General features: G+C 39.9%; 2 protein-coding genes across 2 annotated transcripts; both read left to right on the forward strand.

Annotated features, from left to right (window-relative positions):
* The first annotated feature begins 1,064 nt into the window (after positions 1-1,064).
* Positions 1,065-83,203, forward strand: LOC113602172 (uncharacterized). Its single transcript, XM_053205651.1, has 13 exons — positions 1,065-1,323; positions 48,273-48,430; positions 50,145-50,210; positions 52,069-52,164; positions 54,403-54,467; positions 60,334-60,625; positions 70,537-70,749; positions 74,498-74,802; positions 74,962-75,089; positions 78,549-78,722; positions 81,483-82,345; positions 82,404-82,574; positions 82,942-83,203. The coding sequence occupies exons 9-13, from the start codon at positions 74,997-74,999 to the stop codon at positions 83,201-83,203; spliced, it is 1,563 nt and encodes a 520-aa protein (XP_053061626.1). The 5' UTR covers positions 1,065-1,323; positions 48,273-48,430; positions 50,145-50,210; positions 52,069-52,164; positions 54,403-54,467; positions 60,334-60,625; positions 70,537-70,749; positions 74,498-74,802; positions 74,962-74,996.
* A 34,496-nt stretch (positions 83,204-117,699) lies between these two features.
* Positions 117,700-127,490, forward strand: LOC128312330 (uncharacterized). The gene is made up of 3 exons (XM_053205652.1): positions 117,700-117,756; positions 121,671-121,835; positions 126,360-127,490. Exons 1-3 carry the CDS (start codon positions 117,700-117,702, stop codon positions 127,488-127,490), a joined length of 1,353 nt encoding a protein of 450 aa, XP_053061627.1.
* The last annotated feature ends 16,689 nt before the right edge of the window (positions 127,491-144,179 follow it).

A 144,179-nucleotide genomic window follows, 5' to 3' on the forward strand; every position in this document is an offset into this window, starting at 1 on the left:
GTGCTATACAGAGATAAAGTCAATGGCTGTCTGAATTTGTCAACTTCAAATGCTAACGAAGTATCAAGAAAATCAATAGGATGTATCACCACTCTTGCAACTTATTCTTTTGGCCTCAAAGGCAGGGAATATTCCTTGGAAAGAAGTCAACTCAGATTTTGAAGTTACAGCTCAGGTGGTCCTTTAGACTCTCCCTCCCCAACTCTAGACTCTAATATGCAACTGTCCACTTGACATTTCCACTTGCTTGTCTAATAAACATCGACCAAAAGTGAATTCCTGATGGTCTCTCCTAAATCAACTCCACCTGAGCCCTTTTCATCTTGGTTAATGGCCAACCCTAACCGTCCGATTACTCAGGCCAAGACCCTCAGGGTCACCCTTGCCTCCTCTCTGTCTCACACCCTCCATCCACTCTGTCAGCAAATCCGGGATCTGACCAGTTCTCACCACCTCCACTGCTACCACCTTGGTCTGAGCCACTATCATTTTTCTCCTGTCTTGCTTCAGGAGCTTCTTAACTCGGCTTTCTTTCTGCCTTTGCACCCCATTTCAGTCTATTCTTAACAAAGTAGTCAGAGGGATCCTTTTTTAAGTAAGATCGTGTCATTCTTTCCTCAGACATTCCAGTGGCTCCCCATTTCGCCCACAGGGGGAAGGTTCGGTCTCCTCCAGCACACCCCTCAAAGTGGCACACCCCAGACACACCCTTCCAATCCACACCCTGTCAGCCATGCCCCCTTCGCCTCCATGCCCCTCCTCTTCCATGGTCACCCCCTCCACGCATCACCCTCCTCACTCCTGGTCACCCCACTGCAGCCACACCAGCCTCTGGGCTGAGCCTCAAACTCTCTTGTCTTTACTTCTGCATTCGACGGCGGGGGGGGGGAGGGGGGGGGTTCCCTCTGCATGGATCACTCCAGACAGATTTCCAACTTCTTTACACCTTGCCCAAAGGTCACTTTCTCAATAATCATCCTAGCTAACAGGGGAAAACACTTGCCACCCCACACATATCTCACCCCAGCCGGTCTTGCATATGGATATGCACAGGAATGTTTCTAGGTGGGAAGAAGCTGGGGGAAGCTCTCAGAACTCTCGCGAGAGCCGGCGCACAACACCCTCGCTCCTTTCTCCCCTGCACGCGGGCCGCGTGGTGCTTGCAGTTAGTGTCCGGACGGGAACAGGCAGCGGGAGTCCGCAGAACTCTCTGGCTGCCTTCCTCAAAGAGTCCAGGAAGCCGAAAGCCCCTGAGCGGGTGGACACCGTGGAGCCAGGCCGGGCGTAAAGCGCGGCTCCCTGCCGTGAGAACTGCTTCTGCGCGTGAGCTGCGTGCCCAGAGGGCACCTGTTCCTCCGGGGGGCGCTGGCGTCGGCTCGGTGACCGGGGCCTGGGTGGGGGGAGGACGACAGCGACAGGGCGTCATGCCCAGCCACCTCAGCCCAGGGTCAAGCCCTGGAGGGTCTGGAGTCAGCCCAGGTCAAGCCCTGGAGGGTCTGGACGTGGCGGAAAAGGAACACACCACGATGGGGGCCGCAGACTGACGGCTGAGGGACAGAGAGGGCCGGACGGGATCGCCAGACAGGTAAGGGGTGCCTTAGAACACGTGACGCCCGGTTAGTAGATTGCCTCGTGGGGAGGCGGGGAGAGAACAGCTGGGATCGAGTAGACACAAATTTTTGCCTGCTGTGGCCACACCTACCATCCAGAAGGATTCTGCCAATTCACATTGTCACCACCAGTGTGTTAATTCTTGACTCCAAACCCTTGAAAACACTTGGCGTTATCATCAAAAAAATTCGGCGCAGTCCCATAGGCAAAGGCTTATATATTATTGTTTGAGTTTGTATGTCTTTAATTACTATTGAGGATGAACATCTTTTTACATCTTCATTGGTCATTTGGGATTTTTACTTCTACGAATTATCCTTTACCTATTTTTTGTTGTCCGATTATAAAAGGTCTTTTTGAATTAACCGTTTCTTAGTCTTAAACATTGCACCCGGTTTACCTTTTATCTTTGTGTGTGTGTGTGTGTGTGTGGTGTTTTGCTGGTCAGGAAAGCTTTAAGTGCTTAGATAGTCCACTGTGTCAGCCTTTTCTTTTATGGGATATATATTTTGTTGTCTGGCTCAGCCCTCCTCATATGAATGCTTATCCATAGTTTCTTCTAAGTTTTCTGTGATCTTATCATTTCACTGAAATGTTTCCGAAATCGGGAGAGTATTCAAGCTTAATATGTGTGGTGGCTTGCAAAACTGGCTACGGTCCCCCATCCTTCCCAGTAGGCTCCCCTCTCTGCCCTGTGGTATTGCAGTTCTGCCCAGGAGGCGGTAGTCTCCACCTAGTCGGTCTGGGCTGGCCTGGTGACTCTCTTTGACCAACAGAGTGGAGTGGAGGTGACCACGTGTCTGTTCCAAGACTAGACGTCGTAAGGGACCTTTCATGCTTCTGCTCTTGCTCTGTCAGCTGCCCTGTGAATAAGCTTGCTGGGCGAGGAGACACATGAGGCCTTTTGCTTTTCCATCACTCAAGCTGACAGCAAGCCAACTTGAGAGGTGCGAACGAGGTTATCTTAGATCAGCTGGTCCCTACCTAAGGTATCGGCTGATCGGTAGCTGACAGCCGCAGACGCATGAACGAGCCCAGCCAAGGCCAGAAGAAGAGCTGCTCCTCTGAGCCACCCACAGAAAAGTGAACTAGTTACATGGTTGTTTTAATTAAATAATCTTTTAATGGTTTTTATTTATTTTTGAGAGAGAGAGAGAGAGAGAGACAGAGAGCGAGCAGGGGAGGGGCAGAGACAGAGAGGGAGACACAGAATCCGAAGCAGGCTCCAGGCTCTGAGCTGTCAGCACAGAGCCCGACACAGGGCTCAAATTCATGAACTGTGAGATCATGACCTGAGCCAAAGTTGAATAACCGACTGAGCCTCCCAGGTGCCCCATATATTTTTAATTTTATGTTAAAAAGGCTACTTTGTTCATATTTTATAGTTGATTATTTTTGACATTTAGGAAAATTATTTACCCTGATGTTTTAATTTTGTAACTACTTTCCTGAACTCCAGTTATACTAAGAAAAATGTTTAAAGTTGCAACATATGAATCATGTTGCAAATAATGATTTTTTTTTTCCTCCTCTCCAATATTTTTTCTCTGTTTTGTTTTTTTAACCTTGTTTGGTTAGCCCTCACAGAATAATGTTAAAGAATAGTGGTGACAGAGTCTCCCTCTCCTGAATCTTGCTTGTGTTGTTTTCTTTAAATAAGACAGTAACTCTTTGAGAGCACAGTCCACGTTTGGTTGTTTTATTCTTTTTCTCTTGATCCTTGGCACAGAGCCTTGCTTATATTTGACATTAAACACAGATTAGTAATGCAAGGTCAGATACTTATTGCTGACCTTTCCTGTTTCAGACATTGTATTGGGAAAGGGGTGTGTGTGTGTGTGTGTGTGTGTGTGTGTGTGTGAAGATTGTGGTTCTGCTGCTTCAGGCCCCCGTTCATCCATTTATATTGTATGGGCTTTGGTGTCAGTTAGAACCAGGGCCAGACCCTGGCTTTGTGTCTTATCAGTTGTGGGACTTCAGAAAATTTATTTTCCTTTTTTTTAATTAAAAAAATTTTTACGTTTATTTATTTATTTTGAGAGAGAGAGAGAGAGGGAGAGGGAGAGTGCAAACCAGGGAGGGGCAGAGAGAGAGAGGGAGAGAGAGAATCCCAAGCAGGCTCTGCACTGTCAACATGAGGCCCCACGCAGGACTCGAACTCACCAACTGTGAGATCATGACCTGAGCTGAGATCAAGAGTTGGATGCTTAACTGACTGAGCCACCCAGGCGCCCCTATGGCACCTTTCTCAATTTCAGTTTTATCCCTCTGAAAATCTGGAAGTTAACCATAATGCTATCATGAGTTTGTTGGGAAGGGTGAAATAATGTGTAGAAAAGCACATTGAAGGAGTTCTAAGTAAATGAACGGATAGGAAATACAGGAAGAGCAGCCACGGTGGGTGAGGGGAAGTGTGGGTGCAGATTTGGACATGCTAAGTCGAAAGTACCTGTGGAACTCTAAATGGATTTATATGTCGGGCAGCTGAACATACAGATCTGGAACTTGGAGAGATTTAAATTCATGAATGTGCTACTTAGGTCCTTAATGTGTCAAGGCCAAGAAAATCACTCTTGCCATTACAAAAAGGGCAGTTTTGGGGGGCGTGTATGGGAGGCCATGCATATGAAGCTAAACTGAAGATGGAAAGCCGACACAATGGAGGCAGCTCAAAGGTGAGGGAGTTATCAGGGGGAGGTAAGTGCCGTGGAGTGGTCCAGGGAGCTGTGGATGACAAATGCACGGATGTCAGCATTTGGAAGGTCACTGGTGCCCTCTCAGGAGCAGCTCCACGGAGGGGTGGAGTGGAAGCCTGATTGCAGAGCAGGTGGGAGGTGAAACAGGAGAGAAGAGCTCTGCAGGGAGGGTAGAAGGAGGTGCAGGGCTGTCCACGGGCTTGGGGCTGGTTCATATTCATTGTTGGGGCTCAGATGTGTGTCTGGGAAAGTCTCCTGTGGGTGGCTACAGCAGAAGCCGGTTTCTGTTAGGGCTTGAGCACCCCTTCGGCAGGCAGCTAACAGGGTGTAGCTGCCAGTGAGAGAGCGGATCTCCCCACTTCATGATGGAATGCAAGGGCACCGAGGATTCCAGGGAGTGCAGAGCGTCTCTGGCTTTTCAAGCCTCCGGAAGGTCAGCACGGTGGGCCAGGCGTTGGTCAGCAGCATATGCTGCAGTGCCTGGCAAACAGGATAGCACCCAGCAGCGGAATCACTGGTTCCGGGCATACCCGTGACCAGTGACAGCAGCCGTGGTGGGAAGGAATGACAGGCGCTTTCCAGAGGAGGCAGTTCCCAGTGGGTACGGCGGTGCCTTATGACACGAGAGGAGATGGTGGCTTTGTCTCCACAAGATAGCTGATTGGGCTCACCTAGTAGTACATTTGAGGCAGTCCTAGGGGGGTCTCAGGAAATACATAAGGACGGTTTGAGGGCTTGAGAGTCCTATGTGGCGGGTAAGTGTAGGAGCCTGCAAAATACGGGTCACGGGCAGTCCTGTGTTCCCTTGTGTACCCATGAACTGGAGTGTTCCCAAGGCAGCGTGGGATGCCAGGTGAAGGAACTGTTCTTAAATAGGCCATAGGAGCCCTAGCAGAACAAGACAGTTTACTCCTGTTTCTGGGATTATGTGTGTATTCCATTTTAGTGAACACACACACACATTTCTGGGGTGAAATAATCTGGGAAACAGTGGGTTAAGTAATATTGAACGGGTGTTTATTTTATTTTATTTTATTTTTATTTTATTTTATTATTTTTTTTAAATATGAAATTTATTGTCAAACTGGTTTCCATACAACACCCAGTACTCATTCCAACAGTTGCCCTTCTCAATACCCATCACCCACCCCCATCAACCCTCAGTTCGTTCTCAGTTTTTTTTTAAGTATATGAAATTTATTGTCAAATTGGTTTCCATACAACACCCAATGCTCATCCCAACAGGTGCCCTCCTCAATGCCCATCACCCACCCTCCCCTCCCTCGCACCCCCCATCAGCCCTCAGTTTGTTCTCAGTTTTTAAGAGTCTCTTACGCTTTGGTTCTCTCCCACTCTAACCTCTTTTTTTTTTCCTTCCCCTCCCCCATTGGTTCCTGTTAAGTTTCTCAGGATCCACCTAAGAGTGAACACGTATGGTAACTGTCTTTCTCTGTATGGCTTATTTCACTTAGCATCACACTCTCCAGTTCCATTCACGTTGCTACAAAGGGCCAGATTTCATTCTTTCTCATTGCCACGTAGTACTCCATTGTGTGTATAAACCACAATTTCTTTATCCATTCATCAGTTCATGGACATTTAGGCTCTTTCCATAATTTGGCTATTGTTGGAAGTGCTGCTATAAACACTGGGGTACAAGTGCCCCATGCATAAGCACTCCTGTATCCCTTGGGTCAATTCCTAGCAGTGCTACTGCTGGGTCATAGGGTAGGTCTATTTTCAGTTTTTTGAGGAACCTCCACACTTTTCCAGAGCGGCTGCACCAGTTTGCATTCCCACCAACAGTGTAAGAGGGTTCGCGTTTCTCCACATCCTCGCCAGCATCTACAGTCTCCTGATTTGTTCATTTTGGCCACTCTGACTGGCGTGAGGTGATATCTGAATGTGGTTTTGATTTGTATTTCCCTGATGAGGAGCGACGTTGAGCATCTTTTCATGTGCCTGTTGGCCATCCGGATGTCTTCTTTAGAGAAGTGTCTATTCATGTTTTCTGCCCATTTCTTCACTGGATTCTTTGTTTTTCAGGTGTGGAGTTTGGTGAGCTCTTTATAGATTTTGGATACTAGCCCTTTGTCCGATATGTCATTTGCAAATATCTTTTCCCATTCCGTTGGTTGCCTTTTAGTTTTGTTGCTTGTTTCCTTTGCTGTGCAGAAGCTTTTTATCTTCATGAGGCCCCAATAGTTCATTTTTGCTTTTAATTCCCTTGCCTTTGGGGATGTGTCAAGTATGAAATTGCTACGGCTGAGGTCAGAGAAGTCTTTTCCTGTTTTCTCCTCTAGGATTTTGATGGTTTCCTATCTCACATTCAGGTCCTTTATCCATTTTGAGTTTATTTTTGAGCATGGTGTGAGAAAGTGGTCTAGTTTCAACCTTCTGCATGTTGCTGTCCAGTTCTCCCAGCATCATTTGTTAAAGAGACTTTTTTCCATTGGATATTCTTTCCTGCTTTGTCAAAGATTAGTTGGCCATACTTTTGTGGGTCTAGTTCTGGGGTTTCTATTCTATTCCATTGGTCTATGTGTCTGTTTTTGTGCCAATACCAGCTTTTGATGATTACAGCTTTGTAGTAGAGGCTAAAGTCTGGGATTGTGATGCCTCCCGCTTTGGTCGTCTTCTTCAAAATTGCTTTGGCTATTCGGGGCCTTTTGTGGTTCCATATGAATTTTAGGATTGCTTGTTCTAGCTTTGAGAAGAATGCTGGTGCAATTTTGATTGGGATTGCATTGAATGTGTAGATTGCTTTGGGTAGTATTGGCATTTTAACAATATTTATTCTTCCAACCCATGAGCACAGAATGTTTTTCTATTTCTTTATATCTTCTTCAATTTCCTTCATAAGCGTTCTATAGTTTTCAGCATACAGATCTTTTACATCTTTGGTTAGATTTATTCCTAGGTATTTTATGCTTCTTGGTGCAATTGTGAATGGGATCAGTTTCTTTATTTGTCTTTCTGTTGCTTCATTATTAGTGTATAAGAATGCAACTGATTTCTGTACATTGATTTTGTATCCTGCACCTTTGCTGAATTCATGTATCAGTTCTAGCAGACTTTTGGTGGAGTCTATTGGATTTCCATGTATAATATCATGTCGCCTGCAAAAAGTGTGTTCTCAGTTTTTAAGAGTCTCTTATGCTTTGGCTCTCTCCCTCTCTAACCTCTTTTTTTTTTTTTTATTCCCCTCCCCCATGGGCTTCTGTTAAGTTTCTCAGGATCCACATAAGAGTGAAAACATAGGTATCTTCCTAGCAGTGCTATTTCTGGGTCATAGGGTAGACCTATTTTTAATTTTTTGACGAACCTCCACACTGTTTTCCAGAGTGGCTGCACCAGTTGGCATTCCCACCAACAGTGCAAGAGGGTTCCCGTTTCTCCACATCCTCGCCGGCATCTATAGTCTCCTGATTTGTTCATTTTAGCCACTCTGACTGGCGTGAGGTGGTATCTGAGTTGAACGGGTATTCTTAATAGATTCTTTCATTCTGGGTCTCCAGTGTCCTGATCTATTCAAGTCATATTCGCTGAGCACCTATCAGGTGGACGAGGTACGCTGGTGAATACCACAGACATGGTCCCAGCAGGATAGAAGGGGAGACAATGCTAATATAGATTGCGAATCTCTAGGAGGAAGCGTATTCAGCATTCCCCATATTTACAGCATGAATCTCTTCTAGAGGAACACCGATTACTAGCTTTTGTGTTCTGTGGAATGCAGTTTGGGTGCACTGTGCTATATCAAAGGAAAAGAAATGGGGAGGAAAGCTGGACGGGTATGGTATGGCTATCTGGTCTCTAATAAAGGACATTAAATTAATAAATGAGAGACACAGAAACAATATATACTGTAGAGAGTGTTTATAAAGGAACAACAGGTCTCAAATTGGGGTTAAATGACAGGAAGGAGACTTTGAATTGCCCCCATCCTCCAGAGCCCTGAGAAGGACCTCTGTACAAGAGCTGGGTTATTCCCATGTGGTTAAGGACCGAGGGCCCTGTAATGCACAAAAGTCACACAGTGGAGGGTCTGGGTTCAAGGACTGAAAAATGACAACCAGGACTTGACTTAGGTGACTTTTACTTTGGTTTAATAGCACAGTACTTCTCTCTCTTTGTTTTTTGTTTTGTTTCTGTTTTTGTTTTTGCTTGCATTACCTCTAAGTCATTTGGAAACTTTTATTGCCCCTCTTGCATTTACAGTTGATATTTAAAAATTTTTTTATTGTAATTTTAAATAGTCCTAAATGATGCAGTTACCAGATTATTGCATATTATATATGTGCTTCAAATACATATTTTTTGAAACTGCAGATTTAAGTTAGCTATTCATAAAATATGCCCACCATGTAATTAATTGAAAAAAAAAAAATTACTCGTCAATTCAAATAGCCAAATCAGACCTTCTTTCTGACAAAGCCTTTCTTTTTAAACTTTTTCAATTCCATTCAAATACATGCCTGTGACAGCCATCCCACTTCTGAATTTTCATCCTAAAGTAGAGGGAAAAGGGCAAGAAGAGAATACAAAGGCTGGAGACTGCCTTCAGCATGACCCTGGATGAGTAAGGCTTTGCCTCCACTGTTCCCTACCTAACTCGCTTTGCTTTGTCCTCACATGGTTCTGTTTCAGGGGAGATGCTTTCTCAAACTGTCTCTGGTTTCAGTGACCTGGAAGTGTTTCCAGTTTGGGACAGTGCTTCAGGATATGATTGGGGAAGGCTGTGTCTTTCCTTTGTGAGGAGGGAAAGGGGGGTTGTGAAAGAGGTAGTGACAGGAGGCCCTGTCCACATCAGAGAGCTGCTTAGCGTTGTCACTTTTAGGAAAAGACATGGAAATTGGGGATCTGGTGTCCATGCCTGTGTGTCCCCCAAAAGCCTTTCTGTGCCCCACTGACTCGTACTAGTTAAAAGACTTGTACCAGTTAAAAGATCACTACTGGGAGCGCCTGGGTGGCTCAGCTGGTTAAGTGTCTGACTCCTGGTTTTGGCTCAGGTCGTGATCTCACGATTTTTGAGTTCGAGCTCCATATCCAGCTTTGCACTGACAATGCAGATTCTTTTTCTCTTCCTCTCTCTGCCCCTCTCCTGCGAATGCTCCCCTCCCCCGTCTCAAAATAAATAAATAACACTTAAAAAATAATAAACAGAAGACCACTACTGTACCAGTGGTCTCTCATCAGAAAGCAATGGAAGGAAGGTGCTCTGATTAAGCTCACAGTCAGTGCAGAGGTTGGGAGCCTCTGTTCCTCCTTAGGGAGACACCCCTGAATCCAGATGTCTAGTTCACTGTCTTCCAGTCCGCTTGGTGGGGGAGGATAAAGCTGCAGCTGGAACCCATAGGTATTTGAGTCACTCCTGGCTTGGATTAGGAGGGAGGGGCCCCCCATTGGCCCCTGGGGATTATCCTGTCACAAATGGGGGACGTTTTTGTTGTGCCTGAGTTGCATTCTTCTCCTCCCCATTCTCTGTGTTATTGGGTCCCTCCTACTTCCCTCCGCTCCCAGGTTTCAGTGTATCAGACCCGTCTTCACCTACATGGCCCTCTCCTTGCTGAGCCCACCGGTCTCAAGGAGAGAAATGCTGGACCTCTGTCCCCAATCAGGGCAGTGGTTGCCACAAGCAATCTAGTGCCCACATTCATAAAACCTCCGTGACCCTTTCTGCTGTAAAAGAGTGGACCTCTATCTAGATATTTTTCTAGCTTCCTGCAGTCCCTCTTGGAATACTTGCAGTGTTGACTTTTCTCCCCCAAGTTGTCGAGATTTTTGTTAATCTCCACTGCCAGAGTGGAAACTCCTTGAGAGCAGAGGTTTTTTTTTTTTTCCTCCATATTCATTTTTGTTTCTTCTGCAGTACCAAGAATGGTGTATCACACACAGTAGGTGCTCAACAAATACTAGTTGAGTGAATGAAATTGGAGGTGACATAAAAGAAATAGATGAACTATGCCTCCATAAGACTCAGGCCGCAGCTATAAAATAAAATTAGCGTAGAGAAAAAATATGGACATCAGATTTACAACTGAGGTTTTTAACAGTTATAATGGATATTATTGGCTTATGCATTATTAATAGAGAAATTCATAGAACCTGAGCAGGTGGCTCTGTGTTTTTTAATTAAGTTTTTTGTTTTAATTCCAGTATAGTTAAAATACAGTGTTATATTAGTTTCAGGTGTACAATGCAGTGATTCAACAGTTTTGATGGCATTTTGTGGTTAGAATGTCAAGTCTGAAACCACAGGTCTGATGCTGGAGCCAGCCTGCCTCTGGACACCAGATGGCGCCCACACACCACCAGCGAAGGTTTTGCAGCTGGCATCAGTCTGGGGTTCGCGTTTACTGAGGGAGATCGCTGGCTCTACAGGAAATTCTGCAACAAATTGATTTCCTGAGGACTTCCGGGCCATTGCTCTAGTTTCCAAAGGAGGGTTTCATATACATGCATGCAAGCCTGATTGTAAAGCACCCAGCTCAGCCTGTATTGAAGGCCAAATCCTATTTCTGTGAATGCAGTGACATACATTGTCTTTTCCCGTGTGGTCTTTGTACCTTTTAAACAGCTTCCTTACAGAGAAAGAAAAGACCAAAGGAAAAAGCGGAGAAAGCCAGAGAGAGAGGGTATTCTCAGGAAACACTGCTGACCTACAGAGAAACCCAGGACAGAAGTACTTTGGCAAATCACTTGCCCTGAGTGAGCAAGCCTGGGTTTCTTCATACATGGAATGAGGACACTTACCTCAGAGCTTTCAGATCTCTGGGGAGGCGAGTTTTCACTATGTCTTGTCACCTGTCATCTCCTTACTCTGCAAAACTATTGTGCCGTAATCTCTCTCTCTCAGCTGTTTTCTCTCCTCTATTATTCCAGGGGCTTCCATTATCAGAGTGCACGGATGAAGTGGTAAAAACAAAAACAAAAACAAACAAACAAACAAACAAAACCAGGCTCTGTCACTTTCCACCTGAGCTAGTGTCCTCTTTGAGCCTCAGTTTACTCATCTGTAAAATGAGGTTAACAACACATATTTGAAAAAAGGTGGGGTTTTTTTGGTAAGAATCGAATAAAATAGTAATGGGGCTCCTGGGTGGTTCAGTCGGTTGAAGTGTCCAGCTTTGGCTCAGGTCATGAGCTCATGGCTTATGGGTTTGAGCCCCGTATTGGGCTCTGTGCTGATAGCTCAAAGCCTGGAGCCTGCTTCGGATTCTGTCTCCCTCTCTCTGCCCCTCCCCGACTCGCACTCTGTCTCTCTCTCTTTCAAAATAAATAAACATGATAAAAATAAATAAATAAAAAGTTTCATCCTTAGGTTTGTGGAGGTTTTCTCCAATAAACAAGAATGCTTAAGTGAGATACAGTTTGTATGTTTGACTAAAACCTGTATAATCTTGTAGGGAATACATTGTTTTCTAGGTAATGCTGGTGTTAATCCCAGTGGAATTATCCACAACACCTACACTCCACCCATAAAATTCTGGACAGGTTTATACCTGCCAATTGCTGATTCTTGGGTGTGTTTCACAAACCAATGATTAGCTCCAAAATTCTAATGCTTCTGTGAGTTCTCATTAAAGAATGATTCCAGGGGCGCCTGGGTGGCTCAGTCGGTTGGGCGTCCAACGTCGGCCCAGGTCATGATCTCATGGTTTGTGGGTTCAATCCTCGCATCGGGCTCTGTGCTGACCACTCAGAGCCTGGAGCCTGCTTTGAATTCTGTGTCTCCCTCTCTCTCTGCCCCTTCCCTACTCATACTCTGCCTCTCTCTGTCTGTCAAAAATAAATAAACATTGAAAAAAAAAGTAAGAATGAGTTCAAAACTTCACGAAAGATGAGGTGACAGCATTGGGTACATTGTAGAAAATCAATCAGTGTTTTAGGAGTGGGAGATGAATTCTTTCATATTCCTTCTATATTCACCCCTCCTTTATAGGAGGTAAAATACATGTGTATCTCATGTGTTGATAGATTATGCAGGTAGTTGAAGAGCTGCCTGAATAGAATGATTTGAGGATAAGATCTCTGGTCAGAAATCTCTCATGAAGATCTGGAGTGTCACACTTTGCTTCTTCATTTCAGGTAAAATCTTTGCCTTGTAGCCTTTCTTTAACTACAAATATATTAATCCATCATGCTAGGTTAGGTTCCGGGAGGAGTGCAAAGGACACCACCCCCACTCCCGCCATCATTCATTCATTCATTCATTCATCATTCTACAGCTATTTCCTGAGCACACTTTATATGCCAGATGCTGTGCTAGGCTCTGGGAGGAATCAAATAGCTAACATATTTTGAATGCTCACTATAAACAGACAGTGACCGTCCAACGTGCTTTTTATGTGTTAACTCACAGGCTTCTAGTCCGTGTTGATAAACCAGAAAGTGATGTCCAGAGAAGTTAGGCGAATTAGCTGAGATCGTCCCTCTAGGGAATGGTAGTGACAGGATTCAAACTTGGGCAGTTTGGCTCTAGAACCTGAGCCCTGCCAGGGCCCCTGCCCTTGAGGAGCTCACAGCCTAGTTGTGGGGACAGAAATGTAGAGAGACAAACTACAGTCCAACAGGGCTGGGATCGAGGGGTAACCAAGAAGGACTTCTGTAACTGGCTGCTGGAGAAGCCGGGAAGCCATCACCAGACAGGACACACTGACCCTGGAGCCATAGCTTCATCACAAACAACGTGAACATGATACGGCACCTCCTTCCTTCCTCACTGACTTCCTTGCTTTGCTGTTTAGGTGTATCATGCCTCTGAGCTAACTTCAGTAATGCAATTTTAAACTATTTCTGAAGTAATATAAATGAGTAAATTACTGATGGAAACAATGAACAACATTTGGGTTTGTAAGATCTGGCAGGTGTGCCATACGTAAAGAATTTCACTGTATGTTCTTGCTTTTCTCTCTCAACACCTTTTGTTCTCTGGGTTGGGCGTGGGGCCACAGCGAGAGTGGAGATTTCAAGACACTGGTAGCAATTCTATTTTGCTTAAGAGGACCACGTAGATCTCATTATAGCCACTAGAAACAACCTCAAGGGGAAAGTGGATGATAAATTTAGCCACACCATGAGATTTATCCATGAATCCTCTACTTGCTTATTGTTCCTCAAAATCTGTGTCTTTGGTCTCCTTTCCGTGAAGTTCAGTATCATTGCTTTTCCTGACTAAAGGGCACAGCTCATAGCCTGCCTCTTGAAGGAAGCTTTCTCGGGACCTCGCCACTGATTCCCCTCATGCCAGACTCCTGTGGTGCTTAGGGAATACCATCCATCTTACTATTAAGTAGGCGTGGCTTTGAATAGGTGATATTTTTCTGTTATGACTTCATATTTCATCTCTTTCCCTCAGATAGAAGCTTCTAGTTAGCTATATGTCTAGGGTAGGGCTTCCTTTTAAAGCCAAGGAAATCTTGAATGTGCACCTGTTAAGTTTCTCTCCTTTTAAGATCGTAAGCAAGTCAATTCTCCCAATTCTATTTTGCTTAAAAATTAGTTCATCTTGTGATTGCCTGCTTAACACTTTTGTATAAGCTTCATTTACATTGAGGTTATAAAAATTTATAAGTATCATCATGGTTGTTGCACCTTTTGAGAATATTTGCATCGTTTTGTTTCGATTTTTAAATTTTTAGTTTAAAAACTTTTTTAAAATCACAAAAATACATGTAACATGCAATTTACCATCTTAACCATTTGTATAACCTTTTAAAATCTCCAAGCTTTTGAGTAAATAATTTGAATGCATTTCTTTATTTTTATAAGTCTAACATTTATAAATGTATAGTGCTCCGTATGTCATTCATCAAATGTATCCTGTTGGCGCATATTTTGCTCAAACGGTAATCAACATTTTTGCTGTTTTACAGTGAAAACACATGATGATACATTAGGACTATATTTACACAATACTTTCATTACACTTTAGTCTTTGTAATCCTGATTAACTCTGGATCATGAAAGGCTAAGTTCCCAGTTACGTACAACTGCACCACACTCATCACATTGTGCTTTTTACTTCCACTCTTCCCTAGGTTTCACGTTTATTGATATTCAGAACTAGGAGTGAATTGTTCCTGACATTACATTGAACACTGCGATTTAAAAATCTAATACTAATAATATGAATACTCTTACTGCTAGTAGCTAACATTTGTTAAGTAAGTGCTTAACTATATTACCAGGGGCTATTCTAAGTGATTTACATAGGTTGACTTATACGTGCAAAACATTAATTCTAGTCAATTCTATGGAGAGTAACCATCAGTAACGTCCCATGAGGTTCGACCTGCAGATGTTTCTTGTCCTCCCCTGAGTTTGTTCTTGGGATAATCAGGCACAAATATTAAAGCTCACCTAGACATAGGTGAATAGAAAACTACACTAGATTGGAAGTCTCTTGAATTATTTATATCTGATGCCCCAAGTGTTACTTAGCACATAAATGTTTGAGAAATAAATTAATGAATATTATTAGCTATGAGCCCAAAAAATGTAGCGCTGTGATGGGCTTTGAAATGGCAGGGAAAACAGCTGTGCAGGGAGCTGAGTTTGCAGCTAGAACTTACCTGCTGTTGGGGAAGGAACTATTCCTGTCAAGGAAAAAATTTAAAGTACATAGTGTTGGCTTCGTTCATGATTGCAAATGTCAAAATTCCATTAATTTGATTTTTAAAGTTTAAGGTATTCTGCCATTTGGTTACTCAGTATATGAATAGAATGACATTTATTCTACTTGGCTCTCTGTAAGCTACACATGCACATTTGTTTGAAGGGTATCAGTTATTCCTTTAATGAGAGTTTTGGGAGCACACCATGTTGGGCTAAATAGGATATGTGATCTGAAGTTAAAGAAGATACTCTATAAAGTTTAGAATCTAATGGATAGATATAGATACTCTATAAAGTTTAGAATCTAATATACATGAAAGTCTTAAGTTATAATGAAAAACTGTGGGATTAGTGGCAATGAGTGATATAGACAAGACAATACATGTGTAGAGTTTGGAGAAGGGAGAGAATGAGCTGCGAAGGTCTTACGAGGATGGTAAAATCCTGTTCAGACCTAGACTGCAGAAAGGGGAACCTAGAGGGTCCTTTAGGAGTAGGGGTATATTGTGACCTGGAGCAGGAATAAATAAGGACTGATTTTTGAGGAAAGGTAATGATTTTTTTTCCTGGCTGGAGTGCGGCATTTTGTTTGTTTTTGTTTTTCAATAAGGTTATTTATTGAGCATTTACATGCCAGGCATTGTGCCAAATATTAAGGTACATCGTTAACTTAATGCATAATATAGCCCTATGAAGTAGCTATTACTAACTTCATTTCCAGATGAGGAAATCAGGCTAAGGGAGGCCAAGTCACTTGTCTCGGGTCATATAGCTCATCAGCAATGGAGAAGACACTTCATCTCAAGTCTCTCTCTCACAAAAGTTCGCGCATTAACCCGTCTGCTCCCATCCCAATTTGTCCAAGCCTAGATAGAATGTATGTGCCAATCTCTTTCTCTAAGTCTTACCTCCCTTTAGTATATTTAGGGAGCGGTGGGTTTATGTCATGTTTCCTCTGAGTTATTTCTCTGCAGCACAAGTTCTTGTTCATTTCTCTCAGCTTGGCCCTGGGGTTCTGCCTGTTTCATGGGCAGTCAGTAGCCTGGTCACTACAACTGTAGTCCTTGTGATCTGATGCTGGCTTCAGCAGAATGGTGATACGGAGAAGGACACAGTGTTTTTTGCTGATCTGTTACTTGATTTTGTACCATGTCAGCAACATAAAAAATTACTGAAGGAATAAACTGGAGGTTATCTTAGTTTGGATATAGGTTTAGTTGTGGAAGCAGAGACCCAACGTTAACAACGGTTTAACTGTGATGGGAGTTTGTTTCTCTGCCATATAAAAGTCTGAGCTGCTACATGGCTCTCCTTTATCACAGGGACAGGGGCCCAGACTTCCACCTTATTGCTCTGCCATTACAAGGCAGCTTCATGTAAGGTCCAGGGTGGTACACCAGCATGTCTATGTCTTAGTTGAGTCTTTTAAAAGAAAGCCTTGAAGTTGCACACATCACTTTTACAGTCATCCTATTGGGCAAAACGTAGTCACATGGTCCTAGGTAGCTATAAGGGAGGCTGAGGAATCTTGTCTGTGTTCTGGGTGACCAGGTAGCCGGCTTAAACTCAAAGGTTCTATTACTATGAGAAGAGAAGAATGAATATTGAGGGATAATTATCAATCTCTGCCTCAGAATTATAAAAAAGGATTAAACTATAAGACTTGGATGGTGAATATGGCCGTACCAAGAGTCTATTAGAAAAGACTTAAACTATGAAATCTCTTTGGGAGGGATTCTTTGCCTAATAGACATTGTCTAGTTACCATCTTTGCTTTCCTATTGAAGGTGTGCTTTCTTTTTTCAGAGAGAGAAAGAGAGTGAGAGAAAGAGAGAGCGTGTGTGAGAGAGGGAGAGAGAGAGATCCTAATGTACCTCTCCATTCTTTTAAAGGCAGCTATGAACTCCTTTCCACAGAAATAGTTCCCCCTCTCAGACCCTCTTCAGGCACTATTGGTAGACACAATAACCTGTAGCCACACCTTTGCCAAATTCTGAGTTGTTCTGTCTAGAGTTACAAGTGCATGAGCAGAAAACCCCAGCATTGGCTTTTGTTGAGGTGAAGTTATGCCTCCTCATTCTCCAACAGACTACATGGGTAATTAATGGGGTATGTGTGTGTATTCATATACCCAGACATGCACCCATATCCCACTTAAAGGGACAAAAATGATTCTCAGATTCGATGCAGTCTAAATCTAAATTAACAAAGAGAAATGCTGTTGAAGGGTCCCCATCTGCATAGACACTGCAGTCCACAGCGTTGAGTGAGCCACATGGTTTATGTGGAGTAATGTTTCTCCTCATTCATGGCAGAATCAGTCCTCTTTTCAAACATCAGGGCCATCTACTCCCTAATGACTACTGTTAAGCTATTTTAAGGTTTGGAATTACACCTTTTCTGCTTTGGGTCAGATAAAAATTTTATTCAACACGTACTCCTGTCTCCCCAAACTAGTCCAAGGTCATAATAAAACAAAATGTAAAAATATGTATTTGCTTATTTTCAGAGTAAACCATAGTGTCTGTGTGGGTGTGGTAGTTAGATTTGTATTTCTAATTATATTTGGTAAAAACGTTCTCTTATAATTTGAGAATTCTCTGAGCTCCTGTATCCTCTGGTGATAGTGGTTTTTCTGGCTTGATGCGGTTTTCTTTGATGAGTCCTTGGATTGCTTCTATCTGCCTTGCCACCTTTTAGCCCCAGCTCTGCTCTGTTGAGGATACATCACATCCTTCCTGCCAGCTGCTAAATAGTTACTTTTAATCAAAACCCCCACTTGCCTTTCCCCAGCGGCTCTGTTGTTCAAGAGTTCCCCTCCAGAATCAAAGCATGAATATCTAAAACAAATATTATATAGAAATATAGAACTTCTAAGCGGCAACCATGAAGGTTAATAGCTGTGTTTTCTCTTCTCTCCTTGCATCTTCTTTTCTAAGCAAAGGAGACATTTAACTACAATGGAGTTTAAAGAACTTGTGGATAATTTGGGTCTAAAAGATTATGTTATTAAAATTACAAGTGGTACAGACATAATAGAAGAGTGTTACAAATGCAGTCAGAGTGGTTTTTGCTTTGTATCGTCAGCTTTGTCCTTCTCGGAAGTGAAGTAGAAATGAACATTCACCCCGAGTGTCCCCTGGCAGCTGGTTCTCAGGCTCCTCACGGTTTTCAGACTCAGTGGTCCGTTGGAGTCCCCAGGGAAACGTTTAAAATATCAGTGACTGAGTCTCCGTCCCAGCACTTCTGCAGTACTTGGTCTTGAACGTGGCCCGTGGCCTCGGTCTCAAAGATTGAAGAGGTGGTTTTAGAGCACAGCCAGGGCTGGGCTCTGCTTCTCAGACTTTAGAGGTAAAATTTTGACCGTAAAGATTTAGATTTACTGTGTGCTTTGGATAAGTGCACAGGAAAGAAGGAATCCCAAGCCCAGGAGTAGAATTAAACTTGTCTTCTCTCAAGCATCCCTTTCAGAGCTGCTTGGGTGGCCCTGTGTGCAATGAGGGGCTCGGATAAAGTAGGTTGGACCCGCCCTGCCTCTCCCCTATGCCATCTTCTCTTCAAGCTTCCCCACTGGAAGACCACGGATAGTTCCTGATCAAGCCTACACACATTTAGATTTGCCCTGGACCTTTAAATCTTTCTAAACCACTGTTTGCAGCTTGCCCCTTTATTCAATTAATCTCTGTAATCGAGGCGTTTTAAAGGGAGCTTTAAAAAATGAGACAGAAGTGGAGGAAAATGAGAGAAAATTCAAATTTTCACATTTGAAAATTTGGAGACATGGGGCCAGCTGGTGATGCCTTGGTGAACAGTATTAGTATTGGTATTGCTTCAGTTTACTCCTCAAAGATATTTTTTTTGCTCTTTGTAGGCATTTATTTGGTGTTTTTCTGCATCTGCTTGGTCTTTGATAATTAGTAAGAACTGATGTGGGTCCAGGTAGAATAATGTTAAATGATTATGTTTGACTCATGTTACATTTCTGTCTTATAATAGTCCCTTTTAACAGACGATTCATTTTTCATTTAAGTGCAGTAACAACATTGATTTGGTCTTTCCTCATTTTTTTCTGGTAACCACCGGAGGCAATGGTTTGTAAAATTCATACTTGCTTTGGAACCCTGTAGTTTGAAAAATTACTGAAGATATCTGAGCCTCAGTTCCTCTTTTGTAAAATGGGGATAATAATCTTTATAGGGTTGTCATTTTTATTGCTGTTTTAAAATTCTTAGTATTATTTGGTTTTTAAAAACCCCATTTTACAACACTACAACAATTTGGTCAACAAAATAAATAAGGTAATATTGAATTATAATCCAAACTCCAACACATTTTTCAATCCCAGGTCAAAATAAAGTGTCTAATGGTAAATAAAACAAATTAATTTCAGAAAAAACCCAGGCCATGGGGTGCCTGGGTGGCTCAGTCAGTAAAGCGTCTGACTTCGGCTCAGGTCATGATCTCACGGTTCGTGAGTTCAAGCCCTGCGTCGGGCTCTGTGCTGACGGCTCAAAGCCTGGAGCCTGTTTCAGATTCTGTGTCTCCCTCTCTCTGTGTCCCTCCCCAGCTCACGCTCTGTCTCTGTGTGTCTCTCAACAATAAATAAGTGTAAAAAAAACAAAAAAAACCCACCCAGGCCATACTGAGTTTGTAACACCTAATGATAATGAGCTAAATGTTGGAAAGTTTAGGGATGTCAGAGGGAGATAATTCTTTGAAAAGCTTTAAAATTATGTTAATAACTTTCTGTCTGTGGAAAGGGGAGCCCTTGAAGTTTTTCTACCTTTGTTTTAAATGATTTTTAAGCTTGTAATCCTGTAATACAGTTTTTTGCTGATTCCTTTGGGTCCTTTTGTTTTTCCTCTCACTTAGAAAAATGAGGCTGGAATAGTTAGTTCTATTTTGCTGACGTGGAGGAGAGTAGACTTTGGTAATATCATTCCTTCTCTTTCTCTCCATCCTTATCCACCGTGCCCCTAACTATTATTTTATGGGTATTCCAAAACTGTTCCTTTAGCTAAAGGTCAGATATTTTTGGAAAAGTGAAAAATACATGTTTCTTCTCCTCCAAAGTCTGTTTCTATGTCCCTTTTGGTGATCCCAGGAAAAGATGGATACATTTGAAGGCATGAAAAGGATCAGGAGAGGCTCAGGGAGAAAGAATGCATGAATATGTCAGGGATTTCTGCTCTTGTTAAGCAAGGCCTCAGCCGTCATCTCCTTTCTCCTGCTCTCCTCCCGTAACAGAGATCACGTTTATCTGGCAGCTTTGCACGGTATCCACAGGGCCTGTTGAAAGTGTATATTTGCATAATACTTCCTAATGTGTGGTTTCTATTGTGCTCACCTTCGTATTTTGCAGATCTAGTCTTGGTAAATCTTGTTTTATATGAAGTCTCTTAGCATCAGTGCCTTATGTATTTCCAAGACCTAGGAGCAAAAGCAGTATGGCAGGATCAATCAGCTGGCTGTTTTCTTCTATTATTTCCCCTCCTTCTCTATTTGAGGAGTATTTCCTGGTCTAATTTTTTTCTTGCTTAGAGATTGTTGTAGGATGGAAAGGGGAAGCAGCCCTCCCTCCCTCCCTCCCTCCCTCCCTCCCTCCCTCCCTCCCTCCCTTAAGAACTAGTGGGGATGTCCTACCAGGAGAAGGGAAATAGATAAGGCCTTTGAAGTCCTGGAGAAATTAGGGTGGAAGATTCTTCCCAAACTGATGAGAAAGGTTTGAGGTCTCGAGGAAGTAGGAATGAATGCCCTGCTCAGGCAATGGCACCTAAGAGAAGGGAGACATTTGGCCTGAGGACTGCCAGTCCAGAAAAGATCCCTACTGGCCCATTCATGGCAAGGAGACCAGGGACCCTGCCCTAGCAGGATGATACTGGGTTTGGAGAATGAGGAAGTTCACCCAAGTTTTTTCCTGCCTTGTCTGCAGTTCACATGACCCCATTGATGCTGGTGTAACCTAGGAATGGAAGGGGTGCTTGTATGATGGATGAAAATGCAGGCTTGGTGCCATATTAAGTTGATTAAAAAGCAATAAAACAGCAATATTTCTAGAACACCTGAGCTTGTGGACTGAGATTCATATCGGCTACACTAGAATTAATTCATGGCTAATTGATTTGAGGGGAAAATATTGATCTTTCACACCACAGAAGTCATTGACTTTACTTCCAGCTGTCCTCTTCCTTCCATATCCAACTCACACACTGTCTCATTTGTGGAAAGAGCACAGGGCTGGGAATCAGGACTTGGATTCCAAACCTTGGCCTTCGATAAGCCATTTAACTCCTGTATACGTAAACCCATGACATGCCTGAGAGTCCCCCACTGGTGGAGGTTGAGGATGGGAGCAGATCGTGGGGAATGTGTAGTGTGAAGAATACTGGGCTGGCTCTGAGGACTGGTACTCACAGTTTGAGTTTTAATACTAATTTGTATGACTTTTGGCAAATTATTTAATTTTTCCTTGCCCCTTTCCTAAACTGGAAAATGTTGATAATTTTTTAATAAGGGCAAAAGGCAATGGTTATGTGGGTGTGCTTTGTAAATTATAAAGTACTACACAAATTTAAGGGCTTATCATCAATTAGTAAACAAAGATTTTGAGAACTGAAGTATGGTGCTTGGGTCTGCCAGAAAAATGGAGAGGAGCCCATCATGACTTCACATCTCAGTGAACTTGCAGATGTATTCATACGAGAGCAAGTGTAATATATGTGAAACAATGAGAGGATGCTTAGCCAAAGGGAACTTTTTAAAAAGATTTATTGGGGCAGGATAAAGAGCTAGGGTCAGATTTTTGTATGTTATTAAAGTAAATAAAAAGTATGAAATTAAAGTAAATAAAACAATTATTTACCAAGTCTTTGAACGTCTACCAAAATAAATCCAGATATATCTTCCCATATATATTTTTTTATTTCTGTTTTTTTTTTTTTCCTGGAACTTTAAATATATTAGCAGCAGACAATTTCCATTGTAGTCAGAGAATTCAGATTCTCTCCCTGGGTGAGAGAAATCTTCATGTCGGTTAAATCCCAGGTCACTAAAGATTCTTCTTCTTAATTTTTAATTTCATGGAAGTGGCTTGTCTACCAGCCGTGTGTTTTAGGAAGAAATGATAGTAAGTGCCAGGCGGTCATCATGCTTTACATAAATTAACCTATTTATTCCTCACAATAGTCTTGTGAGTTAGATGCCATTATTGTCACCAGTACTGTCACCTGTTTTATAGAGAGGAAACTGAAGTAGAGAGAAATCAAGAACATCTGGGCCTGAAGCTGAAGCTGTGTAGCCTGACCCCAGGACCTTGCACTTAACCAGTATTCTGTGTTGCTACCAAACACAGAATCATCTTGGGTTCTTAACCTTTGCTAACAATGACATTTTTACCGAGAGTTCTTAGGGACAGTTTTTGGGGAAACATTGTTTTATTTCATTTCAAATGAGAGTATCTATGACAATCTGTTCATCGTTGGAGTAGTCAGTGAAGACCATATCCCAGGAATTCTAGTACTTGCCTTTGTGCTAAGGATTCTCTAGCATGGTAAGACTGGAATCTTGAGGCCTAAGCTCATATATAAATGACAGTTTGAGATGGAAAAAAAAAAAAAAAGGAAAAGGAAACAAAGAAGGAAACAACAGAATGAAGTCTTGAAAAGACAGACTAGAAAAACAACATATGCCAGGTTTATTTTAATATATCTCACTTGAATTCAGTGCATACTGTGAACAGTTTTTTAGTGAGGTATTTGAATTCCCAGAGATTTTTTTCTATTAGCATAACCTTTCATTTTTGAAAATTTTGTGTCAGGTATTTGCATGACTAGATACTTACCTTTAAGGCAAAAATGGCTACCTATGTACTTAAAAAATCACTTGTATAGCAAACATGTTGAATAAACAATATTAGGTCTTGGGCAGAGGATTCTATTCATGATTAATTTCTATTTGTTAAACAAACCCATGTGTAACTATATATCATTTTGAAAAAAAACATGGAGAGCTGTAGTTAAGGTATTACACAAGCAACAATAATAACATTTTACAGTTGTGATGATTGGGTGTCTTATCTCTCCATTACACCCTATACACCTTCAGACACTTTGAAGAATGAGGAAGAAATTATACCTAATGGTAATTATATTAAATTGCCAACACCTATTTGTGATACTGAAAAAAACATCGTCATGTTAGATGGCAAGTTTAGATGAAGAAACAGGACTTTGCTTAAGGAGAATTAGACCTTCAGAAAACTTGAGAAGTCTGGCAGTAAAAATTTCCAGTGTGTAATTACTTCCTAAACACACACATGAAAAACCAATTTTACTGCCATAACATTCTGCTTCCTCCCTCCCTCCCTCCCTTCCTTCCTTCCTTTCCTTCTTCCATTTCCTTGTGCTTTTCTTCCTTTTCCCCTCTGTTTCTTCCTTTAGCACATAGGTATTGTCTACTATAATTCCAATCATTGTTTCAGGCACCCAGAGTGCAACAAGACAGGTGGGTTTCAGGTTCGGATTTCTAATACATACATAAAAATGACTCAGTCCTCAAAGTGATGATCCTCCATGGGTAACAGTGAGATACTGTTTGTCTAGAGCACCTTTCAGTATTTCAGATTCTGCTCTGCTATGCTCAGGGTGTCCATATTTGGGCTATTGTTACTTCTACTAAGTTATGCTAATAATTTTTGCACGTCTGAAGTAGAACTCACAGTGTTCCCTTTCTAACTTCTCCCTCTTCGTCATTGTGCTTCCCACAATGGTAAATGACACTGCCAAGCACCCAGTTGCTGAGTCCAGAGACCCTGGAGTCATCCTTGACTTGTTTCTTTCTCCGTGCCCCCAGGGAGTTCCTAAATAAAGCCCAGAGGTTCTAATTTCAAAATGCTTTCCTACCCAACCCTATTTTTCTTTCTCTGGTCCGAAGCATCATCTCCTCTGGCCTGGGTTCCCACAACAGCCTCCTAGCTTGGTGCCTTGATTCTACTCTTGCCTCCTACAGCCTGTTCCCACATGGCAGTCAGAATTAATCTTATGAAACGTTAAATTACATTAAAAACCTGAGTCCCCTGCTTCCCCAGTGACTTCTCATCCTTTAGGAGCGATGCAAATGCCTTACAGAGGCCCTCCATGACCTGGCTCCTGGACATGTCTTTAGTCTAGTTTTCTACCCCTCTCACCTCTTGCTCATAGCCTTCCAGCTGCACTGGCCTTCTTATGGTTCTTCTGACTGTGCGTGCTGTCTCCTAAGGGACTTAAATTCCTTAAGCTTCAGTTCCCTTTGTACAAAGGGAATATTTGTATAGTTGAGAGTTTCTGTCTCATGATGCCTAGAGAGATTACAGTGGATTAGGCTTGTAAAGTGTGAGACACTGTGTTAGCATATGATACTTTCTCAATACATTTTTACCATTGTTCCTCTTTCAGCACTAGCCTCAATTTTCCAGCTGTCCTAGATGTCCCTCTGGCAAATCAAATTCAGTATTCCAATCTGAACTCATGAGCACTCCCCACAAACCAGTTCTTTTTCTTGGCATTCCTGTAGAGGTTAAGGCCATCACCATTTTTCTAGATCCCTGTTCTCAAACCTCTGTCCTCACTGACTCCCCCTCTCACCCTTGCCCAGTTCCCACCTGTAACCAGTCACCAAGTTCTGTCTAAAAATTTCCATCCACCCCCCTCTTTTCTTTCTTAGTGCTACCAGCCTAAACACTCATAGTAACTTCCTAACTGACCATTCTGCCTCTGGTCTCTCCTTTCTACTCTCCTGTTAGTTGTGGAGTTTGTTCTGTCAGTCTTCAGGTTGATTTCTGAGATATTGAGAATGATCTGATAGTTACCTAGCTGTGTTCCTGGGACGAGAGGAGCCTGGGGTCCTCCTGCTCCTCTGGCATATTCTCTCTGGTCTCTTCTTTCTAACTGATCCTGTACTCCATTCTGACATTCCTAGGGCTTGGCTTAGCCCTGGCCATGCCATTCCTGGGCTCAGAAATCTTCAGAGTCTTCCTTCCCCTACAGAAGGAAAGTTCTGTGATGTAGCCTGTTATTTAAGCCCTCTGTATTTGTGAGGGTTCTCCCGAGAAACCAAACCAGTAGGGTGTGTGTGTGTGTGTGTGTGTGTGTGTGTGTGTGTGTGTGTATGTGTGTGAGCGTATTATATGGAATTGGCCCACATCATAATGGAGGCTGCTATGTCTGAAATCTGAGGCTGCTGATGCTGCAGCTGTAGTTGGAAGGCTGGCAGGGTGGAGACCCAGGAGAGCTGATGTTCCAGTTTAAGTGCAAAGGCATTCTGCCGTAGAACTAGGAAAAGTCAATGTTGCCAATGCAGTCTGAACGCAGTGTACCAGTGGATTCTCTATTGCTCAGGAGAGGCTGTTTTTGTTGTTGTTGTTGCTATCGTTGTTGTTGTTCAATTCGGGCCTTCAATTGATTGGATGAGACCCACCCACATTATGGAGGACAGTCTGTTTTACTCAAAGTCCACCAGTTTAAATGTCAGTCTCATTCTGTGGGGCTCCTGGGTGGCTCAGTTTGTTAAGCATCTGACTCTTGATTTTGGCTTAGGTCATGGCCTCACAGTGAGTGAGTTCTAGCTTTGCATCAGGCTCTGTGCTGAGTGCCAAGCCTGCTTGAGATTCTCTCCCCTGCCTCTCTCTGCCCCTACCCTGCTCATGCTCTCTCTCTCAAAATAGATAAATAAACTTCAAAAAAATTAAATGTTAATCTCATTACAAAATACCCTGACTGAAGCACCCACAATAATGTTTGGCCAAATATCTGGGTACCCCATAGATCAGCCAAGTTGACACATAAAATTAAAAGTCCATCTCTTACCAAGCCCCCTTTGTATAGGCCAGCACATGCTCTTTACTTATGACTCCTATTTATTTACTTATTTAAAATATATGAACTTTATTGTCAAACTGGTTTCCATACAACACCCAGTGCTCATCCCAAAAGATGCCCTCTTCAATGCCCATCACCCACCCTTCCCTCCCTCCCACCCCCCATCAGCCCTCAGTTCTCATTTTTTAAGAGTCTCTTATGCTTTGGCTCTCTCCCACTCTAACCTCTCTCTCTCTCTCTCTTTTTTTTTTTTTTTACCTTCCCCTCCCCCATGGGTTCCTGTTAAGTTTCTCAGGATACACATAAGAGTGAACACATATGGTATCTGTCTTTCTCTGTATGGCTTATTTCACTTAGCATCACACTCTCCAGTTCCATCCATGTTGCTACAAAGGGCCAGATTTCATTCTTTCTCGTTGCCACATAGTATTCCATTGTATATATAAACCACAGTTTTTTTTTTATCCATTCATCAGTTGATGGACATTTAGGCTCTTTCCATAATTTGGCTATTGTTGAGAGTGCTGCTATAAACATTGGGGTACAAGTGCCCCTATGCATCAGTACTCCTGTATCCCTTGGGTCAATTCCTAGCAGTGCTACTGCTGGGTCATAGGGTAGGTCTATTTTTAATTTTTTGAGGAACCTCCACACTGTTTTCCAGAGGGCTGCACCAGTTTGCATTCCCACCAACAGTGCAAGAGGGTTCCTGTTTCTCCACATCCTCTCCAGCATCTATAGTCTCCTGATTTGTTCATTTTGGCCACTCTCACTGGCGTGAGGTGATGTCTGAGTGTGGTTTTGATTTGTATTTCCCTGATGAGGAGCAATGTTGAGCATCTTTTCATGTGCCTCTTGGCCATCCGGATGTCTTCTTTAGAGAAGTGTTATGACTCCTTTTTAGCTCATTTGGAAGTTTAAATCAGCAATCACCTGTTTTTTTTTTTTTTTTAATAGCAAAATATTATTAAAATTATGACTTTTGGCCTCTGTCCTTTTCATTTCCGTTCCCATGCAGCAGAGGCTGCTGGGTATGAACTCCTCCCCATAGTTACCAGAAAACTCCCTGAAACCACCAAACCAATAGGAATCCAGCAAATGAAAAAAGAATCTATCATATGTCAGGCTGAACATGAACTATGTACTACACCAAATAGCCCTGAATGATGGTTCTTGTTCTTCCCATTTTTCAGCTGACAACACCAAGGCTCAGGGAAACTGAGAGGGTTTAACTAATTCTCCTGAAGATACATTTTAAATGGCTAAACTGGGATTCATCCTGGGAAATTTAAAAATAAAAACACACAAACAAAAAAATGAAAAACAAAAACCCAAAACCCAAACTGCTAACACCTAGATCTATCCCCATCCCTGGGAGATTCTGATTTAAGAAGTAGGGCCTGGAGAATCTCCCTAGAGATTCTGATGTGTAGACCATTCTTTGAGAAACACCTACCAACAGGAGTGAGCTTGTGAACATGAATGAGCTCACAGACACAGCTCTGCTTTGGGTTGGTGTTCAGTTCTCTCAACCTGGCCGTTTACTATTTCAGATAAATTGAAAAGAGGACAATAAAATTTAGTCAGTGGGGCTCACAAAAGAGTAGTCTAGTGCAACACAAGGAGCACACTTCTCACGTGGGGAGATATGAGACAGCTCACAGTAGGAGGGTTTGAAATAATGATAAAGAAATGCTCTGAGCCGAAGGCCAGTTGAGGAGTGGACTTAATAGGGTGACCTAGACATGTTAGGATTCCATGTTTTTGCAAATGGATAATCCAGTGTCAGCCCAGACCCCCTGGAAGAGACCTGGGAGAAACTCCTGCCTCTGTTCACAGATGAAAATGCAGCACATAGAACCAGGACTCGTTGTTTTCAGTTTAAGGAGAAAATAGTCCCCGTTGGTCCTGAATAAGTGGTAGGAGATATTTGAGTGTGATTTCTGGGGGATGTAAGATGTCAGAAAAATAAATTACAAACAGTGACCCAAAACGAGTTTTGAGGAAATTCAGAAAGAAGAGCTAAGGGTTTTCTGCCTGTTGTAACAGGATCATAACACTGAAGTGCAGAGCTGAGCCACAAAGAGCCCAGAAAAGGAGTCCAGAGGAGTCTGGAATGCCCAGGAGCAAAGATGCTGTTTTGGTTATTCCTCACCAGTAATGAAACACTGAATTATATTCGTTGTGTGTTTGTGTGTGTACAAAACATATATATATATATATATACATATATATATATATGTATTATAACTGCATTATAAAAGTGTAAATATATATATAAATATTATTTTAGGGTAGTGTATTTTTCGATAACAGTAAAACCTTGGTTTGTGAGCATAATTCATTCTGGAAACATGCTTGTAATCCAAAGCACTTATATATCAAAGTGAATTGCCCCATAAAAAATAATGGAAACCCAGATGATTCATTGCACAACCCAAAAATATTCCTATGAAAATGATTACAATACAGTAGTATAATACAAAATAAAAAGTACAAAATATAAAGAAAAATACACAAATTAACCTGTACTTACCTTTGAAAACCTTCATGGCTAGTGTGAAAGAGACAAGAGAGAGAGGAGGGTTATTGTGTAGGACGACTTTGACTATCACTAACAAATCACTACTATCCATTGGCTCAGTGGAATATTCTTTTGCATGGAGGCCATGGTATACACTCGCACGGATGTTGGCTACAGTACAGTATTGATAAACTCTTTTATCATATACTGCATTTAATGTAACTGGCAATAAGGCAGCAGAGGAAAGGATCTGTATCTGTAGGCAGCCTGACCTAGAGGAAAGCAAAGCATTCCTAAGCTTCCTCTTGTATGGAAAAGCAAAGGACTGTCATAGGTGCTTTGAAGGGACAGAAAATCCACCAGTGTCAGTGTGGGCACCTTCCAACTTTCTGAAAAAGCGCTGATTTCTGCCAACCACCGTGGCCTGAGATGGAGCATCTGAGCATGGGAGGCGACCACCCACAATCCTGTAGCAAGAGAGAGAGAAGAACCATTGACTCAGTTGTGATCATGTGACGTTTGGTGTCCCGTTAGCTACTTGTATTGCAAGACATCGCTCGTTTATCAAGTTAAACTGTATTAGAAATGTTTGCCTGTCTTGTGGGACATTCGCAGAACAAGTTACCCACAATCCGAGGTCTTACTGTATTTCCATATAATCCATTTGTGGTCTTCATGAAACCCTGAGTTCAAGTCCCTGCCAAGTGTTGTGACTGGATTGAATGGGTCTGAACATTAAAAATGTCACTATACAAGAAACATAAAAATTGAAAATGCCTTATTAGTAATCCTTTCATTTCATTTAAAAAAGTACAAAGAGAAAAAGAATTGCAGAGAGGAGGCATTGCTTATCTCCAACAATGTAAACAGAAAACCTGGAAGGGGAATATAAAACACAAAAGCAAATTTCAAAGTTTACCTACAGCAGTGATATAGATTGTACCCTAAACAATCATATTTCCCATTTTAAAAACAGTATATATTTGCAAGTTCTAAAGTGAATGTTACCTATTCCAAGTTACAAAATTTGTGTTCAGCTTATTTAAAACAAAGGCAGGATGACAGATTCTATACATGAGAATTTTTAGCAATACCATAGAATTCTAACACTGCTTTTTGCATATCAGGGATTTTTTTTTTTTTTTTTTTGGCAACAGAGAGCCCCGTGAAACAGGAACATATTAAGGAACTCATCTATGAACTGAATGCAGTTTTGCAAATGCCAAATGCTTACTTAAGGTATTTGATATTTCACAGAGCTGGTGAGAGGACTTGCTTTCTTTCTTTCTGTAGTTTCTTGCATTCTATTCCTGCACTCAGCCAGCTTCTCAGAATTCAAAAGTTGCCAGACCACAGCACCTTTTATTTGTCTTAATTTTCAGAAATGGTCTTCCTGCACTAATAGCTAATGCTATGAAGTATTTTTTAAATAGAAGGCAGATAAAAAAATTCATCTGACAGATCAATCAGAGTAATTACAAAACTGTAGTCAGAAATATTTTATTCCATGAGCCTACCAAAAGAATCGAAATGATGTTTCTTCTTCAATATATGTATAATACATGTGTCCTTTCAAGCCCAGGACCTAGCATAAAGTGGACACTCACTAAATGGTGGTAATTTTTAAAAATCCCTTTTATGATTTATTGGCAGAAAAAAAATCGACTCTTCTAAGAAAACATGCATTTTAAATAAAATGAACAATGAGAATTATATACTCTCCCTTGTTTACCTATGTTATAGAACTGATAGAGATGCAAAGCTAAATTTAGTGCTTACCTTCGGTGATTCTCTTATTGTAATACCTAACACATTTATTTACAGTTATCTGACAGTTTGTAAAAAAAATTAGCTGTCTCCTGTCATGTGTGTTTTAACATTTTGACCAGCTTCAGTTGTGTTTTTGGAAGGAGATGAGAAAAATGAAAAGAAAACCGTCACAAGTTAGAATACTGCAAGACCTCCAACTTCTGAAAACTTTCATGGACATTAGGATACATCTGAACAAAATACACAATATTTATGCCTTAAAAATAAAATCAGCTTAGATGCCAACAACATTTATATATATATTATATATATACATATATATTATGTATATATATATTATATATATATATTATATATATATTTAATTTTCGTGTCGAATATTTAAAATATTTCTGTTAACCTCCTTCCCTTGGCAGTGGTGGGGCCGGGGGCAGGTTTGCGCAGGCGGATGGTGGAGAAAGGGCCAAGCTAACTTAGCTCCACGCCTTGGCCCCAGGGAGGAGGAGCTCCTAAAACACCTGCAACCTTGAAGGTGCTGTCCCAGCTGTCGTGGCCAAATGACAGGCGGCGGGGCTTCCGGGCTCTCCAGAATCCAAGTTGTTCGCAGATCCATTGCCTGTGTTCTCACTGCCCTCCACCAGACTCAGAAATAGAAACTCAGGAAATTCTGCAAGGGTTCGAAGGGCGAGCCCCTGGATGTGCGGCCCAAGAAGGTAGGCGCCCTGCATGCCCGCTGGCCAAGCGCGAGGAGAACTTGAAGGCAGAGAAGCGGACGCGGAAGGAGCGGCCACACCCGCCCCGGGTCAAGGTATGGTTCAGGCACAGTCAAGGCCTGAGCATCGGCATGGCATCGATGAAACAAACAAACTGGAGAGAAAGATAAAATATTTCAAAGATCACAGGAAAATAGTCTGGATGACGCATTTGTGCCCCACGTAAATAAAGCAACAAAAAAAACCCCAAGGTTTTACAAAATTAAGAGCTTTTTAAGAAGATCTCTGAAAGAAGCAAAAATATTAATTAATGCCATATTTTAGCACTTCAAAGGGTCATGCTGTATACATGGCTATATGGACTGAGTCTGACACACCTGCGTTCTCTGATCCTGTTGCTGCCACTTTGCTGAGTGATCTTGGAGTCAACCCCTCTGTGCTTCCTTCCTTATCCGTAAAATTAAAAAAACCCCACAACTATCATTCATAGTTGTAAGGATTTACAATAGTTTATGCAGCTAGCCTAAGACAAAGCCTGATATACTTTAAACATTCCATAATTGGTGGCTGTTGCATTAATAATGAAACCAACAATAGATACAGCCTTGGTTAGCCTAAGAAGCGTGCAGAAAGAACATGAGCCCCCAGAGGACCTCCGATAGACTGAGCTGAGCAAGCAAAGTAATATTGGTGGCAAAGCAAGCAGGTTCTTCTAAGGTGACTCTGGCTGGACTGGTATTCTCCCTGCTTGAGGAAGCTGGGTGTGGAAATGGAGACTTGACGTTATTTTTTACAGCAAGTTATTACATACTGGTTTTTGCTTATATCAAATATCGAAAGTAACTTAACACTTAGAAAATAACATTGTGTTATTTACATAGCTACACTTCACTTTTTTTTGGAAGGGAGAAAAATAATTACTTATAATAATCAGGATAGACATGTTTTTCAGGCTGTAGGGTTGTTTCCTGTAACACCCTGGGATAATTATTTACTTTTGTCCAAAATCCGTCCTTGGTTCATTTCATAAAATTTCTGTTGATTGCCTTAGAGGCGTGCTAAGATTCCAAAAAGCTGAATTTTGCTCCTGACATAGTATGCAATTTGAATCTGGAAATTGTACCTGTTGGAGAATAGACAGTGACTCAGAAGGTGGACTCTAGTCTGACTGTACATGGAAAGATGCTTTCTCATCTGTTAACATTCCTGGTGTCATCATTGTCATTTTTTTTTTTTTTTTTTTTTTGCTTTGGAGGAAGATGATAATATGAGTCTCAAAACGTCAAGGCTGTATATAGATCTACTAAAGTAACAATTTTACTTTGGTCAGCAACATTTTTGCGACTTCTTGCATTGGTAAAAATGAATTAAGCAGAGAGCATCCTGAGTTGAATGTGTATCAATTTTGACCTCTTACTTTTACCTTTGGTGGAAAAATACAAAAACAAACAACTTTACCTATGAGTTGGTCTCCAATTATGAAAACAAAAATAAAGGAACAAAACCTATCATATGTCCTACATAGATTCATACTACCCAGAAGAGCATGCCTTTTATAACAGTGTAGCTATAAAGTCTAGGAACACATCACATTTAACTCTGTCAGTACACCAAATAATGACTGCACTTGACTTGCTGGGGGAGGGGTGCCCTGGAGTGGTTAAGGGACTGGTGGGGTGAGGTCTGCTCAAACTGCTTTGGACTGTGTGGCTGCACGGAGTGGGATGCATGCTTCCCAGATAAGAAGGCCATGGTTATTTCTTCCAGTGTGTAGGCTGAAGGCATAGGTTTATTTAACGAGTACCAAAGGTACAAATCACCTGAGACAGTGCCCTGCAGATGTGTATGTGTATATGTATGCAAGGATTGATGGCAACGCTGGGTTAATGCACTTCATTCATTACTATTTTGTACATTGCAGTGAAATAGGCATTGCTAATGAGGGGATATTCTTTGAATTTCGGTGTATTTCATTGAGCACCAAATATCCAGTATCACCAAATCTGTATATTTGCCTATGTTTGCAAAATGTATAGTTACTCTGTAGCTCCCCAATCCCTGAGTAGCACAGTGACTCAGATGCCCAACTGTCCTCACCCGCCTGGGCCTGAGGAGTTTCTTAGGACATACAGTTTTAAAATTAGGAAGGTTCCTGAAAATAGCCATACAGTGGATCGCCATAACAGTGACATACAAAAATGTGAAAAAGTTGGTCAATATGTGGCTTCTTTAATACCAGTATAGGAAGTGTGAAATCAACCAGATGTTAATTTCTAATGATAATTTACACAACAGAGTAGTAGCCATGTTCTCCACCTGCAGTTGCTCTGGGTCTCAGGAGCATTTTCATCATTATCTCCTGCATGGTGTTTGTAACATATGGCAGTGAACAATAACTACCGACCAGGAATTCACAGACCAGCTCAGCTACCCACACCAAGTCTCAGCATGGAGCCATCCAGAGATTTTGTTCAGAGATGAACAAAATCAGAAGTAATCAATTCTGCAAGGATTTGTAAACCGTTTCCTCAGCCTTAGAGGGACCTTTGTAGGAAATAATAAACTGGATGAGCTGGAAGAAAGGGAGGTATAATCCACTGCAAAGAATCTTCCTGGTTTTGTGACTAGCTCCTGTCCCTTTCATGCAGTTGTGTTAATGAGCTCTGAGAAACAAGGAAAAGATGTAGAACTCTGGTGTCAGGCAGGAAAGGAATCCAGTCTTTACAACTTCTTGGCTCTGTAGTCTTGATCAATTTACTTAACCTTTCTGAACTTCTGTGACCTCATCTCTGAAATGAGATGAAATGATCCTTAGTCTGGATCAGCTTCCTTTGTTCTATACTCTCAGAGCATTATATTCCTTTTCACTAGAGCACAGAGCTTAGTATTGAATGTTTGCTCAGTGTCAATCTCCCTGTGAACTCTGTGAGAGGAGGGACCATCACCCTTTTCACAGTAACTGTATTACCACAGTGGGCACTCAAATGTAGGGTTTATTGTTGTTGTTGTTGTTTTTGAATGGAGGAATGGCAGTTTTTTGTGAGGATTGCAAGAGATAACTTACATATAAGCTTCCTGGGACCTCCTTTTCTTCCTGTCTCCCCAGAAAATCCCACCCAAATACCTAATGTTCCAGTGTTGCTTCCATATCTGTAGAAAAAGTTCTAATGAATAGATATTTTGTAAATATGTGGTGAAACTGAAACCCCAAGATCAGAAGGCATATCTGCATGTTCATCAAATCTGCATATTTGGGCAAAATGCCAATTTCTCTGCACGTATTTTGGGGTAATATACATTCAAACTTAGGTTCCAGCCAAGGAATTGTGACACGGAGAACTGGAGGTTTATTTCCCTGTGACTAGCGGTCTCTCTCTGTGATGAGGATGGACTGACTACCAGCGATTTAGCTGAATCGCAGACATTTTCAGATTATTTGTTTGTGCCAATTTTGAGCCCAGTTATTACATCCTAGACAAGAATTGTGTCTGAGCAGGCAGTGAAAAGTGAGGACTGGTGGGAAGTTTGTTTCATTTTACCCAATCAACTCAGTATTTCAGCTGTATGTGATTTTCTGTCCAAATGCTGTAGTTGATTGCTTCAATTTTTTACTTCCTTCTGCACGTCTAGACACATCATTAGAACTGACAAAGAAGGTAGAGAATTTCAGTGGTGTGCCCATCTCCAGAGCGCTGGGCCTAATGAGAAGGATAATCCCAGGGATTTATTCCTTTCTAAAACAATTCGTATAAAACAGGCTGTACTGTTTATTTGTATAAGGAACTGTTCAGTTCACCAAAAAGTTGATTTGGGGCAGATATGCCAAAAACAGGTCTATCCTGAATGGATAAATGGCCGTGGCCATTTTCTTGCCTCCCCATGGGCTCTGCTTTTCCTGAATACATTGCTCTCACCTATGCTTTCTTAAAGGTGGGAAGTAATGATGAAATTAAAACCATACAAATCAACCAGAAAAACCTTGCAAATATTTTATGCATAAACCTAGTGAGAATACAAAATACAGGTTGTCGCTGACATTAAAACGCCATTTTAGTTTTTACGTGGTTGATTCTAAGGGAAGGGAGATCTTTTGCTCTACCCATTTCGGGTTCTCTAGCTGGGGCCCCGTAGATCAGACTGGCGAAAGAATTAACAAGAGAAAAACAAACAGATGTCTGTTAACATGTGCATCATGCATGTATCACATGGCAGTACTAGATAGAGATGAATAACTCAAAGGTTTGGTTAGCATTTGAGAGGAGTAACCAATTTTTAGAGAAGTGGCGGGACACGAGGGCAAGAACCTTGAGTCTCTAGGGGCAGCAAATTGAGGAAAGGCCAAAATATGGAAACTAATGGAAGATAGGGGCTTGTTGGTAAAGTTTGTTATGTAGGTTTCTCTGGTGCCCTCTCGTGCTGATAGGGCTCTAAAGTCGTCTCAGGTGATGAACTTTTGTCCTTCCTGGTAGAGAAGAAGGAGGGACACCTTTATCCGTTTATGCCTGTTGTAGGCAAATAGGGGGAGAGTAGGGAACTTTTCTCCTATCTGCTTTTCCTCAGGGGCCTTCAGCTCAGAATAATTTGCATGTCAAAGTGCTACATTTTGGAATAGTGTATTTTTCTGCCCCACAATGTCATTGACCTATTCTTTTGCAGCTTTTTTGCATGTGTGTTTTCTTTTTAAACTGTAAGATGAAATTGACAGAATTAAGGGCATATATGATAATCTGTATATAGCACTTGTTGGCATATTCATGGTTCAAATGAAATACGTTTACTTTGTAGAGAACAATTATATGATATGATGTGAAAAGTAACTTCAAATGACTTTTTAAAATAGAAAATCATACCAAGATCACCTTTTTTATTCACTGTATCAATTCATTCTTAGAGTCTAGGACTAAATTTAGAAGTAGTTTGGCAAATAAAATTTCTAGAATAAAAAGCCTGGGAACGTTCAACTCTCCCAAGTCCAACATTTTATGAACTACATGGAAAAACATATTATGGCATATTTGCCAAGTGTTTTCCAAGAGAGTTCATTCTTTCATCCCAAAATGGTTACTGAGTACCTCCTATTTCTCAGGTCCTAGTGCTGAGCTGCCGGATTTAGGAAGTGAGCAAGACCTCGCCCTAGCCCCTGGGGAACTTACCATGAGTCACTCTTATGTGATGTGATGACTGCTTTGATAAAGACAAGTCCAGAGTTGCCCACTAGTCCCCTTAGAGGTAGATTCTTTGTCAAAGTAACTAGTGAGACAAGTTAAGCTATGACCTTTGAGGTTAATCGTGGCAGTGGGCTAAGTGGGATCATGAAGAGTGTGATAGTCAGGATGTAGTTGGGAAGCCACAGCCTTCCTCACCTGAAATCTTCTAAGAGGACACTTTCCTAAGTTCTGGGAGGTACTTAGAGCCATGATGGAGATGAGTTATCATGAAGTGGACTTTCTGAAAAATCAAAACACATTTCTGGGTCCCCTGCCAAGTCTCTTGGTGCTCCTTTATTGCTCTGCCCTATACTTACCCATGACGTTCTCCTGTGCACCAGAATTCCCTTGTATTGCAGCACTTAGAAGATTTATGTGAAAACAAAGTAATGAAAGCTACTTGCATCAGGAGTTGCAACCCCACATGTGCTGTTAAGTGTTTCTGGGGGACAGCTCATCTTCCTTTCGTTCTTCGTCCGTCTTTTTAAGCATGTGGATAGATCACGTGAGAGTTTTTGATGAACTCTGAAGTCCTTATAGCCCTCTTGTCAGATATATTGGTTCAAAAATTTTGAGTTTGTCAAATTTGGGTCATCTAATGAAATCAGGTGATTTTCTTCCTCTAATCTCCTTATTAATTTTTTTGGTAATGTCTCCAAATATGTATATTTAAACTAATTTTGGGGGAGAGAGAAAAACATTAGAGAACTGAAATGTCAGTGAGACTGGAAAGGTTGAAATCTGATGAAGAAAATATCTCTCTTCACAAAAGCTATAGCACTGTTTGAAGAATAATGATTTTTTACTCTCTATCTCCTTCATGAGAAGAAATGTATAAATTTTATAGGAGGAAGAAGATAGGTAAAAGTTCTTGGAGAATAACTTCCTCTAGGATGTTTCAAGACAGAGGAATTGGTCAGTGCAGAAATTTCTGTAATTTCCTTTTTGACTTTTCAAATTAATGTTAATACTCATCTGACTGGGTTGATGTATCAGTGTTCTTGTCCAAAAGTTAGGATGGCTTCTTTTTTTTTAATTGTGTTTTGAAGTTTATTCATCTTGGAGAGAGAGAGAGAGAGAGAGAGAGAGAGAGAGAGAGAGAGAACGAACAGGGGAGAGGCAGAGAGAGAGGGAGACAGAATCCGAAGCAGGCTCCAGGCTCTGAGCTGTCAGCACAGAGCCCGACGCGGGGCTCGAACTTGTGAACCACGAGGTCATGACCTGAGCTGAAGTCGGACACTTAACTGACTGGGGGACCCACGTGCCCCCAGACAGGATGGCTTCTTAGTGGAAATTTATTTTGTGTGTTTTGTGACGTGAAATATGGATCAGCTCCTCTAAGCTTCTGTTTCTTCTTAAGCAAAATGAAGATAATAATAGCTCCTACCTTACAAGTCATGGTGAGGACTAAATAGGACAATGCTTATAAGGCTCTAACTTAACAAACACTCTGGCAGATGGTAAACAATCCACAAATATGAATTATTGTTATAATTACTATTAATAAAGGAGACATTCCTTTCATCGCCAGCAGCAGGACATGCATCTTTAATTTTTTTTCACATTAGGCATGACTTGTGTTTGTTGTCCTCCTTTGGAATATTGACAGACATTTATTTGTGTGTCTGCTGATTAGGGTAAATGGGCATGTTCTGGTGGGAAAAGATACCAACAGGCACTTCTTAAAGACATATGCTGTTGCCCTGGCAAAACTCAGACAATAGCATTGTTGTTTTGGGGAGAGGGTATCTTTATGTGGGCCCCAGGGAACTAGCAGCAGGTGCCCCTCTCCACAGAAACAACGTTCATATTTTTATGTGCAGACCTATTTGGTTTAAAGATGACTGTATGAGAGGTTTTGTTTTCTCTTTTTCTGTTCCTACCCTACCAAATGTTAAGGCGATATTTTATGGTAGTTCAAACATTTTTTTTCCTTCAGATTTTAAAGTTTGAATGTGTACAGTCTCTTATCAAGAGAAGCCAGGCAAGTCAGGCTGCTACTCCTGGCAGTGTCACGTAGATGGGTGTAGGTCAGAGAACAGGGACTTGGGAGCATTTTGAATGTTAGTCATCCACAAGAGGATGGAACCAAAAGGCAAGGACAAAACCATACCTGAAGAAGTCATCAGGATCAAAACTAGTTATGGTAAATTGGTCATCAGTAAGGGGAGGGACGGTGGTAGGGGCAAGTATGGGGGATTTCCCAGAATTCTGTAGCTACAAGAAAAATCATAAAACAGAAATGAAATGAGAGCAGTCAAGACATTGGTCATAAATAGGGATGGGTTGCCGGGAACTTTCTTTCATTAGGTGTTGATTGCATGATGTATATGTGCGTCACTTGGGTCAGAAGCACAGGGTTTAAGGACCTCAACAGTAGATTTAAAGCATGTATTCAATTTTATACCCTTTGAGTAATTAAAGTTATTCAACCTAATCTAGAGATGAAGTCACTGCCTTCTCTCTTTCCTGCTTTTGAAAGTTTGCCAGACAGGATGTGATTTCTTCTTTTCTTTAAAAAGGAAATCCTCTCTTAAATATTCAATTCCATTTATCAGAATAGAAGGAACAGACTGGAAATAGGAAAAAACAAGAAGAAAAGGAGGCATATAAATTAATATTATTTTAAATATGTGCATTATGAAATATGTCATAGAAATGTAAAATCTGTATTGCAAGAATATCACCCAGATAGCTAAGTCGTTAGAATATCTTACATTTATCTGGGGCTAACAGGATAAGACTTATACACCTACTTCTTTAGTCAGGAGAAAGAGCTTAAAAGAATTCAGGACCTTTTAGCATCTGTAGAATTTTGAAATTTAAAAGTGATAAAGATTAAAAAGAGTTTCTTCCCCAATTAGTTTTGACTTTAGTTCAGTAGTCATGAATGGAACACTTGTAGTTTCACATGCTGTAGCATCCTGGGCTTTGTTTTCTGCTCTGGTGCAAAAGAACAAAGATGATGTCATACAAAAATCTCAGCTCTTGTACCATATGCAGTCAAACTGTTGCTAAAGAAACTTGTCAACATGAAGCATGTCTATGTTATGGCTAAGGGTTATTCTTGAGCAGTGTGTTAATACATATTAATTACTGGGTCAAAGATTATGCACATTTAAAAAAGACTTCCAGAAAATTTGTACCAGTTTATATTCACACCAATACCTTCTATGTGTCAGTCCTTACACTCAAGGAAACCCCATTTTAACTCTCTATGCCTTAGGATATAAATCCTTTGTCTGCCTTATGCCTTTGGAACTATTTTTCTAGTGTTTTAACTTCTGTAGCTCTATGACTGGACTGGGTAAATCCTTGTTGTTTACTTAAATTTTATAGTGTACCTCATGGTTTTAAAAGAGATTAAAATTGTCCTCTCACTTTGATCAAAAATAAGAAGGGGGCTATGCTGTTGTTAGTACTTACAAATAGGGCTACTTATTTCTAGATACTCAAGTTCCATCTGGTTGGTTGGGTGGACATTCATTCATTTTATCCAGCACTTATTGAGTGTCCTAGAGGCTTTCTACTTGTTAGATATGTACCCTTAGGTCAAACATGATTCTAATTCAGGAAGCTGATAGTCTAGTAGAGAAGATAGACAAATGTATAATTATAGTTGAATATACAGTGTGGTAAGTGTTATGATATCAGAATGCACAGAATAGTTTGATAACATAGGGTAGGTAGTCTCTACTGAGATATAATACTCAAGGAAAGCACTTGAGTGATTTTGAAAATTGAGTAGGAATTTGGTGGAATGGGCATGGAAGGGCATTCTCTGTAGAAGGAACAGTATGAGTAAAGATACAGAGACATTGAAATATTTGGGAACGATGCAGTGTTTTTGTTTGTCTGGATCAAAGTTGGAGAGTGGTAGAAGGGAAGCTAGAGATGAAGTCGGGGCCAGGAGAAAGTGGGCCTTTTGTGGACTAAATTAAGAATGTTGAATTTTGCCTTGTAAATTTTGGAGGGAAAGAGGGAGAGGAATAGAATTTTAGATTTATTTAGATTTATCTAAAATAGATAAAATTAGATTTATCTAATTTTAGATTTAGAGTAGAATTGCAAAAAGGAGAGTTCTCACATGCCTTTTAACTAGCTTTTCTTGTGTTAACACCTAACCATAGAACATTTATCTAAACTAAGAAATTAAGCTTGGTACAATCCTGTTGGTTAAAGAACAGAACCTTGTATGATTTCACCAGTGTTTCTACTAATGTTCCTTGTCTGTTCCAGAATCCAATCTGGGATTTTCCACTGTCTTCAGTTATTATGTTGCCTTAGTCTGTGATAGTTCCTTAGCCTTTCCTTGTCTCTCATGACCTTGATATTGTGGAGGAATACTGGCCAATTATTTTGTAGAATGTTCCTCAGTTTGAATTTGTCTGTTGTTTTCTCATGATCAGATTGAGCTTACGCATTATGAGGAAGGTCAACTCAGAAAAGATGTTTTCAGTGTATCATATCCGGTTGTACATTTTTTAACTGGTATCTGGTGATGTTAACCTGGATCAGTTGGCTAAAGCAGTGCCTGCCAGGATTCTCTACCATAAACTTAATCTTTTTGCCTTTGTAATTACTATGTATTTTGGCAGCATCAACTAAAAATCTGGAAGAAAAGCTTCTTGGAGATGTGGACACATCTCAGAAATTATATTATTATTATTATTATTATGAGACTGTGCTTTCTGGGCTGGTAGTCTCTATCTCATTAAAGCTCTAAGCTTTCTTGACAAACAGATCAGTAGCAATTCAGACATTATTGCTCGTTGAAGACTAACCCAGCCTCATCTTGTGACAGATATTATGACATAGCCCATGCACTTACTGTACCCAAAGTTGCCTAGATCTTTAATCCCCAGCCCAGTGTCCCCCTCTTTTTTCTCTCTTTCTTCCATGTCTCTTCCCTTCTCTTTGACCCTCACTCAAAACATTTTCTCAAATCTTTTCCACATTAAATAGAGTTATAAACAAAAACCTCTCAAAAACCTCCTTTGACCCTCTGTCTTCCTGGCAACCGCCTTTTTACACCTACTTCCTTCACAGTAAAGCTTTCAAAATTTGTAATATATATTCTACGTCCACTTTCTGTAATTAGCCTAGCCAATGCAATTCTGGCTTTGCTCCACCAAATAATTAACATTCCCTTTTTTAGAGTCATCACAACCTTTCATTTGATACTTTTCAGTAATCATCTTACTTTACTCCCTGTGACATTTGACATCGTTGACTATGTCCTCATTCCTGAAATGCTTTTGTCTTTCTTGGCTACATGGACAATACTCTTCTTTGGGTTTTCTCGTGGACATCTGTCTGTGGACAACTGTCTTTGGACAATTACTGTTTAGAATGTAGCTACTATTGCAATTATCTTGGAATTCAGAGTTTTTTGTGAGGGTAATAGCATCTTGGTGTTTGATTTCATTTGATTTTGAAGAATTCAAAAGCTTTTGTTTTTCACAGATTTATTTTTTTATTCATATACCTTAGAATATTCATATTTTATTTGATAATGTACATTAGAATTTCATAAAATATGCAGTTAAAATTCTTTAAGCTACTTAAGTAATGGTATTGAAAAGTGAACTTGACTTTGTATTATTGAGGTCAGCAGATATGCTTTTCTACCTTTACTTCAGATTAATTGAATCAGCCTAGACTTTATGTTACACCATTTAGGTATGAGAATTACAAGGATATTAGCAACAAAAAGATAACAAAAGCATACATATCATTAATAATTAAGAAATTTTTTGAAGTAATTTTTCAGGTACCTTGTTTAACTTGTTATGAAGGTAAATTAAGTTGGATGCAATGAGTTATGGGGGCTTCATATCTCAGAACACTTCATATTATTATTTTACCAAATATTCTAGTTAATTATCTGAGTTTATCTTAGGTAAAGAAAATCCATGCAAATTGAAGTGCATTAAGTAAAAGAGCCACAGAAAAACACAGCACTCAAGTGAGTGTAAAATTAACATGTGAATCAATATAATTTTCCAAGATTTAAAAATGACTTTAGTGAAATATTAATTAGTGCCCAAGTGGAGAGGGGCAAACACTTCCATGTTTTGAACTACCTGAAATTCAGAAGGAATGAAAATTATTTCAGGTTTAATACAGTTAAATCTTGGCACAGTTCTTTGCCTGGATAAAATGAGAACTATTAATAAACATACAATCAGAGAACAATTATTTCAACCACCCTTGAGTGAGCCGTAGTTATTTTATTTAATAGGAAACTTTTTGTCTCCTTCTTTTTATCTCTTGCTGGAGGAGTGCCAGAAACCATTCAGGAGTGGTCAGTGAAGTAAAATGAAAAATCAACAAAAAGGCATAAAGAAACAGAGAAATAAGGAAACATGTCTGCTCTTCAAAGCACAAATCTATTGGGAAAAACCGTATTTTTCCTTTTGCCAAGCATTTTTTCAGGTTCAAATAAGTAGCAGAATAAAAGTCATGCCTTGGGAAGAAGTGGCACTTGCCTTGGGAAAATTAAAAAATGTTGAGGTCCCATTATGCACTTTCACCCACAGTGCATTGTTTTAATTTAAAAACTTTAAAATTTTATAAAATAAAAATTATACATATTTAAGTATACAGTCTAAGTTTTTCATATACATACACCGATTACTGTAGCCAAACTAATTAACATATCCATCTCCTCAACTTAGTTACCATTTTTTTTCTGTGTGATGAGAGTGCCTAAGATACATTCTCTTAGTAAGTTTCCAGTGTACAATATATTATTATTAATTATAGTCACCATGCTGTACGTTAGATCTCTAGAACTTATTCATCCTACATAACTGCACCTTTGTACCCTTTGACAAACATCTCTCCATTTCCCCTATCTCCCTCCTCCTGGTAACCACCATTCTACTCTCTGCTTCGGTGAATTTGACTTTTTTAGTTTCTACGTATAAGTGAGATCGTACAGTATATATATATTTTTTTCTGTGTCTGGCTTATTTCACTTAGCATAATATCCTCAAAGTTCATCCATGTTGTCACGAATGTCATGATTTTCTTTTTTATTATGGCTGAATAGTATTCCATTACATTTTCTTTATTCATTCATCCATTGGTGGACACCTAGGTTGTTTCTATATCTTGGCTGTGGTGAATTACGCTGCAATGAACATGAGAGTACAGATATCTCTTTGGGGTGCTGACTTCCTTTCTAGTGTTTACTACAACTGTTATTAAACATTTGTGTGTGTGTGTTTTTTGCTAAGCTCTATGCTCCTTGAGAAAAAAGACCAAATCTCTCTGTTCCTTTACCTAGTGTCAGCATTGTGGCTGACACCTACTAGGGAACAGCAGACAGTCATTGCATGAATGAATGATGCAAATGCAATGAAAAACTGAACCCACAGGGAAAATTAGAAGAGGGTGTTTGATTATTTTAGTCATTAAGGAAAGACTAACCAAAGATTTTGTGGAGATAAATGAAGACCACCCACATGAAAACTAAGAGGGGCTTTTCATTCAGAACTCACTATGGCAAGGATGTCAGCCACCATCACTAGCTTGGCAGAGACTCAGAGGATGCAGATTAGTGGGAAAGCTTCAGAGTAGAAAACAGGAAATGCTTCAGAGGCTGTTGTCGTGGGGCAGCTGGAGGCGGGCCAGCAAGACACAGGTCATCTTATGTAGTTGGTTTGGGGCGCATATCTGTCTTTCTTTCATTGTTCCTAAGTTGGAAGAGGGGCCAAAAAATTAGGAAAGCTTTAGTCACTGACCAACACCTGACCGTTCTAGGCCAATTGTGGTTTGGCTCCCCTGGCTGGTTGCTGTTGGAGTTTGTGGGTCAGAGTTCTGTTGTCACGTATGGTCTGGTTATGGTCCATTTGCGTATTCAGTCTTTCAATGTAGTGTACCTCAGGTATGTAACAGTTTGAGAGCCTCATTTTATTCTTTGCCTAAATTTTATCTCCAGTACCAGATATATGGTGGATGCTTAAATATTTGTGGCCTGGTGAGGAATAGGAGTAGAGGACTGAAGTCCTACCTTTGCTGCACCCCAAGACTGCTATCCAGTGCAATAGCCACCAGCCACACAGAGCTGTTGAGCACCTGAAATGTAGTGAGACTGATGCATGGTAAAATATATACCAAACATCCAGGACTTCCTATGAATGAAAGAATATAAACTATCTCATCAACAATTTAAAAAATAGTTACTAAATGTTCAAATGATAATATTTTGAATACATTAGGTTAAACGAATAAATAAATTTCACTGTGTCTTTTTACCTTTTTTAATGGGGCGCCTGGGTGGCTCAGTTGGTTAAGCGTCCGACTTCAGCTCAGGTCATGATCTCACGGTCCGTGGGTTTGAGCCCCGCGTCGGGCTCTGTGCTGACGGCTCAGAGCCTGGAGCCTGTTTCAGATTCTGTGTCTTCCTCTTTCTCTGACCCTCCCCTGTTCATGCTCTCTCTGTCTCAAAAATAAATAAATGTTTAAAAAAATATGTGGTTACTAGAAAACCTAAGATTACTGTGGCTTGGATTATATTTCTACTGGCTACTGCTGACCTAAAGTAACCTTTTTTTATGTATAAGTTTCCTCTTCAGTAAAACAAGGAAACTAATTTCTATAGCATGTTCCTTTTCCATTGCCTCAGTGTAAAGGTATTTGAAAAGGCTGGAGAAAAATTGTGTATTAATGTATTCATTCATCAAAATGTTTACATAGTTGTGTTTACTATGTCCCAGACGATGAGCTAGGGGCTGCTCACTCTTGATCTTTGACAGTTTGGGGAGAGAGAAGCTTAAATGGCGATTTGTTTGGTAAGTATATAAAACTACTTAAACTCAAGAAAATTTCATGGGAAAATGCTCCTGCAGCCTAATTCTCACAATTATGTATTGATAATGTTATAAACCACTTCTCTAAAAACTGTAAAACCAACACCAAGAATATCTTAAAGTTCACTTCAGGAAGATCTTTGTTTACACATTTCCATGAACCAGTTCTCTGTTTCCCCCCCCCCCCCCCCCCCGCCACTTGCAAGCTATATGACCTTGATAAACCCCTGAACCCTGTGGGAATCATAATCTCCTCCCCCATAAATTGGGTTTGCTTCATGAGATAGCTCTGAGGCTCAAACTAGATAATATGTGTGAAAAACCAATATAAATATGAAGGCTAATTATGTTTATTATTAGAAACAATTATGGCCATTAGGTTAAAATGAGGGTATTGGGAAAAGAGTACTTTGGGGACCCATGAAATAATTTTTAGCTTGTATAGATTCTAATGCAACTGGAAGAAGCCAAATAAAGAAGTATAATATGCAAAGCATAATATAGGATATTAAGATCTAACCTTTCACATGCTTCTAAATCATTTTTTAAAAATGCCCTTAGGATTGAAGTATATTAGTGGATGATAGACGGCTCTTGGGAAGAAGCCCATTTTTTATTAAAGGTATGGTCCAAGGTCTTATTCTTTGTAGGAGTCAAAATGAAAAAAAAGGAAAATCAATGCTGCTTGCTAATTCTGATGGCGTTTTGATACATTTTGGTTATCTCTCTTCACCTAGCCATATAAATACAATAAAATCCTTGGCTATAACACCGGATTACAAAAGGGTAGATATAAATGACTCGTCCAGAGCTATGTAAAGGGAGTACCCTCCGTCTAGATCTCTATGGTCCAATATGGTACCCCCAGCTATGTAAGGCTACTGAATACTTGATAGGTGGCTTGTCTGAATTGTGATGTGTAGTAAGTGTGAAATACCATATTTTGAAGATATAGTATGAAAAAGAATGCAAAATATTTCAATAGTAACTTTTATACTGACTACATGTTGAAATAGTATTGTTGGATATGTTGAATTAAGTAAAATCTATCAAAATGAATTTTTCTTTCCTTTCTTTTTTTTTGAATGTGGCTTCTGGAACATGCAAAGTTAGACATATGCGTCACTTTTATGGTTCACGTTATGTATCTAGTGGAGAGCACACCCCAAGACCCTCCCTAGTGTGATTTAAAAGCTCAAGTCCTCATCCAGATGGATTTTGGAATCCGTTTCCTCTCTGCATAATCATTCCTCCTATCCCTTTCTTCCAGAAGGCATTAACTAAGCTGCTGTAGCAGAGATCTAGGTAAATTACCTGGAAAACAAGGCCCCAGACATTCTTTCTTCCTGTTTCTCTAGGTGTTCTAACTCTTTCGTTTTTCTTCCCTGGTTGAAGAAGAGATCAACTTTGGTCACAAATGACTTGGATAGAGTTTCTGTAAAAATTCCTTCGGTTAAAAAATAGTTGAAAACCATAAGATGATTACTCTTTGCCAGTCAATAGCTTTCAGTTTAGCTGAGGTGATCATCAGCTCATAAGTGCAATAAACACAATTTATAAGGGACTAATTTTCTCTTCCACCAGATATTCCACTTAAATACCTTTGTGGTCACAAATCTACCACTAAGAAGGAAGTTTCATGACATAAAGAGATTAAAGGCCTTTTTATTTCCCTGTGTGCTCTCTCCACCCCTTTGCTGGGAAAAAGCAATAAAAGTCAGAGAAAAGCAGTGATTTAGGAGATCGTGTTCAAGAAGTAAGAAAGATATTCAAGATTCTTTAGAATTCCTGAAAGTAAAATTTTCAGTTTACAGGATTTTGTGCACATAATGTGCCAGGAATGGTTGTAGGCACTGATAACACAGACAAAAATTCTTTTCTTCATTCAACTTATATTCTAATGTGAAGAGAGATAGGCAATAAAGTGTTAAAGTATGATTTTCAAGAGGGCCATATATAAATGGACATCTGTCAAAGATTGTATTCAACTCATTAATAAGGGAACAACTTAGATGTTAAAAAAAACTTTAAAAATCATTTGATAAGTTAGGTATATAGCCAATGTTAGGACAGTGTTGTATCTGGATTAGATACAAACCTGGTTAATGACCAATGGGGGCGTAAACTGTAAACTTTGGTTTTATGTGTTCCACTAGACATCTACTGGATGTTATTTGCATCTTTACCAGGCAAAAAAATCTTCAACTTGACCTCTGCTTCTACAAAATTTTAAAATAACCTATACAGTAGACAAGTATGTATCAGTGCCACATTAAAAGACTATCCCAAAATCTTTTGGCTATTTCCAAGTTTTGGATAATTTTCTGAGACAAGTAGCTGAGGAAAATACATAGTGTTTTGGATAGTGGTAATTGCTTCAGGGAAAAATAAAGCAGATAAGCAGATCAGGGGGCAAGTATATATATGTATTTGTGTGTTGTGCTTTAAATCAGGAGGTCAGAGAAGAAAGACCTCTTTGAGAAATTGACCTTTGAATAAAGATCTGAAGGAAGAGAGAAAGTAATAAGTATATATGCTGGAAAAAGATGCCAAATAGATGGAATTCAGTGAAGGCAACATCCCTGAGACGGGAATGTGATTGGCATGATCTCGGAGCATCAAGGAGGCCAATGTGGATGGAGTTGAGTGAGTGTGTGTAAAAAGGTGGGGGAGCTGATATCAGAGAATTTATAGTAGGGGTGGACCAGATCCCACAGAGCCTTGTTAAGTACATTGTTTAAAATGGTCCCTGAGTGCGTGCTGAAGTCCTACCTAATGTTCCTAAGCTCAAGAGAGCTGTGATGTGCCTTATAGGGAAAACGTGTGTTAGATAAGCTTTGTTTAGGCATGAATTACAGTGCGGTTGGCCATCGGTTCAATGTTAATAAATCAACAATATATATGACATAAGATGTCTTTAAACAGAAACACACATAAAACAAGGTTGTGTATTGGTCATTTGATGAAAATGTTGCAACCAGAGACTGATAGAAACCTAATCCTTGATTTCTTTGAGGAGCAATGTTTCAGTATCGGCTAATTGAATGTTTGCAGTTACTTTATAGAATATAACTACTGCAAATGACAACAATTGACTGTGCGCTGTTTTTATACCTCCAGGGCCTAAAGCCTGTAAATCTCAGTGTATGTTTATTTAGCGGAATAGTCAGTAGCTACTAGATATTTGCCAAGCCCTAGGGATGTAGGAGGAGGGAATAACAGGGAAGAACGCTGTTAGGCGGCAGCCTGGGGGTCTGTCTGTTGGCGAGGGCAGTCACGGTGTGTGGGGAAGGCCCTGTGCAACCAGCCAGGTGAGTCCTTCCCACTGTGACAAAGAGACAATGCTGAACCGTGAACCTGTGGTGGTAAGGCAGAAATGATGCTAGCTGGGCTCCGCCATTTTTAAATGGGTTACTTAGAGAAAATCATTTTCCCTGTTTTCTGTCTCAACTGTCTTAGGTGCAAAAGGAGGAAACGTGGCTGGGCCGCTGTTCAAGACCCAGTGAACTTGAAATGAGAAGAGAGGGAGCTGCCACTTCCTGGAATGCAACAGATACCGAAACTGCACATCATATTCTTTCCGTGGTGCCCAGCTGCAGAAGTCCAAGTACCCACAGGTGATTCAGCATACGAATTCTGCCTCCCACCGAATGCCACCCTGTTTGGATGGTCTCACTGACAGTCCTGCAGAACGTGTGTTCTGATCGTAGCCTTTGGCACAGGAAGGCCTGCTTCTGCAGCCCTCTCGGCAGGATCTGCATGGTGCTTTCAGTCACACACAGCTTGAAGTTTGTAGTTTAGGTCAAATGAAATATTTTCAAAGCTCGGTATGTATTCCCCAAACAGCAATAAATCACTCAGAAAGTTATGTGCTCATTTGCACATGGCTTCAAATTACTGATTTAGCCAGCTGAGGGCACGCATTATGGTTTTTCAGCATATGATTTTTTTATTTCTGGTGTTCTGATCATCCAGTAATTAGTGGATACAGATGAAATTACAAGCTGCTGCCATTGCCTCAAATGGTCAGGTTTTCAGGATGCCAACTCCCAGCTCCTCTGGAGTTGACATAAATATTATGGAAGCAAAAAATTATAGTCATTTGCAGGGAAATCATGTGTTTAATTGCCAAGCGAAGCAGAGAAAAAATAGCAGAAGCACGCATCATGTATCAGTTAATGTGAGCGCATTATTGCATGTTGCAAAGGGGTCTAAGAGGACTTTTCAATAGCAAAATGAAAACAAAACTATTCTAAAAAATGCCATCTGTGAAGCCTCCAGATATATCTGACTGGCTCATTTCCTTTCAAAAATAGTCCCTGCATTCCAAAAGCTGTTAATAATGAATGGAAATAACCACGGAGTAAAAATGGACCATGGCTGATGGAGCGGGACTTCATGTAAGGAGTTGCTGTGGAAATAAACATGGGGAGGAATATTCTGCAGACACCTTTTGTGCAGATATTTCAATGTTTGCTGTAGGTGGCACTTTAACACAGCATAAGACTCCTCAGATCTTACACACAGGTAGATTATTTAACAATTAATATCAAACTCAGAATTTTATTTTCAAAAATTTACTTCTAAATAAATATTATTTACTAAAACATTTACTGATTCCCCCCCTCGTATTTCCCCCTTTTATATTTGGTGGACTTATCATTATGGGAAAGATAATTGATAACCATGTAAAGTTTTATAGGAGGCTAAAAATTAACTTGGAAATACTATTATTATATTTCTGTATTGGATAGACAACCAATGACCACAGAGAACTTAATCTAATAATATGTAATGTGTTGTATTCCTCTTTTTAAAAAATTACTAAATCCAGGAGCACCTGGGTGGCTCAGTCGGTTAAGCATCCGTCTCGCAGTTGTGAGATTGAGCCCCATGTTAGGCTCTGAGCTAGGCATGGAGCCTGCTTAGGATTCTCTCTCTCTCTCTCTCTCTCTCTCTCTCTCTCTCTCCCCCTCCCTCCCTCCCTCCCTCCCTCTCTCCCCCTCTCTCCCTCTCCCCCCCTCCTTCTCTGTCTTCCCTCCCTCTGCCCCTTCCCTGCTTGCTTGTGTGCTCTCTCTCTCTAAAAAAAATTACTAAATTGAATACTTCATCTATTCTAAAAGGAAAGATAAAGCTCTTATAGGTTCTATCTCTGCTGAGTGATCAGCATAGTATAGTGGGCAAGGTCACAGACTCTGGAGTCAGATTTTCTGGTTTTGATTTCTGTTCTGCCATTTACACTTGTCCAAGTTCACATGTTGATAATACTTATATATACACCCTAGTGTCTTCATCTATAAAATAGAGACAACACCAGTACCCACCTTGTAGGTGTTGGGAATTACATGCACGGAGCCCTTAGTCTGTTCCCTGACATATATGAAGTGCTCAAGAAATGTAAGTTTTCACTATTATTTAAATAGCAGCTGCAAATACTAGTACATAGCCAGAGGCTAAGAGATGCTATTTTTTGTTGTATAATGATTTTTCGGTAAGGTGATAATAAGAGCTGCTATATTCTGAGATTCTACTACTGTTTCTGAGTCCCTTATTTTATCTTATATAAGCACCACAAGAAACATAGGATAGGACGTAGGTATTTTCATCCCATTTTATAGATGAGGAAATTAACGTTATTAAGGCTATCAATCATTCATGCCTTTTGAAGTTAGAGAGGGAGGGAGCCAAACCATAAGAGACTCTTAATAACTGGGAGTAAACTGAGGGTTGATGGGGGGTGGCAGGGAGGGGAAAGTGGGTGATGGGCATTGAGGAGGGCACCTGTTGGGATGAGCACTGGGCGTTGTATGGAAACCAATTTGACAATAAATTTCATATTAAAAAAATCATGCCTTTTGAAACAAAGTAAGAGCTAGTGTTTATTGAGTGATGGCTATGTGCCAGGCACTGTTCAAGCAGTTTAAATTATACTCTTTCTCTGTCAGTCCTCACAGTAATTTAGGAGGTAAGTATCAATATCTTAATATCAGTATTTGCATGTGAAGGAACATAGGCTCAGGGAGATTGAGGCACTTGTACAAAAACACACAACTAAAAAGTGGCAGAAGTAGGATTTTATTCCATCAGTTTGACTTCAGAATCCTTGTTCTCAATTAATATGCTGAAAGAAAAAACAAAGGATTCACAGCCATGTAAAAAAGAGTTGGTTACAATAAAAAAATAAGATAAATAAATGACAGAAAAGTGGGCAAAGTATGTAAACAGACGATTTACACCGGAAGAAATAACAAATGGCCAATATCCATATGATACTGCTAGTGCCAGTTTCTCTAAAAAAGACACACACATTTAAATTATAGTGAGATATGTTTTTTCACCTACCAGATTTGCAAAATGTGAAAAGATTAATATCATTGTTGACACAAACTCAATAGAGGTCAGTTTGGTAGAACCCATTAAAAATGGGACTGCACATACCCTTCAATCTAGCAATTCAACTTAATAGAAATCTACTCTAAAGAAATAGTCACACAAATATATATGGATATTTGTACAAAGATGCTCATTGTATCATTATTAGTAACAGTGAAGAATCCAAAACAACCAAAGTACAACAGTGAATGCCTTCATAAATTATCATTTTTCCATACTGTTGAATACTATGTATCCACTCAAATACAGGAATGAAATAGATCTAGATGAAATGTTGTACTATAAAGAAGTCTGCAGCATTCCATGCATAGTAAAAACCATGTTGCATTGTGTTATATATTTAGTATAATTAAAATTTGGGAGGGAAAATCAATTCATTTACCTTCTATATATTTATGTTCCTAGAAAAAAATCCTGGAATAAAATACATAAAATATTAACATAGTTATGTATGAGGAGTATTCATGAAAATTTATGATGAGAGAAAGATTTTAATTTTACTTTAATGCTTTGGTATTATTTAAATACATGATAGTGTGCATGCCCCATTATAACGTAGATAGTGAAGTAAAAGTATGATGTAAAAATAAAGTAAAAACTAAAAAGGGAAGTAAGAACTATACCAAATGTAGATAGCTTGAAATGGCAGAACTGTAATTCAAACCAAGTCCTGTGTGACTCTGGAGTTGGTGTTCTCCACTTACATCATTATTCAGGATAACACGGAGCATTACTGAACACCACTACTGCTTTTCTGTATATTATATATCGTTATACATAATTTGTTTTCCTAGAGACTCATGTATTACAGCTTGTCAAGAAGGAGATAAAACTTTGTTTTCCACCATATTTTCAATTCTAGATTCATATGAGATTTTGACCATGCAGTGGAGTGGGACAGGGTAACTCTTTTAAGTGAGGGCTGAAACAATTCTCCTTCTTTCTGATGTGCACTCAGGTAATGACAAGTTTATTGATCTTTAGTGAGTACTTACCTATACTTTGCCTCGATTTATGAATTAGATAATTGAGGTAATAATTCTCACTGTGACTTCCTCACAAAGATAGAACTAAAAATGGAAGCGGCAGCCAAGACTTAAAGGTGAAGCAAAATGGATGTTATGGGGTGAATTCTGTCCTCCCTCAATATGTATGTTGAAGTCAGTACCTCAGAATATGATCTTATTTGGAACTAGGGTTGTTGCAGGTGCAATTTGTTAAGATAAAGTCATACTGGTATAGGGTGAGCCTCTCTAATCCATTATGACTGATGCCCTTCTACAAAGGGGATATTTGCATGCGCGCGTGCACACACCAGCAAGTGGAGATGGAAGCCGAGACTAGGTGATGCCAACCTAAGGAAAACCAAGGATTGCCAGCACACAACTGGAAGCTAGGAGAGGGGCATGGAACAGTTTTTTCCTCACATCACTAAGAAGGAACAAGCCCTGCCAACACGTTGATCTCAAACTCCCAGCCTCAAGAACTATAAGACAACACATTTCTCTTGTTTCAGCCACTCAGTTTGTAGTACTTTGTCATGGCAGTCCTGCAGAAAGGTACATTGGGTTTCAAAGTAAGTTGTGGGAAAGGCGCCCGGGTGGCTGAGTGGGTTGAGCGTCGACTCTTGATTTCAGCTCCGGACGTGATCCCAGGATTGTGGGATGGAGCCCTGTGTTTGGCTCCACACTAAGCGTGGAGCCTGCTTAAGAGTCTCTCCCTCTCTCTCTCTGCCCCTCTCTTCTGTCACACGCTCTCTCTCTCACTCTCTCTCTCTCTCTCTCTCTCTCTAAATATGAAACACAAACAAACAAGAAACAAAGTAAGTTGTGAGAGAAATCAAGCAGAGTGGAGATTCGTTTACTGGATCAAGTGGGTGGTATAGGTTGAGATGTCCCAGAAATGTGGGCGGCGGAATGTAGGCAGAGCCCATGCTGATTGTCACAGAGGGAAGGTGTCAGGTTCCATTACGTGCCAGCTCAAGAAGCGTGAAGCCATTCTGTAGCAGTGCCAGTCAAGAATTCTTTGCCCTCCTTGCGTTGCCTTCTCCCAGAGGGGTGGAAAAAGAGAGAAACAGCTGACCCCATTCTACCTCCACGCTGCTGCCCTCCTCTTCAGCCAACCTTGTCTGGGGGTGAGAAAAGGATTTAACTTTGCATCACATTCAGAGTTTGTATCACAAATATCCTGATTTCTGAATTGCAACGGTATTTGGCAAGTGAACGCAATTCTGGGACAGCTTATTAATTACTTAAAAGTAATAAAAAAAAAAGTCTTTAAGACTGCTTGAACTGTCACAAAGGGACAGAGAAAGGACTATGTTCCTTCCAAGAAATGTCAAAAGGCAGAGGGAAACAAAATGAGGTTATGATACGATTATATCCCACAAGTTGTGCTTATTCAAATACTAATTATCTCAATATACAGATACTTTGAAATGGATATCCTTTGGGGGTGCCTGGGTGGCTCAGTGGGTTGAGCGGCCGACTTCGACTCAGGTCATGATCTCACGGATCACGGGTTCGAGCCCGCATTGGGCTCTGTGCTGGCAGCTCGGAGCTCGGAGCCTGGAGCCTGCTTCCGATTCTGTGTCTCCTTCTCTCTCTGCCTCTCCCCTGCTTGCTCTCTGTCTCTGTCTCAAAAATAATAAACATTAAAAAAAATGAATATCCTTTAGTAATTTTAGATATTAGGATGAATTATTATTAATGTGATTAGAGTTCTAATTCAAGTCCAAAAAATTGTTAATTGCTTGCTCTTTGTTCAGCTTCTTTTAGAATTTTCCATGAATAATATAAATATTTTGGGGGTGGCTTATACTTGGGCATCTATTATATGTTTAAGCTTTTGAAACTTAAACCTTACCTTCCGTACTTTGTGTACATTTGAAGTAGTATTTAATCTTGAGACAGAGAGAAAATGACATTTTAAATCTTTTCTTTGGAGGTAGTGGGGAAGGAGTTTGAGTCCCCAAATAGCATGGAGTCTAAGGAAGTAAAAACCAGCAGATCTGTTTTGTAGGGGTGTATCCAGTGTATGGGATGATGTCTGGTCCACTTAATCTGCTCACTTAATCCATACCTGTTTAGATCCTTTGTAACAATTGATATCCAATTAAATGCAGCTCTTTGCACATACAAACCTATAAATTCCAGTGTAAAATGACAAATGCTAGAGTTTCTTTCCACATATTCAGGACCTGAGCATGGACAAGAAATACAGAGAAAGTTCCATGGGTATGAAACAAGCAAAAGACTGCCAGTAAGTTTTTGAAGAAATATTTAAGTCTTTTATGTACATATGATCGTCTACTATTTTTGTTTTTAATTGCATTCTCTTCTCTTGCTGTTTCTGTTTTTCTTTCCACTTAAGCAACAATTCATTACTAGTACAAATGTGGTAGAATAAAATTTATTATACAGTTTTTTTTCCCCCACACAAATGGGTAGCAGAGAGAGAGTCACAAAAACCCTTTTGAAGTGGTCATAAATGCTAATTGCAGATTGTTTTAATGTTGACATAGCTCACCTAAGGATATATAGTACATTAAATCTTAAAATAATAAAGAGCATATGGCTGTATTTTATAAAACACCTTTAGAAATATTTTAAAGATCTTAAGCATTAAATATTAATGGGTGAAATAAAATTATTGATTATCTGATGGAATAAAATTGTGTAGTGTTAACAGGTACAGGGTTTGCAATCTTACATGTCTGGTGTAAATCCAGGATTATCACTCATTCATCATGTAGAGAAGTACCTCAAATTTCTGGAAGGAAACCCTAGTTTCCTTATCTGTCACCATTTGGTAATAAAACCTCTTCAATGCATTGTTATGAAAAGCAAATTAAACAACGTACACAAGATGTTTATGAGGCATGTAATAGGTACTCAATAAGTGATAACTATATTAGTAATGTGTCCTAGCTAAACAGAAAAAAATGGAAGTCTCCACAGACTGAGTACTCTAAACACGGTTATATGTAAATTGAAAAAAAACTTAAGCCAGTTGTACTGTAATCCAGCCTTCTCATGTAAATACATCCATGTATAAAACCTTTAAAATTCCTGCCTTTTTTTTTTTTTTTTTAATCTCTTTCCCTTGTTAGGTATATAGACTCATGTTAGAACTTGGCGTGTGAAGTTGGCCCCTAATTAGCCCTGTGTAATCGTACAGGCACAGCTCATCTTACTGTGCTCATCTTACACTTTGCAGATCTTTCATTTTTTACAAAGTGAAGGTTTGTGGCAACCTTAGGTTACGCAAGTCTTTAGGCACCATTTGTCCATCAGCATTTGCTTATTTGCAGCTCTGTGTCACATTTTGGGAATTCTCACAACTGTTCAAACTTTTCATTATTATTATATTTGTTACGGTGATCAGTGATCTTTGATGTTACCGTTCTAATTATTTTGAGGGGCACGTGGGTGGCTCAGTTGGCTAAGCCTCCAACTCTTGATCTTGACTCAGGTCACCATCTCACAGTTCATGAGATCAAGCCTGGCATTGAGCCCTGCATTAGGCTCCGTGCTGACAGCGTGGAGCCTGCTTTGGGTTCTCTCCTCTCTCTGCTCCTCTCCCATACCCCCTCTCTTTCTTGCTCGCGCTCTCAAAATAAGTAAATAAACACTTTAAAAAATCGTTTTGGGGTACCACAGATGGCACCATATGACAGGAAACTTAGTCTATAAATGTCGTGTGTGTTCTGACTGCTCTACCACGAGACCCTTCCCCCTTGTCTCTCTGTCCCCTCGGGCCTCCCTATTCCCTGGGACACAACAATATTGAAATTAGGCCAGTGAATAACCCTACACTGGCCTCCAAGTGTTCAAGTGAAAGACGGGTCACATAGCTCTCCCTTTAAATCAAAAGCTGGCAATGATTCACCTTAGTGAGGAAGGCAGGTTGCAAGCCAAGATAGGCCAAAAGCTAGGCTTCTTGCACCAAACAGCCTAGTTGTCAATGCAGAGAAAAAGTTCTCGAAGGAAATTAAAGTGCTACTCCAAAGAACAGATGGATGATAAGAAAGTGAAACAGCCTTAAAGCCGATATGAGAAAGTTCTCTTGGTCTGGATAGAAGATCAAATCAACCACAACGTTCCCTAAATCAAAGCCTAATCCAGAGGAAGGCCCTAACTGCCTTCCATCCTGTGAAGGCTGAGAGGGGTGAGGAAGCTGCAGGAGAGTTGCTCCAGAGGTTGGTACCTGAGGCTTATGGAGAGAAGCCATGTCCATAATAGCAAAGTGCAGGTGAAGCAGGTGTTGACGTAGAAGCCGTAGCAAATTATCCAGAAGATCTGGCTAAGATCATTAGTGAAGGTGGCTACACTAAATAATAATCCTCAAAACAAGGATTGTTATCCACATTTTACTGATAAAGCCCCAGCCTAAGATACACAGAAATTCCTAAGTAAGGTGTTGCAGAGCAGGGAGTCGGGAGTTCTTTCTTGTCCAGCAAGAGAGCGGACACAGAATTGAATATGACAGAGACTGATGTCCAGGAGGGGACAAGAGCCATGGGCAGCGGCTTCAGCTCCGTATTTATTGAGCTCACAAAATGTTACCCACCTGGTGAACGTGGGGAAAACAAGATCTTACACACGTGAACGCGGAGAAAACAGTTACACGGTAATCATTAACTGGTGTAAGAAGCAAAGGGTCTGGGGGCAAGTGGAGTGTGTGATCAAGGTACGTTTGGGCCAGATGGAAAGTAATTTCCTGCATGTGTTATAACAAGTTACTTGTGATCCCGTTACATTATCGCGCTAGCTAACCTCCGGCGCTTTCGTCCCCTGGTGGTGGCTTTCTGCCCTAAGCTTTTTTCTAACCCATTTATGTAAGGAGAACCTATTTTCCCACAGCAAGATAAGGAGAAATCCACACCTACACACATTATAGTGAAACTATCAAAATTCAAGAGGGAATTAAGAAAGAATCTTAAAAGCCAGAGAAAAAAGATAGCAAAATAATGACATTAAAGACAAACTAAAAGAGCATTGGTCACCCACATTTGCTTGTGAAAGCAAATACTAAAGGATTTTCCTTCAGTCAGAAGGAAAGTGATCTCAGAGGAAAAGTTTGAGTGCAAGAAAGGATGAAAAATGAAGAGCCTGGTAAATATACAGCAAGTGTAAATAAACATTGTACAAAGCAATAATATATAAAATAAAGTATATTTTAAAAATATAGAAAATAATATATAAACAATGATATACAATGGGATTAAGAAATACCCCCAACAAGACAGAATTGAAATACCAGGAAACAATAGTGTATATGTCAGAAGAGGGAGAAAGAAAACGAATGGATTCTAATATTCTTGCCTTTTTTTATACAGAAGGGTAAGGGTTTCAATATGCTTAGATTCTGACAAGTTGTGAATTCTAGGATAAATATAAACGTTTCACACTTGTGGAGACTAAAAAGTGGAGTAATAGAAGTTGTTTAGACTTGCATACGCCTAAGTAACACTACAAAAAAGACCCAAGGAAATAATTACTATAAACACCAGAATAGCTGTTGCCTCCAGGCAGGAGACAATCCTTGAGGTCTGGAAGGGGTGCAGAGGGTTTCTGGAATACTGGTAAATTTTCAGATCTCAACTTGGAATGGTGCTGAGGTGGGTATTAATTCTATCATTAGTTATTAATACATACATGTATATTTAATGCAGTTTTATGCATGCATGCTATATATTTTTAAACAACTTATTAGTTAATTTTTAAAAGTTTTAATAAAAAACCGAACAAGTAAACCCGAGGTGGACATATGCAGATACCAGGAACATTCCTGAGGTGTAGCAATAGGCAAGAAAATATATTAAGGTAGTTGAAAACAAAGTTATCTACATTTAGCTACAAGTCTTTGCTGAATGCCTATAGTTTGCTGGGTGTTTTCCTAGGACCTGAGATGCATTAGTAAACAAAACCAACAAATATCCCTGACCTGTGGATTCTGAATGGGGGTGGGGGGAGGGGGAGGACAGACTGTAAACAGCAGGCATGAAAAATGCTAAATCACATTTTTCCTGTTTTCTGTGACAATCACTGAATATAAGAGGGAAATGAGGTTTTTGGGGTGATAGTGGGGTTCGTGGGGTCCAGAGCCGACGGCCAAGAAAGAATTCTTAAAGACGTCTTTGGTGTGGAAAGGTGATTTTATTAAAGCAGGGGGACAGGACCCGCAGGAAGAGCTGCCCAGGGACCATGAGAGGAGACTGGTTATATACTATGGGTTGGAGGGGGTAAAGTCCAGGGGAAGTTTTCAGTGAGATTTCCATATGCTAAAGAAGATTCCCTGGATCCTGGAGGCCTAGCTGTTGTCAAGCTAAGGTTGTTTTCCCTCTAGCAAAGCATCAGCATTAAGATTTAGGGAGTTCCTGGAATAACAAGTTTTACTCTGCTAGCCTCAAGGATGTGTCAATGGGCTGCAGGTTCTAAGGAAATTGAGTTCTGTCTGCCATTTCATTCTGCCTTTGTTTCCCACATCACTATGGAGGGGTGATGTTGGGACTCCAGGAAAGAGTCTACAGGTTTCTGTAGATTAGGCTATTGATAAGATCACCTTTTTCTTGTGATTTACGAAGATATTTGTAAATAGATGGAGACTCAGGTCCTGCAGGACTATGAGCTCTATCAGTTAACCATTTGTTTTCCCCCTTTTCTTCTTGGGCAGCCAGGAGTGCCCAAGGAATATCACACCTATCCCACCCAGCGGAGGGGTAGGGTGGGAGGATATTTTCGGCCTCTCCACTTGCTTTATGCGCCCTCGTCAGGAAAGCATACAGTTTTTTAATAGTTCAGTCACTACTAAGCCGATTGTGAACTGAGGCAGACTTGTTTTCAGTGCATTTGTGCTGAGGGAGCATAAGGCAAGAGGATACCCAGAAAGCACTCCCCCTACCCGTCCCACACTCCCACTCAGAAACTGCAGGTCAGGGATCTTTGTTGGTTTTGTTTATTACTGCACCTCTGGGGGGATATGTGTGATGGTCCTCAGGCTCTCGTGGCTGCCCAGGAACAAAGGAAAGGGAAAAACAAATGGTTAACTGATAGGAGATCACAGTCTTGCAGGACCGGAGTCTCCAGCACTTTACAAATATCTAACAAGAGCTTCATCTCCAGAAACCTAGAGACTCAGTTTCCTGGAGCCCCAACCTCACCCCCACCCCCCCCCCCCCCCTCCAAAGTGATGTGAGGAACAAAGGCAAGAAGGAGATGGCAGGCAAAATTGTATTTCTTTATAACCTGGCCAAATACTTGGCCAAATACACTGCCAAATACTTGGGGCAAATACAGAGTATAACACATCTCTGGGAACCCCCAACTGTTCTAAGATGAATCCCTTACTTGGGGGAAGACAACCTTAGCTTGACAATAGCAAGGCCTCAGGTCTGTACTGAGTCCTCTTTAGCATATGAAAGTCATTTTGGAGCCTCCCTTTTGTCTCTATTCCAACTCCATAGCTTATAACCTGTCTTTCTTTACAACCCCAGTGCAGCTGTTTCTGCCTGCTGGTCCTGCCCCTGTGCTTTAATAAAATTACCTTTTTAAAAAAAAAATTTTTTTTTAATGTTTATTTTTGAGAGAGACAGAGCATGAGTAGGGGAGGGGCAGAGAGAGAGGCAGACATAGAATCCAAAGCAGGCTCCAGGCTCTGAGCTGTCAGCACAGAGCCCAATGCAGGGCTCGAACCCATGAACCATGAGACCATGACCTGAGCTGAAGTCAAACGCTTAGCCGACTGAGCCACCCAGGCGCCCCTGAAATCATCTTTTTGCACCAAAGGCCTCTCAAGAATTCTTTCTTGGCTGTCATCTCAGGCCTGCTCCACTCCAAAACCCCATCATTTTGAGAGAAATAATTCATACCTACCAGTTAGGTATATGGTCAGAATCATAGAGAATTATATCTGTGTAATAATCACTTATTTAAAATACATGATTCTACGATTGGTGTAAAGTTTATGACAAAAAAGCATTGCAATAAGAGCAAGTATCAACTATAACCTCTGATTTCTGAAAATGACTTCAGAATTTTATCTCAGAAAGAACTTGGCAATAAAACAAAGGATGTGTGATCAGAAACTGAAAAAATCGCCAGTAAAAAGTTTTGATTCTCTTTAGCAGGAAGCAATTCTGAGCTGTAGCAGAAAAGAAGTGTTCTTATTAACACAGAAAACAAAGGAGAAAATGTTCCAGTGGAACAGAAACTACATTTCATGTATGTTTAGGAGGATATCAGACTTACGGTGTGTGTCCCTACTTGGACTGCTAGGATTTGGGTCCCCTGGTGTCCCATGGAGCAGAATGACTGTGGACTTGTGTCTTCCAGGCTTCCTGAGCACATCAGCCTTCGAAAGCAGATCACAGCTGAAAGCCTGTCCTGGAGCTCTCATCCAGCAAATTGTTAAAAGAGGTAATTCAGACAAAGCAAGATTTCCTCCATGTAGTTTACTGGAATGAGAACAATTTAGGGGACAGGAAGCCAGAGCAGTGAGGCAGAAAATAGAGCATGTTCGTAATTCCAGATCCAAAGGAAGACCAAAAATTCAACTCCAGCTTTTAGAACCTACCTGCCCACTTGAGACAAAGCCTATTCATTCATTTTAAATCACATTCTCCCATTATTTGTGCTGTGTTCAAATATCTCTGTGTGCTGGAAATAGCTCTGGGTGATTTGTTTTGTATAAGTTGCATTTAGAACAAGCTGGAAATAAATTACAGTCTATCAGACAACCAAATATGTGCTTACTGAGGATGTACTATAGACTTAAGATTTTATGGCTTTAACACCAATTGTTTTTTATGAGTATGAAAGCTCTATAATTTTAACTTTTGCCTTAAACACAAAATAAGAAAATAGTCATTAATTAGAGCTTCTTGATATAAAACTTAAGAGAAAATCTGATTCAGAAAATAAGATGTTCTTAAAAGTCTGGACAAGTTTTATCTCTTTTCATTTTGATTAAATTTGTTTGGTGAATGGAAATGACTAATTTCCATTAGTCATTGGAATTCAGCTAAATGCTGAACAAAACAGGCTGATATTCATAACTGGCAAGAATTGCTTGGCAGATTCACAATCGATTCGAATTACTTTGATTTTCCTTTTTCAAAAAAAATATTGAACAAGGAAGAGATTTACAAACTCATTAATTTGAGGAATGAAAACAGTTACTGAATTTGGTTTTAGGGGGTTGAAATGCAAGATTCTGAAATTCACTCATGAATGTGGTACAAAATAGTTTATTTAAATCAGTTATAATTGGGACAGAATCCTTTTTCTCAAACCTGTATTTATTTAGGTGAAAAACTGCAAACAGTATAACCATGATGCATGAATTTGGTTGTTCTTCTGCGGGTGATTTTAGATGTAAGCCTCAGTGGAGGAATGTTTGCTTCCTCCCCCGCTCCCCCAACCTTCCATTCCACACTCCTGTTAAAAAGACTCAGTGGTGAGAAATTTCTATTTTACTTAAGTCCAAAGTGCAGATTGAAGACAGGGACAGAGGGGCCAGACTTCTGAAGCTGAGAAAAGCATTTCTCAGTCCCTGTGAATCTGTGGAACTGGTGGCTTCAGGTCCATGCTTGCTTAAGTCTTTTTTTTTTTAATTTTTTTTTTCAACGTTTTTTATTTATTTTTGGGACAGAGAGAGACAGAGCATGAACGGAGGAGGGGCAGAGAGAGAGGGAGGCACAGAGTCGGAAACAGGCTCCGAGCCGTCAGCCCAGAGCCTGACGCGGGGCTCGAACTCACGGACCGCGAGATGGTGACCTGGCTGAAGTCGGATGCTTAACCGACTGCACCACCCAGGCGCCCCCATGTTTGCTTAAGTCTTGACATGTTCTTACAATTACCATGGCGAATTTGGAGTTGTAAATTTTCAAACTTAAAAAAAAATCCTGAGTTAAAACACTGTATCCAAAATTGGGGCGCCTGGGTGGCTCATTTGGGTAAGCATCCAACTTCAGCTCAGGTAATGATCTCATGGTTCATGAGTTTGACCCCCCTTCAGGCTCTGTGCCCACAGCTCAGAGCCTGGAGCCTGCTTCAGATTCTGTGTCCCTCTGTCTCTGTCGCTCTCCTGCTCGCTCGCTCTCTCTCTCTCAAAAATAAATAAACATTAAAAGAATTAAAAATTTGCCCTAACGCTTCTGGTATTCACAGCAACTAAGATTCTAGCTGTGTATCTAGATCCAGCAAACTGCTTTAGAGATTTCAGAAAAATAACTCCTCTCTCGAAACAAAGCTTAACTTTGTTAAAAAGGTCTGTTTGGCCTTTGTCTCCCTGAGAGCCTTCATCTCTTATTTGGTCAGATGAAGTGAAGAGAGACTGGTGAAGGCACTCTCCAGTCCAGTTCTCACTCTCACATGCTCATTGAAATCACCTGGCAATTTAAAATGCACGGACTCCCTGAGTACCACCTCCAGAGACGCTCATGTAACTGGGGTGGGGTGCCACCCCAACAGCTGAAGTTTTCAAAGCTCTTCAGGCAGTTCTAATATGCAGCCAAGGATGAGATCTGCTGCTGGCTTGCAAGCAGCAATGCATTCTATGGTATTTCTAACGTGTATTATAAAGTTATTATATGTTATAAAGTTGTATTCTAAAGTTGTATAGTATTTCTAAGGTTGACAAGTTGAGTTCCAAAGATACAGAAAACGTGGTGCTTAAGTGTCATTTTGATCCCTTCTTGGGCTCACAGGTTTTCTAGGACCATTTTAAGACCTTCTTACCCAAGGGCGTTCGTGCTTTTGGAGTTCCCACCCCACCTCCTATCAAACATATTAAAATGCAGCCACATCTCACATTAACTATAATTGATATGTGATTACATGAGTCATATTGTGCTAATTGTGAGTATATCAATTTTTAAGTGTTGGTTTAAAATGTTGAAGTCATTTAGGGCCTTTGGGACCAGGTCTCAAACATTATTATAGACTCTTGCAATTTCTTGGCATTGTTGGCTAACAGAGTCCAAGCCTTTAGCACAGCAGTCTCCAGGATGAGTGGAGAACAAAGAAGTGACTCTTGTTTACTTGCACCGCCTGGAGGCAGCATAATGAATATGCACCCTGAATCTTTGAGCGAGTTCCTGACTCAATCTCAGATGTTGTGCACATTCAGAGCCCCAGCTAGGTAAGCTGTCAGGCTTAGCTGGAAGGAAATACGTGTGAAGATCTGAGCCTTGTTGCCAGCTCACTTGCAGAGTCAGGCTTAGCTGGTAGGAAATACGCATGAAGAGACGAGCCTTGCCGTCGCCAGCTCACTTGCAGACAAGAGTTCTTTGCTGCAAAGCCGGCCTGGCAGCTACTTACAGAGCTCTGTAACATGTCTGAGCCGGAATAGTAACTGTCTCCCATTGACTGCCAGCCAGTGATGACAGAAGAGCTTCCAATGGAATAGTTGCAAGACACATCTCCCAGCTGCTGGCCCTGGCCACTTGGCCAGGGCAGAGCACTGGCCAAAAGAGCAGAGTCTGAGGATATAGAGGTATGGAGGGATTCCTCTGCCTGGGTCCTTGCTTGCTTTGACTCCCACCCTTAATTTTGTTGGGACCGAGTAGTAATTCAGAAAGCAGCACTTAGGTAAGGAGTTGGGGGTGTCCAGAGAGCATGTATGAAACCAAAGCCTCACAAACTAGGATAGATTTCCTAATTCCACTATCAGTGAGGCTGTTGGGAGTGAGATTGGTTTTTTTCATGCTGTTATATAGCTCAGTTCCCATGATTTTTTTCCCTTTCAATCCTGTACCTGATCATCACTTTAACATACTTTCTCGTCAGGTAAATATGCTGGAGAATAGACAGTTTACTAAAGAAGAAACCCCCAGTGTTAATAAGTATATAAAGAGATATTCAAGGTCATGATTAATCAGAGAAAAAAAAGCAAATGAAAACAATATAAACAGTTATAACAATATTAAGAGGTATAAACAATATAAAGAGGTATAAAGAGTTATACCAGAGATCCCCAGCCCCAGCTGTGCATTAGAATCACCTGGAAAGATTTTTAAAAACCCAACACCCAGGCTCTACCCTAAGAGATTCAAATCTAAACTGTGTGGGTAGGGCTTGAGCTTTGGTTTTATTTAAAAGTCCCCGAGGTACTTCTCCCGGTATTGCTTAGCCCGAATGAAAGGCCTGGTGCAGTGGCAAAAAGTACAAAGCTGGGTAAATACTGGCAGGGTGGCAGCGTTTCTAGAGAGACTCTGGCACTAGTTGGCCAAATTAAGGACATACTTATCTGTGCCTCAGCAATTCTGCTCCTAGGTGTGTGTGTATCTCAAATAAATTTTTCCTTGTGTCTATCAAGGGACTTAGAGGGGGTGTTGATTGCAACATTATTTGTAGCGAGCAGAAGCTGGAGACAACTTGGATAGTCACCTGGGAGGGGGGATGGCTCAATGGGGTTTCTGCACAAACAGCAGGTCGATTAATGTATGGAGCACACTATCATTGGGTCTTAGAAGCATAGCAAAAACAGCAAGAATTTAAACAGTCTTTCTCATTTTGCAAAAACATTCATAAAAACACATTAAAATCTATAAGGTGGAGGCGAATGGGAGCAAGTTATGGAGATAAAAGTGAATGGGGGTGCCTGGCTGGCATCTGACTCTTGATTTTGGCTCAGGTCATGATTTCACACTTCGTGAGTTCAAGCCCCACATGGGGCTCTGTGCTGACAGCACGGAGCCTGCTTGGGATTCTCTGTCTCTATCCCTCTCTCTCTGCCCCTTCCTGCTCTCATTGTCTCTGTCTCTCTGAAAATAAATAAACTTAAAAAAATTTAAAAAATAAAAAAAGGGAAGAGCCATGCAGGAACCAGTAATGATACTGTGCTATGAAATGAGGAGTAGGAGTCACCCAACCCTCCACATCGGTATTAAAAGGAAAGAAATAAAATAAATAAGTGGGGATGGCAGTGAGTAGTGAGAAGAGCAAAGGGAGTGAGAAGGGAGCAGACGAGGAGATTGGACCTCAGGTTTGAGGCTAAATGCAGGATGCACACTTAGAAGGGGACAAAAAGGAGGAGCCCACAGTTCAAGTCGGAGTTCCTTTGTGCAGAACTGAAAACTGACCGAGGCTCTAAGGTGGAATTCAGGTGGAAGGAGACTCAAAGAAGCTCAGGCTTTGGGGGAAGTCTCCACAGGTGGCCCTTCACCGATGGATCACTTTTAAATAGGTAGAAGAGGAAGGATATCACAGGCAGTGCAGAGGAACAACACGAGGGAAGGAACTCAAGTAGGACTAAGAAGAGAGTGGTCCCCATGCACTGAGGAGATGGCTTGACTTGGATGAAAGACACTTGTTACAGGAGAGAGGTCATGAGAAACACACCTGAGCAGAAGAGAAGGGATCGCTGGGCTTTGGAGGCCACACAGGAGGAGGGAGAACCCAGTCCATCAGGAAATAGGAAACTGTTGATGAAGGGCAGACCAAGAAGTCTGAGTAGGAAGCAATATATTCCCTGCATGGAACTTGGAGAAACTGTCAGCAGGGAGGCTGTGGGGGCTGCTGCAGGGAACCCAGAGTGAGGGAAATCTTGAGCTAGGGTGCCGGCAGGGGTGGTGGCAGGGAAGGGCCATTTTATTTTATTTTATTTTATTTATTTTATTTTATTTTATTTATTAAAAAAAATTTTTTTTAATGTTTATTTATTTTTGAGACAGACAGAGACAGAGCATGAACGGGGGAGGGGCAGAGAGAGAGGGAGACACAGAATCGGAAGCAGTCTCCAGACTCTGAGCCATCAGCCCAGAGCCCGACGCGGGGCTCGAACTCACAGACCGCGAGATCGTGACCTGAGCTGAAGTCGGACGCTTAACCAACTGAGCCACCCAGGCGCCCCAGGGAAGGGCCATTTTATAGGATCTGGTGAATTGGCTAGATTTAAAGGATTATTAAAATTGTTGCCAACGTTTCAGGAATTTGGGACATTGCTTTAATATGAAAATACTTACGGTTTTAAAACATGAGGCAGCATCGTATAGTGGCTAAAAGTTAGATTCCAAAGCGAAACTTCTTGGGTATATATTTTGGCTTTACTGCTTCTTAGCTTCCACCTCAACCAGTTGTTTAACCTACATGTGCCTCAGAAATGCTGCCTTGGGGCCCCTGCGTGGTTCAGTCAAGTAAGCATCCAACTCTTGTCACGATCTCACAGTTCGTGAGATCGAGGCCCACATAGGGCTCCGTGCTGAGAGTGAGGAACTTGCTTGTGATTCTCTCTCTCCCTCCCTCTCTGTCTCTCAAAATAAATAAATGAACTTAAAAAAAAAGTGCTGCTTCGTCTGTAAAATTGGGAAACTATTAGTATTGCTTTGAGAATTAAATGAACTAATGTTTATAGAGTGCTTAGAACATTTGCTTGGCACTAAGTAAATAGTATTTAAAAGCCTTTGTTAAATATAAGTAAAAGACTCTTTTCCTAGGTTTGGGATACCGAAGTCTTTTCTTCCTACTTAACAAATGGTGCTGGAGGGCTTCCATTGTGGGAAGATGTCGGTCTCTGAGCATCATGGGTTAGGGTAATGGCTTCCTGGTCTCCATTTTGGATTTAGGGCCTGGCAGCTACTAAGAGACCATCTTATTTCTAGGGCCTACAGCCCTAACACCCAAACCTGTGGGAGTTCTTACATCCTCGATTTTCTTCTCTCCACAGCTCCTCCTTTAATCCCTGGAGCAAGCTCTTTTTGTGTGGCTGACATGGCTTTTATGGCAAACACACCCACCTGGAGAAAGTGAGCAGCCTTGCCCCTTGAGACACAGGCTCTAAGTCACGAGCAGGGACTAGAAGGCTCTAGATGCCCCAGCCTGTGTGGACTTTGGGTGAGGCAGCACCTGGTGCTCAGGAGAAAAGGGAAGAAGTGACTTGAGGCCATTTCGCACTATGCTTGGTGAGGAACTTTCAAACTAGACACGTCGTTTAAACCTGAATTGTTACAGTCAAAAATGGAAGCGAGGAAAACAAAAATTTCTCCATTACATTTCCTGGCTTTGTGGATGCCAGCTGTTTACACTTTCTCCTTATCTTCAGTTTAGTAATTTTTGTAGCTAAGAGATAAGGATGAAAAGCGAACTCTCTCCACTCTTCCTTTCCCCGAGGATCTCAAATCTGGAAAAGGAAGAGATGCGCACATAATTAGTCACAAACACTGATACCAGAGCCATTTAGAGGCAGGACTGGAGGCGACAGAGAAGCAGAGGGCAGGGGACACTCCTCCTGAGGCCCCGTGGAGACATTGTGCCTCAGTCAAGCTGGGGCTGGAAAGAAGAGGAGGTTTGCCGAGAGGAAACGTGGGGCCCAGGCACTCACCGGGTGTGTGACCTCGGGCAAGTCACTTACCCTTCAGAAGCTCAGTTTCCTCATCGCGACTGCAGTCGCTGGTGCGCATGCTTGTAAATGCAGATGTGAAGATTCAGGGCTCAAGCACTTGAGGGGTGCTCACCACAGGCCTGGCGCCAGGAAGGCTGGCGAGTACTGTCCAGTTCACGCCTGCCCGAGTGCCTGTGGGTGCGAGGTCATGAAAGGTCACGGCAAAGCCGGCAGCACAGGGTCACTGCCTACTTGTTGTCTAGGGAATGGACTCTTTCCCAGTACTCTTCATTTAAAAATGCAAATCATGAGGAATCCCTGACATTTTTATCTCTTCCCCTTCACTCAAGAATTAAAGGACGCGGAGATTCTTTCTTGTCCTGCATTTGCATCCCTCTTATCTATGAATAAGCATTGGGATGTTCTGGTGCACGCTTGGATGCTCAACCAGTTCTGGAAAATGTTTGGTATCCTTCTAGTTGTTTCAAGGAATGAGCTACTACTGAAAAAGGAATTACTCGCTGAGAGAGAATACCTATCTGTGAGAGTTACCCCCCAGAAGTTCTGCTAAGAAATGGATCATGGCTGACCCAGCCACAGACCAATACAGGGCAGACCTGAGTCTCAGGATCAGATTTTTGGTGTTTAAATTCCAAATCTGCAGCTTAGTTGCTGTGTACCTTGGGTGAATTTCTGAACCTCTCTGAACTTCATTTTTTTTTTTCTTGCCTGTAAAATATGTCGCAGGCATGTGGAATTCTCTGTGTTTATTCTACAACTATTCATTGAAGGGCCGTGACGTGCAAAGCACTGGCTGGGTGCTAGAGATGTAGGGATGATAAAAGTTGCACACTCCCCATCCTTTCCGGAATTTGAGTCCAAAAGAGATGATAGATATTAAAACAATAATCACAAAAATGAAAAATTACCAACTACGAAAAGTACTAAGGAAGAATACAGTGCTGGGACGATTATAAAAATAGAAGAACTAATTTAAATTGGGGAGTGAAATCTAAGCCAAAACCCCAAGACTGGTGTATTAGTTTTCTTTGGCTGCTGTAAGAAATATCAAAAATTTAGTAGCTTAAAACAACATAAATTTATTAACTGATGGTTCTAAACCTCAGAGTCCAACATAAGTCTCACTGAGATAAAGTCAGTTGTATTGACAGGGCTGTATTCCTTCTGGGGGCTCGAAGGGAGAACCTGTTTTCTTGATTTATCCAAATTCTAGAGTTTTCCCATATTCCTTGGCTTGTGAACCCCTTTCTCTTTATTCAAAGCTGGCAAAATTACACCTTTCTGAACATTCTTTCCATAGTCACGTCTCTTTCCCTGCCTTACTTCTGTCTCTGTCTTCTACTTTTAAAGATCCTATGACTACATTAGGTCTACTTGGATGATCTAGGATAGTCTCCCTATTTTAAGGTCAGCTGATTATCTCAATTCCATCTATGACCTTACTTCCCCTTTGTCCTGTAACCCGACATACCCATGGGAATTAGGGTGTGAACATCTTTGGTGGGCCAACAGTTTACTTGCCACAGATGGGTAGAAACAAGCGTGGGGTAGGGAGTGAAGGGTGGGGCATGACTTTCCAAGGTGGACACAGGTGGTATGACATGCTTCCATCCAGTTCATGAAAAAAGAGAATGTGTTTGAAGGGTGGTGAATAAGAGGACTAGTGGTATAAGCTAGGATTTTAGAGATAGATGGGGCTAGATTTTGCATGTCATTTTTGCCTCTCAAAGATTTACATTTTTTCTAAATGCATTGGGAATCCTTTAGAATACTGAGTGGGGTGTGGCATCATATGAGTAGCATTTAAGGATCTCCTTGGAGGAGAGTACAATGGGCTACTGATGAGGCTCCTGTATTGTTACCGGAGGAAGAGATTTATGAGAATCTTTAATACAGTGACTTGACAGCTTGTAGGGAGTCTCGTTTCTGTAGTTCTTCTCCACAACCAGGCTGTTCTCTGGCATCTCGCTCACAAAACACATTATTTTCCCCCACTGTGCTTCTTTCTCAAGGTCTCTATTTATGATGCCTGCATTCCCTTCCTTTTGCCAACCTCCTATGTCCTTTGAGATCTGGCTCAAGATTCACACCTCCAAGAAGCCTTCAGTGACTGGCTTTATTCTACATCAGCCGTGCCTTTGCTTGATGCATATTTTGAACAACCTCACTCACTCTACATGTTTACTGGCATTCCTATTAATGGAGTCTATTCAAGCTCCTCACAGCAGCTTCTGTCCTGCCCAAATTCTAGAGCCACCATGACTGAGACCATATGGTTAAAACTCCAGTTTTGGACATTAGGTACTGGGGCCTTAGATCATCTACTATGCCTTGATGTATAATGTTGCAGCCTTGAGATGAGTTGTAATGTCTCCCTGCACCTTTGGAGCCCTGTTTTAGTCTGGATGGGCTAGGTTTTGCTGCAGTAACAAACAACATGGGTATTACAATGGCTTATGGCAACAAAGATTTATTTCTTGGTCATATTACTTGCCTGTTACAGGTCACCTGTAGGCTCGCTTCACTGATCATTATCCTTATTCTGGGACTCAGGGTAATAGAACTTGGCCTCTTGTAGAACACTGCCATTGAGCATGGCTTGACTTGTCTCAGCATTAAATGCTCTAGCCTCTGAGTGACACACTTCTCTACTCATAACGCTGGCCAGAATGAACCTTATATCGAGGAGGCTGAGAAGAGACAGAGGAAGACAGAAAGTACAATTCTATTATATGCTAGAAGGGCTTGAGCTGGAACATTTGACAAACAGCACGAATGATTAGTATTTCCATTGTGAAGTGGGGGTCAGTGCCCATCCCAATTTTCAGTAGTGCCCCAGATCTGATAACCAAATTATGACACTAGAGTTTACAAGTTTAAGTCCTCTCTCTATGGCTCATTCTGTAGGCCTGAGATCATCCTGGGTCTCCCCTTGTTTCCCCTGGTTCCCCAATATAGCTGGAAACCTTGTCTTTTTCTTTTTTAGTTCTCATCTCTAAAGACTGGAGTCTCATCTCTCCAGGTGCTAGAATCCTGCTTACCTGTAGGCAAATCATGACATAGATGGCAACGAATGCTCAAACTCCTGATCCTTCTCCAATTGAATTGCACCTGTTGAGAAGTCCTGATATTTTTGTTTGGATTCTCTCATGCTGATCATTTGCCTGAACCCCAGACAGAGAGGCAGTCTGCAGAGCTAGTAAGTCGTAACTTCTGCCCAGGAATTTCTAAATCTTTGATATTTTGGGTGTAAATCCCACCATCCTCTCACAAGTATTAGCGCCACTCCTTTCTTGCTGCCAGTGAACAACTGTGCTGCCTTCATATATTCTGAGGGATGTCACCAGAGTCTCTGGTCGTATTTTTTTATCCGTTGGAGATTAAGTTTCTAAGTATCTTTCCTTCTCCTCCGTCCCCCCAATTTTTTTCAGCATCTAATGTGACATAGTGAATATAGCAAATATTTAATAACCATTTCTTGGGTGGATGAATGGGAGCCACAAAGTTATCTCAGGGCTCATCAGGAAAATGGGGTAATGATACTTAATTCAGGAGGATATTAGGAGGATTAGATAAGATCAGTGTGATATGCACTAGGAGAGGTGCCCCTTCACAAGAAATGTTAATAATTTAATAACCAGATGTGGCTGAATTGGAAGCCACCTAGGTGTGGAGTAGTGGCCATTTAGTGTCCCCAGTGACATGGATGAAATGTTTATTTCTTTACCACTCATCAGTATCTGAGCTACCCTCCTCAGCCTTCTCTTGATGTGAAGGAAAAATAACCCCTGAATTTCTTTAAGTTGTTTCCTACTGGGCGGGGCAGGAGAGGAAGCTTCTTGAACAAATATGCAGATAGTTTTTAGTTTGTTCATTTTCCCACTTTGATCATTTTTTTTTTGCAGTCTTAGCATCAGTTTGATTTTGACTTGATGCTTGAAATTTCTTTTATAATACTATTTTGAATAATTATCAAGTTAAAATTAATAGGAAATGAAAATCTAAATACTGTACTGAATGAAGTCTTTTAAATGTGGTATCTGTTTGGTTATCATTTTGGCCATTCAGCACCTAATGAACTATAATCATGACCTGGCCTAAAAAAAATTATTAAGATGGGACAGCTGGAGCCATCATATTGGTCGTCATCACACTGAGAAACCGAAACAGAAATATGAAAGTATTTTGATTAGAATCAAATTGTAGTGACATTTCAGTCATGGAAGTGTCTGAAGTGGGTAACTTGATCAATACATTAATTTTGCTGTGAGCCTAAAGACTTGAGTGTGGTTCATTTTATAACAGATGGTGTTTAACAGGCTCTGCATTCTTTGGGCTAAAACAATTTGCTGGTTGTTAAAGGACTGTAGACCACTCTCAATTAATATAGATAGACCTGCACATTCTTTTGGCTTAAAATTCTGCAGACATCAAAGAGCTTCAGTAGGAGATGCTCAGCATACCAGGGAGAGTTACCTGTGTTTCTTTGCACATTGTAATCACCCAGGTGCACTCTGCTCTGGCGCTGGTGTAAGCTGTAGTAAAAGAACACAATGTGTTCTTTGGAAATAGAGAAAGTTTGAATTTTATACTGAAAATCTGTACCCAATAAGCTTGTTATTCATTCTTACCTTGGCTTTTGCAACTGTTAATTAACGATAATGAGGGTAGAACCTTGATACTGTTTTGTCAGTGACTTCTTGATATGTAATGTGGAATTTTATCTGCTTAATGTTTATAGAACTCCACTGAACTATCTAAATATGTGTGTCTTAGTACCGCAATGCCACACTAGCTTAAAATTTTTTTTATGTTTGTTTACTTTTGAAACAGAGAGAGAGAGAGAACGCGCATGAGTGGGGGAGGGGCAGAGAGAGAGGAAGATACAGAATCTGAAGCAGGCTCCAGGCTCTGAGCTGTCAGCACAGACAGTGGGGCTCGAACTCACGGACCATGAGATCATGACCTGAGCCAAAGTTGGACGCTTAACTGACTGAGCCATCCAGGCATCCCAAGCCACACTAGCTTTGTTAAAAACTCAAGTAACATATGTGTTTTATTCAACTGAAGTATGTGTTCACTAGAGATATTAAATTTATTTTTAAATTCATTGGCTTATTGAGTGGTTATGTTTAGTACTAGTGGATCTTCTCATTCACATGGATTCCTTATAGCTTAAGTGACCACATGTCCTAGTTTGCATGGAACAGTGTTGTCTCTGTTCAGTTAAATTACTGATATTGCTTCCTTTTGCTCTCAAAAGTATTTTGGTTTGGAGTGTTAAATTATATGAGCGCTCTACATGTACACTCTCAGAAGCCACTGTTTCACTGGCTTGGGTTCAGCATGGAGTATAAAGCACTGCCTCCCACTCCTTCTTAGAACAAAACCTTCCCCTAGATTTTTCACACCTTTTATGTCCTGCAGATTCCAGGGCCATTTTACTTTGCTTCTGCGGATGCCATGGACACTTATAGCTAAAGGAAGCATTTATAAGAGACCTTTAGAAATTATCAAAAAAGTGTTTTAATACATAATATATGTTTTACTATATTCCAGGAGGGCAAGAATTTTGAGTCTTTTATTCGCCATTGAACACTCAGCACATGACACATGCTTGGGTATAGTAGAGACTCAGTAGTGATTGTTGAATGAATGAGCAATTGAAACTCACCCCTTTTTTAATTTAAGAAAACTGAGGTTTCTTCACACACACGCTTTTCTTCCTAAAGATATGAAGATACCCCATGATCACCTTGGGATCATTGTTTGGTAAATTACTTTTCAAATATTGTTTGATAAGGATTACTTGACATTTGGCCAGAAAGTCAGACTCCCAGATCCTGTCCCTGCAAGTCTTGTTTAGTCAGTCTTAGATGGTTCTGGGTCTAGAACAGGCATCCCTTCTAGGATCCTTTCCGACTCCAGGTCTTTGAAATGTCTGTTTACTTGTTTTCAAAAAGACATTTGCTTGACTTCCTGGGAGGCTGTCCATCTTTCTATGAAGTTCCTGTTAATAAGCTAGTTATGGAGGGGTTATCAGACCAAAAGGAAACCAGGTGGCACCATGCAGTTGGTTGCATCATTTTCCCTCTCTGGACACAAATCTCCTCACCTTTGGAATGACATGGCTGGGAGTCCCTGGGTGGCTCAGTTGGTTGGGCGTCTGACTCTTGATCTTGGCTCAGGTCATGATCTCATGGTTCGTGGGTTTGAGCCCCACATTGGTCTCTGTGCTGACAGCACAGAGCCTGCTTGAGATTCTCTCTCTCTCCCCCTTTCTCTGCCCCTCCCCACTCTCTTTCTCTCTCAAAATAAATAAGTTTTTAAAATATTTTAAAAAATGATAAGGCTGAACTTACAAGATCTCTCAGACCTCTTGCTGCTCTATTATCGAGTAATTGTTATCTTTAAACCTGACATAATCTGTCAGATAAAAAGTGCTATGTGAGACATTTCAACAACAAAAAAATGAGTACTTTGTTGCTTTGTTTACAAGAACTTTTCTATGGATTAGTTACTACTGGAGTTATTTGTAGATTTTTAGTTTTTTAAAGCACTATTCTTCACAAACAACTTTCTGTACCAATTTTATTCGGGATTCTCTGGATACGTGTGTTGGGAACTGACTGATAACTTTGCATTTGAGGATAAAAATTACTGATCTCTTGCCAGTTGTGTTTTAGATCTTGCCAAAGATACTTCTACAATAAGAAAACAAGTCCTTTACGTTTGAGTATAATTTGTAAAAGTTAGAAGAGCCTGTTACTAAATTATAAGCAGAATCAGAAGTAATCTTCTAGGTAAACTATGCCAGATAGTTCCCACAGAAGGGAAGAGAAGGGACCCCGTTGAAAACATTTACAGAGATTTGTTCATCAGATCAACTATATTCAATTAGGGTTTAAGGAAGTATAAACCAAGTTGGATTGATTTTTTTTTTCCAGAAGCAGAGAGAATGGATTGGAAAAATTCAGAGCTCGGGAGAGACCTGTGAAGGTCAAGACTTGAAGAGCAGTGGGTCCTGAGTGCCTAAAAGTTGCCGCCAATAAGAGGAGAAAGACGTTCACTTCTTGTTAGTAAAGAAACAATGGCACCATTCACTTATTTCGGAGTTCTGTCTGGAGCTGTTCGTGAAGTCAGAAGGAAGAGTTCTGTGGAAGATACGATAGAAGAGAGAATTGTATGGTTGCTCTTTCTACTAGATGGGCTGCCTGGTGGAGTAGAACCGAGAGCGAGCGTAATTATACAGGTGGATTTTCTTGCATTCTTACGTAATTGCGTAACACCCCACTTCTTCCTTTAAGGTGGATCCCTTATAAAGAAGAATGATTTGTTATTTAGTCTAATCCACACTGGCAGTGATGTCTCATAGTGGATTTAATATTAATCAACTTAATTATTTCTCAAGGTTGCAGGTATAAAGGGCAGTGAACAGGCAGAAAAATGTTTCTGGTAGCTTGTGACACCGGCAGTTCAAGAATGGACAGAAACCATGGGAAATACATCGTGAATGTCGAACATTCTGAAAACCAGCCGGTGAGTATTGTGGCATCACTGTGATGTGTTCTGATGGCCCAGCGTCTTGTTTCCAATATGTGTACATCTCTAATATTTCTTTATTACAACATGGTTCTTCCCAAAGTGGAATTCTTACAAGTTTTACATGGGAGCCAATTTTTAGCCATATTGTTACTGCTTAGAAAATAAAACATTTCTGCGTATCAGTACATACATGCTTGAGAAATTTATTTTAATATTTATTAATCTAGGATATTGGCAATTTGGGGGTAACAAATTGGCCAGTTATCATAATTGCAGTTATCATAATTCAAGTTATCATAATCCCTGCAGTTATCATAATTCAAGCGTAAGCCAACAAATCTGCATTTGATTGCATTAATGAGTTATATCTGTTAAATGTGGCATATAGATTTTTGTGTTAACTGCCTAAGTTTTTAGTGTCATGTATAGATTTGCCATAGCTCAAAGATTTCTATGTGTCTTTGAATGTCAGTGGTAATCCTATGAGTGAAGTCTAAGCCTGAGCCGTAAACTATCTAGTAAATCTTTCAGATTGGCCTCTTCAATTACTTATGAATTTCTTTTTTTGGTAAAGAACTATATTCAGATGAAATATTTAGAATTCAATTGTATACAATATTATTTGACTATTATTTATGTTTTTAGAAGAAATGGTTCCATATCGTGTGTTTTATGACTGCCTTTTATGTGACTGTGCATGTCTGAGTAGAGACCTTGATGATAATGGGAACTGCCGTGGAAATGTGCTGAGTGAGATCAGTACAAGTCTGAACGGCCAGTTACATTTTGTGAGGAATAGCATTTTTGTCCCCATGCCCTAACAAGGAAATTACAAGGCAAAGAAATTGTTTTCTAGGTCAGCACTTCCACCCCCTGAAGATGTTCTTCATGGTCCTTCTAGCCTTGCAACTCTCTCCCTGTGTCTTCATAGTATCAAGATACTCAGATAAGAAGGTCCTTGGGGTGCCTGGGGGGCTTAGTCGGTTAAGCCACCTTAACTTGATTTCAGCTCAGGTCATGATCTCATGGTTTGTGGCATCGAGCCCGACATGAGACTCTGTGCAGACAAAGGGGAGCTGGTTTGGGAGTCTCTCTCTGTCCCTTCACCCACTCTTGTGTGCTTGTGCACACTCTCTCAAAATAAATAAGTAAACTAAAAAAAAAAAAGTCCAATGTTTTTATCTGGAAGCTTGATTGTTTCACTTGCACGTTTAGGTTTATGACCCACTTAAAATTCATTTTATATATGGCAGGAAGTAGGATTAAACATTTTTTTCAATATGGAGATTTTTTTTCTGTACAGATAAGTGTAAAATTCATCCTGTCTCTACTGAATTGATGCTTTTTTGGTAAATCAAGTGATTTATATTTGTGGGTGTGTTTTAGGACTCTAGTCTGTTCCATTGCTCTATTCGTTCTTGTACCACTACTACACTCTCTTTATTCTTCTAGCTTTATAGCCTTGAAATTTTGTAGTACTTAAACATTGCTCTTCGAGTTATCTTGGCTATTCAAGGTCCTTTGCATTTCTATATAAATTTTTAGAATCCGCTTATTGATTTTTACTAAAAGTACTTTTGCAGTTTTGACTGGGAGATTATTGAATCTTCATTTTAATTTGTGAGACTTTATATCTTAATATCTAAATTCTTCGAATCCATGAACATGGTTTATTTTATCTTTTATATTGGTGTTCTTTAATTTTTGTTGGCAATCATTTGAGATTTTAATGTAGAGATTAAGTATTTTTCTTTTTAGATGTATTTCTAGATGTTTTTGTGTTGCCTTAATTTTTTTTTAATATTTGTTTATTTTTGAGACAGAGGGAGACAGAGTGCGAGTGGGGGAGGGGCAGAGAGAGAGGGAGACACAGAATATGAAACAGGCTCAAGGCTCGAGCCATCAGCACAGAGACCGACGGGGGGGCTCGAACCCACTAACGGTGAGATCATGACGCTTAACCAACTGAGCCACCCAGGCGCCCCGATTTTTGTGTTGTTTTAAATGGTACATTAAATTCCATTTCAAATGTTTTCTTGCTATTTTACAGAAATCCAATTGATTTTTGTATTCTTACCATGTATCCAGTGACCTCACTAATTCATTTATTCATTACTATTTTCTTTGTAGATTCTTTTGGATTTTCTATAAACACAGTCATGTCATTCTTCTTTTTTTTTTTTTTAATTTTAACACATTTTGTTTTCATAACTAAATGCACTGGCTAAGACCTCCGATGTAATACTGGATGGGAGTGGTAAAAGTGGACATCTTGCATTTTTCCCAGATTCAGGGGGAAAGTATGAAATATTTCACCATTAATTATGACATTAGCTTTAGGTTTCATGGAGCTACTGTTTATCATATTATGGAAAGTCCCTTCTATTACTAGCTTGCCCAGAAATTTCATCATAAATGGTCATTAAATTTTTGGAATTTTATACATTTTTGGATTTTATTTACTACTGTTTTCTTTAAAGAATATTTGTACCTATATTTTTGATAGACTGATCTTCAGAGGATTCAAGATAACTTTTTAGCTTCCTGTTTCCAGAAGCCTCAAAGTCTGACAAATGTCCTGATGGGGGAAACCAGTCTTGTGTTTGTGGTTAAGTCTCTTTCTCCTACAGTGATTTGATCTTCTATTTACCATGATACTGCTGTAGACTTGACTCTGCCTTTCTGTCCAGGCCTCTGGCGTCTGGAGCTATCCTGGAACATTAAAGATACTTTACATTGGGGCTCCTTTATTTTCAAATAAGTCCGGTCAGCCTCACATGAATACCAAAAGTTTTGCTGACTTCTTTTGGCAGTCAGAACCATAGGCTCATGCTCAGGCTCCATAAATGTCCCCAGAAAAGATGGCCTATGATGTAAGATTCAACTTTGGAAAAGCTGCTTCTTTTAAGTTTTAAATAATCTGACTTCTGTTTTTTCAAAGCTCTTCATTTGTTTGTTTGTTTATTGTAGTGGGAGAAGTGGCTTTTTGCAATTTGCTAAATCCAGAACCTCACTTCACCTCTTTAGATCTTGGTTTTCTCATTTTGAATATAACCCAAAAGAGTTGTTCTTGATAAGCCTTAAGGTCTCTAGAATTTTCATAGTGGCACTTTTTTTTTTAATATGATCTCCCTACACCAGCTTGCAATGTAATGATATTTAACAAATGTATTAAATGTGAAGAGGATGAAAGATAGTGCGTATTCCTGGATTTTAACCTCAATAATTGTATAAAATAATTAAATTTAACTTAGGATGATGTCACTAGATTTCCATGTTTTGAGAATAAATATAATGAATGTGTTCTTTTATTCCTTTAATCAGGGTTCACATGATCTTATTTGAATAGATATGTCATGATATTTAACAGTATGATTTATATTTGTCAGAATATATTACTTCAGGCATCAAATACAATAGCTTCTTTTTTTCCCCATTCTTTTCTTTGCACAGTCATTCCTGAACCTAAGAAACCATGAAGCTCACAGATCAGCATGTCAATTTCCAACATCAACCGATGTGACTGGTGATGTAACTGTGACTGGTACTGATTTAACTGGTGCCTGCACTGACACAGGGACCCTTGGACACTCAGCATTTCCAAACAGAGAATTCCAACATTGTCAGGTAATGTTTGGGGCAACACTGTTTCTCTGGGTTATGATGTAACCCATATGATAATTGATCTAATAGTTTGAAGGAGAAACATCCAATCAATTGACATTACTGTTGTTCTTTTGAAAATTTACATCATCTTTTGAACATGTCAAGTCACTGAGAGAATGCGAAAGACGTAGATTTATGGGGGGTCATCATTTAAGGAGCTAATGATCTTGATAGAACAAAAGAGAGACAATATATAAGGTCAAAGGAAATAAAGCAAAGTTTTGAGGTCCCTTTGTTTGGAGGGCTGAGTAGATGGTGACAGCAACTGCATTGGCAGTGAATAACATTGTAACCCTCACTCAATGGAAGATGAAGTCATGTGCTAAGGCCCTGGGGATCTAGTCTGCGGGTCTCACTCTCCTTCCCTTCCTTTCTCTCAGCCTGACTGTGGGGCTGCTGTTGACCTCCTGGTTGTGACCTCATGTGTTTTCAACCTTAACTCAGAAACCATTTAGAACCATCTTGGTTTGGTGTCCAGAAGCAGATTTCCTATATTCCTTACTGTTACTTGTTATTCTCTTTTCTTCACCTTAAGGTCTGAAATTTTCCAGCAAGGGAAGAACTTGATTTTGCTGATGATCTTTGCAATTTGGTTCAGTGCTTTCTAGCTCTGGACTACACCCTTCCTCTGATTAATCCTGCTGTGGAAATAGTTTGAAGAGACCGTGACAAATTAAGAGAAGACAAACTCTATGTTAAGAGACATTGTGGAAGAATAATTTTGATGAGAATTATTCAGGGAATATGACTCTGATGATTCAGAGAACTGAGTTACGTTAGTTGCCTTTACTTAGCCACACATGGGAAACAATGTGGAAGTTTAGAATGTTTTTGTAAGAATTCACATAGCCAGTTGGTGGCAATTAATGACACTGGAGCACAGGTCTGAAGTCTGCTTTAGGTGAGTTTCCATTAATCTTGTTCCTTTTTTTTTGGAAGATTCAAACAGAAAATTATGGTAATTGCCATTTTTATCTAAGAAACGAGCATAGGCCTTCCTCTCCTTCACCTCTAACTTCCTTTCTAAGGCCTAGATGACATGGGACAGGAGGTACCATTTATCTCTGGGCTCTCTTATTTGGTGCCCTGAATTCCTTTGGCCTTGGTACCCAGTGCCTTTGCACTGCTCCTGATTGCCTAGTAAGCACCAGTCACAACACCCAAACTGAGGTTTATCATCTGAAACCGTGTCCCATATTTGGGACATTCAAGAGCTGCTTGGCATGCTCCAGAGGTGTCTATTCTGTTTGCTTCCTTTAGTGATCTATTTTCAGTCATGAGAAAAGGGATAAGAATGGGCTAGTTAGTGAAACCAAATGTTTCTTTGAATATTTAGTAAATGTTAGGAAAATGTTATGCACTCAGTTTTACTATCTACTATTGATATCAACCCTATGAAATAGGTGATGTTATCCATGTGAGGGCATTGAGGCTTTGCATGATAATGCAAATTTCCACATATCTTCATCCATCCAGTGAAAGGTGGCATTAAAATTTAAACCTGAATTTGTTAGACTCCAATGCCTATGCTCTTAATTACTGCAGTGTACTACCTTCTGCAAAAATCTAATTATGGAGGATATTTCTTATTCTAATTTTCTTTTTTTTTTAATTTAATTTTATTCAATTTTAAAAAAGTTTATTTGGAGAGAGACAGAGACAGTATGAGTGGGGGAGGGGGAGAGAGAGAGGGAGAGAGAGAGAATCCCAAGCAGGCTCTGTGCTGCTGGTGCAGAGCCTGACGTGGAGCTCAAACTCACGAAACCATGAGATCATGACCTGAGATCATGAGATCAAGAGTCAGATGCTCAACTGACTGAGCCACCCAAGTGCCCCTCTTGTTCTAATTTTCTTAACACATTGAGGTAGATACTATTATCCCCAATTTTGATATAAGTCCAGCTGATAGGCAAATTAAGAAACATGCTCAGAATATTAGAGGTATGGCGTTTAAATTAAAGACTCTCTGATCTCAAGACTTATGTGTTTTACACTACGCAGTGTTTCCTCTACAATAACAAAGTATGTATGCATGGTACTTTAGAATTTACAAAGTAAATTTACTGATGTTAATCCTTATTCTAATTTTATTATATAAGTTTTTATAGATGAATGAAAGAATAGGGTCACAGAAACATCTTACCAAATGAAAATAGCTGGTGGTAGCAGAAAGTGGATTTCACAAATGTTTTCAGACTCTGAATTTCATGCTGCCAAATACTAACCTGTGTGAAAAGTTAGCCAGGAAATTGGATAAGGCATTAATTAATGCTGTTAAAGTAGAAGGCTCCAAAGCTGACAAATTTAGGAAATGCCCAAAGGGGTAGAAAACTTAATTAGATCTTTGGGGTCCCTCAAGTCACAGTATACAGGAGCCACCAACATGTATAGAGACTTCTTTTAATAGTGGAAAGAAAAAGGAATTTCCAGGAAGACATTTATTTGTTTTATTACTTTGAGATGCAGATATATGAAAAGAAAGCATGAAAGTCAGTGGAAGTTTCTTTGTTCCTATATTAAACACAGTATAAAGACAAACTCTTTCCTAAATAAAAACTTACAATTAAGTCAATATATATCACTGACACCATTAAGAATAGTATCTTATATTTGTACATCCTTTCAATGAAGTAATCTATATATACAAAGGATTATCGAAGGCATTAGTTTTTCTTGAAACATCTGGTTTCATTTGCAGTAATTTATTTAAATCCTTTCCAGGTGACACAAAATTTCTTCACCGACTGGTCTCTTTGGAAGATCTTCCTGGCTTGTCTCTTAGCCTGTGCTATAACAACAACAATTGGAGTACTCATAGAGTGCCTGGTGTATGATGGGAAGAATAATAATACCTCCATTGTTATTCAGCTTCCTCAAAACCACGGGACAACCTCATCTACTAGTTCTGAAACTTTAGTTCCTACTGCGATAACAGATTCTACCAGCACGTCTGATTCAACTACCATCACTATGACCACTGCTAGCACTTCAAGAGAACCAACTAGTACAAAAACCATTGCTTCTACTGACACTCTCACTGCAACTTCTCCCACTTTTACTGAACTTAAAACGACGGCAGGAACAAGAAATTCAGCTAAACCAAATACCACAATGACTGCCAGCAATGCTACTGAGGCAAAAACAACAAAGACCACTCCTCTTGCTTCTGCTGAACCTGCAGCCACAGCAACAGTCACTGATTCACTTCAACCCACTACCACAAAGATTACCGGCACAACCACTGAGCCTACAACCACCACAGCCACCGCTACTGCCTCTACAGAACCTACAACCACCACAGTCACCAGCCCTCTCTCTTTCAAACCCACAATCACCACAGCGGCCACTACCTCATCTGAACTGACTACTACAGAAACTTCCAGCACTAACACTGAGGCTAGAATCACCACAGCTGCCATTATAATGTCTGCGGTACCTACAACCCCCGAGGCCACTGCTATAACTGCTACCAAACCTACCACCTCCAAGGCTACTTCTACAATTTCTACTGAAACTGCTATCACCATGGCCACCACGACTTCTAACAAGCCTATGACCACCGCAGCTACCATTACAACCTACTGAACCTACAACCACTAGAGCAGTTGCCACCTCATCAGTACCCACTATCACAACTTCCAGTGGTACCACTGAAGCTACAGCTGCCACAGCCACCACTGTAACTTCTGTGGAACCTGAAACCACCATGGTCACAACTGCAACTTCTATGGAACCTACAACTACAATGGCCGCCATTACAACCACTTCTGAACCTACAATCGCCCAGCCACCACTGTTGTCTCTGCTGAACCTGTAACCACCACAACAGCCACCGTGGCATCTGAACCCACTACCACAATAACTGTTAGCACTACCACTAATGCCACCACCACCACAGATACCATCAAAACTTCTCTTGAACCTACAACCACCATGGCCGCCACTATATCTAATGAACCTACAACCAACACAGCTATCACTATTGTCTCTACCAAACTTCACCACCACCACAGCAGGCACCACAGCATATGAGCCAACCACCATAGTAACTGCCAGCACTACACTGAAGCTACAACCACCACAGATACCACTACAACTTCTACTGAACCTGTAACCGCCATGGCCACCAATACTGACTCTACCAAACCTACAAAAACCACTATGGCCACCATTTCCTCTGAACTGACTACACAATAACTGCTAGCACTACCACCGAGGCCACAACTAACACAGCCACTACAACCTCTACTGAACCTACAACCACCACGGCCATGACTACAACTTCTACCAAGTTTACAACCCCTACAGCCACCACTGTTGTCTCTACTGAACCTAGAGCCACCACACCAGCCACCACAGCATCTGAACTGATCACCGCAGTAACTGCCAGCAATACCACTGAGGCTACAACCGTCACGGCCACTGCTACCACTTCTGCCTAACCTACAACCACCACGGCCAACACTACAACATTTACCAAACCTACAACCGCTATGGCCACCACCACTGTTGTCTCTACTGAACCTAGAGCCACCACACCAGCCACCTCAGCATCTGAACTGACTACCACAATAATTGCCAGTACTACCTCCGAGGCCACAACCACCACAGACACCACTATAACTTCTACTGAACCTACAACCACTATGGCCACCACCACAATTTCCACCAAAACCCACAGCCACTACTACTTCTACCCACAGCCACTAGTACTTCTACAAAACCTATAACCACCATGGCCACCAATGTAACTTCTACTGAGCCTACAACCCCCATGGCCACAACTATAACTTCCTCCGAAGGTACAACCACCACAGCCCTCACCACAACCTCTACCGAACCACAACTGCCATAGCCCCCACTATGTCTCTACTGAACTTACTGCCACAACATTAGCCACCACTTCATCTGAACAGACCACCATAATAACTGCCAGCACTACCACTGAGGCTACAACCACCACAAATACCAGTATAACTTCTGCTGAACCTGAAACCACCACAGCCACCACTATAATTTCTACCAAGCTTACAACTGGCAGGGCCACCACTACCATTTCTACTGAACCTACAACCACCAGCCACCACAGCCGTCATTTCATCTGAACTGGCTACCCCAACCATTGCCAGCACTACCACTGAGGGTACAACCGCCACGGCCACCAGTACCACTTCTACTGAACCTATAATGACTGTAGGCACCACTACAACTTCTACCAAACCTATAATCACCATGGTACCCACAGTTGTGTCTATTGAGCCTACAACCACCACGGCCACTACTATAATTTCTACCAAACCTACAATCACCATAGCCACCACTACAACCTCTAATGAACCCACAACTGCCACAGCCACCACTATTGCCTCTACCAAACTTAGCACCATAACAGCAGTCACTGTAGCATCTGAACTGACTACCACAGTAACTGCCAGCACTACCACTGAGGCTACAACCACCACTGTAACTTCTACCAAAATTACAACCACCACAGCCACCACTACCACTTCTGCATTTACAACCACCACAGCCACTAATCCTGCCTCTACTCAACCTACAACCACCACTATGGCCACCACATCATCTGAACTGACTACCACCACGACTGCCAGCACTACCCCTGAGGCTACAACCACCATGGTTGCCACTACAACTTCTACTGAACCTGTGACCACCATGGCCACTGTCAGTGCTTCTGCGACACCTATGACCCCCACAGCAGCCACCACTTAATCTTAACCAGCTACTACAATGTCTGCCAGCATGACCACGGAAGCTATAATTAGAACAGCCACCACTGCTACTTCTAACGAACCTATGACCACCACAGTCACCACTACACTTTAGACCACTCTCCTGAACCTACAACCCCAGGAACTGCCACCACTTCCACTGAACTGCTTCTGCAGTGACTGAGAGTGGTACTACCACAGAGGCTGCAGCCACAACAGCCAGTACTGCTGCCTCGACTGAACCTACAACCACAGCAATAGCCACTGCTTTTACTGAACCCACTACCACAATGACTGCCGGTACCACCACCGAGGCTAGAACCACAGTGGCCACCACTGTGGCTTGTATCAAATCTGTAACCACCACAGCAGTCACCGCTTCATCTTGTCATAAGCACAACGGCAACACCTTTCATTCAGCTGAACCCACCACCATAATTCCAAGCATTGTCTTTCAAAGGAACGTATCACCACAACTGCCGTTATCGTTTTGGTTGTGCCCACGGCCATTTCTACCAGGACTGTATTAACTGAATCTATGACTGTTATAACTTTTACTGAAAATTCTGCTATCAGATTACAGTACCAGTTCAGCTCTTTCCAATCCACATTGGCAGTCCCTCCCACCACCACTGAAGGTACAGCTACATAAATCATCCAACAACTTTCAGTAAGATCTGAATCATTCCTGTTTCAAATGGACCTATGATTACCATCAGTTTGACAGGATTTCTAGGTACTCCTCCTGGCTTCTCGACTGAATTTACATCATTTGCCAGAGCCACCTCCACTTCAATGACTGAATCTAGTCTGTTTTCTGACTCCACTAAAACATCACCTTCGATCTCCACTGCCACCACCTAAGTATAAATAAAATAACTACACATGCTACCAACTCAACGAACTTTCCCATCACAACACCATAGTGATTTTAGCTGAATGTATGATCTATGACCAACATTACCTGCTAATGGAAAGTACAACCACAAATTTTAAATAATCTATCTCAATACAGCTAGCCATTGCCCCACCCCTTCAAATAAGTCCTTAGCCACAATAATAGCATTACATTAATGAAGCATGCTGGCGCCATAACTTCTACTGAAATTTCATGATAGAAGGCACTGCATCAGTCAGTCTTACAGTCATACTACCATTTCTATGCAAACCGTTTCTACAATTCCATTTCTACTGTATGTACTAATACAAGAGACAAAACCTCACCAAACCCTTCAGTACCTTTCACCTGAATCTATAAGCACTATAATTTGTATGGGCATGTTACTCAAACTCTCCATTACTTACTCCTCTGAACTAATGCTGCTGGTATTTCCAGTAAATCCAGTAAGTCACACCATCACTCAGAAATGGCAAATTCATAATGACCTCTTCCACTGCAGCTGTAGTTAGGAGGCCTGCAAATTAAATCCTAACATCCACTATTATCACCCCCACTTCAGAACCTGTATCTATTATTCGTACCATAGGTGGTTCCATGGCCAATAACTGCCAACATATAACAGTTACCAACATACCTACTTCTAACACGAGATTTTCTTAATGACCAGTTCAACTATCGTCATAATGATAATGAATTTCACTCCCAAAACATTAATATTATCATTTATTAGACCTGATCATTTAATGTGGAGAGTCTCTATTTTTTTGAATTTTTAGTACAGTTTTCACACAAAGTAAATCCAATGTATGTATTTATGTTGAAAACCTATTATGATTAAATAAAAGGTTACTGTGAGTATAGTCTTTTATTATTCTGAAGTTTTAGTCTTTAATACACAAATTCCATATGTAATAAAGAAAGAACATTCTATATGGTAAGGGTATATTAAATACATTTGTGTATTACATTTTATTTTTAAAATGTTTGTTTTGTGAGAGAGAGCACGCATGTGCCCACCTAAGAGTGGGGAGGGACAGAAAGAGAGGGAGAGAGAGAATCCCAAGCAGGCTCCATGCTGTCAGCATAGAGCCTGTTGTGGGGCTCGATCCCATGAACCTCAAGATCCATGACCTGAGCTGAAATCAAGAGTTGGACACTTAACTAACTGAGCCACCCAAGTGCCAGTACCACATTTTCTTTTTAGATTGTGTGAAATTATTTTCCTTTGATTTTCTCTTTATTTAAAAAATTTATGTTAGAGCACAGCAGGAGAGGGGCAGAGAGAGACAGAGGGAATTGTAGCACGCTCCATGCTTAGTGCAGAGACTCACGTGGGGCGCAGTCTCATGAACCATGGGATCATGACCTGAGCCGAAATCAAGAATCGGACCCTTAACTCACTAAGCCACCCAGGTGCCCCTCATTTTCTATTAAATCATTTTGGTTTTTAAGGAATATTAACAGATGTGTTATCACTGTTTTCAATTAAAAATTTGTTTTCTACTCTTTTTTACAGTGACATTATAAATGCACCCAACTAAATACTTTGAGTAAACATGTACTTAGGGTTATCTGCCGAAATGCTGGAGAAAATTCATAAAAAAGAAAATAGCAATGCAGATAGTAATAAACTTACAAATTTGGATTCTGTTATTTAAATTTTTGGTAATTGATAGGCTTAAGTAAGTGCTGATGGTATTACAGAGAGAAAGTCGCTAAAACTTAACATGCCCCATGAGACCTTAAGTTTAGCCCCTGCTTATCCCTCAAACATCATTGTGTGCTCGCTTATATAACACTTGCTATGTTGTAGCCATGCTGTTTTTCAAACTAGGAAATATTTCAAATACACAAAGAGACGTAAAGAATTTTACATTGAGCATCTGTGTGCCCATTTCACATTCTAAGAGACAAATCACTACATATGCCCTATTGAGTCCAGATGGCTGATGCAGCGGGTGTCAAGACTCATTTAGGACGTTGTAGTGACATGTTGCAGCAATAGATGGTGCTATGATGCTTTTATTCAACCTCTCGCACATTAAAAAGAATAATCCGATGACTCCCTTTTGCCTCCTAAGAAGTAGGTTAAACACACACACACACACACACACACACACACACACACACACGCGAACGACGAGGGACGCGATGCGGTGCCAAAATAACTACGTTTTATGTGGGAGAAGAATTTGATGTATTTCATCTCTCTCCTTAAAGAAAAGAACCAGGGTAAACAAGTTGAAGTTATTGAGAGGAAGACTTTGATTCAACATAGAGAAGAATGATGTCGCAGGAGAGTCAACCCAGAAAGGAATATTGAACCCTAGAAAATGGCTGGACTCCCCGATCACTGCAAGTGGCACACAGAGAGTGGGGTAAGAGTTCACTTTCATTCACTTGAGTTTGACCTAGATGTCTGGGGTCCTTTTAACTCAAACATAATGTATGCATTTATAAAAGCAGAGTGTTATTCACAATGAAACACAACTATTATTACTAAAAAATTTTTTTTAATGTTTATTTTTGAGACACACACACACACACACACACACACACACACACACACACACACAAAGCATGAGCAGGGGAGGGGCAGAGAGAGAGAGGGAGACACAGAATCTGAAGCAGGCTTCAGGCTCCAAGCTGTCAGCACAGAGCCCGACGCGGGGCTCGAACTCACAAACCAGGCGATCATAACCTGAGCTGAAACTGGATGCTCAACCGACTGAGCCACCCAGGCTCCCCATAAGCACAACTGTTATTTAAATAAACTTTGAAATTTGTGGGGCACCTGGGTGGCTCAGTTGGTTAAGCGTCCGACTTCGGCTCAGGTCATGATCTCGCGGTCCGTGAGTTCAAGCCCCGCATCGACAGCTTGGAGCCTGAAGCCTGTTTCAGATTCTGTGTCTCCCTCTCTCTCTTTCTGCCCCTCCCCCAGTCTCATGCTCTGTCTCTGTCTCTGAGAAACGAATAAACCTTAAAAAAAATAAATTAACTTTGAAATTTGGAATCACAAGTCAAATGTTACAAGTAGTGCAGGCTGTAATAAGACTAGAATGGGAACTCTAATAGGACAAGCACTTGTCTGTTTTACTTACTGCTGTATAAATCCCCATCGCCCACAAAAATGTCTGGTAGTAGTACATTCTCTATAAACATTTATTGAATGAACCCTTCTAATATTCTACCAATAAAAATGCATTTGATGTTTTTAAGTAGACTTAGAATGGAATGTAGAGTAATGTAGATTAGAAAAAAATCACCGATATGGGTTAGACAGTTGCTTGGTTCTATGTTGAGTAGTACTGATAATCTTGTTGGTCCAAGATGTTACTTAACTAACCCTTCATTTAATTCTAATTTGTTGAGATGACATCTGCCATAGATATTGAGAATCAAATTGAGTAAAAGAGAGCTACCCTTGTCTTTTATTATAATCACATGAAAGAATACATAAAATTGTTCTTTTTTAAACATCTGCATTTTCTTTTAAAGTAGGCTCCATACTCAGCATGGAGCCCAATGTGGGGCTTGAACTCACGACCCTGAGATCAAGACGTGAACTGAGATCAAGATTAGGATGCTTAACCAACTGAGCCGCCCAGGTGTCCCTAACTTTTACATTTAATTATTTTATGCAAAGCACTAATAGACTAAATACCAATTATGAAAGCATTGTTGAAAATGTCTTTGTACCCTTGGTATATGTTTGTAATGATTTTTTTCATACATTTAAATTAGTGGAATAATATGATTCAACTAACTGCACTATATTTTTAAATGTCTTGTCTGGTATGAACTAAAACGATCCTTTTACCTGAAAATTGCCAAAAATAAGAGAATGGACTGGACACAGCCAATTAGTGGACCAAAGATGTTTTAACTGACCTCAGACCAAAGTGAAATTTAAGTTGAGTTTTTCTTGTGGGTGAAAATAAAGCTATCAGACATAGCATTAATAGATGAATTTGAAAGAAACCACCCAGTTCTTTTGTCTAAAGAATGGCCAAATACAAAACACTTTCACTACTGGATTAACTTAGTAAGGTTGCCAAATTCTTGTGGCTGAAAATTCACCAGAGGTTGAAGAATCTTCGTAGGGAATATCCTTTGCTATGAAATATACCCAGTTATAGAAAATATGACTATGAAGATAATTTGAAACCTAATTGCAAGAGCCACCATTTTCACAAGACAAGATGCAAAAGCACCCCTGATGTTGGGCAAAGTGACAATCCTGGATTTACCCATAGGCTCTCTTATATTAAACCAGATGTGTTCTGCTTCTTGAGTAAGGTAGTAAGTAATACCTGCATAAGGAGTGTTCCTTGAGAAGACAGAGATCATATGAATTTCATAGTAACATATCTTTTCACTGTTTTGAAATTAATTTAATTAATTAGGCATTTTGAAACTGGAACATTCCAGTTACACACGAGTATCAGAACTTACCTACTCCTCTGTAGGCTATCCAAATAAGTTACAGATGCACAATTTTGTCTACTCTCTGGTTATGGTGCTCCAGGGCCAAATCGAGATATGTCTCCATATTATCGTAAGATAGCGTATTATGAAGGATATAATTCAGCTGTTACAGAAGCTCTCCATATTTACATATGTTATATAGCTCTCCATTATTAAGGAGTTAGAGGTCCAAGGTTTGTTTCAGCTCGCTGCTCTTCTGGTCATAGAATATTGCCCTAATCTCTATGTTATTGGATGGCTCACTCGCCCATCTATAGTCACACAAAAGGGAAGGGAAATGGGAAAAGAAGGGCATACCCCTTGCTCTTAAGGACACAACCCAGGAGCTGTATACCTATCTTCTGCTTTTGTGCCTTGGGCCAGAATTCAGTCATAAGGTCACACCTTGTTACATGGGTAGTAGGGTAGTGTAGCCTCTAGTGTTGGCAGGCATGAACCCAGCTAAAAACTTTGGGGTTTGCCTATTAGGAAAGTGAAAAAGAGAACGGTAATTAGGGATAACTAGTAGTGTGTCTAACATGTATGCAGCCTGGAAAAAAAGCCTAATTTGTGGTCATTTCAAGTGCAGTATCATTTGTTTGCTGATATTACTATCAATGTTCAGTATGATTGAAATGTTTCATTCACATGGATTTTTATAGCCTGCAGCCCCAAGATTCATTTTTTGGCAGGCATCGTGTTATACTGATTTTGGGACCAATCTTTCCCCCAGTTTCTCCCCTCTTCCATAATGTTTTCATCGCCAGTATATTTTACAAGTAACGACACTGTTTTAGTTGATTCAAATTAGAACTCGTCAGCTAACAATAGCAAATACATTTATGATAAGGCTTTGAAAAGGTTAAGCCACACACATACACACGCATACACATGCACACACGCAAGCACGTACACACACAGACATGCACACATACACTCATACACACACACACACACACTCATGCACATACACCCCCCTCTCTGGTACTGCTTCAAAAGGTCTGAGCCGTTGTTTGTTCACTTAACATCTAGCATAATGCCTGGCATATGTTGAATGAATAAGTAAACATTAGCCACATAATTTGAAAACTTAGGGTTATTTTTCACATCCACAAAATATTTCTTCCTAAATGTCTCAGAGAATTCTCTTTAAAACATTTTCTAAACTAGATGTTCTCAGACTTGGGTGTATATGAGTTGTCTAAGCAGCATACAGCACCCCTTCAGATTTCCTTAGTCTGGTGTGAGACCCAGGGATGAGCATTCCAAAAATATCCTATCCCTTTCCAACTCTGGGCTTTGATTTACTTGCTTCTCTTTGTTTTCAAAAGGAGATCTAATGGACCCTTTAATGGACTTCTGCCCTTCATCCTGGGCTGGGACAAATAGGTGGCTCCTAGCTTGAAAGACAACAGAGAGCCTCTGACCATGATTATTATACTGGTTGTGTCACTTCTCTTGGAGCCTAGATGTTTTCAGTTGTGAATGTCAGGGTTAGAATTGATGGTCTCCTACATGTCTGAGCTCTATCATTGGAAGATTGAGCTGTATTAAATTAGATAGATCTCTACCTCCTCAATTAGTGCTAATGATACATCTATCATAAAAGAAAATTACTTTTGAATTCGTTTTTGATTACTCACTAAGAGTCATTTTTAAAAACTTATGTTATTCATATGCCATTTATTTTTTATTAGTGCACTGTTAATCCCCTTCACCTACTTCACCCATCCCCCCCTTTAGAGACCGTTCTTCACCAAGAACTTTCTGTGCCACTTTTGTGAGATCTCCCTGGGTACTTGTGTTGGATGCTGACTGTTAGCTTTTAAATTGACAGTTATTTCTAAACTCCAGCCCTCACCACTTAGGTTTTGCTGAGTGACAAGAACACCCCTACTTGTGTAAAGCAGAGGTTGCCTTTGAAGTATGAAGATTAAGTATGAAGATGTTGGAAGATCCTTGCTTAGTTAAGTTCCCCTGCACTACATTTCTTAGTGCCCTTCTGAAAGATGGGGGACCTTGGTGGGCATATTAACAGTTATTTGTATATCAAACTCACCAGCTCTCAGAGTTGGGGCCCTGAGGAAGTGAGCTCAGGATAGTGCCACATTTTTCTGGAAGCTGAGGGAGCAGAAAAGCCTTTCCTGCTTTGGAAACCTTTCTTTTCTGGAAAGGTTTAGAGCAAGGGAGGAAAGTCTGAAAATGTGAAAGCCCAATGAACAGAGAACTATGGATCCCTAGAGAAGATGCCAAAAATGGGAGGGAAGGTGGCCATGCTTTGTTGGAAAGAAAGCAGTGGTAAATGCCACCTGCTCCAGAATTTTTCATGGAGATGTCCCCAAAGTTAGAGGAAAAGGTAAATGAGGAATGTTGCTAAAAGGTAGAAGAATATGACCTATAATTTGAGAATTTTACTGTCTGGTGGCCCAGGAGGAAAGTTACAGTAGCTCCAGAGACAAGACTGGTTATCTTGTTTTTTGTATTAATTATTGCCTTACTTTTTCCTCTTAGGTGAATATTGGGGAATAACAGCTTATTACTTAATTTAGTTCATCTTAGTTGCGCCATAGTTGATAACATAGTAATATCCATCAACTCAATTATTTCTTAACATTTCAGATATAAAGAGCAATGACCAAATTGAAAAATGTTCCTGGAGTTAAGTATGTGGTAGTCAATGTTCAAGAATGGAGAAAGGACATGGAAAATATATGGTGAATATTGAATCCTCTTGGAAAACAGCCAGTGAATTTGTTTTTCCATTTTGATAGCTTATTTATTTGAGTCTTGTATTCAGTCTTTATAGGAAATTCTATTAACATTTTTAACTTCAAAAAATGAATGGGGACGCCAGGTGGCTCAGTCGGTTGACTGTCTAACTCTTGATTTCAGCTCAGGTCATGATCTTAGGGTTGTAGGATTGAGCCCATGTTGGGCTCCATGCTGAGCATTGAGTCTGCTTAAGATTTTCTCTCTTTCTCTTTCTCTCTCTCTCTCTCCCTGCCACCCCTCTCCCCTGCTCATGAATGTGCTCTCCTTCTCTCAAAAATAAAATAAAACAGGGGTGCCTGGGTGGCTCAGTTGGTTAAGTGTTCTATTTTGGCTCAGGTCATGATCTCATGGTTCATGAGTTCAAGCCCCATGTTGGGCTCTGTGCTGACAGCTCAGAGCCTAGAACCTGCTTTGGATTCTGTCTGTCTGTCTCTCTCTCTCTCTGCTCCTCCCCTGCTTGTGCTCTGCTCTCTGTGTCTCAAAAATAAATAAATGTTAAACAAAACAAACACAAAGGAATGAATACCTCTAGTTATTAAGGAAAACTCATCAACTACTCATTGTCAATTACAAATCTTTTATTTCTATTCATATAGTATGTCCCTGCGTGCTATAGTGTATAGTTTTTAACAGTTTAAAAACTATTTCAAATATTTCTTAATTTATAACAGATGCGAGAGACAATTGGATGGCCAGCACTTTTTACACTGTGTTATTAAGGGCAAGTCTCTGAACCACTTTTAGTTTCAGTATTGTTATTTCAAAAATAACTGGCAGAGATTGCTTTAGGTAAGTTGTTAGTCCCTTTTAGCTCTGATAATCTATAAGCATTTATTTCTATACCTCATAAAAGCTCTGTGGTAGGGTAACTGTATAGGATGCACCTATATGCTTAAAACATGGAGATATTTAATAAAGAAATGTCATATTATAATCATTTGATGGTGTGTAATCTTGACCCCAAAATATTAATAAAGTATTTAAAATAAGAAAAGATAATGATGTGACCAGATTTAATTATTTTGAAATGAAATATTATTTGAAAATTTTATTTATTCATAAAATAAAATGTGGCATTGGCTGATTCCGTAAAGAAATCTTGTTTTAAATACTGATCTTCTAATAATCTCATGACGTGTCACAAGCTTGTTTAGAATTTTCAGAATAATTTCACTTCAAAATTCATCGTGGTGGCTTCTTTTTCTTTCAGTTTGTCTCATTGTTTTCTTCCTGTAGATATTTCCAGAGTCCAAATGACCATGAAGCCCACAGTTCAGCATATCAGTTTCCACCATCAAGAGAGGTCACCGGTGTGGTTTGTACCATTGTCACTGTTTCTTGCACCAACCCAGAAACCTTTGAATACTTGAAATTCCTCAAAAGGCAGTTCCAACAAGGACAGGTAATGTTTGTGACAACACTGCTTGCTTTTCCAGTGTTGTGCCCATGGCAGTGCTCTTGGTTCAGTATACGTATACTATGTGTATGTATATACACATGGACATATGCAATGTTATAAAGACATAATGATATTTATATGGAATAGAGTATGGCACGTGAACTATGCCCATTTCACAGTGGAGGTGCACAGTCAGCATTCCAGGACTCAGGGCTCTGCTCTGTGGTGACCTGCCTCACGTTCAGACCCCAGTCCAGCCTCTAAGTCTGTCTGTATGCCTTTCCTTCAGGACTCTGGACTCTGACTTCTTTTTTAACAAATAGTTCAAGATTGGATCTAAATAAAATCTACATATTACTTGGATTGTTACATATCTGTATCTCTTTTAGCCTAAAACATTTTCCTCCTTCTCTCTCTTTTTATTTTATTTTATTATTATTATTATTTTTGCTATGTCGATCTTTTTTTTTTCAATATATGAAGTTTATTGTCAAATTGGTTTCCATACAGCACCCAGTGCTCATCCCAACAGGTGCCCTCCTCAATACCCATCACCCACCCCCCATCAACCCTCAGTTTGTTCTCAGTTTTTAAGAGTCTCTTACGCTTTGGCTCTCTCCCACTCTAACCTCCTTTTTTTTTTTTTCCTTCCCCTCCCCCATGGGTTTCTGTTAAGTGTCTCAGGATCCACCTAAGAGTGAAAACATCTCTCTCTCTCTTTTAGATATCATTAATTTGTTGAAGACACTAGGTCATTTGCTGTGTAGAATATGCCACATTCAGGATTGAGTTGGTTGCTCCTTCATGATATCTTTTGATCTGTTTCTTTATATTCTATTTCCTGCGAACCAGAAACAAGAATAATTTATGTGGCACTGTGTTCATTTTACTGCATGAAATCATGTGTCACATATTAAGTCTGGTTTTTGTACTTTTGTGATGTTAGGTTTATTTATAGATTCAGATGGCATCAAGCTCATATCTCCATTCAAATTTTTCTTCAGCTATTTCACTTAACGGTATTAATATCTATTGGTAATTATTTGCCTAGATCACTTTTTTTTCACTAGAGATTGGCAAATGGTAATTTTCTGATGATGTATTTTCATCTACATTCTTTGGAGTTCTTTGGCAAGGATAACCAGCGATTTCATTATCCCGGAATACAGTTCTCAGAGAAAAGATAAAAAATATTTTATTTTTATTTTATTTTTTTTATTAATTTTCACAGAAATGAGTTGGTCGTGTATCCTCCGGTTGTGATCAATGAGTATTTTTTTCAGAATTGATTTCAGTCGTTAGTTTTTTGTTGCCTGAATTTTCCTTTTAGGCCAGTTGGGAGCCCTTTCAAGTTGGCTCTGTGTCTTGACAAAGCCTGGTTAGTAGTTGGCAGACTTGCTTTCTGGCATAATAAGATGTCCTCGGAGTAGCATTTTGTACTTTCCTTGACCCACACTTAGAATTGCTTATTTCTCCAAGGACCCCTGGTTTCTTTTAGTTAAGAAAGAGACCACAATCTGTCTTTAGCGCTTTGCGTTCTGATCTTAGTTTTTTTTTAAACCTTTGTTTAGAAACCTCACTTGGTTTCCCAGTGTTTTCCCTCTTGGTTTGTTGCCAAGGCTCAAATCTCCCATATTTCTGCGCTCTTGTCATGCTTACTGTGTTTACTTCCCCTCATAGCATGATCCTTCAGCCCTCAACCTCGCATAAAATTGACGTTTCTCCATGGGTGGCATGCTTAATACTTGGACTGGGTTATCCTGGCTCTGAATCTACCTCCACTCTGCATTTTGCTGCTGTGGAGCATCTTTCGGGGGATCGGAGCTCGAGTTCTTGAAATAAAGTTAAGAAAGTGTCAATTTTGGTGGAGCTGAGACAATGTGGAAGGAGGGATATTTTGAAAGGGGAGAGGTAAGAGGATGCTTCTTTTTGTTTGCAAAGGTGAAATAAAGTATTTCAGTTTTTGAGCTGAGAGTGATTTTGGAGACCATTTAACGTTTATTTATTTTTGAGAGACAGAGAGAGACAGGGCAGGAGTGGGGCAGGGTCAGAGAGAGGGGACACAGAATCCGAAGCAGGCTCCAGGCTGCGAGCTGTCAGCACAGAGCCTGATGTGGGGCTCAAACTCATGACCTGTGAGATCATGACCTGAGCTAAAGTTGCACACTTACCCGACTGAGCCACCCAGGCGCCCCAGCTTTGGATACCATTTAATCCAGTCTTCATTTATTGACTCAAAAAAGAACTCAGGAAAGCTGAAACTTTCACTAGAATTTCTACAGCTAGTTATTGGCTGAGATGGGACGAGTATAGGCAAGTTAAGAGGCTTTTACTAGATCTCATAGTTTTGAGACTTAAACCTAGGAATGCTCAATACAAAAATGTATCATTTTCCCACTACCATGTTGCCTGTCCAGTAAGTAGTAACAAAAAATATTTGTTGCAGGATGATGATCATCATCATTGGCAACATAATCACAGGCACTGTTAGAGCGTTTACTAAGTGCCAGGAAGTCATACACGCATTTTACCCATACTATCTCCTTGAAGCTTCACAAAAGACCTCATCAGACAGGTTTTATAATTATCCTTATTTTACAGATGAAGACCATGATCAGAGTTGAATTAATTTACCCAAGGCCGCAACGTGAGTGGCAGAGCCCGGCCGTTTTAGCTCAGACTATGTGCCTTCCAGCCACCATGTGTTCAGCCTCTCACTTGCACAGCACTTTATAGTTTACAAAGCAGTTTCACCTCCATTTGTCTTTATGCTAGAACTGTAAGTCACTTGTTCCTGCTACTAGCATTTTACAGACGAGGACATAAAATCAAAGAGGATAAGCCATGTTCCAAGCGACAATAGCTGGTAGCTTGCAGAAGCTGCTCCATCTGAAACATTTCATGCTGATAAATCCTAATCTGAGTTGGAGATCAGCCAAAGTATGTGTTTGGTTTAATAATTAAAATGTATATCACTGGAAGGTTTCTAGGAAGTCTGATCATGGGGAGAATTTTGGGTATTGACAGGCTTAGATAGGAGGGTATGTTAACCAGGAGAATTTGAGGGGTCCATTTTTTATAATATGGGATCATTAAACTTTCTTTCTTTGGAGATTTGGGATAGGTGTTAATAGTATTTAGCTGTTTGTTTAACCTTTAAGGGATTCAGACATAAGAATTAAAAAAACTAATAGCTGTGTACATTTCTTTACTCCAGTGATACGCAAAGCACAAGACCAATCCTTTTCCAGGGATGAAAGTGTAGATATTTAGTATTTATTATGAAAATTTGACAAATAATAATGACATTTATACTTTTCTTTCATGAAGCAAATTGTAAATAAGTGAGAAACTATAAATTGCAAGTACAAATTAAAATGAAAATGACCATTATTTTTCTTGAAATATTTGGTTTCACTCTTACTATTTTATTTAAATCCTTTTTAGGTAGCACAGAATCTATCTGGTGATTGGTCTTTGCGGAAAACCTTGCTTATTAGTTTCTTAGCCTGTGTAATAACAACAGCGATCAGTACTCATAGTTTGTCTGGTCAGCATAGGGGGAAATACTACTGTGGCTGCTATTATCCATATATCCTCAGAAGATAGGGAACCTATAATAATCATTCCGGAAACAACCTCACTGCCTACCTCTCAGCCGGCAGTGGCCCCTACACCAGAAGGATCTACTACGACCACAGCAAAGGCACCCACAACCACCCCAGCAGACAACTCCACTTCAACTGAACTTACTACCGTAATGCCCACTACCACCTTGTCACCTGAATATACAACCAACACAGTTTCAACTGAACCTACAAATATAACTACCATAGTGGCGACCATAGTGGAAGTTACTACCATAGTGGCAACTCCCAGAATTTCAACTGATCCTGTTACTACAGTGGATGCTACCACCACCCAGACTGAATCCACCATTTGAGTTGAGCATAATACCAGCACAATGGTTATAGCCACATCAACAGAAATTATAAGTAGCATTCCTCCAACAGACTTTGCAACAATAATCACTTCAATAGAACGTATACCCCCTGAACCCATGACCTTTGCAACCTCTTCTGAGCCTGCCTCATCAGCCGTCCTTGCTTCACATGAACCTGTAAATATCACCTCTTTGGTTAATCCTGTGACCCGTTTCATGGCAGGTGCTTCACCTCAACGAATGACCACAAGAGAAACGACCACTTCCAGTGAGTGAGGAGACACTGCAATTTCTGCTGAATCTACTGCTGTTATAAATACCATCGCCTTTTCATTTGAAATTATAATACATGCATCCCCTGAACCTAAAAACACTACAATTTCTACTGATCCCGCTACACCTAGAAATAGAACAACCACTTCAGCTGAAACTACAAACGTTAGAAGCCAGACTTCCACTTCTGCTAAACCCTTAGCCGCAGCACCAACTATCCTTGAAGTGAACCTAAACCTTCTACCCGATCCACTGAGATTGTAACCAGAAAAGTCCTTCCTACTTAAACTGAAGCTATAGGTACCAATAAATGTGTATAGATCCAAATACAAGGACCAGAATTTCAATTACATTTATAGCCACTCACACTTGAAAAAAAAATAACCACTCACACCTTTGTCAGGAGCTCCTATTAAGATAAACGACACTTCAACAGAATTTATAACCCTTCACGTGAATCTGGAACCCCCGTAAGTGTAATCGCTTCAGTTGAAGCTACATCCACAACAGCAACTAATACTTCAGCTGAATTTACAATCACTGCCATGACAGCCAACACAACCATCACTTCTCAGCTCTCTATAGCCAGTACTTGAGGCAAACCTATAATTTTCATACTTTGAATTTACAACCATACTGGACATCGCTGATTGCCTTCTCTTCAAGTCATTTCAATCACAAACACACACACACACACACTTTTAAAAATGAAGCTGGAGACATAGGTGCTTAATAAATATCTGTTCCATGTTGTTCACCTGCCTAACTACCTACATAATTATGTGTGTAGATAAATGTTAATTGACTTGTGTATTGGTTTCCTATTGCTGCCTTAACAAATTACCAAAAATGTAGTGGCTTAAAACAACACGATTTTACTATCTTAAAATATAGTTAATAAAAATGATTATCTCTGCAGGAAGGTGTATTTTCTTGTCTTACTTGGCTTCTAGAGGCTGCTGAATTCCTTGGCTCATGGCCCCTTCTTTGAATCACTTCCATCTTTTGACAACATCTCCTTTTCTTATTCTGACCCTTCTGTCTCCCTTTTATGGGTCCCCTTATGGTTATGTTTGGTTTATCTTGTAAATCTAGGGTAATCCCCCCCCCCCCCATCTCAAGATCCTTCACTCAATTGCATCTGCAAAATCTCTTCTTTTGCCATGTAAGGTAACATGGGGATTAGGATATGTAACTTTGGAGGACATTGTTCAGACTAACATCCATCTGCTGATTCCAAATATTCATATCCATTCCACATCTAAAATACATTCATTCCATCCTAAGCCCCCCTCACCAAGTCAACCCATTACAGCATCAACTCAAAATATCATTAAGCTTCATGAACTATGAAAAATACAATCAAAACACTTATTTTATGATAATAATCTAATTAACATAACAGAATGTGATATATATGATTTTAAGCAATTATATTTTATGCAGCACAGTAATTGCACTGATAATGATTCCAATATCATTCATGAAAGTTTCTTTTGTATCTCCTGTGAATGGTATTCTTATATATTAGAACTACTTAAATGGTATAGCAACTATAGTAAGCTTTTGAAATTTGATAGCTGGCTAGTTAATTACATCAACGACATAAGAAAATGTAATAGATACAATAATCCCTTTGCTTAACTGATTGCCAGATTTCAAAGAGCTTGAGCTCTTAGATTTATGAGAGCTTGATATTAGTTCTCAGCAATAGGGAAAAGGAGGGACACACAGATGTTTTAATTATCAACATGATGCTCATGGTCAAATTTCATCCACAAAAGCAGATTATATGGATAAAATGATTTTTTAAAAAGTCAGTGATGACCCAGCATTTAGGACAACATTGATGTTCACTCTATTAATAGAAGAACTCTAAAATGGTCCACTGCTAACAAGCTTGGCTAACAAAAACTCAAATATCAAAGCTCTCAATTGGCCAAAATGCTCACTCAAGTTAATAAGCTTTCAGGGGCGCCTGGGTGGCCCAGTCAGTTAAAAGTCCGACTTTGGCTCAGGCCATGATCTCATGGTTCGTGGGTTTGAGCCCTGTGTAGGGCTCTGTGCTGACAGCTCAGAACTTGGAGACTGCTTCAGATTCTGTCCTCAATCAATCAATCAATCAATAGAATGTAAAAAAAGAAAACAAAAAACAAGTCTTCATAAGAAAGTATGAGAAATAGTGAGATATATCCAGATACTTTTTGTACATATTCTAATCTAATTACTTTGATCTATGGAATAAGAAATGCATAAGAAATGTGGATTAAAAAACTCTATCATAATGCATGATTGTACACAATAACATTGTCATTTAGGATTTTGAGAATGGGCATTAAAAGTTTCTGCACAAGTGATAGAATGATGGATGGAGGTACCACTATCCAGGCTATTAGATAACATTGAGGTACAATCAAATGCTTATGGAATCCCATTTGCTCTATAGTTATGCTGTCTTGGTGCTAAATTAAAATGTGCATCTCAGTATTGTACTAAGGCAGTGTCTTAGGCTATTCCTGAGTTTTTCTACACAGACTTGGTCCGGGATCCTTCTCACCTCGTCTCGTGTTGTTCCACTACCGTTACGGCGTTGACCTTAAATGTACAGTCTGAGATTGGGCATCGTGTCATCTGCATTCCAGCTAGTAGGAAGTTAAAAAAGAAGGTAAGCTCCTCTCTTTTAAATGACTCACTTTGACTTGACAATGTAACGTTAGGCTAATAGCCCATTAGATAGGATTTAGTCATATGGTGGCACCTAGCATCAAAGGGGACTGGCAAATGAGGTCTTCATTCTATCCATATGCCTGGTTAACCATATGGGGGTTCTCTTACAATAAGAATGAAGGGAAGAATGGTTACTTAGGATAACTTGTGTTTTTAAATATGTAGCCAGATTTTTAAAGAAAGGCCAGTTTAATTTCTGCTCTTTTTAAGGTTCATAAATTTTGTTGGCTAATAATAACATACTGTTTTTCAATTGACTTAGTTAAATTCAGTGTTCATGTTCATTATTATGGAAACTCTCACATGATGTGAGCCCCCCCTCATCCCCTTATAATCCCACAGCAGTTAATTGGCCTAATTTTATTGCTGAGCAGTCATCATGTTTTCATTGCTCCTTGGAAGAATTTTTTTTCTTACCTTTTCCTTTCCACAGATTTTTCATGCTCATCATGTTCTAGAGCAGTTTCTCAACCTTGGCATGTTTTGGATTAATAATTCTTTGTTATTAGGGGGTGTTTTGACAGCATGCCTGTCCTCTACCCACCAAATGCCTGTACAACCCTTCCCAGCAGCTGCGACAATCAAAATTGTCTCCCAGCATTGCCAGATGTCCCTTGGGGGGAACTTCCCTCCTTGTGAGAGTTTAAGCTATGTTATTTAGCTTCCATTTGTTCCAGTGGCATTCTATAAGCTAAAGGCAGATTTATGAGACCATTTTTGCAAAGATCATATATTTTGCTTTAAAATCATAATTGATATCTATAAAATTATGTTCCAGCAGGCAAGAATGCTGCCTGTTTACCACTGAACACTTAACAATTAGTATAAAGCATAGACCCTAAATAATTTTTTAATGAATTACTTGTTTTTAAAAATTTCCTCATTTTTTGGGTAAATTCCTAGCAGTGTTAGTGCTGGGTCATAGGGTAGATCTATTTTTAATTTTTTTTAAATGTTTTTACATTTATTTATTTATTTCTGAGAGATAGAGACAGAGTGCAAGCGGGGAATGGACAGAGAGAGGAGACACAGAATCTGAAGCAGGCTCTGGGCTCTGAGCTGTCAGCACAGAGCCTGATGCGGGGCTCCAACTCACAAACCTCGAGATCATGACCTGAGCCGAAGTCGGATGCTCAGCCGACTGAGCCACCCAGGCACCCCTCTATTTTTAATTTTTTGAGGAACCTCCACACTTTTCCAGAGCGGCTGCACCAGTTTGCATTCCCACCAACAGTGCAAAAGGGTTCCCATTTCTCCACATCCTCTCCAGCATCTATAGTCTCCTGATTTGTTCATTTTAGCCACTCTGACTGGTGTGAGGTGATATCTCAGTGTGGTTTTGATTTGTATTTCCCTGATGAGGAGTGATGTTGAGCATCTTTTCATGGGCCCATAAGAGACTCTTAAAAACTGAGAATAAACTGAGGGTTGATGGGGGGTGGGAGGGAGGGGAAAGTGGGTGATGGGCATTAAGGAGGACACCTGTTGGGATGAGCACTGGGTGTTGTATGGAAACCAACTTGACAATAAATTTCATATTAAAAAAATTAAGCATTTTTAAGTTTAAGAAAAATTGGATTTATTAAAATATTTCTCTTGAAAGAGTTTTAAAGGGTATATCTCATGTATTATAAATATCTCCACTTGAGAGTTTCTCAAACACTTAGGTATATAAGTATCATCTAAATTTCTGTCCTAAAACCCCAACTTCAGATCCATTTTATCATTAAGTCTGGGATGAGAGCAGAGCAGAAATCTTTACTTAAGAGCAGTTGCCACCTAGGGTCTTCTCCAATTTTGAGACTTCAGTCTTTGCTTTTCTTTGTGTTTTAAAGGACCTGTTATCTACTAGAATGTCTAGCTTTCTATACAGTCTCTTAGGAGATGGTTAGTGGGCAAGGGCATAAGACTAACAGATGGGGCCGTCAGCGTGGGATCCACACTCCATAGGGTGTGTGACCCTTCCTAGACTTTAGATTCCTCATCGGGAATTCGCTTTCAGCTCTGTTAATGGTTAATTTTACTTCTTTTCCATTTTATTCAAGGATTGGGTTCACAAAGTGTATTGATCTAAAGTGTATAGCTAGAACATTTTTATGTTTTTATACGCATGTGTAACCACCACATCGATCAAGATCTAGAAAGTTTTCTAGTACCTCATAATGTTCCCTCATGCTCCTTTCCTGTCAACTCGTCTACCCCACCCTGGGATAAACAATAGTTCTGATCTCTATCATCATCTGATTACTTTAGTTCATTCTTGAACTTCGTATAATAGAATCATACACATGTCTGATTTCCTTTGCTACATGGAGTAGGTGAACATGTCATATCTAATAATGGCTGATTTAAAAAATATATGTGTGTGTATGTGTGAGTTTGATATAATGTATAGAATTCCATTGTGAGTATGCCACAATTTATTCATTGTGGGCATTTGGATCATTTCCAGCTTATGGCTATTATGAATAGCTATATGTATATGAATATTCTTCTATATGCCTCTTTTGGTCATATGCACTCAGTCTCTTGGGGATCTATCTAGGAGGGGAGCTGCTAGTTCATAGGATAAGCATATATATTACTTTAGCAGAAACTGCAGCTTTCCAAAATGGTAGTATCATTTTGTACTCCTACCAGTAATGTGTGAGAGTTCTAGTTGGTCCACTTCTCACCAACACTTGTTAATGTCATTTTTATTTATTTTATTTATTATTATTATTTTTATTTATTTTTGAGACAGAGACAGAGCATGAGCAAGGGAGGGGCAGGGAGAGAGGGAGACACAGAATCTGAAGCAGGCTTCAGGCTCTGAGCTGTCAGCACAGAGCCCGATGTGGGGCTCGAACTCACAGACCGTGAGATCATGACCTGAGCCGAAGTCAGATGCCCAACTGACTGAGCCACCCAGCTGCCCTGGTAATGTCGTTTTTAATGTCTTGGTGATGTCTTTTCATTTTAGCCTGTCAGTGGGTGATTTTGGTCTGACAAATGTGATGGATGTCTAGACAAGGAGGCATTTTTTCCAAAAGAACCAAATTATTTTACCCTGATCGCTTTGTTTGCAAGGGGTTATTTATGATTACTCTAGTCCTTCAGATAAATTTAGTTGAAAACTTTAAAATATTCTAATATAACTCTCACCCCAATTTTTTTCATGCTAGTTTTATGTAAGGTAACTTTGGATATATGTGTTTGATTTCTGTTGGGTAGCTTTTCAGTTCAGTAGCTAACTTATTTCTTAACTCCTAAAAATATCTTGATAATAAAGACATTTCTACAAAGAGGAAAAGGGAAGGTTCCCTTTGAGGTAAAATGGAAGGACTAGAATGGAATGCTTACTGTTATACCTCTTAACTATAACTCTTAAGGTGCCAAAAGTGTGCCAACAGCCTAAATAATTCTGTTTATCTAGTACTCTGCAAGGAGAAAAGAAACTTGGCAGATGTATTAGTGGTTCCTGATTTATTAGATTATGTTGTTCTCGCTTTAGGAAACATGGGGTTGGAACCTAAGCCAATGTGACCCAGAATTTCATTCTGTCAAATGCAGGGAGCACTATCACAGTGCTGGTTCATAGCACTGGGGACAGCTGGAGAAGGTCAAGGCCAGGTGATCAGGGGGCATGAATGCCGTAAAGGTGGTGCCAACATAGGGAGAAAGGCTGGTCATTCTAGGTTTGAAAGGAAGCAACTGGAAACTTCTTTTACTTCAGAATGCTATCATAGATTGGCCTTGAACTCTGGACGAAAGATGTCTGAGGTATGCTCACAAATGGGGAGAGAAGGAAGTATTATGTAAGATTATCATAGTTTGCTTCTGCTAGGTGGGTTGCAGAGAGAAAAGCAACAATACCTCTCAGAGGTGGCATTGTTTTTCTTGTTTCTCATCGTTAATTAATATTTTACTTTAAAGGACTAGAAGGTGAGTCCTCTGTTAGGAATGGTATTTAATATTTATTTTATCAACACCTGCCAGGTGCATCACAGTCAATCTGCCCTCTGTCAACTACAATATTACACAAGGTTGCAGATGTGAATGTCAGTGGTCGAAAGGAAAAATAGTCCTGGGTTTAAACTGGCAGCTCAAGAATGGAGAAGAAATGTGGAAAATACATAGTAAATGTGGAATCCTCTAGAAACCAGCCTGTGAGTATTTGTTTTTCATTTGATAACTTGTCTATATGAATTTTATTTCTAGTCTGAATAGAAAACCCTAATGCTTTTCACATAATATCACAGAAACAATGCTTATGTATTCTTTAGCAAAAAAAACCCATAAACAATTATAATTGGTAAGGAAAGGGCAATTTATTAGCTTTTCAACCAATACCTATAAATCAGAAATCTTGTATTTTTTGTGCTACATGTAAACAGAACTTAAACTTTTATTTTCTGTGTTATTAACCTAAAATATTAGTATTTTCCTGGGACTACAATTAAAATATACTATGCTGTTATAACCATGCATAAAGGGGGTTCAGCATTTGTAAAAGCATTTTTTTAAGTTTGATATCTAAGTTTTGGTGTATAATTCATAGATTTTTAAGGCTAATTCTAAAAATTTATGACTCAAATAATTCTAATACTTGGAAAATCAAGAAATTAATCTTAAATGTACTCTAAAACTTCAGTGAAACAACCAAGAAACCCTGGTTCATGTAGACATCATTTTGGCAGTTATGTTTTTCATACCCAAGTGTTAACCCATTGTTTTGTCTTTATATTTGTCTTGGTAATAGAAACAAATGTGGAAATGTAGTTAGAAATAGACAGTTTAAAGAATAATTTGTAAGTGTGTAGAGAAATGTTTTTTTCCACCCATGAGATAGACAAGGAGGTCATGTTGCTCAATAAATATTTTTTGAATGATTAAATATCAAGGAAGATACTCCTGTCTCAAAAACAAGAGATTTTTAAATAATCTATTTTTCTAGTTCATGTGACTCCCCCCACCCCCCCATAAAAAGGTCTTCAGGTATATCTGAATCCTCAGAACTGGATGTTCGTTATGTTGAAATACTCAGATTAAAACGGAAAGTAGTTGCCTTTAGTGAGGCATTAGTTCATCATTTTGGTGGTTTTTATAGATAACAAAGCAGATGATAACACAGTTAGAAATATTTCAAATTCTATAAAAACAAGGTATAGGATGTATACATATTGCCCTCTGACAATTTCTTTCATGTGGATATTTTGTCACAGTGGTAGAAAAACCTTGTCCATCTGAGGACAATTTCAACCAATGCAATAAAACATCACTTAAAAGTTACATTTTAAAAAGCAATCTAGGTTTTTTTTCTCTTGGCAAAATATTATACCTTAAACTTTAACACCATAACTCTTCAATAAATATACCAAGTGCATTTCAGTTGTAGTAAATAACATTAGTGACTAATTCTGATTAGAGTCAAACCAGAGCCAGGATAAAACAATGATGGAAGTAATAATCAGGATTCAGTATTTGTGACAAAATCCAAAATTCTCCCTTGGCGTGGTGTAGCATAGTGACCCAGCATCATTGGATTTTCACTCCTGACAAGTTACTACCTGTGGGTCTTCCTTTTTAGAAGGGGCTGGGTTTCTAATAGGAGAATGAGATTCAGGAAGCTGACCTGATGAGAGTTTTGATTGGATTACAGAGTGTGTTAAATGTTTAAGTTCATCAACCTCAGGCAAATTGAGTCATGACTGAAGACTAAAGCATGGTATCAACACATTTAAAAAAAGCACAACTATTTATAGAGCTGAATCCAGATTTCCTAGGTGCTCCTGAGTGATCAGCAGAATGTTGCTAAAATTTATTTATTCCACTGAAATCGTTAACTTCGAAAGTGCACCTCCATGATCTCCATGATCTAACTGGCAAGGTATGCTTGTCCGTGTTTAATCATAGTCATAGTTTTATTTTAGTGGTTGAGTTGCAATGGACTACTGTCCTACCCACACAAATAATTTACCCATTTAACATTGTTGGTCAGCAAATTTAATAACCATATAGGAATAACAAGATTCAGAGAGAGGGTGTGCAAATAGCACATTTCTATCCTGTTATGAAGAAAGTCCTAGATAATTCATAGTTTCTAGAGGTCACAAAATGTCCCCCCAGATTCTGATTTCAGTAAGTCTACTTCTCCTTAGAATAATATATTAGAATTTCCCCTTCTTCTAAGGGGAAGAAACTTCAAAAAAACACTTTCTTCCAAAAAGTTTTCTTATGTTTTTCTTTTACAAATCAACTACAAAATATTTCTGGTATTCAAAAGATTTAAAGAGGAATTCGGCACCCTGTATCTACCACTCAGCTTAACAAATGAAACGTTACACAGTTCTTTAAAAATCAGTCAAGATTGGGGTATGCTGATGGGTGCCTTGAGCCAGACTTCTTAAAAGGGTGCTCAGGCACCCAGGAGTTTCCCCACGTCCTTCAAGAGCAGGCTTCTTCTGGGAAGAGTGGGCAGGTCTGCAGTGCTGCAGGCCTGACTGTGTTCTTCTGAGCCTCCCTTAGTGCATCCCAGTCCTTCTACGCGCTTCTCCTCCATCAGGAGCCTCACACACATTCACACACAGCTCGAAGCATGTAGGGCAACTGGCAGACCCCCCCCTACGTCCTGTTTGCTTTCCTGGGAAGTTTTCTGTCCACCTACCCAGACCAGGTTCTTCAGCCGGGCCCATGGGCTAGCCCCCATGATATTCAGAAGAGAACATTTTCTCATGGATGGGTTTGGGTGAATGGGCCAGAAAAAACAAAAACAGACAAAAAAGCAAGTTGGGGGGAGTCGGGAAGGAGTTGGGGAGGGAGGGTACCTGGGTGGCTCAGTTGGTTAAGCCTCGGACTCTTGATTTCAGCTCAGGTCATGATCTCATGGTTTGTGAGTTTGAGCCCTGCGTTGGGCTCTGCACTGACAGTCCTTGGGATTCTCTCTCTTCCTCTCTCTCTGCCCCTCCCCTGCTCATACTCTCTCTCTGTCTCTCAAAATAAATAAATAAAAACTTAAAAAAAAAAGTAAGTGGGGACAGTGGCCTGACAGACTCTGAAGATGAACGGGACTTGTTTTATGATGAGCTGGAAGATTGTTCTAACGTGGGTGTATGCTTCGGTGTGTGACCTGGCATGCTGGTCCCTTCTTTACTGCACACTGCGTGGCACAGGTCTCTCAGCTGCATTTGCTCTTATGAATTTGGTCGATACCGAACCTTTTCTAGTCCTTTTTTTATATGAAATTTATTGTCACATTGGTTTCCATACAACTCCCAGTGCTCATCCCAACAGGTGCCCTCCTCAATGCCCATCCCCCACCCTCCCCTCCCTCCCACCCCCCATCAACCCTCAGTTTATTCTCAGTTTTGAAGAGTCTCTTATGGTTTGCCTCCTTCCCTCTCTGTAAGTTTTTTTTCCCCTTCCCCTCCCCCATGGTCCCCTTTCTAGTCCTTAATTGCCCCTTGCTGTTAAGTCTTTTAGTATTATTGTATTTTTATATATAATATGTATTTCTGACTTTCTTTTTTACTTTTTGAAAGAAAAGACTCACTGACTTTTGTTCTTACAGAAGTGTTTCAATAATGATTTTCTACTCTCTCATGATACTGAAGGAGGAAAACTTTTTTTTTTCCATCAAGAGCCATTTGGATCAATGGAATAAAATATAACTTACATGAAAATATAGATTTTATTAGTTAGGATAGTTTTACTTAGGAAGTTCAACTCAATGGATTTCCTGTTTTCCAGGTGATTGGTCCTGGTAGCCACACTCAAGTCCAAGTGATCAGAAACTCACAATTCAGTATGTCAGTTTCCATCATCAACTGATGTCACTGATGATGCTGGCACATATGTTGCTCCTACCTTTGTCAACCTGGGGACTCCTGGACGCTCACAATATCCAAAGAGAGACTTTCATCATGGACAGGTAATGTTTGGGTTACACATGGCCAACATTTCTACGCAAAAAAAAAATTGATTCGTTGTTAGTACAATACACGGACAGGGAAAACAAGAGAAGGAGATTTGTGAGGGCTCGCCTTCCAAGAGCCTGTGTTCTTATTTGGGGAAAAAATGTACACATGTAGAGAATAATATCAAATTAAAGACAATAAAGCAAATTTGGGAGCCCCTGTTTTATGTGGGTTAAGTAGGTGTGAAGAGAGTCAATATCTTGGCAGTGAAAGGGCTGTTTTGCAAAAGAGGCTCGGATGGAAAACGATGTCTTCTGTTTCATGCCCCAGGGCTGCTCTGTGGGTCGTCTTCCTCACCGTCCTTCCCTCTTGCCTCTGAGACTGACTGTGGCCCTTCTTTCAGCCCTCCTATGTCTAGTCCTCCTATCCATGTTTTGCCCTCTCTGTTTGGTGACTTGATTCGCATCTGTGTTCCTGACTGCATATTCACCTGGCCTTGTAGCCATAGCTATGTGTCTTACCTCCAGGGAGAAATATGATCTTGACTGATCTTGACTGCTGCCCTTCTTAGAGGCTCATTAAAGAGGGCCTGAGCTTAACTCTCTCTTTTTTTTTTTTAAATATTTATTTTTGAGAAAGAGAGAGAAGAGACAGAGTATAAGCGGGGTAGGGGTAGAAAGAGAGGGAAACACAGAATCCGAAGCAGGCTCCAGGCTCTGAGCTGTCAGCACAGAGCCTGACGTGGGACTCAAACCCATGAACTGCGAGATCATGACCTGAGCCAAAGTCAGATGTTTAGCTGACTGAGCCACACAGGCGTCCCTTAACTCTTTTTTAAATATTAATTTTTAAAATGTTAATTCCAGTATAGTTAACATGCAGTGTTATGTTAGTTTCAAGTATACAACGTAGTGATTCATCAGTTCTATACATCACCCAGTGCTCACTCCTTAATCCCCATCACTTATTTCACCCATCTCTTCCCATCTCCGCTCTGGTAACCATCAGTTTGTTCTCTATAGTTAGGATTCTGTTTCTTGGTTTGTCTCTCTCTGAGATTAACTCTTAACACAAAATAAGAGACTCTTATCTTTTAGGTCTGAGAGCAAAGTGAAGAATGACCTTGATCTGGGGGAGTTACTTAAAATGACTTCTCTTGCTTGCCAATTTATCTATCACTGAACAGAAGGAGATTTAGTTACCATCTGGTCTTACATTATTTAACAGACGGGGAAAATATCGTTCTGGAAGGGCCACATTTTTGCAAGAGTTCACGTGTTAAGTTAGCGGTGGGCTAGCCTGAATGCTCACTTCTTCTGCAGGGTTCCAATCTGCCTGGCTTCATCCTGCCCCTGGTTTGATTCAGCACAAGTAGTGCCTATTCTGAGTTCTGAGGTTAGTCATTTATTTCCTCCTTTTCCAGGCTTCCTTTAGCCAATGCCTGGACCCTGTGGTGCAAGGTGACATTTGGTGACTGCTGGTGCCCTTATTCCCTGGACATCCGAACTGGGGCTTCCTTCCTAAAACTGAAGCCCGCATTTCCTAGCAGTGAGACCTACTCCATTCTTTTCAAAGATGTGAGTTGTGTTGTGCCTCTCTCCTGCTGCTCCCGAGCTCAGTTACGGAAGGGAATGACAGCGAGCTAATCACAGATTTTAAAATTGAGCAAGTGTCAGGAATTGCACCAAGTATATTATATACCTTATTATCTTCTTTAATCCTTACACTTATCCTTGGATACAGGTATACCTCTTCTTGTGAAGAAATAGAGGCTTAGGACATTAAGGAAATTGCCAGGTATTAGCCTGTTTATAAGAGTCACAGATGAAAGTCAACCAGGAATCTTTAGAATCCAAAGCTCTTAATCACTGTGCTACACTGCTTCTGATAAAAATAAAATAATTAAAAAAAATTGAAATCTCTTTTTAATTCTTTCCCTGAAGACTGAATATTATTCACCACCTTAGAGATAAACAAACAACCAAAAACAAAACAAGCAAACCTCAAGACTCAGAGGAGTTAAGAAACTTGCTTTTGATCTCAGGGGTTTGGGATTTAAACTCAAATTTGACTGCAGAGCTTGGATTCTCGTTGTTGTGCTGCTTATCCAGCAATATTTGCTGTTGTATCATCATCATTATCACCCATCTCATGATCCTTATAGAGCGTTTACTACGTGACAAGCTGTGTTCTTACAACTTGGCACATATCATCTTATTCAGGCCTCATAAAAGCCCTGTGAGACAGCTCTATGACCATTCTGGTTATACAATCGAGGACACACAGTGTCGGGGTTTGAATCAAGTGGCCGAGCTCACTGGGGAATCTGGCCCAGTCCCAGCATCCACTGCCTGACTTGCATGGTGCTTCGTAAGTTACAGTGCTATTTGATTTGCGCTAAGCTGTACGTAAGTCCTGTAAGTCAAGTGTCTTTATTACCAACATCCTACAGTTAAGAAAATGGGTAGTTAGAAAGGATAAGCAATTCTCAAAATGAAAGTAGCCAACAGGAGCTGGGCTCCAACAAGGACAGTCCCAGCCCAAATTTCATGCTGCCGAATAGTAACCTGAGTTGAAATGTTTTAATTTTTTTTTAATGTTCTCTTATTTTTGAGGGGGAGGGAGGGAGAGAGAGAGAGAGAGAGAGAGAGAGAGAGAGAGAGAGAAAGAAACAGAGCATGGGGTGGGAAAGGGGCAGAGAGAGAGAGAGAGGGAGACACAGAATCCAAAGCAGGCTCCAGGCTCTGAGCTGTCAGCACAGAGCTCGATGTGGGGCTCAAACCCATGGACTGTGAGATCATGACCTGAGCCAAAGTAGAACGCTTAACCCACTGAGACATCCTAGCCAGCGTTGAAATGTTATCCAGAGAATTGCCAGAATCAATACTGAAACTATAGCTACCAGAAGAACCACTACTTTCACCTGAAGCAACAACTATTACAATGGAACCTACAGGCACAATGGGCGTCACCACAGATGTGCTCTCATAATGGCTACCACTGCTGTCTCCACCGAACGACGCATTGCCCCAGCCACTACTACCAGGTTAAATGAACCTGAAACTAGCATAGCCTTGTCTGAAACTACAACTACCACAATTTCTACCGGACCGATAACTAGAACAGCTGCTAAAATTTCAGGGGAACCTATAAATATCTGTTTGTACTGAACCGAGAGCCATAATATTCCTGACGACTCTTTCAGCCGAACCTGTGACCACAGCATCCAACATGGCTTTAACTGAACTAAAAATCACCAGACTATCCGCCGAACATACGCCCATGATATCAAAAACAACAAGCACCACACCTTAAAGCCCATGACCACAACACTGCCACCACTTGAAGCGAATTACTGTCATAATAGCTTGTGTTTCTGCCTGGCCAAAACCAATACCCAGTTACCATAATTTCTGTAAAAACCTGTTACCACAACAGCTACCACCATTTCAATTCAATTTACAGCCGTGACAGGAAACACCACTGCAGCTGACCCTACAGCCATGTTAGCAAATACCACTTCAGCTAAATACACAACCACTTTAATTTCTACTGGTCCTCCTACTACATAGTTACTATTATCACCCCCATTTCAATTCACCCCTACTAACAGTACCTTAAGTGAACAGAGTACCTACCCCACTTCGGCTAAAATGCAGCTATCACGATGTCTACTGAATCCACCATTGTAATCATGTCAAATTAAACTACATCTACCATTACTTCACCTGAGCCTACAATTTCCACACCTGCCACCATTTCAACCGGAAATACAACCCACAACAGGTACCAGCACAACCACTGTTTTCACTGCCAGTGAACCTTCTCCGGTAAATGCTAATATCACAGGTCTCATAGCAACTACACTACAGTGGCCCTCTCCACAAAAACCCAGTCTTCAATTACTACCTTGAGGTTGTGACATATAACCATCCCCAGAGTTGCTCCTACTCTAAACTTAATGTGCAAATGCTATCACAAGTGATTGTTTGGCTAACAGAAATATTCCACCGGAACCTGTAGCAGTAACACTTAAACTACTCTAACAATAACAGTTACCAATTGCACATTACCAATGCACTACACCAGATCTGCCTCATTTGCTTTCAGTGCCAATCAGAGCTCTATTTTATTAGGAATGATACTTTGTTTTGTAAGAGTTTGACCCAGACATCCCAGACATTTAGTTCTTTAGTACGTGAATTCTGTGTATTGAGTCCATATGTTATATGAATATATTAAATAAACTTACATGGGATAATTTTTAAGTACTACATTTTGTTTTCTTCATGTGTAAAATTATGTTGTTTTCATAATTTTTCTTCGGATTGCTTTGTCAAGCAGCATAATTGCTAGAATTGTTTGCTGTTCTTTCATTTACCGAGTGTCTGTCTCCCAAAATATTGAGGAAGATACAGAAGAAACAACAATACTGGCATGATTATTAAGATAATTAATTTGAACACTGTTCGAATTCTACTCTTTGTTAGAATTCTTAGATAGTGAGACTTAACCTGACTTTGATTTGCTTGGGCTCCATCTCAGCCTGCCGCACCAACAGGAGGGGGCCAGGATCGCATGTTTATAAACACTTTTACAGTTGCTTTTTTAAAAAAAGCTTCTTTATTTATTTTGAGAGAGAGACAGAGAGAGAGCGTGCATGTGCGTGAGTGGGAGAGGGGCAAGAGAGAGAGGGAGAGAGAGAATCCCAAGCAGGCTCTGTGCTGACTGCACCAGGGCCCAACACAGGGCTTGATCTCGTGAACGGTGGGATCATGACCTGAGCTGAAATCAAGAGCCAGACTGAGCCACCCAGGTGCCCCCCCCCCCCCACTCTAATCTTAACTTAGGTTTATAAAACGTTGCTTAAAGCATATGTGTCTCATCACGAAAGTGAGAATAATAATACTTAATTCTTGTAATTCTACTTAATTCTTGTAGGTGTTGTTAGGATTAGCTATGAGCAGTGTGGTATACCCACTGGACTAGGCATATCCCTGTAATGTTAATAATATTATGTTAACCAAATCTTAGGTCACAGTCTGTCCAATGGTGCCGTTGTTTGCTGTAATCCAGCAATAATTGAAACTTTTTATTCTTCTTCTTCTCATCTCCATTTTTAAAATGCCAGTTAGGAGTCATTTTACCAAGTGAAGACTTTATAAACTAGTATTTCAGAGCAATAAGAATAAGGAAGGATATATTAGTTATTTTTAAAAATTGTAAAATTTCTACAAACCACATATATAGTCCCTCATATGAAGTACTTGGGTGAGATGTGTTCTACAATTCAGATTTTTTTTAATGTTTTATTTATTTTTGAGACAGAGAGAGACAGAGCATGATCAGGGGAGGGGCAGAGAGAGAGGGAGACACAGAATCCGAAGCAGGCTCCAGGCTCCGAGCTGTCAGCACAGAGTCCGACGCGGGGCTCGAGCTCACGAACCGTGAGATCATGACCTGAGCCGAAGTCGGACGCCTAACTGACTGAGCCACCCAGGCGCCCCAACAATTCAGATTTTTAAAAATTTTATGACGGCAATACGATACGTTATACAACACCCCCATCAGGACTGTGGTAGTAAATGTGCAATACACATCAATATTTTTGTAGTTAAACATATGAATAATCATGCTAAATTGATTAAAGGTTAGTTTTGATTAACTTTTGCTGCCAACTAAATTTGTGCCAAATACACAAAATTACTTGTTTCCAAAGCCTTTTGGATTTTGGAATTGTGCATCAGGGATCACAGACCAATATTCTGAAGAAACAATGGTTTAATTTAGGTGTCCCCAGATGTAGCAGGACCAGCGTTTAAGTCATTTGAAAGAACAAGGAAAATTTTGGCTTGGTAGAAAAGAGAACTTCTGAACCCTGAAGGTCACTGTAAAATGGAATATCAGACCCTACAAAAACCATGAATTCCCAGTCCCTGTGGTCAGAGATGAACTATGCCATTGCTGTTTATTCTGTAGAAACTGACATATTGACCATTATGGAACCGATTTCCCAACATGAAAAAAACGTGTACTTTTAACTAAATAAAAAAAAACATTCTCTTTGTTTAAACAAAAATATTACAATTAAAAAAATTTGAAAGTAAAATCAAAAGCCAAACATTCAATAAACAAAGCGTAGGGGATAAATAATGGTTTTGTCTGTCTTAATCAATGCTGTCTGGATATCCAGGGTTGAGACATGCCTGGGGTGTGCGAGGTGTTCAATAAACAGTTGGGGGTAAGTTACTGAAAAACCATGTTCTGTCAGTATAAACATATTTAAAATTTGTAAGTAGACTTAAGATAATGTAATTAAGAAATTCAGTGACATGCATCAAAACATGTTTTTCTCCTGAAATTTCTATTTTAAGTAGGGCTAATTATTCTAGTTCCATTGTATTACTGAAATACTTTTTAATTACTTTTGATTCAGTGAAGGAACACCTGCTATAGAGATGGAGTCAGCTTTGAAAATACAATAAAACACCCCGATAGTGTTACGATTACCATATATAAACACATTTGCTGCAACTTTCAGGTTTTATTTTCAACTTTACTTTTAATGATTACTTCTAATTGCTTTGATAATAAATTTGATAGGGCACTTTGAAGATTTATTTTTGTTCTTTTTTTCCTTCCACAATGATCTTTCATACTTTTGAATTAATTGGGTTGCATATCAGTATTTTACTTAGGCTTTGAAATTCTGTGCCTGATTGTTTGCTTGTAATGCCAATAACAGAATGAAAAACTGTAATAATCCCTTTCCCTAAAATGTCTAAGATCAGAGAGCTCCAGCCGTCATATAGGCTCTCATATTATTAACTGACCAAAGAAGTCATAATCAAAGCATAGTGAAATTTCAGGCAAGAAAGATTTGTTTCAGTAACATGATTAAAAAAAAAAAGTTTTGACCTAGACTTCCAGATAACGATGCAATTCAATTCTCTGTTAGATGAATGAGAAATAGAACTTTCCCCATGAAGATTGGCCAGCTATCAAACAGTTCTCTGAACTGCTGTCAGCCAAAAACTTGCAGGTTTCTTTTTGGCTATAAATCCTGTGAACAAAGACTTTTTATAGGAGACTTTGACAGAACAATGAGAGAGATACCCTTGCTCTCTGTTCTAACAGTCCAGGTGTGTTCTGTTTTTTCTGTTGACCTTTGGGTGGAGGTGTTCATGAGAATTGTTACTAATACATGCTGAAGAATTGTTCTTGGCAAAATAAAGACTCTAATTTTTATATGGGAAATTTAGCCACGGAGCAATGTGTTGGTTAATTTCGTTGCTATTTTAAATAAGTTTAATCAATTTTCTATGTTTTTCTTCCAAACTTTGGGACTGAGTCTTGCAACTCCTAGAGATTGTGAACCTGAGATCAGAGAAAACTTTCACTCTCTCTGTCATTGCTATAATGTTGTGGATGCTGTCAAAAATTACAGAATTCTAGGGGCTCCTGGGTGGCTCAGTCGGTTAAGTATCCGACTTCGGCTCAGGACATGACCTCATGGTCTGTGAGTTCGAGCCCCGCGTCAGGCTCTGTGCTGACAGCTCAGGGCCTGGAGCCTGTTTCAGATTCTTTGTCTCCCTCTCTCTCTGACCCTCCCCCGTTCATGCTGTCTCTCCCTGTCTCAAAAATAAATAAACGTTAAAAAAAAATTAAAAAAAAATTATAGAGTTCTACCTACACCATGGCTATGTTGCTTTAGTACCAAATTAAAGTAAATGCCTCTGAAGAATATAAGTGTAGTCATATTTTAAAAGCAAATATATTTAAATATAGTCACAGTAATACCACTTGTTTGGTAATTTTATCGTTCTGATTTTCAAATAAATCAGTTTATTAGAGGGTCATGTTTAATGTTATGAACACCTTCAACCCATGTATGTCCTTTGTAGTCATGGCCATACCGTGGCATCACTGGTTTTGTCTCAACAGGAGTAAGAGTAGTAATTATATGTTTTCACTCCTGTTTAGAACAAATCCCTTCCCAGTTTTTCAAATTTTTTTTGAAAAAAAAATTCAGAATCCAAAAGTGAAAAGATACAAAGAACACATGGTATGGTCTATTTTGTTTGCTGCTGAACTTTTTGTACCAGGCAAAGTACCTGGAACACTTTAGAAACTCAGTATTCTCACCTGTTGAGTGAATAAGTCAATAAAAGTTCATCCTTTTTCAATTTGGGACAAACTAGATTTCTTGACAAAACAACAACAAAACTCATCCTCCAGATTTTCAATATTCCATCACTCCTTTGGCATTATTGCCTAGGAAATTGATTCTAATCATTTTTAAATGCATGTAAATTCCCAAGCAACTGCCCAAGTAGACTTCCAGACTCCAGCTGTGAGACTGAAAAGGTGAAGCCATCCTAAGGCCATGGGTGACTAAGAGCCAGCAAGAAGGCATTCAGGCTTGGGTAGAGAGAAAACAAAGGCAAACTTCTAACTCACAATTTTTTCTTGGGTTAGTCCTAAAATAGAAGACAGGTCTCTGAAAGATGGGGCCAAAGGGAAGAAAAAAGTAATTATGTAAGCTTTTCAGAGTTCCTTCCTGTCAGGAGGGTTATTGAGGGAGTAATCACAGTAGCACTCAGAGGCTGTATTGATTTTCTATGATTAACACCTCATTTCCTTCTCTAAGGTGGATTCCATTTTAGTGAATGACTACTTATTACTTAGTTTAATCCTCACCATCACTGATGCATCAGAGTTGATTTTCCAGTAGCCATTTAAATTATTTCTCAGAGTTGCAGGTATAAAGGCCACACATGAATTGAAAAATATCCTTGAAGGTAAGCCTATGGCATTATAAGCTCAAGAATGGACAGAAAGCATGGAAAATATGTAGTCAATATTGAACACTCTGAAAACCAGCTTGTGAGTATTTGCTTAATTTTAATAATTTGCCTATAGTGCTATCTCATTTTCAGCCTTTAAAATCAATCGAATTTCTTTGCTGTTATGTGGTCAATGTCATAATTTTGCATTATTCTCAAAAAGGAAGCATAGCCATGTATTAAATTTTTCTGCTGCAACTTTTCATGTTATATTCTTCTGTATTATACTGTAAAAATTATTTTACATATTTGCTAATTTAAAGGATTAGCAATTTCTGTTACCACATCATATACAAATAAATCCATTTAACTTTCTGTACTCACCATCATGTAAACATATATCTCCAATGATATCTTTGGTTTGGTCTGTAAATAATATTTTTATAATCTGATTCTTCGATTTTATATACTAAACCTGTCAAAACTTGGATTTCTAAATATGCTGGAAATCCAGATATTGATCTTGGATATTGTCTTTAGGCCTAAGAAAGAAATCCTTTAAACATTTCTACTTTGTATAAGAAATATGGTTATTTTATCTATTTAAAATTTTTTTAATGTTTATTTATTTTGAGAGAGAGAAATAGAGCATGAGCAGGGGAGGGCAGAGAGAGAGGGTGACACAGAATCTGAAGCAGGATCCAGGCTCCAAGCTGTCAGCACAGAGCCCGATGCGGGGCTCAAACCCATGAAGCATGAAATCATGACCTGAGCTGGAGTCGGATGCTTAACTGACTGAGCCACCCAGGTGCCCCTATTTTATCTATTTTTAAATGTTTTTACACCAAGAATCAAGCTTTTACTGTATGTATAGTTCTAAGTGTTTTTTATATCTGAACCTAGCTTAGGTTCAGATAGGTTTTATAATGGCCTAGGTTTTATAACCTGGCCTAGATGGCTCAGTTGGTTGAGCGTCCGACTCTTGATTTTGGCTCAGGTCATGATCTTGTGGTTTGTGAGAATGAGCACAGAGCTTGCTTGGGAATCTCTCTCTCCCTCTCTTTCTGTACCTCCCTGATTCTCTCACTTTCTCTCAAAATAAGTAAGAAACTTTAAAATAAATGAATAAAAATAAAGGAGATGATTTCCTTTAAAAAAGAACAAAGGATGGAAGTATGATAAAAATTAAAATAGTAAGTTAAAATTCCTGCGTGAAGAATAAATGAAATATTTTTCCCTTTGCAATTTGGAGCTGTGGCAATTAGCCCATATTAATTGCCTCCAGATAAGCCAAAGACGAAAGTCTTTGCTTGGTAAGTGTTGGTTGAATAAAAGAATCCCAAGGAGAATTCTTGGTTTACCAAAAGAAAAGGGGTTTGTCCTTTTGAGTCATACAAAGGACTCTCCTGAAGCTGTTCTTGTCACTTCTGAGTTCGACACTCAAGATGCCTGAATACTCAAATGGAAAAAAATCCCTTTAGCCACATATCCATCATCTTCGTAGTTTCTCTAGATGCAACAAACTTGAAGATGTTTACAAATATTATTTTGAGTTGTTTTTACAGTGTATATCTTGATAGGTGGCTAACTATTTCACTGTATTATGGATATTTAAAGCATAGCTATAAAAATATGCTTTTCTCCTAAGACCGAATTCAATTGTGAAGTTTAATAATTGTTGAAGATTATAAACAAAAGTAAAATAAATGTTGGTGTTTTGTTTTTCTGTTGGGATATGTGAGATCTTAAGTTAATCCTTATAAAATCACGGGGAAAACCCACAGAACTGTTTTTGGTAACTATAGCTAATTCACTTCAGTTGCCTATGGCCCTTATTAGCTAAGGCTGATTATCTGATTAAACGTTTGGAGCTCTTTAACTGATCCAGTTCTGTGTAGAGACTCCACCTATACTAAGAGTCAGAGCAACATACCAGAGTAAAAATTATTACTTGGGCTGCAATATTACTCCAAAGCTGAATCTAGATCAGAGGTTCTCCACCCTAAGTGTAGACACCGCCCATCATCTTTTTCTTTGAAAGGGCTAGGATTCCATCAGGGCCAGAAGATTTGGAAAACTGACTTGGGGAGTGAATTTTGTTTTGTTTACAAAGTGCATTAAAATATTCTAGTTCATCAGCCACAGACAAACCAGATAACTACAGCATCATCAGCACTTGGCAAAATAAGCAAGGTTGTTATTAAAGTCCAACATTGCTCAAATTGATCTAGTGAATAACATGGAGTTTGTTTAGTTTTTTTTTCAGTAAAACAGAGCTGTTTTCTTTACTTCTTTGATATAACAGAAAAATCTGTCTCCCCAAACCCTTTACTGCCAAGAGTATTCCATCTTATCTATATTTAATAACCATCATATTTATTTTTTGTGTTGCTCGTGGTAGTTCTCAGTGACCACATACATTTCTAGTCTGACAGTTTTATGGAACTGATGAGTTGAGGCACCAGCAATTATTATGGCTCTTTAATAATGGGTTATTACATAAACGTGACCCAAGACAACTAGTAGCAGTAACAGTAGGAATAAAAACACTGCTGCGATTGCTGCTGCCACTACTGACAGCCAACACTCACCGAGTACATATGGACATTGCTCCAACCCTTTTCCAGTTGTTTACTCGTTAATCCTCACAGCACATCTGCAGTGGGTAGTTGTAGTTTTTGCCTTTTGAAGAGAGCAAGGAGTGGCCGAGATGCCCTTGATTCACAACTAGAAGGAAACATCGTTCTATGCGATGAAGATCCCCAGACAGTCCTACATTGTTTTTGAGATGTACCAAAACTCTTGGCCCAGATCCACAAGTTCCTGAACTTGTTCCGCTCCCATTTTCATTTCATTTTATTCTTTCCCCTTTTAAAACACCTGTTCCCCCAAATCTTTCCCACTGAGCCCAACCCATTTTTAATCCTTATGGCCCCCTTTCTCAACAATATGTGGCAATTGTTATGCCTCCCTGTTATATTAGCATATAAACTCTCAGAGCAGAGACCTTTTTGTTGTTGAGAATTGCTTTTATACTGCTGTGTGTCCAAGAGGAACCCAGCATAAACATATCACAAACTGACAAATGATTTGCCTTTTGTCTCTTTGTCATGGGTGTGCAAGTTCCGTTGCATAGACCATGGTACAGATTATGTGAAGGAGTCTCTTTGTAGGACAACTTTTCACTAGTATAGTATAGATTAGTATACACTATACATCTTACCATGGTTTAGCATAATAACATACTATACATGCTGTAGTGGGACGGAGTGGAAAGTACACTGGTCTTAACACTGGAAGGTACGGGCTCCGGTGCTTGCTATCATGTCATTATGGGATCCTGCTGCTGCTGCTGCTGCTGCTGCTGCTGCTGATAATTATGTCAACTCTTTTTGCTTCAATATTCTCATTTCCAAAATGACCTAAACGGGTTGTACCCGATAATCAGCTGCAAGAACTTTTTTGGCTCTAACATTCTATTCCTTATACGAATACAGACTTCTTACTATCGCTCCACTTACAGCAGCTTGCAACATGAGGGTATTTAATACATGCAAGTAATGTGGTAGAGAATAAGGATGACATACATTCCTGATCTGGAGCATTAGTAACTTACAAAAATTAGTTAAGTAGGGGCGCCTGGGTGGCGCAGTCGGTTAAGCGTCTGACTTCAGCTCAGGTCACGATCTCGCGGTCCGTGAGTTCAAGCCCCGCGTCGGGCTCTGGGCTGATGGCTCAGAGCCTGGAGCCTGCTTCCGATTCTGTGTCTCCCTCTCTCTCTGCCCCTCCCCCGTTTATGCTCTGTCTCTCTCTGTCTCAAAAATAAATAAAAAAGTTAAAAAAAAATTAGTTAAGTATACTATGTCATAATCTGTCTAGATTTTTTTTTGATCTTCAGAGTATAGTAGAAAAATTCCTTTTAAAAGTGATGCTCTTGATTATGTTTGACAGAAGAGTTTCATTTTAGAAATTCCACACCATGACTTTCTATTCACTTATGTTTTGTTTCTGTAGCCAATCACGTGTTCAGATGACCAACAGGCTCATAGTTCTGCATGCTGGCATCCACCTTCAAGTGGTACAACTGGTCATGTCTCGTCCAACCTAACTGGGGTCTATGTGAGCCCAGCAGCCCTTGCACACTCAAGAAACCCACACACAGAATTGTCCAGTACAGAGGTAATGTTTGATATAGCAGCTTTTATCCAGGTTGAAATGTGCTTTATACAGGGACGTATTTGTTCTGTTCTTTCCCAGGAAATGCATATAATCATTTAATTCACCCACATTCATGTTAAGCATTTGCTGTATTCTCAGTATAATTATAAGTCTCTGCGAGGCAGTTCGTAAGAAGGAGAATATTTGATAATCTGTTTTTGAAGAGCTGATATTCTATTGGGGACTCAAATATTTGCATAGATAGCGAACATTATTTGAAAGTGAAAGGAATCAATGTAAAGTACAAATGCAGGTGGGGAGAGGCAGAGGAGAAAATATGTTGACAATATAGAGTTTAATTCACAAATTAGACTCTGGTGGGAGACTGTGTCATATTCAAAGTTTTAAGGGTCTGCTCAATTGGTGATCACCTTGTTTGCTTCCACTGTTCTAGACTTTGGACCTGTATGTGGCACTTTCCATAGGTTTCTTCCTTGTGATCTATGGCGCATAAGACCTTGACATAGAAACCCGACTCTTGTTCTCCAGATTTTTTTCCCCACTAGCTTTGTAGACTAGATCCAGGTCTTTGGTTCCTGACCTTATCCGTTGGTTGAATTAACTTTACCTCAGGACTGTATCTCTCTATCTTCAGCCCTGTTACAGCAATTAGACCTTGACTATAAATTGCTTATTCTACTTGGAAGTTTGGTTGGGTTTCCCTGACTGGAGTTTCTACCTTCTGTTGCTTAATCTTGCTGTAGAGGCTTGGTAGAGAGAGTATGAGCCTTGTTTTCTTGATTCTGGATAAAAGTATAAACTGTATTGTTGCTGGGACGATGTGAAAGAATGAATGAGCTCAATGGGGTGGAGTGAGAAAATGTTTCTTCTTTTTTGCAGAGAGGTAAATTAATTTATGTAATCATAGAATTGAGAAGTCTTAGATAACATCTAGTCTGGTAGTTCTTAATCCCAGGTGCATTTTAGAATCCCCTGGTGATCGTTTAAGAGATACCCATTGGTTGAGTCCCACCCCAGACCAATTAAATCAGAAGCTCTGGGGTGGGGCCCAGGCATCAATTAGCATGGTTTTTGCCAAAAGTGACCCAAAAAGAAGAACTTAGGTGTCCTATTGTCTGGTTGTGCACAACTTATTTCATTAAGCGGCTCTTGTATAATTTTTTTAAAGTAGCATAGAGTTCTCCTAGATGTGCATAAGCCCTTTTGCCACTTTTTTTCTTTTGAGACTGCTTTGTAGTGTTTTCAGTCAAAGTAAAGAAAATGTTATTTTTTCTGGGGCTAACTTGGCCTTGGTGGCCCATGCCTTCATTCTACTCCTGTTGCTTTGGGGTTGCCACCCTTTGCACCCTTCCAACAAATACTGTGGCCTATACTGTGCGACATTTAAGATCTATTTTAGTGTGTATGGAAGGTGTGTATGTTGTATCCCATTCACTGAGGGTATTGCTCTCACCCAGGTGATTATGAAATAATCAATCATGTTAGACAATTGGAAACTTACATACATGACACTGTGCCAGGCACTTTATAAACATTGTCTTATCTTTTCATCTTTCTAGGTATTATTAAGTATTATTATCCTTATGAGGGAACTGAGGCTTAGAAAGATAAAGGTGTTAAATTCTCCATAGCTAATAAGTGGCAGAGCTAAAATTCAACCCCAAATCTGTTGGACTCCAAAGTTCTTGACCTTAATTTCTATATACTATACTATACTGCATCCAAGATAAACATATTTTTAAAAACTAGTGACTTTATGTATGTTATTTGTAGTCTTCCCAGCAACAATATAAGATAGATATTTTTAGCTCTCTATTTTAAGATAAGGGGATTTGAGGCTCAGAGAAGGTAAGAAATTGTTTAAGATATCATAGCTCTGAACTTTATAACATTTCTCCAGTTAAAAAGACTGTACTCTTCTACACTGCTTTGTTGCCTACGAATAAAGCAACAAATATTTGCAAAAACACTTTAGAAATGACAAAGCAAATCAATTTTGTTGATTCCGAAGGTAATTCTGTACTTCACAAGCTGTTTTATCACCATTTTGTAAATGATGAAACATGCAATTCCATGATTTTTCTTTTAAATCATGGTGGTGGATAACATAATCTTCGATGAGGATTAGTGAGAAAATAAGCAGGGCTTTGGTTTATCTTGTTAAAATGCACATCACTAGAAAGCTCCCAGGGAGCTCTTTTCATTGCACGCTTTCAGGTAATAAGCCTGGGAAGGAGATAATGCACTCAGGTGGATTCTCTGGGTCCCTATGGTCACACTAGGTGCTAGGCAGCTACCTACCTGATGGGTGGTAGGAAGTTTTATATTTATATGGCTATCAATATTACTTAAAGAATTGGGAATACTCTAATTATGAAAAAGCTTCAGTGTATTATTCCTCTTCTGATAACAGAATCACTGAACATCATGAGTACTGTTGCAAAAATAGGTGCCGGAGGAGTCTGTGTTGTATTCTGGGTGGTAAATGGAGGATGAGAGAGGCATTCACAATGAACAGAACTATTTGTGCCAAGATCGCACTTTAGATGGGAGCATGATGCATTGTAGAAACGGAGTGAGTGGCCCAAGGCTATTTCACTAGTCCATGGCAGAGATAAAGGAAGCTTGGAATAGAGTAGTATCAACAGATATAGAGAAAATCAATAGTACTGGGAGATATTTAGCAGGTACAGCTAAAGGGCTTGGTGATGGGTTGGGAAATTTCAAGGATGATCCCTTTGTTAATAGCTTATGGAACTGAATATAATGGATGGTGGTACCATTTAAAGGGATGTGGGAGCTTGCCAGGTTTCACTGGGGAGATCATGACTTTGGGTTTGGACACAGTGAGTTTGAGGCATCATTTAGACATCTAATATATGGTATCATGTAAGCATTTGAAGGTCAGAGGGGAGAGCTGGACTGGAAATAAATTAGAGAGTCATTTAGATATGGATAGTAATGAAAATCATAGGAAAGAGAAAGCATAGAATGGTCAAATCCAGTCCACTGCCTATTTTTGTAAATAAAGTTGTATTGGAATACAGTCATGCTCACTTGCTTACTCAATGCCTATGGCTGCTTTAAGACTATAATGGAAGATTGGAGTCATTGTGACCAAAACTGTATGGCTCACAGAGCTGAAACTATTTACTGTCTTGCCCTTTACAGAAAAAGTTTGCTGACCCTAAACCTAGAGTGAGAGAAAAGGTCCCAGGAGTGTCAACAATAAAGTTGAATGTGATAGTAAGCCTCTAAAAGAAACTGGGAATATTTGGGAGGGGGAGGGTTGTTAGGAGAAACCCAACGAAAATGGAATATCACAAAAGCCAAGGGAAGAGGCTGTTCAAAAGGGAGAAAGGATGCTTCAGAGGCAAATGCTACTGAGGGTTTGAGTATGGTGAGGGCTAAAATATGTCAGTTAGATTTGAGTGAATAAATGTCATTTGTGACTTTATTAACAGGTGTTTCAGTGGCATGGCAGAGGTAGAAGCCAGACACAATTTGGTTGAAAGGTGTGCAAATGGAGATGTTGCATTTATACAACTCTCAAGAAATTTCATTTTCCAGAGAGAGAGAAAGGGAAGTAGTGAGAAGGGGATTTGGAGTCAAAGGAGGTTTTTTGTTTAAAATGGAAGAGATTTGAGTGTATATAAATGTTAAAAGGAAGATGCCACTTAAGAGGAAAAGGTGAAGTATTTAGTCCCAGAGGAAGAATGAAAAAAAGAGAAAAGTTGTTGAGAAGGATATGGGGGATGAGGTCCAAGGACAGATTGGCAGATCAGCATCAGCCAGAAAGAGGGACAGCATCTCTGTGTCAATCAGGGAAGGAAGAGAGGTGGAGCCCAGGCATGCTTAGGTCTGCAGGTTTGATACCTGTAGGGCTTTGAAAGAGTTTCCATTTGATGGCTTCAAGTTTCCCAGTGAAGGAGAAAGGAGATGAAGTCATTTGATGGAAATGAGATGGGTCAATTTGTTTTTGAGGGCTGGTAGGTGGAGGTTACATGTTTGAAGAGAGAGAAGATTAAGAAAGATTTACAAAATGAGAGTGTATATTACAGAAATATAATAGAATGATGGAACAGTCCAGAAAATCCATTCAAGGATGGTGACTATACATTTATCTTGACTCTGATTTGCCCAGGTACTTGACTTTCCCTGACTGTGGTTGCTCAAGGGTTGGGGTAATGACAACATCTACTGGAGGATTGGGTGTGTGACAATTTACCATTCAAGTGCTTTTCTGCCTGTGTGAAAAGACAAAGCTCTTCCTTCCCATTATTGGAATATTTTCCAATAAAAGAAGATGAGAAATTGGTAGATTCTCATTTCTTCCAATGTTAAAGAAAGTGTGCAGTTATTTTCACCTGGATAAAAACTTGGACCGTAAGCCTACATTTCTTTGGATATATATAAGGACTGAAATCATGTTAATGCACTACAGTATAAATAACACAAAAGAGATGAGAAATCACAAGCATTTTTGTTTTTTATTACTGATATTATCATTTACACTCTTCATAGGCAAAAGGAAACTGGTGTAATGACTTGTCTCTGTGGAAAGTCTTTTTGGCTTGTCTCTTAGCCTGTGTGATAACAACAGCAACTGGAGTACTCATAATATGCCTGGTGAACAACAGAGAAAATGACAGCTCTCCCATTACTAACCAGCTACCTGCAAACAATGAGGAGCCTATACTTAGCATTCCTGGAATGACCTCTACTACTTCACAACCTGCAAGGGCCACCACGTCAACTGAACCCGTAACTAAAACCACTTCAACAGAATCTACAGCCACTGCAACGTCCATTGAACCTGCAGCCATCACCATCGCTTCCGCTGAACCCAGAACCTCAACAGCCATCACTATCACTTCGACTGAGCCTACAACCTCGACAGCCACCGCCATCACTTCCACAGAACCTACAACCACAGCAGCCATCGCCATTGCTTCAACTGAACCCACAACCTCAACAGCCATCACTAACACTTCGACTGAGCCTACAACCTTGACAGCCACCGCCATCACTTCCACAGAACCTACAACCACAGCAGCCATCGCCATTGCTTCAACTGAACCCACAACCTCAACAGCCATCACTAACACTTCGACTGAGCCTACAACCTCGACAGCCACCGCCATCACTTCCACAGAACCTACAACCACAGCAGCCATCGCCATTGCTTCAACTGAACCCACAACCTCAACAGCCATCACTAACACTTCGACTGAGCCTACAACCTCGACAGCCACCGCCATCACTTCCACAGAACCTACAACCACAGCAGCCATCGCCATTGCTTCAACTGAACCCACAACCTCAACAGCCATCACTAACACTTCGACTGAGCCTACAACCTCAACAGCCACCGCCATCACTTCCACAGAACCTACAACCACAGCAGCCATCGCCATTGCTTCAACTGAACCCACAACCTCAACAGCCATCACTAACACTTCGACTGAGCCTACAACCTCGACAGCCACCGCCATCACTTCCACAGAACCTACAACCACAGCAGCCATCGCCATTGCTTCAACTGAACCCACAACCTCAACAGCCATCACTAACACTTCAAATGAGCCTACAACCTCGACAGCCACCACCATCACTTCCACAGAACCTACAACCACAAAAGCCAGTCACCAGTAAAACGAAACCCACAAATGCAACAGCTCCACTATCACCTCACCTGAACGTACAATCACGAAAGCTACAACCACCACTTCAGGTGAAACCACAGCTGACCCCACTTGAACAGAATCTATAACTGTTTCAACTTCAAAAGCAACAAATGCTATCATAACTTAATCTTAGCGGACAACCGACACAGTTACCACTTCCACCATCTCTTCAACTGAACCCACAAATCCTGTCAGCTGACTCTACAACCACTACCACTCCCACTTTACCTGCAACTACTGTGTCTTCCACTTAGTTCACAATGACAATGGTCATCACTTTCCTTCAACAATCTTTAATCTCCACCTTATCATCTGAACCTGGAACTATAGATGCCACTATTCTTACTTTAATCTAATAGAACTACCATCATTTGTCAACATGTTCTCTTCTACGACAACTTATGCTTTAGTTATTATCGCTACAAATTATCCTACAACCATTCTCCTCCACTGGCTCTTCCCCCAACTGTAGCCATTTCTTCTATAATACCTGAGTCTGTATCTAGTGCCATTACTATATTATACTTACAGCACCCACCATGGTGCCACTTGAAGAGCGAGAATTCAGACAATTGACAGTGGAATAATTACCTGAATTTTCACTAAAGCAATACTTAGGACTTCTAAAACTATCAATATTGATTTTATTTTTAAAGAGCTGAACATTTATGCCATGCAGATCAGCTTTTGTTTGTGTATTTCAAAAGAATATAATTTCATATAGAAAAGGTAACCCAATTTGTTTATTTAGGAAAACTTCAAGAAATTTTATATGAAACCTTAGAGTAAAATCAGTCATTTAGATTTTAATATGTATGTATTTCAGTTCAGAACATAACATTTTTCTGTACACAAATTACATGCATAATAAACACATTTTATATGTGGGCACTTAAACGTATGTGGAGAAAATTTTAGAATTTATAATACTTTTTTCTTTATGGTGAAATTTATGTTTCTCCAGTTTCTTTTTACTGTAAATACCTTTTAAGCAACCATATTCAATTTGAATTAATGTTATTGAAAGGGCATTTGGGTCTCTATTTTTTAAAATTAATTTTTTTTTTTTGCAAAAATCTTGTAAGTCAATCAATTAAAGACATCTTTTACGTCCCAACTATGTGCTAAAGTATGGAAGATACAGAAGAAGAAAGTAGCAATGAAGATTAGGTAGTAAATTCATTAATTTACACTCTGTTAATATTGAGGTTTAAATTATAATTGCTGATACCCCAGACTTACTAAATCAGGATCTTTAGATTGCAACTAGTAATCTGTTCCTTTAAGAGGTGTTTATAATGTCCAGGCAGGTTTGAGAATCACTGGTTCAAAGGTCATAGTCTAAGAATGACATTAGTTACTCTAATATATATTCTAATTTAAAATATTAAAAATCAGAATGATGTTCCAGGCATGCAAAAAAAAAAAAAAAAGAATTATAGACTTAATTATGTACAAAAACCTTACTTAATCAATTACATACATGATCAAGAGGGGAATGTTTTATTTACTAAATGGTAAAAAAATATTTTCAAGAGAAACTTTTACATTAAACGTCTGGGCAAGCTAACTTATTTAAAATCTTTTAAAGTTGGACCAAAGTGGATACTCATTATTAATTTTTACTAGCTGTTATTTTAATTATATGTGCTTAGAAGTAATGACATTTTAGTAAATACATTAATTTAGATTTTTAGTAATGCACATTGGCCTTTCTGTCCCGCCTTGCTGTTTTGATTAAGAATATTTTATGGGATATTTAAAACATACTGATGAGACCATTCCGTTTCTCCTTTGGACTTAGCGTTTTGTAATTGTTTTACAGCTTTGCTAGTCATCAGAATGATAAATGAACCAAGTTTACCCGTACTTGTAAATAAATACATGTACAGCCTATTTTACAAAGGATGATAACATTTTCTCTGCCTTAAACACAATTGGTCCTTAAGAAATACATATGGAAGAACTAAATGAATGGTAGCTGACTTGTCCTATACAAGAACCATGAAAAAAACCCTCTGTATCACTTATTATTCCATCTCTCTAGCACATTAGTAGACCCCAATAAATATTTATTTTAAATTTCAAGTAATTATATTTGAAAGATAACTTTTAAGGTAGGGTTCTTCAAGAATAGAATATTTATCTCTTAAATGTTAGTACTAATAAAACATTTTAGCCCACTTTTGTTCAGATTAATTCATCCCAATTCTTTTAATCTTTTTTTTCCCCCATAAGACTTACTTTCTGCTTTTTAATATTATACCTGATTATTTTCTGAATGCTCAGAGTTTCCATATATTTGGAGTTTATAAGTTCTCATAGTACCACTGGCCTCAGGTCTCTGTTGGAAGATGAGCCATGTGGATGGTGGGAAGCAGGGGGAAACAATAGTAATTATTAATAAACGACTACTATATACCAGACAAAGATTATAAAGGATTTTATTACATTTGGCTCATAATTTATGTTTCCCATAATGTGATTTTTGCCGTACGGTCAGTTTGTAATCCACCATATGCCCCAGTACCTCTCCTATTCTGAAAAATATCCACAACTAAAGAATATTCCACATTCAACACTTCTATTTGTCTTTCTTCTCGGCATTAATATTTTTAAGGAACGTTATTTGGAAGTTTCCTCTCTGTTTAAACTATTTGGAAGTGGGTCATCTTGATTTATCCTCTTACCATTCCTAAAGTCATCTAAAGGGAAGAGTGCAGCAGGGGACCACACAGGGAGGTCTTGTCTTATGCAAATAGGAGGAACAGCCCGACTCAGCTATGGCACCGATCATTTACAAGAATTGAATCCTGCTTACCAGCCTTTATGCAGGGAGATCAACGGTGTAGATCAAATGACAAAATATTCACTACTCAATCTGTGTGACACATCTCTCTGGGAAGAATGAGATGTGACCTCAAGTTCTATTTGGTGAGGGTAGAAAACATGCCGATTCGACATTAATTGCCCATGGAATGCATATTCTTCCTGTGACCCAAAGGACCAAATCTGGTGCTTCTTTTGACATCTCAAATAAACTGCACATGAGTAACAATTCACAGCCCATGCAGCTGGGCTCAGCTCTGTGCTAGAGAAGAGGAAGATAAGGACTCTGACCTCAAGGGGCTTATACACTCCTAGAGGATTTAATACATATAGGTACAAAATACTAATTACTGTATTGCAGAACATGCCTTGATCTGAATTAGGAGCTCTTCTGAACCTACTTCATAATAGTAGGGTTTGGAGTGAAGATTTTCTGGTTTATATTTTTGCCATTTTCCACGCATTGACTCTATCCTTTGTTCATCTCGATTTATTCACTCGATAACTATTTACTTGGTACCTACTATGTATCAGGTTCTGGAAATACAGCAATAAGTAAGAAGGACAAGGTTTCAGCTATCAGAGTTTACCTTATAATAGGAGAAGTAGGCATTAAATGTGCAAATGCATAAACAAGATTATTTCTAGTAGTTAATAAATGCCATAGGAAAGTGATGGGGCAAGTGATGGGGCTGAAGGTGGGCATACTTTATATGACATTTTTCATAACCTCCACACTAGTGACATTTTGGGTCATAGAATTCTTGTTCTGTGCAAGGTAGCATGTTTAGCAGCATCTCTGACTTCTCCCAGCTAGATGCCAGTATCACCTGCCCGCTGTTGGGACAATCAAAAATGTCTTCAGACATCACCAGATGTCCCCTGTGGGGAGGAGGCAAAATTATCCACTGCTTAAGAAGGAGTCGTTATGGAGATGATATTTGGGTGAGATGTCTGCATACTCCTCCTCTGAGCCCCCAAACCATCTTTGTGGCAGCCCTGAGAGGGGTGTGATGGCCCACTGTTGTCCTTTGGTTTCTATGAGGCTCTCGAATTAGAGCACTCCCTGCAGCAGAGCACAGAGGCGTGTTTGTGGGGCAAAAGTGTGGGAGCTTCCTGGCCCAATTCCCCACTGCAGAGCCGGCGGCAGCCTCCAGGTTCTCTCTGGCCTCTATTCTGATTTTCTGTTCTCATATCCTGTTTTCCTCACAGTCTTCTTACTGGGCCTGGAACCTTGCCCTGGTTTTGTTTTTGCTTTGACTCCATCTCTAGTGATGGGAGTCTCCTCTATGAACCTCAGCTTGCCTGGCGATGACCCTGCTTTCCTTGGGCACGTGCTGCAGGACTGGCTGCAGAGTTGACCGTTTCTGCCCGCAGTCCTGATCACTCACTCAACTCCTGCTGGGAGGCATGGCTCTTCTGGTCTGGCAGCTCTAGGCTGATAATTTGCCTGAGTCCTGCCCAGAGATGCCAGGGCTGCTTGGAGACTGGCACTTGCCTCCTCCTAGGGGCCTGTGCTCTCATTCACATCTCTCAGCAGTAATTTCCCTAGAAGGCAGGTCCAGTTCCTGGCCTAAGAGCCCTTCTGGAATGTTCTTCTCCCACTCTTTACCTACTGAAACTTGAGACACCAATCTTGCTCTCTACATTTCTTATTTCCTTGTCGCTGACTTCCAGATCTCGACATACGCTTCTGTGAAACTTTGTAGTACATTTTTGTACATTTTCCCTTCCTGACAATATTACAAGAAATTTGAAACTTTTTTGTGGGTGTGTCACAGACAATACCTCCTTTGACTTTAGCTAACTGCCAGGGAGCGTTTCTAAATACAACCACTTCCAGACAAGTAAAGTACTGCTTCCCAGATAAATGGTACCTACATATCGAATATGAAAAAACTAGCCAAATCCTCTCTACCTGATTTAATTTCAAGACTGCACCTGGTGGACTCTGATCTTTATTTTTAGCTTCAATTCTCCTAGATGCTTCTGTATCTCTTTTTTCTATAGTTGCTTTGGCATAGTTTTCTGGTTTTCTCTTTTGGGTTAATATTTCTGGCAACAGTCTTTGATTTTCTTGGAGTATCCCTCTTTTATTTTCTCTTGCGATTTGCAATGATTTCTTCCCCACTTAATCTTGGACCACAAATTGAAACTCCTTTCCATTTATTAATTTAAGATGACTTCTCAGCCATTGGACTCAGAAGAGAGAGAATGCCATTAGAATTTGACAATCCAGGATTCTGTTTTGATCAGCATTTCTGTTCCCTCTCTAGTGTAAAATGCGAGGCCACTTGCAGTGGGACTAAAGATATAACACCATTTATTTGGGATTGTCATTGCTTGAGTCATAGCAATTTCATCTATATCAGGATAAAAGGTTGCTCAGCAGCTACTATGACTTTCTTTCTCAAAGCCAATATTAAAGGTCTACTTCAGAAGGTTGATGTTGAAAATAGTTTCAAGTAGAGATAAGAACAGTCACTTCCTGGGCCACTGCCAGGGCTGGTTGAAATTCAGATGTTCTGAAACAGCTCAGTGCAGCCAAGAAATCCTTTTCAAAATGCTCAGATTTCATCCCGGTGAAAAATGTAACAACTATTAACATAATTTTAAGATAGTATTTTCATCAATTTAGCATTGTGCTAGGATTAAGTCACTTTAAGAGGACCGAGGAAGGCCCTTCTCACTCTAATTTTAATTTTGAGGAAACTAGGTTTTTAAATAATTCACCTGTTTGAGCAATAAATAGGAGCACGGGGCTTCAACTCTGAGCTTCTGGCCCTTAGAGCTCCATATGCCTTTTAGAAAGTTTCGTCTTTTCCTGCCCTCATTTTCTTGGAGATACCCAAGAAATTCCTGCAAGGAATCAGATTTGTCCTTCTATAGTTGTGCTCCCTTGAAATCGAGGGAAAATCATAATCTTGTTAGTATGCAGAGTATGTTAGTATGTTAGTATGGTTTCCCCTGAAGAGAACCATATATAAGCTTAGAGATAATTATGCTCTCAGAAAAACCACTGATGTCTCTTCAATTACATGTACAAACAATGTTAACAAATAATATGAAAAAGCAGAATAACAATTCAGAAATAAAAAATCTTCAACATGACTAATTTAAGAATAAAAAAACGAATACCTTTTTTTAAAAAATGGCTTTGGGAATCAAATGCATAGTGATGTGCATGAAGTGACATAGGTAATCTTATACTGAGTCGATGGCACTATTAATCAGTCTAAATGTATTGAAGGAAAAAACCTGACAGCATGTATTAAAACTTTAAAATGTTATAGCCTTTGCCAGAGTAAGTCTAATTATTGGAATCTATGCTAAGGAAATAACCTGAAATATAGAAAACTACTTTATGGTACAGCTAATTTTTGTAGTTTACTTACAAATGCAAAATATTGGAAAACAAAAATCCAAAAGCAGGGGGATTATATGATGAAATGCAGTATAGTCAGGATATTTCCAAGCATCTTGAAAATGTAGTAAAGAAGCAGATTATAAAATACACGTGCAATTTCAAGATCGAAAAAGACAGGAATACACTAAAAGATGGTGCTCTCAAATAGCGAGGTGTCAGACAACTTGGGGGGGGGTTGATTATACCTTTCTGTATTTTCCAAATCTTCTATTAAATTCTTATTAGGAAAACATTTTGGGGGAAAAATGTCATTTAAGAAAATTGGATTATATTTTCAGCAAATACAGATCGCCTATCCACACACATTCTTTTCTTTTGAAAATAGTCTTGTGAATTTTGTAAATGACACCACCTGGAGCACTTTGGCCAAAGTCCTATACCTGGGGCAGCGACAAGGAGAGACAGACTTGAGTGGAGTGGTTTTGGCTGCTCTTGCTGTCCATGTGGGGAAGCGGATCTGGGAGCTGCTGGCAGAGGAGCAGGGTATGTGAAGGATACAGAGGCGTCAACTGTATTCCTGCTTCATTGAGAAGCTCTTTCGTGGTGCTGCCTTTTCTTTCTTTCAGGTAGAGTGGGACCTTAATTCATCACTTCCTTCTGAAACGGGGTCTGCTTCTGCACATGATTCCCAATGGCCTTGAATCTTTCCCACCCTGTGATGCCCCTCATGAATTACTAGAACCTAATACCCAATGTTGGATAAATGAACCAATTAAATGAATGAAAGGCAAAGGAGATCCCAGGACTCCCATATTACATTAAACCGATTTTAATCAGGTACACGAGTTCAAATCTTGTGATCCCTGTCACTTCCATCAACTATTTCAATCTTGGGAAGAGTGAAAACTTGTGCTGAAACAGGTTATATGAAAGGGACACGGAAATTGCCAACTAGTCACTAAAGTGTGTAGAGGAAACATGATTCATGCAACAGAGATTTAGTGAGTCCCTAATACACACCAATGGGCAATTTGAGGGTGGAAGGGCATTTAATAAGCACCTATTACAGATTAGGTGCTTTACATTTTAGAAAATTTGTATGACAATTCAACGAGCTAAGTGTTAATGTGCTTATTTTACAAAGGAGAAAAATGTGATTCAGAGTTGTTAGGTAACTTGCCTAAAACACCAGTGTACTGAGATGTAGGAAGCTGCAAAGAGCATCACTTTCACCCTAACATGCAAAAAGCTGGATAATCTACAAAGTCATAACATTTTTTAACCCATCAGAGAATTGACATCACAGGGAAGTCTACTGGCCCAGAATTCAAAGAAAGACAGACGCCTCCAAGGAAAGATGGGAGCCAAGAACCGGCTCACCTGTGACGGAACACAAGAACAACTTTTGTAAATCTATATATTTATTTCATGTTTATACAAGCTTCGAATCCTCAGTAAGCTGGTTACACACACTAATGGGTCCTTTCAGCTTTTAGTATAATCTAGGTCAATCACAAAAGCTATACTTTGAAAATTGCTGGAAGCCGAGCTCTCCCAGCCTGAGTGGCAGGGCCCGGGCTGTGGACAGATTGGTGACTGCCCACCGACAGGGAAGCTTCTTGTCCTCCCGCTTTTAGGTAATTTGGCCTTAAAACTACCCGGGGTATTGCCTGTTGGGGAATTGTTCTCGACAGGCCCTCTGGAAAAAGAACCATTAGGAAAGAAAATAAGGTTCTGCAAGAAATTGAGCGGCCTTACGTCTAGCCCTTGCCATCCTCTATGGAGACTCCTCTACTTACAGGAAGGATAGCCTCATGCATTTGCCAGCAAAGAGGGCCTGTAAAGGAGAGACATATGGATTTGAAAGCCCCACTCCGGCAACTAAGGAGTGTATCTCTGGGCACAGGTGACTTCAACCCCTAGGCCCACCTGGTGCCCCGGAGGCATTCCACATGATGACTGAACCTAGTCGGTTAAGGTACAGAATGGTTCATTCGTTCCTAGGTGCATTGTCTCTCTGAGAATGTATGAGGCATGGGTTTCTAAGGCTTTTTCAGCCCCTTTCTGGCACCTCGGACCGAGGCAAACACATGGTTCTTCTGGTCCCGTGTGGTTAGGAGGTCATGTCCTGAAACTGTTCCACTTGAGGTGTTGAGAAATGGAGGGCCTTTCACGAGAACAGCAAAGCAAATGCTTTGTAGATTATAGATAAACGCAGATGCATAATGGAATAATGTAAGAAATTAATCTATAATCAAAGGGTATGTGGAAACATTAGGGGAAAATCGCCATGTTATTTCTTAAAGGTTGTTTACACATAGGAACATTTTAAAAATTAGGTAATGTTAGAAAAACATAGATGACGTATGCTACGAGGAAACCACTAGCATATATAATGCCACGTTTACTGCAATATATCGGCCAGTTCAACACACTGCTGTTGTCTGTGTCCATTTTTATTTTAGTTTTAGTTTTTTATTTTCATTTTTTATTCTTTAGTTTTTTATTTTAGTTTTGTTTTATTTTCACCGACGCCGTTCTTCCTTCGGGAACCCCTGGTTGCTGGAGCTGGCCTCCGGCAGAAGATCCTATTAGCTGAAATTTTAATTTCCGTTGTTGGGTTGGCCCCTAATTAAATTCATAAAGGACGTTGATTTTATCTCTTTACTATTTCTCAAAATTGGTCATTTCTCTCCATTTCCAGTCTGAGTTCTCTCTCTTTCACTCTGTCTGTCTCTCTCTCTGTCTTCTTGCCTTTCACCTTATTCTCCTTGCTTCAGCTAGAGGAAAGTTTGAAAAATAAAAACTCTATTTTTGTTACTCTCATAATTAAATAAATCCTGTGGTCTCATTTAGCCTTCGGAATAAAATCTAGCTCCCTACATGACCTCTACCTCCCTCTTTCCTTTCCAGCCTGCCCCTAATGAACTCCTCAAAGTTCTACCAGTCTCTTCGTAGGCTGCTGGCTCTTCCTGAAGCACTGTTCTTTCTTCTCCTGAATTACTTCTTACCTATCTTTTAAAAGTCAGCTTAGCTGCTAAACCCTACAGAATAACTTTCCTAATATCACCAATGGAGTTATGTGGTTTGGCACCTTCCCTCTAGTGCCCCAAGCAAAAGCTGTTTTCAACTATTCTACGTTGAATCTCTCTCTCTTTGCCAACAGATAGCAGAGCCCATGGCAACACCTTTCCTGAAGTGGGAATTTTTCCTTTTCTGCATGCCTGCATCACCAAGGCAGTGTTTCTCTGACCTCCTGCACTGTCCCCAGTCTTTTCTATGAGCACCCAGTGTCAATACATAGAGAAGGGCCTGTTACTGGGTACAAACTCCCCTTCTAACTCTGGCTTCCACTCTTTCTGTATTCTTACACTAGCCCACACATTTTGTCCATTGCAATTTGATAATTTTATTTGAATTCCTACCTGCGTGTATAGTGACTACATTGCCCTCTTGTGTTCTGCCCACATGTTTTCTTGTTATTAATTAATGCCGTTTCTTTACAGCTTAAAGAAGTCCCTTTATCATTTCTTGCAAGGTTTATTTAGTAACGATGAGCTCCTTTATCTTTTGCTTCTCTAGAAAACTCTATCTCTCCTTCAATTCTGAATGATAACCTTGCCAAGTAGAGTATTTTCGGTTGGGAGTTTTCTCCTTTCAGCAGTTTGATTACACCATACCACTCCCTTCTGGTCTGAAAGGTTCTGCTGAGAAATCTGCTGATGGCCTTATGGGTTACCTTTCCTTGGAGCAATTTGCTTTTCTCTTGTTGCTTTTAAGATTCTCTTTATATTTAAATTTTGACATTTTAATTACAATGTGTCTTGGTGTGGCTCTCTTTGGGTTCATCTTATTTGGAACTCTCTGGGCTTCCGGGACTTGGAAGTCTATTTCTTTCCCAAATTAGGGAAGTTTTGAGTCATTACTTCTTCAACTAAGTTTTCTGCCTTTCTCCTTCTAACCCTCGTAATGGGAATGTTTTTCTACTTGATGTTGTCCCATAGGTCCCTTAAATCATCTTCATTTTTTAAAATTCTTCTTTCTTTTTGCTGCTATATCTGGGTGCATTCATTGCATTGTCTTCCAGCTCACGGATCTACTTCTCTGCTTCATCCAGTCTGCTGTTGAACTCCTTTAGTGTATTTTCATTTAAGTTATGGTATTCCTCAGCTCTGTGACTTCTGTTTGATGCTTTATTATATTTTCTGTTTTTTTGTTGAAATTCTCGCATGTTTATCTATTCTTCTCCAGAGTTTGGTGAGCACTTTTATGACCATTAGTTTCAAGTCCTTACCAGGTCGATTACTTAGTGTATATCCTTAAGGTCTTTTTTCTGGGATTTTGTCTTGTTCTTTCATTTGGAAACTATTTTTCTGTTGCCTCCCTGTGTTTGCTTTTGGGCATTAGGCCAAATAGCTACCTCTCTCGGTCTTGAAGGAGTGGCCCTATGGAGGTAATGAACTGTCTCATTCGACCTCACCCTAGCTCTTAGTTGTCTCTCAAACCCTTGTGATTGTCTAAACCTCCTGATTTATTCTTGATGGGTCCTGTCCAGGTGATTGATTATTCTCTAGTAATGAACCCTTTTTTTTTTTTTTCCAACTAAGTCACCTCTGGTGAAAAGTATTATGGAACAAACTGCTGAGCAAGATGAATATAAAATACCAAATTGTCAAATTAAAACATAACTCTTCATTTGTTTGATTATTATGAACTGGAAAGTGAAATCATTAGGGAATAAGGCCATGATAATAGATTCTTTATTAGCTGACCAGGCAGGGTTTAGTGGAAAATGTAGGTCTTGAGCAGGATTTTAAATTCAAAGAAAAACTTGGATTTTCCAAACAGACAAAGAGATAGACAGTAATACAACTTGCTTAGCAGAATTTATTTATACAATATACATAGTCCAACTTTCCAAGCCAGCCTACTCTTAACCAGGAAGAGGATTCTCTTGCTCTATCTACTTCATTTTAGGTAAGTTGCTTCTCAACTCATTCGGGTCATTGTTTTTCCAGCGTGGTTACTTGTCTATAACTTTTCCAGAAATGAGAACTTCTGACTCTGTAAACATTTAAAACAAAACCAAAGGACAGAAACTGCGAAGGGTGAATTGGGTTGTCAGCACACCTCAATTTTTTAACATCTCTACAAATATGTTCAACGAGGAAATGGGGCTAAATAATTTCTTTGGTCCCTTAAATTTTACGTTCAAATTAAAGAAAAAGAAAACAGTTGAGTAATTACACAAATTAAGACAATAGGCTGGAGGCAGTTTTTTTTTTTTTTTTTTTGAGGCATGGTTTTAAGTAGGAGATTGATAGGTAAGCTAGAAGTTTGCTTTTATTTTTTTCAATAGGTGATAGTTGACTCCTTTACCCAAACAATGTTTTAGAGTTAAGAAAAAGTCTAGAACATAAAGTGGTTTGGGTGGTTTCCAGTAGACTTTCTGAAAAATTATACAAAGGAATTTAGAATTTTGTCAAAACAAATAGTCTATTTCTTTTAGGAATTTTTTAATATATTTATATTAATACACTACTATTAATACTATTAACATATGGGTATGTTGATGGAAGAAATTTTATACTGGATTTCATAGTAATTTTCTTGCTAGGAAGGCTCATAAAAATATTTATATTTTTTTGGTTATATGGTAGCATGGTTAATATAGTTTTATAGAATATAAATGATCCAAATATTATATCCCCAAAGGTGTAGCACACATATGACATCATAATTATTGAATTAAATCCACCTCTTTATAAATGTATCATAGTTAACTTAGTGTTAATTAAGTCCAATATTTCCTGAAATCTGCACCTATAAAAGATACTGAACAAAGTGACAGATATTTCTAGGGCTGAGAATGTGAAATTAGAACCAACGGAAGCAATGGAATGCAAACAAAATACAAGACACACAGACGTTGAACTACATCAAACCCGAAAAGTGAATAATGGAAATAATATTTCTAAGTCTTCTCTTTAACTTATACTTGAGCTTTCTACCTGTTGTGAAACATTTAGTTCTCCATTGGTAAGTCAACATGTTTTGCAACAGTTTTTATTTCACTTACATTAGACAGACATAATTTCATAAGGAAAGAAATTTCTAATATATGACTGTCTTGTGTAAATGGTAATCTTCTAGATATATTGTTTGCTTTTATATCTCAACCATTTGAACAGCCAATATAAATTGGTCTTATAAATTTTAAATATAAATTGAAATATAAATTGCTTTTGTATTTCAACCATTTGAAAGACCAATTTCTGTACAGATTCAATGTCACATTTCTACATTATTAACTATGCAGGCCTACCAGGGTAAAAGCTAGAATACATGATTTCAGAGAACAATTTTAGGACTTCACTGAATTCTTAAACCATAGTCTCAAGTTGGACATGGTTTTTGCAGCCTAAACAGAAAGCTTATAAGAAACTACTGGCTAATTACGATTTTATTACAAACAGTGCCGCATGCAATATATACTCTGAAAGATCACTGCTTTTTCTAGATTTTCCACTGGGAGTAGCAGAGTAGGTTTGTACTTGCAATTCCCACATAAGCCACTTAGCAAAGATTCTGGAGTTGGGGGTGTTGGAAATCTTGTTCTCCAACAGTTGAAGTAAGATGATATGAGGAAGAAAGCATTGTCCACCAATGCTTTTTCAGTGGATGTGCTAACTCCCCCCGCCACCCCTTTTTCTATATCCTTTTCTACAGCCTGTTTATGGAAACCAAACTTCCAACAGGGCAGCGAGAATCTGCAAAACAGGCAGGCTGAGAGAATGAGGGTTTTTTGTTTGTTTGTTTGTTTTCTGCTTGTCTATTTTTTAATAAAATACTTCTAAATTGTTTTTCAGAGTTTCCACCCCTGGGCAAACTGAATAATCTCTAAAGATTGGGAATTAGACCAAAGGGCAGGTCAGCAGTTTTGTTTCTTGAGCATGTTGGGACTCTAAGCTAACTGTGCTAGTAGTTCTAAACTTGAGCTGCACAAATGTTTAATCCCCAGCACTTAGTGCCAAGTTTATCGTACATGGTTGAGAAATGTTTCCTGAATGTGTTGAATTGACCTTGACTCACTCTGTCAACATCTCACCATTTGAAATCATGAGACATCAGGATTGGCTTGTACTTCACTAAAACTGATTTAACCACAGTGCCCCTTGGAACATTGAGATCTGTGAATTCCACCTCACCTATGACCCAAATGGAAGTAAATCTTTCTCATCACCAGTTCTTGAGCTGACTCCCAACCACATCTTGCTTTCTACTTCAATTCTCACCCTTCAATTCTGTCCCCTTTTCCTAATCTTTCCCATTGTGTCCCATGGAAGCCCTGTTACAAAGTAGAAGATTCACCTACCTTTCCAGTCTCTTCAAACAATGATTCCAGTATCTTTTTGCCTTTATCATAGGATAATGCTTTCTTTTGTCTTTTCTAGTGACCATTTCTTGGTATCATTTATAGCATGTTTTGGGAAGACTGGGGGTGGCAGTGAGGGATGAAGGGAAGGTGAACATTCTAGTTCCCCATCATTGCTGGAAAACCATCACTTATCTCTGCACACTGAAATGCACATTATTTGAGGCTCTTGCCATCAGCTATTCGACCTTTTCCCCCTCCCTGTTATAGTTCTAACAGCTCCTGGGAATGCTCATTTGGCACCTGCTCAGTCCTTTTCTCTACTCAATTCCTGCCACATTATAATTCTCTTACTACTTTAATACCCGTGACCATTCGGCCTCCAATAACGAATAGCCTCACCCTAGACTCTGTCATCTGCAGGAATATTTCTGCCACTGAAAGTTTAATCTTTAGTTTTGTACTCTGACCACAAACACCTCATTTTCTGGATATTCCATTTCCTCACTTCCATTACGCCTGTTTTTGGTTCTCCTTGGGACCACTAATGCCCCCATTTCCCTCAATAAATGACCCTTCTTCAAGCATCATTAGTTCCTTGCCTATCGATTCTAGACCAGCACCCTCACTTTTAGGCATAACTGGATCCTCTCCTTTTCTTCCATCATTTTCTGAGAAAGCCACCATTCAGACTAGGTCAAACAATTTGTCTTCTGTACTCCTCCTCCTGGTGAGTGTTCTTGGAGAAGAGCATATAAACATGCACATTAAAGTTAATTCAAGTTCCTAATTCCCAGTGCCAGCCAGATCCACCCAGTGCATGTTGAGGTGTTTTGGGGACACACACAAAAAAAAGGCATTTACAGAGGCCAGATGTACAAACTCCAGATAAAGGTCTGGACAGGAGGTAATGATTTTGGAATTACATTCACCGTTAGATTTACTCATTCATTGCTTTCCTCTCCTCAGTGAACAATGCCATCTCCACTAGGTCACAAGCCAGAAAACTGGAAGTCACCTTTCATTTTCTTCTCTCTTTCAACCCTGACCCCAACTGGTTAATAATTTGATTCCATTCTACCTGTGAACTGTTTCTTAGATCAATTCTATCTTTGTTTAACTCTACCAGGGAGGTTGTATTTCACTTGGCACCTGTGTTACTGTTACAGCTCCTGACTGGCTTTCCAGCTCTCCACTCACACATACTCTCACCTGTTTATGACTTCCAGAGAATTGTTTTTTAGATAAAAGAATACATTTGAACTTTTCTCAACCCAAATGGAAAAATCTACATTAGTTTTGTTTTTTTTTTCCTTGCCATAGCCTACAAGGCCCATCACGGTCTCAAACCTACATGTATCTCCATCCTTACCTCTTTCCCATTTCCCCTCCCATGTACCCTGCTGCTCAGTCCCACTGGCCTTCAGCAGTTGCCCAGATGTCACTCACAGGTCTTCTCCCGCCTCTCCTTCACAACACATATACTCTCTCTTGCCTGGAAGGCCTCCTCTTCTACTCAATAGCTCCTGGGTGCCTGGCGTTTATGTTCAACCCAATAGAATGTCAGGCCATACAATTATGCCAACATCAGCCCAGTGTTTCTATTTGCCGAAAGTCTGTTGACAACCAAAATTAGAACAACTTTCCTAGTATTTATTTGGTGTATTGGCTTTTTATTTTTTTATATTTATATTTATTTTTGAGAGAGAGAGACAGAGTGCAAGTGGGGGAGGGGCAGAGAGAGAGGGAGACACAGAATCCCAAGCAGGCTCCAGGCTCTGAGCTGCCAGCACAGAGCCTGATGCGGGACTTGAACTCATGGACTTCGAGATCATGACCTGAGCCAAAGTTGGACGCCCAACTGACTGAGCCACCGAGGCATCCTGTGGTGTATTGGCTTTAAAAGAAAACTTTTTTTTTTTTTTTAAAGCAGTAACAGTACTCCATTATCAAGAAACTTGATAGTACTATTATGCTTTGGAAGAAAAATTCCAGTCAGTCCAATAACCTTTTTATATCCAAGGCTCACAAAGGAGATCCCATCTCTGCCTGTCCCCCAGGCTCTGGGATATCATGCTGCTTCTGTCTTCATTTCCTCCTTCTTCTCATTTTAGGCCTCAGAGAGGCTTCTCCCAGAGCTCCAGCCAGACCTTGCAAATGTCATCCTGAAAGTCCCAGAGAAGCACTCCAGGGTGGAGTGAGGAATGAGGAAGAGTCCTGTTAGGGTAGACTTCTCCTCTTCTCACCCCCATGCTACTTGTTTCTCCTACTAAACAAGGCCCAACACACAGAGAACAGGAGAGAAATGTGGGGCAGATGACTGACTCCTTTGTAAAATCCATGGTACAGACTTTAACTCTCAGTCCTGTGCAGACACCCTTACAGATGACTTCTCAATTTGATTCTCCTTGCCACGTGCTGCCAGCACGACTTTTTCCCATTTGCATTGTAAACTCTGAGGGTATGTTCATTGATTCATCCAGTAATTCGTCTATTAAACAAACATTTGGGAGCAGAGCTTCTGTGTGCCAGGCCCTGTTCCACAATAGTAATCCAGAGAGACAACGTCCTTGACTGGGGGTTATTATGTGCTAGTGAAGTAGAAGGAAAATACAAATAAATACCACGGTTCTAGACAAAGGCAACCTAGTGGATGGGAAACACAGGGTTGGAGCTAGTTTGCCCAATGGTGCAAATCCGGTCTTTGCCGGTACTAGCTTTGTGATCTTGAGCGTGTTATTAATCTCCTCTGTAAAATGGTGACCATCATCATATCTTATTTAGTTGTTGTTAGGATTGAAGCACTCAATGAGTGAGAGTTTTGTATACACAAGAAACATACAGGAGAAAGCTCAATGTATTCAATGCCCTGCTACAAGCCTTGTGTGGCTGGAGCTTTGATGAGTGAATGAAGATGAATTTGGAAAGCAAGCAGCAACCCCATCATACTTGAACTTTGTAGATTTAATTTTCAATGAAATGTAAAGTCATTTAAAAAATATTGGCTTTGTGCTTTAAAATGATGGCACTAACTTCTTTGAGAACATGCTTATTAACTATAATTCAGGCTCAATATGAGCTATATA

The sequence above is a fragment of the Acinonyx jubatus genome, chromosome D3 (assembly GCF_027475565.1).
Source record: "Acinonyx jubatus isolate Ajub_Pintada_27869175 chromosome D3, VMU_Ajub_asm_v1.0, whole genome shotgun sequence".
Classification (NCBI taxonomy): Eukaryota; Metazoa; Chordata; class Mammalia; order Carnivora; family Felidae; genus Acinonyx; species Acinonyx jubatus.

Excerpts from the sequence above, each read along its gene's own strand:
- LOC113602172 (XM_053205651.1), top strand. The coding sequence starts at position 74,997 with ATGTTTCTGGTAGCTTGTGACACCGGCAGTTCAAGAATGGACAGAAAC. Across the intron at positions 75,090-78,548 it reads AACATTCTGAAAACCAGCCG|TCATTCCTGAACCTAAGAAA; the intron begins GTGAGTATTGTG and ends TTCTTTGCACAG. Across the intron at positions 82,575-82,941 it reads CTGTTGTCTCTGCTGAACCT|AACTGACTACACAATAACTG; the intron begins GTAACCACCACA and ends CCATTTCCTCTG.
- LOC128312330 (XM_053205652.1), top strand. The coding sequence starts at position 117,700 with ATGGACAGAAAGCATGGAAAATATGTAGTCAATATTGAACACTCTGAA. Across the intron at positions 117,757-121,670 it reads AACACTCTGAAAACCAGCTT|CCAATCACGTGTTCAGATGA; the intron begins GTGAGTATTTGC and ends TTGTTTCTGTAG. Across the intron at positions 121,836-126,359 it reads CAGAATTGTCCAGTACAGAG|GCAAAAGGAAACTGGTGTAA; the intron begins GTAATGTTTGAT and ends CACTCTTCATAG.